Below are 144179 nucleotides of genomic sequence, written 5' to 3'. Positions count from 1 at the left end.
TCCCAAAGACGTGCTTCTGTAAATTGTCCCTAGAATGTAGGATCAAACTCGTGTAAGGGTGATCGCTGGTGGACACGGACTCAGTGGGTCGAGGGGCTCGTATCCACGTTTTATCTCCAAACTAAACTAAAGGGCATAATTAAATATAAGTATAATTAATTACTGGCAGGCTACCCTTACTTATATTTTTAAGTAAGAGCAGAGTTAACATTTTTCACGTTCTGATACCTATTATCAGAACTAAATTACTGAGAAAACAAGGTAACTTTAAGTTGCAGAGAGGGTGGGGATGGTTTGCAGTGGTCAAGGGTATTTAATTGCCATATGCACTGGACTGGAACAAATAAATTCTTATTTGCTGCAGCTTTGTAACAAAACAACAAATACATATTCAATAAACAATAAATTATTGGTTATGCTAGGTCACCAGACTATAATAGCACAAGTTGAAGTATGTAATACTTTGAGGGTATGAGACGTGAATTGGCCAAGATTGACTGGCAATTAATTCTAAGAGGGTTGACGGTGGATATGCAATGGAAGACATTTAAAGACTGCATGGATGAACTACAAAAATTGTTCATCCCAGTTTGGCAAAAGAATAAATCAGGGAAGCTAGTACATCCGTGGATAACAAGGGAAATCAGGGATAGTATCAAAGCGAAGGATGATGCGTACAAATTAGCCAGAAAAAGCAGCAGGCTGGGAGAAATTCAGAGACCAGCAGAGGAGGACAAAGGACTTAATTAGGAAAGGAAAAATAGATTATGAAAGAAAACTGGCAGGGAACATAAAAACTGACTGCAAAAGTTTTTATAGATATGTGAAAAGAAAGAGATTAGTTAAAACAAATGTAGGTCCCTTGCAGTCAGAAACAGGTGAGTTGATCATGGGGAACAAGGATATGGCGGACCAATTGAATAACTACTTTGGTTCCGTCTTCACTAAGGAAGACATAAATAATTTGCCGGAAATAGCAGGGGACTGCGGGTCAAAGGAGTTGGAGGAATTGAGTGAAATCCAGGTTAGCCGGGAAGTGGTGTTAGGTAAATTGAATGGATTAAAGGCCGATAAATCCCCAGGGCCAGATAGGCTGCATCCCAGAGTACTTAAAGAAGTAGCTCCAGAAATAGTGGATGCATTAGTAATAATCTTTCAAAACTCTTTAGATTCTGGAGTAGTTCCTGAGGATTGGCGGGTAGCAAACGTAACCCCACTTTTTAAGAAGGGAGGGAGAGAGAAAACAGGGAATTACAGACCAGTTAGTCTAACATCGGTAGTGGGGAAACTGCTAGAGTCAGTTATTAAAGATGGGATAGCAGTACATTTGGAAAGTGGTGAAATCATTGGACAAAGTCAGCATGGATTTACGAAAGGTAAATCATGTCTGACGAATCTTATAGAATTTTTCGAGGATGTAACTAGTAGCGTGGATAGGGGAGAACCAGTGGATGTGGTGTATCTGGACTTCCAGAAGGCTTTCGACAAGGTCCCACATAAGAGATTAGTATACAAACTTAAAGTACACGGCATTGGGGGTTCAGTATTGATGTGGATAGAGAACTGGCTGGCAAACACGAAGCAAAGAGTAGGAGTAAACGGGTCCTTTTCACAATGGCAGGCAGTGACTAGTGGGGTACCCCAAGGCTCAGTACTGGGACCCCAGCTATTTACAATATATATGATAATGATCTGGATGAGGGAATTGAAGGCAATATCTCCAAAGTTTGCGGATGACACTAAGCTGGGGGGCAGTGTTAGCTGTGAGGAGGATGCTAGGAGACTGCAAGGTGACTTGGATAGGCTGGGTGAGTGGGCAAATGTTTGGCAGATGCAGTATAATGTGGATAAATGTGAGGTTATCCATTTTGGTGGCAAAAACAGGAAAGCAGACTATTATCTAAATGGTGGCCGACTAGGAAAAGGGGAGATGCAGCGAGACCTGGGTGTCATGGTACACCAGTCATTGAAAGTAGGCATGCAGGTGCAGCAGGCAGTGAAGAAAGCGAATGGTATGTTAGCTTTCATAGCAAAAGGATTTGAGTATAGGAGCAGGGAGGTTCTACTGCAGTTGTACAGGGTCTTGGTGAGACCACACCTGGAGTATTGCGTACAGTTTTGGTCTCCAAATCTGAGGAAGGACATTATTGCCATAGAGGGAGTGCAGAGAAGGTTCACCAGACTGATTCCTGGGATGTCAGGACTGTCTTATGAAGAAAGACTGGATACACTTGGTTTATACTCTCTAGAATTTAGGAGATTGAGAGGGGATCTTATAGAAACTTACAAAATTCTTAAGGGGTTGGACAGACTAGACTAGATGCAGGAAGATTGCTCCCGATGTTGGGGAAGTCCAGGGCAAGGGGTCACAGCTTAAGGATAAGGGGGAAATCCTTTAAAACCGAGATGAGAAGAACCTTTTTCACACAGAGAGTGGTGAATCTCTGGAACTCTCTGCCGCAGAGGGTAGTCGAGGCCAGTTCATTGGCTATATTTAAGAGGGAGTTAGATGTGGTCCTTGTGGCTAAGGGGATCAGAGGGTATGGAGAGAAGGCAGGTACGGGATACTGAGTTGGATGATCAGCCATGATCATATTGAATGGCGGTGCAGGCTCGAAGGGCCGAATGGCCTACTCCTGCACCTAATTTCTATGTTTCTATTATTTTCCAACGATCAATAGATTTACGATCAGTTCCTGTGGATTGGAGGATAGCTAATGCTATCCCACTTTTCAAGAAAGGAGCGAGAGAGAAAACGGGGAATTACAGACCAGTTAGCCTGACTTTGGTGGTGTGAAAGATGCTGGAGTCAATTATTAAAGATGTAATAATGGGGCATTTGGATAGCAGTAAAAGGATTAGTCCAAGTCAACATGGATTTATGATTTTACAATGCATTTAAGCCTCTCCCATTTTAATGAGATGAATTCCTGGAATATGTAGGAAGTTTATTGTAACCTAGTGCTACTTGCCTGAACAATGGATGATATATCACTTAAATGCAATTGTTTTCAGTTGTGTGGAGAGACCTGTATATTGAAAATGCGTTTTGCCTCTAATATGTCAATTTACCTTAAATGTAGAAGAGCTTATTAAAATCTTCTTACAAAGACCATTAAGTATTTTCTATCTATCCTCTTTTGGACCCAAGGCATAGCAGAGCTGCCAACTCTCACGAAGAGGTAAGGGAGGGAGAGATGGAAGGGAGGGAGAGAGGGAAGGGAGGGAGATCGCGAAGAGAGGGGGAGAGAGAGAGAGATCGAGAGAAGAGAGGGGAGCGAGAGATCGAGAGGAGGGGAGAGAGAGATCGAGAGAAGAGAGGGAGAAGGGGGGAGAGGGAGAAGGGGGAGAGGGAGAAGGGGAGGGAGAAGGGGGAAGGGGGCGACCGGGAGCAGGAGGGCGGGAGAAGTGGGACAGGGAGAAGGGGGAGAGGGAGAGTGGAACGATAGCACATTATAACGCGCAGCCGTCCCATTCCGACCAAAGATTATAGAGCAGAGCTCCACTAGTATCTTTGATTGCGGCCGCCGCCACCGAACCCCCCAACCCACCATTGCACCCAAAGATAGAGCAGTTATATAATATTTGATTGCACCCTTCTTCACGGCGGGCTTGTGATCTTTGCTTGTGATGTCTTGTATGTGTGTGAGTGTTGTTTGCTATGTCCCTATGTTCGAGGAATATAATGGGTAACAGCCGCCCATTCTCGGACTTGAATCTGAGCTCGAAAAATCTCCTGGTCACTGGACTAATGTGTCCGCGGGCCATATTGTGGAGACTAATCCCTTAGAAAACCAAACCAAAAACGTACAGAAGTGTTAAAATTGTCTTTATTATTGTGGTGAGTAAAGAACTATTAAAAATAAGTCTAATAACTTTCTAATGTACCGACAAACCCAGTTTCCCAATGGCCGTTGATGGGAGAACAGAAAATAACATTTTCACGACAGAATATCGACTGAAAATAATAAAAATATTTTCTCACCTTTCTTTTTTATTGGGGAACCTAAAGAATGACAGGTCGGGTCGTTTAGATTTACGATTAGAATACTTGATAGCAGAGCAGTGAGATGAGATTTAGATAAGGGCGCCATGACAGTGTGGGGGAAGCCCAATAAATGCCTCGAAAAATGGCGTCGACGATCACACACGTGATACTACGCGTTTTTCGAGGAGTGGTCTATCTTGCTCCTCTAGGATCTTTGCTTCTGGGTTTTATAGTCCCTCCCCCCTCCCACCAGAAGGGGCATGGCCTTCATGGCATAATTGACAGGACTGAGAATCTCAACATTTAAAAAATACTGATAACTCTTTTATTTTTCAGAGATGGGAAAAATCCTTGGCACCTGTTGAGCGGAGGGGGGATGAGTAAGATGGCCAAAAATCAAAACCGTACATGGTAGCATTGTTTGTAAAATCAATATGAAGCGCAAACAGGAAGTGGTCAAGATTAGACTTTTAATTATATAGAAGGCAAGGCAACTTTAATTAGGAAAGGCAGCTTTAATTAGGCAAGGCAGCTTTAATTAGGCAAGGCAGCTTTAATTAGGCAAGGAAGCCTTAGCACTTTCAAACTAAAGGCAACACAGCTTTAGCACTTTCATACCAAAGGCAAGGCAGCTTTACACTTTTAAACCAAAGGCAACGCAGCTTGAACACAGTCAAACCAAATGCAACGCAGCTTCGCACTTTCAAACCAAAGGCAACGCAGCTTTAGCACTTTAAAACAAAAGTCAACACAGCTTTACCACCGTTTTATGGTCCCTCCCTCCCTCTCACCATAAGGAGCATGGCCTTCATGGCATAATTGACAGGACAGAGAATCTCAACATTTTTCAAACATTAATAACTCTTTTATTTTGGTTTGAAAGTGCTAAAGATGCTTTGCTTTTGGTTTGAAAGTGCTAAAGATGCTTTGCCTTTGGTTTGACAGCGTTATAGCTGCCCTGCCTTTGGTTTGAAAGCGCTACAGCTGCGTTGCCCTTCATCAGGTGCCGAGGATTTTTCCCATCTATGAAAAATAAAAGAGTTATTAGTGTTTTAAAAATGTTGAGATTCTCTGTCCTGTCAATTATGCCATGAAGGCCATGCCCTTTCTGGTGGGAGGGGGGGGGGGAGGGATGATAAAACTGTAGTAAAGCTGCACTGCCTTTGGTTTGAAAGTGCTAAAGCTGCCCTGACTTTGGTTTGAAAGTGCTATTTGGTTTGAAAGTGCTAAAGCATCGCCGCCTTTGGTTTGAAATTGCTAAGCTGCATTGCCTTTGGTTTGAAAGAGCTAAAGCTGCCTTGCCTTTGGTTTGAAAGTGCTAAAGCTGTATTGCCTTTGGTTAGAAAGTGCTAAAGCTGTTGCCTTCGGTTTGAAAGTGCTATTTGGTTTGAAAGTGCTACATTGTCTTTTGTTTGAAAATGCTAAAGCTGTGATGCCTTTGGTTTGAAAGTGCTAAAGCATCACTACCTTTGGTTTGAAATTGCTAAGCTGCATTGCTTTTGGTTTGAAAGTGCTAAAGTTGTGTTGCCTTTGGTTTGAAAATGCTAAAGCTGCCTTGCATTTGGTTTGAAAGCGTTAAAGCTGCCCACACCTTTGGTTTGAAAGTGCTAAAGCTGCGTTACATTTGGTTTGAAAGTGCTAAAGTTGCTTACTTTCAAACTAAAGGCAAGGCAGCTTTAGCACTTTCAAACCAAATGCAAAGTAGCTTTAGCACTATCAATCCAAAGGCGGATGACATCACATCAGGGAAAAGTTTTGTAATCAGAGCATTTACGACGGATGAAGGCTTTGTTTCTGCACTGAACAGCTCTACAATTTTACCTTTCTGAAAGAGGATGACAGGAGAATCAGAATTAGAATCACACTTTATTCGCCAAGTATGTTTTGCAACATATGAGGAATTTAATTGGCCAGATCAGTCATACAATTGAAAGTTACAGATTACTTCAAAAACACATTTTAACATGAACATCCGCCACAGTGGCTCCTACACATTCCTCACTGTGATGGAAGGTGAAATAAAGTTCAAGTCCTTCCCTCAGTTCTTCCTCGGTCGTGGACCTTGAGCCCCCGTCGATGGGACGATCTTGACTCCAGTAGCTGGTGGCATTTGGGCCCTCTGTATCGATGCGACCTACTCCCACATCGAGGGGATGGCAGCTCCGCCGGGCCGGGCGATTGAACCTCACGTCGGGGCTGGTAAACCTTCCGCGACGTTGGAGCTTCCCGACTAGCCTCTCCCGAGACTGCAAGCCCTTGATGTTAAAGTCAATGGTGGTTCCAGTGGGAGCGATCCCAGGCAAGGGATCAGCTCCAAGTCCACGCCCCGTGGTGGGGCTCATGACAGTCCGAGGTGGCTTCCAGCTCCATCGATGGAAGGCTGCAGAGCCCGGAGAATGTGATCCGAAAATTGATCACATTTCCGGGAAGGTAAGAGCTTGAAAATATGTTTCCCCCAATCCCCTCCCCCCTCCTCCCACATAAAACAAACTGAAGAACATTAAAAACAAAACTTTTAACAAACTAAAAAATTAACAAAAAGAATGAAAAAACGCACAGTCTGCCAGCAGGGCAGCCATCTCCCCGGCTGAGGGAGGGCATAGTTCCTTGAAAGTGGCAACACAGGTAGACAATGTGGTGAAGAAGGTGTTTGGCAAACTTGTCAGAGAATTGAGTACAAAAGTTGGGACGCCATGTTACAATTGTACAAGACGTTGGTGAGACCACACTTTGGTTATTGTTTGCTTTTTTGGTGGCCTGGCCAAAGGATAGATATTGTTTAGATGGTGCAGGATGCTGAAATGATTCACAAGCATAATATCAGGACTGGAGGGCTAAAGTTATAAGGAGAGGCTGGAGCGAAGGTTAAAGGGTGACCTTGTAGAAGTTTATAAAATTATGAGTGGCATAGTTAAGGTGAATGGTCCGTTTTCTTGGGATGGGGAATCCCAAACTGGAGGGCATTGATTTAAGGTGAGAGGGGAAATATTTAATGGGGATGTTGGTGGCAAGGTATTGATGTAGAGGATATATGGGATGAGTTACCAGAGGAGACAGTAGAGATGGCTACAGTTACAATTTGTAGCATTTTGACAGGTACATGGAAAATCAAGGTTTAGAGGGCCAAAGGCAGGCAGATTTAGACTTACTGTCGAGGTACAGCGTGGAAACAAGCCCTTCTGCCCACTGAATCTGTGCCAACCAGCGTTCATCCCGTACACATGCACTGTCCGACACACTAAGGACAATTTTACAATTTTACTGATACCAATTAACCTACAAACCTGCACGTCTTTGGAGTGTGGGAGGAAACATGAGCACCTGGAGAAAACCCACATGGTTACAGTGATAACGTACAAATTCCGCACTGCCAGCACCATTAGTCAGGATTGAACCCGGGTCTTTAGTGGTGGAAGGCAGCCATTCTACTGCTGTGCCACTGTGCCCTCCATAAATGATGGAGCAAGCTCAAATAGCAATCTTGGTTGGTATGGACAAGTTGGGTTGAATGGCCTGTTTCTGTAACGTATTGCTCTATTATTCTCCTGATGCAGAGCAGTTCAAGTGTGGTTGTGGAAAAATCTGCATTAGTCAAAGAGCCTTGTTTGCTCCCCGGTTCTGACATCAGTGTACTGTCTGTGTGCACTGAATCATTTCAAAGACACACAGCCTGAGCTGAGGAGATAGCTCCTGAACTCAGCTGCTGCCTTTTGCATGTCCTGCCACTGGTACAGCCCCGGGGGCCAGTCCACATTGCAAATTGAAGTGCTTCCTTTCACTCAGTTCAATCCTGTTTTGTTTTATTGCTGCTGGTTGAAGTTTGAGGGCAAAGGTTAATTGAGTGCACAAGTCAGCTGCCGTGCAGTGAATCGGGGGACCTCAGGCAAACTTCTAGACAGTTTCACCTGCACAAACCAGTGCGGTTCCCCTAGCGTAACACCATGACTGCTCAATCAAGTTTATGGCTTATGACCTGGAACATTGAGTCATGCATGCAGGACCAGGCCCTTCTGCCCAGCTTGTTCACGCTGACCCAATGTCCCATCTAAGCTAGTGCCACCTGCCTGCGTTTGGCCCATGTCCCTCCAAACCTTGCCTGTCCAAACATTGACCTTTTGAACGTTTCTCTTTCCAAAGATGCTGCCTGACCTGCTTCGTTTATCCAGCTCCCTCTGTTTATATTTCAGTTTTCCAGCATTGTAGGTTTGTTTCTATTTCCAGCTCGCCATCAGGGCAGCTCGACAGCGGGTTTGTTCTATTTTTAGCAGGGCGGCACAGAGTTGCTGCCTTACAGCACCAGAGACCCGGGTCTGATCCTGACTTCGGGTGCTGTCTGCATGGAGTTTGCACGTTCTCCCTGTGACCATGTGGGTTTTCTCTGGGTGCTCCGGTTTCCTCCCACATTCCAAAGGCGTGCAGGTTTGTAGGTTAATTTTCCCTAATGTCCCTAGTGTGTGTAGGATAGATCTAGAGTTTGGGTGATGGTTGGTCAGCGTGGACTCAGTGAGCAGAAACTAAAACTAAACTAAGCTAAACTAAACAAAACTAAACAAAACTAAACAGACAGAAATTTACTAAGATACTGCTTTCTTTCACCATACATTTCCCAGTCTTATACTCTTGATTCCAAATGCTTCGTGGTCACCATCCCCTAGCTAACAATGATCAACTCTACATTTTCCTTGAACATCATCCCCTTTGATGTCTCGTTTTCACACCTTACCCTGTCATATCTCTGTGTCTCCCTCTCCCTTGATTCTCAGTCTGAAGAAGGGTCTCATGCCGAAACATCACATATCCATTCCATCCAGAAATGCTGTCTGTCCTGCTGTGTTACTCCAGTATTCTGTGTCTATCTTCCAAATCTTTTTACCTATTAACCATGCTGGCTCGGGGTCCGCTGCGTGTGATGTGCCAGTCACAGGTGGATTCCACTGCCAATAACTCCATCTCTTGGAGGCTAGGGGGGCCGTTGACTGATTGAACCATGTGTTCTCCATTGCCTTGCCTGCTCCCACTCTCTTCCTCAATGGAGTCCATTATTACAGAAAGCAGCCCATTCAGCTCATTGTTGTAACAGCCAAGAAAGCACACCGACACCTCTACTTCCTGAGGGGTCTGAGGAAATGACTCCTGTGATGGTTACAAACTCTTACAATGGAAAACAAGCTCACCCTAGACAATCTTTCCCTACAATTAAAGTCAGGCAACATCCTGGTGAATCACCGTACCAACACTGGCTGCCTCGCCAACAGTCTGTCTGTCCTTTCTACTGTTTTTTATTTTTTAAGTATGTTTAAAATTATGTTTTAGTGTTTCTTGGTTTGTCTTATGTGGGGGATGGGGAAACTTTTTTCTATCCCTTATCTCGAAGGTGATGTGATTTTCCTCTGTATCATATCTCCGTCCCCACTGCGGCCTAACAACGTGGAGTGGTGCGGCCTTTCCTGAAGACCGGCCCGGTGCTTCAATCTGCGGGCGCGCGGACTTTAACATCGTGGAGCTTGCGATCCTTTGCCAAGGATCGACTGTAAAAAAGCTCCAACTGCGGGGCCTGTGGACTTTAACACCGTGAAGCCTGCAGTCTCCGGTAAGAAGAGGCCGACTTGGGAGCTCCATGCTGCGGAGTGCCCAAATCTGTCCCAATGCCGGAGTATCGATCATCCCGACGCGAGGGATTCGGACATTGGAATGTCAGCAGCAGCGACTGCGGATGGTTCAACAACCCCAGACCACGGGGGAACGAAGAGAAAGATGATTGAACTTTACTACCTTCCATCAAAGTGAAGAATGTGGATTGCACCGTGGTGGTTGTTTATGTTAAGTTTTATTTTATGTGGCTGTGTGTATTGTTGCTTTTTACTTAGTATGGCTGTATGGTAACTCAAATTTCACTGTAACTTCATTGGTACATGTGACAATTCAATTGAATCTTGATTCTTGATTCTTGATTCTTAAATCCTTCTCACAGTGTGAATAAATGAATGAATGAATACTTTATTGTTACATGTAACAAGTCACAGTGAAATTCTTTGCTTGCATACCCATTAATCGTCGCCACATCAGGGCACTGACAAAGTTACAAAGTATACACAATATCCACGCCCCTTTTGATCTCCCCCTCACCCCCTATCCCCCCCCCCACCTCCCCTCTCCCCCACCCCCCACCCACCTCACCAATACAATACAGTTTATTTGTCATTTGAGCCTCACATGAAGTTCAAACGAAATTTGGTTTCTGCAGTCATACAAGAAAAGAACCAAGACACACACCAACACAATTTACACAAACATTCATCACAGTGAATCTCCTCCTCACTGTGATGGAAGGCAAAGTCTTGTCTCTCCCCTGCTCTCCATTCCTCTCCCGAAGTCAAAGTCAAAGCCCCCAGTGGGCGCTAGCAAGTACCAGGGCGACTTAAAGCCGCGCCGGGCGATATAAGGCCCTGCCCTGGATCTTGATGTTGGAGCCCCCGGCAGGCGCTAGCAAAGTCCCGCGGCCATTTAAAGCCGCGCCGGGCGATGTAAGGCCCCGCCACAGGTCACTTTCAAACCCGCAATTCGAGCAGCAGAAGTCGCCGTTGCCGGTGTCCTGTAAAGTGGTCTCCAACCGGGGACCCGCGAGCTCCCGGTGTCACCATCCACCGGAGTCGGGCCACTGCGATGTCGGTCGCGCCACCAACCCTAACAGCCCCCCCAAGCTGGGACCCCATTGTCCAGAATCATCAACCTCTCATATGTCACATCATATGCTATATCTCTTAAAGGTACGATCACACCATAGGCTAAAATACACTTGGGGCTTTCAACTGACTTATTATTATAGGTTGTATATAGCTGAAGTCCAACATTGATCCATGAGGTGCACCACTAATTTTACTTCGGAGTCACGTGAGTGACTATGTGAAGAACCCGCTGAGTGCGCAGGCGCGGCATTTACGCCAGCAGTGCAACAGCGGCGGCAGCTGGAGTCAGGCTCTCCAGCTGCACTTTAAAAACAGACCGTCAGGTAAGTATACGGGGTGTGTGGAACTAACGTAGGAGAGTTGGAGTTGTGTTTGCCTTACAGAATGTCGACACAACATAGAAAACTCTCAAAGAGAACTGCCCCCACTTCAACTCCACCAGAGGAGCGTTCTATTCCAGCGGGGCAGCAACCGGCGGCAACGTCGCTCTCAGAGCATTTCGCTATCCCCGAGACCGAGCCAAGCCCAGTCTCGCCAAAGCCTGCACGGCGGACTGGGAAAGCGGCCAGGAAGTCCAACCGGCCGGTCATCTGCGATTCGTCGGAGGGGGACATGTCTCCACCAAAGCAGAGGAGAGACAGCCGCCTGAGCTGCATTTAGCAGCTCCTGGAGCAGGTGCTCCACCGGGACAGGCAGCAAGAGCGCTCCCGGGGAGGAAGGACAGGCACCTCCTCCACAGTGTCTTGTGCACTGCCCTCTGCTCCCTCATACCAGGAGGCTAGCATTGGTGACCAGGGCTGGGCTGGTCTGGAACAGGGGCAGGCGGACGAATTCGGGAGTATGCCAGGGGTGCAGGAACAGGAAGAGCCGTTGGGTGTGGTGGACCGCTTTGTAGCAACCCCAAGGGCTGGAGCACCACTGGAGCCAAGAATGGCAGCCAGCATCAACCACCTATCCAATAAACCATTACTGGAAAAGGTGCTCACCGAGGTGCTGGAACAACACACAGCACCAGAAAACTGTGAGGCCCTCAAAGTAAAAAGTGTCAACAGCCAAATCTGGGGGCATGTGGGGTCACACATCCAGACCCAAGAACTCAAGCTACAGCAGATCCTAAGGCTCCTGACGTCAGCCATCACAGCCTTTGCTTGTTCCGTGGAGACCACGGAGATGGATACCTGCCAGCAGGATGTGCTGGCATTAATGTGTACCACACAATTTGAGATCAACAATCTCCGGAGGGAAATCATAAGACCTGCCCTCAATCCCAAATTTGCTGGCTTGTGTAAAGCCCCAGCTGCGGAGCCGGACGTGCTGCTATTTGGGAAAGATCTCAATAAAAAACTGAAGGAGATGGAGGAAGCATCAAAAACCTTCGGCCTAATGAGGGCAGGCCCCGGGACGAGCAAACCAAGACCTCCGATACCCAAGCGGCAGCACCCCACGGCATCCACCAGTCGACATCCGGAATATGGGACTGGTGAACGCTTGGGGTCCGCACATTATCCCCAAAGATCTTTTTTAGATCAGGGCCCGCAGCGGATCCCCTGGAAAATGTGCCTCCCCCCAACACCGCCAGCACGTCAGAACAGAACCTTCAGGAAAATGAAGAAACAGAATCGCCAATAACCATGGAGGTAGGTGGGTCTGGTTCCTACCAGCATATAGAGAATAAGGGTGCTTTACTAACAGGGGGGAGATTACATTTGTTTAAAGAAGCATGGGGTATGGTCACGAGTGACAAGTATATACTCAACAGCATTAGTGGATATAAAATTCAGTTTATATCAGAAAAAACGCCGCCAGTTCAACATTGGCCCCAAAGGGTATTTTCTCCCTCCATCAAAGAGCAACGTGAGGGACAAGCTGAACTGGTGAGACTTATCACAAAGGGGGTCATAGAAAAGACCAAACATGAACCCTTGGAATTTGTATCCAATATATTCACCAAAACCAAAAAAGATGGTGGATGTCACATCATCATTGACTTAACATCACTAAACAAGTTTGTTAAGTATATACATTTCAAAATGGAAACATTTGTTACTGCTAGACAACTGATTTCCAAAGGATACTACATGGCAAGCATTGATCTCAAAGATGCTTACTATCTAATACCCATACACAAGGATCATAGCAGATACCTAAAATTTATCTGGATGGGGCAGCTGTGGCAGTACAAAGCATTGCCTAATGGGCTCACTTCAGCCCCAAGATTATTCACAAAAATATTGAAGCCAGCCATGGCAATACTAAGGAAACAAAAACATATTGTCATGGCATATTTGGATGATATCCTCATAGTGGGGAAAACAATGGAACTGGCTGTGGCAGCAGTCTCAGCTACAAAACAGCTCCTTGAAACTCTGGGGTTCGTCCTACATCCAGATAAATCTAAGTTAAATCCATCCACTATCATGGACTACCTGGGTTTCACAATTAACTCAGTCCATATGACTGTTACCCTGCCAAGGGAGAAAATGATTGGATTAGCACAATCATGCAATAATTTAATGGTCAACAAAAGACCAACTATTCGACAAGTAGCAACAGTGATTGGTAAAATGGTAGCAGCATTTCCGGCTACACAATTTGGACCTTTGCACTATCAAAATTTACAAAGAGCAAAGGTACAGGCACTAAAACGACATAGAGGTCACTATGATTGTGTCATGAAATTACCCACTGAAGCAATATCAGAGCTACAGTGGTGGACAAAAAATGTTTGGCATAGTTTCAGCCCTATTATCATCACTAACCCTACTTTAGTTCTTCAGACAGATGCCAGTGCTCAAGGCTGGGGAGCAACTAACTCCATATCCAGCACAGGTGGTAGATGGACTAACCCAGAGTCATTGAGGCTGGACAACATGGTGACAACCCCAGATCAGATCACATTCATTCTACAAGGTCTGGTGAAACAAAGCAGGCCAGGAACATCCAATCCACTAGTGGTATTCCGGGCCTACCCACCAGAGCCACGATTGTGTGTGGTGACCCATCTACTACAGTATATAGACACAACCCACAACATCAGAGGGAGTGAACAAGCCTTATGGGTCAGCCACAAAAAAACCTCATGGCCGGGTAACAAGCCAAACCATCTCAAGATGGATAAAACAGGTACTGAAAGCTGCCGGGATAGATATTAATACCTTTAAATCTCATTCCACTAGGGCAGCGTCCACATCAACGGCAGCAAGAATGGATGTACCTATTGACCTCATTCTGAATACAGCAGGATGGTGGAGGGAATCAACATTCAGAACATTTTACAATAAGCCGTTGATGAAACCTGATTTATTTGCAGCAAAGATATTAGAAGCTGCAAATATTTAATTTAAGCCCGGGGGAGCAATTTAATTTTTAGTATTGTTAATAAATACCTTTTTTGTTTCTTGAAAAACAGATTCATTGGTTAATTACGATAACACTTCCTCCCTCAAGAACTTCGGCAGTGAGTGAATAAAACTGTTACACGGTTTGAAATCACAGAGCTTTGAAATCTTCACGTAGTCACTCACGTGACTCTGAAGTAAAATAGTAAGATTAAACGAGAACTTACCAGTTTGAAGTTTGATCTGTATTTTATGAGGAGTTACGATGAGGGATTACGTGCCATCCGCTCCCACCCTCATTATGTGGATCAAACTGATAAATTGATGTCTCTTTTTCTTTACTATGTTTACTTCAAATACTTGTGTCTATCTGTGATTCCACACCGCTGCTTGGAAGTATGCTGCGCCTGCGCACTCAGCGGGTTCTTCACGTAATCCCTCATCGTAACTCCTCATAAAATACAGATCAAACTTCAAACTGGTAAGTTCTCGTTTAATCTTACTATTATAGTTCATCGTTGAACTGTATCTTCACTCTCGTTGTGTTCTGTGGGTCAGTAATGCTCTATCAATGCTAATGTATATAATTTTCCACTCCAGATGCAAGGACCCAAACCAAAATATCGTTTGTCCATTTCCTCCCACTAGAGGGCATCGTCAGCAATGGCTGCCTCGACAACAGTCTGTCTGTCTTTTCGTCTTTTTTGTTATTTTTTGTGTGTTTAAAAAATTTGTGGTAATGTTCTCGGGTTTGTTTTATGGAGGTAATCGGGGGAAACATTTTTCCAGTTTCTTACCTTACGCGGAGATGCGATTGTTTTCCGTATCCTATCTCCGGTCGCTCTGTGGCCTAACATCATGGAGCTGGAGGCCTAACTAGTGACTGACTTTGAGCCCCCTTGTCTGGGATCTTGTATGGGATCGACGCTCCAACTGTGGCCTGCGGATTTCACCATCGAGGAGCTCATAGTCTCAGGTAGAGACTGATGTCGTGATGCTCCAAAGTCGCAGAAGGTTCGACCAGCCCGACCCAGGGTCGATCGCCCGCCACTGGGAGCTGACACCCCCCCGATGCAGGGACTTGATCGCCCCGACACGGCGGGCCTGACCGCTGGATACGGGAACCAAGATTGTCCCCTCAATGGAAGGCTCAAGGCCCCCGACCACGGGAGAACAAAGAAGGGAAGAGAAGGTACACAAAAAAGCTGGAGAAACTCAGCGGGTGCAGCAGCATCTATGGAGCGAAGGAAATAGGCAACGTTTCGGGCCGAAAACCTTCTTCAGACGTCTGAAGAAGGGGTTTGGCCCGAAACATTGCCTATTTCCTTCGCTCCATAGATGTTGCTGCACCCGCTGAGTTTCTCCAGCTTTTTTGTGTACCAATTTTCCAGCATCTGCAGTTCCTTCTTAAACACAAAGAAGGGAAGAGATTTTTTTTCACCTTCCATCACAGTGAGGAATGTGGAGGAGTCACTGTGGTGGATGTTTATATTAAAATGTATTTTGTGTGTCTTGTTGCATTTTATTGGTATGACTGTATGGCAAATCAAATTCCTCATATGTTGCAAAACATACTTGGCTAATAAAGTATGATAATGATAATGATAATGATTAGATTATGAGATGCTGCCTGACCCCCTGAATTCTTCCAGCAGTTCTCTTGTTATTTTTGCTATTGATTTCCAAAGTTAACCATGATTTACAACTTCATTCCAAATTCTCTTGAAAGTAAGTATGTGTAGGAACTGCAGATGCTGGTTTAAACCGGAGATAGACACAAAAAGCTGGAGTAACTCAACGGGTCAGGCAGCATCTAATCCTTTTCTCCAGAGATGCTGCCTGACCCGCTGAGTTACTGGAGCTTCTTATGTCTCTCTTGAAAGTAATACCTCACCTTGCTTCTCAACGCCAGAGGACCGAGTTTGATCCTGACCTCAGGTGCTGTCTGTGTGGAGTTTGTATGTTCTCCCTGTGTCCGTGCAGATTTTCTTCGGATGCTCAGTTTCTTCCCAAATCCCAAGGATGTGTGTATTGGTAGGTTAATTATCTTAGATACAATTGTAAACTTATCCTTACTGTGTAGGATAGCGTTAGTGTACGGGGTGATCACAGGTTTGCGCAAACTCGGTGAGCCCAAGGGCCTGTTTCTACACTTTAAATTGCCCCTAGTGTGTAGGGAGTGGATGAGAAAGAGGGATAACATAGAATTTTACTTCGGAGTCACGTGAGTGACTACGTGAAGAACCCGCCTCAGGATGCATGTGCGGCATTACATTTCAGCTGGCAACAGCGGCAGGCAGGAGACAGGGCTCCCGCTACAATCTGAAAAACTAAGCTTTAGGTAAGTACTTACCTTTATTTTAACAGCCCCTCGCGTCTGCTTGTTCCCCGTAGGGCATGCAAGCGGCCCCCTTGGACTCCGGGGAAGGAGTGTTCCGTTCGCGGGAGGGGGGGAAAGACGCCACCAGGACCGCACACACGGCGGACCATGGACTGGGAGCAGTGCCGGTGCCGGTCCTCCACAGGGGCAACAACGGAGAAGACGGCGCTTGCACTCGTTGGAGGTTCCCCTCAGTCCTCGCTCGCCCCTCGAGTAGCTGGCCAGGTGAAGGCAGGCAGGCGGGCGGGCGGAGGCTTCCGACCATTCGGAGCCGATGAAGGGGACCCACTACGCAGTGTTGGCGTGGAGTGCGCTGCACTCTAACAGCAGCCCAGTGCAGGAGCCCAGCCCGCTAGCGAGAGAGAGAGAGCGCACCGCGGCAGGACCGCTAACCAGCGCCCCGCTCCCGACACGGCACCAAGCCCGTCAGCACTTCAACAGCGGGCTGGGGAAAACGCTGCACCTGCCCGCTCGACGGAGGACGTCTCATTGCGGGGACAGCAACAGGCGGTAGGACCGTTTAGCGGGCGGTCCGCTACCCCAACACCGCGACCGAGCCCAGCCCGCTAGCGCCTGAGCAGCGGGCTGGATGTATGTAAAACCGGCCGGTGGTTTCCAACATCGGACGGGGACATCTCTCCACCCAGGAGGGGGAGAGACAGCCGCCTGAGCTGCAGGAGCGGCTCTTGGGCATTGGAGAGGTGAGTTGCAGTTGTGTTTTTTTGCAGGTTTTTCAGGAACACAACGCAGAAAATTCTCAAAGAAAAACTGCCCCGCTCCAACTCTACCAGCGGGGCAGCAACCAGCGGCAGCGTCGCTCTCAGAGCGGTTTCGTTATCCCTGAGACCGAGCCAAGCCCAGTCTCACCAGAGCCTGCACGGCGGACTGGGAAAGCGGCCAGGAAGCCAAACGGCCGATCGTCTCCGATTCGTCGGAGGGGGATATGTCTCCACCAAAACAGAAGAGAGACAGCCGCCTGAGCTGCATTTAGCAGCTCCTGGAGGAGATGGTCCACCGGGAACAGCAGCGCTCCCGGCGAGACAGGACAGGTACCTCCTCCATAGTGTCGTGTCAGGCACTGCACTTTGCTACCTCATACCACGGGCTGGAGCAGGAGGCTAGCATTGGTGACCAGGGCAGGGCTGGTCTGGAAATGGGGCAGGCGGACAAAATCGGGAGTATGCATGGGGTGCAGGATCAGGAACAGCTGTTGGGTGTGGTGGACCGCTTCGTAGCAACCCCACGGGCTGGAGCACCGCTGGAGCCAAAAAATGGCAGCCAGTATTAATCACCTATCCAACAAACCTCTACTGAAGAAGGTGCTCGCCGAGGTGCTACAAGAATATACACCACCGGAGAACTGTGAGGCCCTTAAGGGAAAAAAGCCTCAACAGCAAAATCTGGAAAAATGTGGGGGCCCTTATGCGGGCATAAAAACTCAAGCTACAGCGGATCCGAAGGCTCCTGACGTCAGCTATCACAGCCTATGCTCGTTCTGTGGAGACAACGAAGATGAATACATACCAGCAGGATGTGCTGGTATTAAGGTGTACCACACAATTCGAACTAAATCTCCGGAGGGAAATATAAGACCTGCCCTCAATCTCAAAATTTGCAGGCTTGAGTAAAGCCCCAGCTGCGGAGGCAGACTCACTGCTATTTGGGAGAGATCTGAACAAAAAGCTGAAGGAGATGGAAGAGGCATCAAAAACCTTCGGCATCATGAGGGCAGGCCCCGGGATGAGCAAACCACGACCTCCGATACCCAAGCAGCAGCACCCCACGGCATCCACCAGTCGACGTCTAGAATATGGGACTGGTGAACGCTTGGGGCCGCATTATCCCCAAAGATCTTGTAGATCAGGGCCCGCTGCGGACCCCCTGGAAAATGCGCCTCCCTCCAACGTCGCCAGCACGTCGTCAGCACAAAGCACTCAGAAAACAGAAAAGACAAAACCGCCAATAACCATGGAGGTAGGTGGGTCTGGTTCCTATCAGCATATAGAGCTCTTTCCTGGACTATCTTGGGTTTCATATTAATTCAGTCCACGTGACTATAATGTTGCCAAGAGACAACATAGTTGAATTGGCACAAACAAGCAACAAATTAATGGTCAACAAACTACCAACTACTCGACAAGTAACAGATTAATTGGGAAAATGGTAGCATTTCTGTCCACATGATTCGGACCTTAGTATCAAAAACGACATATAGGTTAGAAACATAGAAACATAGAAATTAGGTGCAGGAGTAGGCCATTCGACCCTTTGAGCCTGCACCGCCATTCAATATGATCATGGCTGATCATCCAACTCAGGTTGTCATTGAGCGTCTCATGAAGTTACCCACTGAAGTAATATCAGAAAGACAGTGGTGGGGTTACCACTTATACTGGGCATTAATTATCTAAAAATGTTCGGGTGAATTTTATGGATTTAAAGCACTTGCATGTACGGTTATAAATAGATTACACTACGTGGTGGCCTACATTAACCATATGGGCGGCATAAAGTCGGTATCATGCAACAAGTTGGTCAAAACAATTTGGCAATGGTGTGTCCAAAGATGTATTTGACTATCAGCAACTTACCTGCCTGGTAAGCTAAACACAGTGACAGACACCAGGTCACATAAATTTAATGACAACATCGATTAGATGTTTTTTATTAAAAAGTTTTAATAAAACTATCAAGCTATATGACACGCCAGATATTAATGCATTTCGTTGTCTCTGTACTGTACACTGACAATGACAATTAAAATTGAATCTGAATCTGATATCGATTATCTGCATCAACGCTAAATCACCAGGTGTTTGGGGATGTCCTATGTATGTCGCGTGGGAACCAGACCCTAGGGCAGCAAATACATTCGCGCTGGATTGGTGAAATTATTTCTATGTATTTCTTCCCTTCTGCCTCATCAATCGAGGACTACGCACAGTACAAAAGGACTCTGCTTCAGGTATTTGATAGTACCTGACGGACTTACGCAGCCATGGTTCCCAATATGCCATGACATGGTTGTTGAAACTTCGATGGTATTTCCCAGTAACCCAGAATTATTAACACTCGGAGCCGGGCACAAGTCATCTGTGCCATGGGAAATTCAAGCTCCTGGGTTGCAGTCTGGTTCTGCACTCCCCACATCTGGGACTGGGATTGTTTACCAACCGAACCGTCGACACCATGTCAGCATCCTTCTGAACATCCACTGGACTACAGCACTTGTCCAGCATCAAGAGAAGTACTACAAGGATACAGGGATAACCTACTCAACCGATACAGTTACTACGAACTGGAATTCCTGGTGAACCTTCATCATGATGAAGGATTCGGCTACAGTACCATCAACACAGCTAGAATTGCCCTGCCTGTTTTTTCAAAACAGCTACAGGACAACAGGCCATGGGGTCACACTGGCTGGTGGTAAATCTTTGAAGGGTATTACAACTCTAAACCCCTACTCTAGGTACACCCATATATGGGATGTCACAGTGGTACAGGTGCACAACCTTTTATCCGAAAGCCTTGGGATCAGACACTTTTCGTAATTCAGAATTTGTCGGTCTTCGGAATGGAAATTTTTTTGCGTAGATTTTAATGGCTGGCTCAGTGGTAGAGTGTTCGGCTCATATCCGCAAGGTCGCGAGTTTGCGCCTCGATCCCGGCAGTTACTCGGTCGCGAGCTTGAGTCTTCAATGTGGTTTTTTTTTGCAGAATAAATGTTTGTATGAAATGCAGTGTAGGAGAGGTGTACTGACTGTGTGGGCAGAACTTTGGAAGTGATTGCCCACCAGTCTAAAAAGCCGCTGTGTCTCCCTGTCCCTGGGATAGCAGGGGGCGATCAAACAGCACAATCCCCCCCTCCCCCTCCAACTCCAGAGGAATTCGCTCCCCGATGGGCCGCTACGGCGACAAGTGGCAGTTTGCCCACAGCCCGAGCTGCGCCACCCCAAGAACACCTTGCACACCATCAGCTTCTGCCCCTACGTTTTCCTCTGGAGTTGGAGCGGGGCTGGGCTGGAGTTGCTGCTGGTTGTGGGTCTCTGAGATCTCCGTGCTTGCAGTGGGCCTGGGGGGTCGCTGTCCCGTTGGTCCTGACGTCTCCGGCCACCCCCCTGGACTGGAGCTGAGACTGGGAACTGTACCGCCCTTGCCCCCTCCCTCTGCAACTGCAAACAACCCCACTCTCCTGCAAGGGCGGTACAGTTCCCGGAGGATAGCAGGTGGCCGGAGACGTCAGGACCAACAGGAACCCGCTCCCCGATGGGCCCCTACGACGCCCCGAGCTGCGCCCCGTCATCCGCAACCCAGGTTCCTCTGTAGTTGGAGCGGGGCTGGGCTGGGCTGCTGTTGGCTGTGGGTCTCTGGGATCTCCGTGCTTGCGGTGGGCCGGGTGGTCGACGTCCAATTGATCCTGACGTCTCCGGTGACTGCACTGACCTGCAGCCATCGCCGACTTGAAGACAGTGCAAAGCCCCCGCGCCGGTGCAATGAGCGGGGAGCTGGAGAGGGGAGGGAAGGGGTCACACACATGGCCGGGAAGCAGAGGGGTGTAGGTGGGGTGAAACTGAAGGGAGCGACAATCTGCTGCTGCCTACACTGTGTATCGTGTCTACCGTGGGAACTTTTAACTCAGCGGGCAGACAGCAGCATATTGTCAATTATTAACCCTCCCGCGCAATATACCCTCACCTCTTTTATGGATGGGGATTTAGTTCCCCTTTCTTCGAGGACCGACCGGAGGTTCTGCTGTCACCTCTGCGGGCCGCCCTTGGTGAACGTCCTGTCTCCCTGTCCCTGGAATAGTAGGGGGCGATCAAACAGCACAATACCCCCCTCCAACTCCAGAGGAATCCGCTCCCCGATGGGCCGCTATGGCGACAAGTGGCAATTCGCCCACAGCCTGAGCTGCGCGACCCAAGAACAAGACGTTATTCTTGCACACCATCAGCTTCTGCCCATACGGGGAGCGTGTTCTTCTGGAGTTGGAACGGGGCTGGGCTGGAGTTGCTGATCTGGGATCTCCGTGCTTGCAGTGGACCTGGGGGTCGGTGTTCCGTTGGTCCTGACGTCTCCGGTGACTGGCACTGTGCTGCTAGCATCGCGACGTGAAGACAGTACAAAGCCCCCGCGCCGGTGCAATGAGCGGGGAGCTGGAGAGGGGAGGGAAGGGGTCACACACATGGCCGGGAAGCAGAGGGGTGTAGGTGGGGTGAAACTGAAGGGAGCGACAATCTACTGCTGCCTGCACGCTGAGTTAAGAAGTTACCACGCAAGACTCACGATACACTGTGTATCGTGAGTCTACCGTGGGAACTTTTTAACGCAGCTGGCAGGTAGCAGCATTTTGTCAATTATTAACCCTCCCGCGCAATATACCCTCCTCTTTTATGAATGGGGATTTAGTTCCCCTTTCTTCGAGGACCGACCGGAGGTTCCGCTGTCACCTCTGCGGGCCGCCCTCGGTGAACGTTTTCAAGAACCTTTCTTCAAAAAAATGTCGCTATTCGGAGGTTTTCGTTATTTGGATCGTCGGATAAAAGGTTGTGCACCTGTACTACCATACCTCAGGGGATACCCACCAGCCAGATCCCTCAACCTGAACCATCTATGCTCTAAACGCATATGTTGAGGGCACTCGGAGCAGCACAGAGGGTCCAGTCACTACTCCTATTGCAACTGGACACCATGCTCATAGCTTCAGACCAGATCTCTATCATTGTCCAGGGAATGGTCAAACCAGACCAGGAACACCTTATCCAGTCATAAAATCCGGGCTTATCCGCCAGAAAACACGGTAATGTGCCATGACCCTATTACCTTACATAGACACAACCTAAATATTCGAGGGAAATGAAAAGCCTTGTGAGTTGGTCACAAATAACCCTGTGGTCGGATAACGAGCCTTTTTTGGGATGGCTCAAGCAGGTACTAAAGCTCCTGGGATAAAACTAACATGTACAAAGTTTTCATTCCACAGGACAAGCTTCCACGTCAACGGCAAAAGAATGGACGTGCCTATAAACCACATCCTGGCTACAGCAGAATGGTGGGGGTAAAACGTTCAGAGAAAGAATTTATTATAAACTGTTGACAAAACCTGTTTTTATTTGCAGGAAAGATTCCAATCTGCAAATATTTAAATAAGCCCAGGGGAGCATTTAAATTTCTTCATTGCTATTGTAAAAATACCATTGTGTTTTCTATAAACAGATTCATTGGTTGATTACGATAACACACTTCCTCCCTCAAAGACTTCGGCAGTGGTGTAGTAATAGCTGTTACACGGTTTGAAATCACAGAAGCTTTGAAATCCTCACGTAGTCACTCACGTGACTCCGAAGTAAAATAGTAAGGTTAAATGAGAACTTACAGTTTGAAGTTTGATCTGTATTTTATGAGGAGTTACGATGAGGGATTACATGCCCTCCGCTCCCACCCTCTTTATATGGATCAAACTGATAAATTGATGTCTCTATTTTCTTTACTATGTTACTTCAAATACTTGTGTCTATCTGTGATTCCACACCGCTGCTTTGAAGTATGCCGCACATGCGTCCTGGGGCGGGCTTCTTCACGTAATCCCTCATCGTAACTCCTCATAAAATACAGATCAAACTTCAAACTGGTAAGTTCTCGTTTAATCTTACTATTAATGTGAATGGGTGATCGATGGTCAGCGTGGACTCGGTGGGCCAAAGGGCCCATCTCCATGCTTTATCTCTAAACTAGACTAATACATTTTCAAACTACACCACCATTGCACGCTTGTTATTTGTATCTAGTATAGACTGCAATGTCAGGGCTCCATAACTTCAATGAGCTTCAGTTCTACCAACTGCAGTACTGAAACTCGACTGTTGGTGGCGCTGCTGCGCAGTGGCAACATTCAACGTAGCTCAGAGGCACCGCCAACAGACCAGTAGTGGTACTGCAGGCCAACTTGATTCCATTGGATGTGAAACACAATACTGAAAATGATCAGCAGGTTCAGGCAGTGTTTGTGGATAAAGACAGTTGTCATGTGTAGGAAGGAACTGCAGATGTTGGTTTAAACCGAAGATAGACACAAAAAGCTTGAGTAACTCAGCGGGACAGGCAGTATCTCTGGAGAGAAGGAATTGATGACGCTTTGGGTCAACACCCTTCTTCAGACCAAGTCTGAAGCGTCACCTATTCCTTTCCTCCAGAGATGCTGTCTGACCTGCTGAGTTACTCCAGAGATTTGTGTCTAAGACAGTCAGATGTCATTATGTCTCAGAACATCCAGCCGGTGAGATCAGTTAAAGGCATTTCGATTTGTTCAGAAGCAGCAAGTGATGGGACGGGCTGGCGGTGGGAGCCAGAGGTCGGACAAGGAGAACAAAAATGGACCCGGCCTGGCTGGGCCACCAAGAACAATGAGGGGCCATTGGGGACTACATTGAACACTTTGCAACTTTGTTGGCACCCTGTACGTGGTGACTCTTTGCATACTTTGTATATGGTACGCAAAACAAAAAAAATCACCGTGACATGTCACATGTGACAATAAAGTATCACTCAATAAATCAATCAAGATTTGTGAATATGGTAAGAATTCTCTCCTGAGACCTGAGTTGTTTGTAGACCATTCCCCATCTTCTCCCAGCTCTGTGGGGAAATTCTGGCACTTAATCTATAATGCAGCCTCACCTGAGATAAGAATAAGGGGTAAGCCATTTAGAACGTAGACGAGGAAACACTTTTTCTCACAGAGAGTTGTCAGTCTGTGGAATTCTCTGCCTCAGAGGGCGGTGGAGGCTGGTTCTCTGGATACTTTCAAGAGAGAGCTAGATTGGGCTCTTAAAGATAGTGGAGTCAGGGGATATGGGGAGAAGGCAGGAATGGGGTACTGATTGGGGATGACCAGCCATGATCACATTGAATGGCGGTGCTGGCTCGAAGGGCCGAATGGCCTACTCCTGCACCTATTGTCTATTGAAAGTGTAGTTTAGTTTAGTCTAGTTTATTGCCACGTGCCAAGGTACAGTGAAAAGCTTTTTTGTTGCGTGCTATCCAATCAGCGGAAAGACTGTACATGATTACAATCAAGCCATCCACAGTGTACAAATACAGGATAAACTGAATAACGTTTCATGCATGATAAAGTCCAGGTAGATGGTAGGTCATGATTGCTCTCTAGTTGGTGAAAGGATCGTTCAGTTGCCCGATAACAGCTGGGAAGAAACTGTCCCTGAATCTGGAGATGTGCATTTTCACACCTCTGTACCTCTTGCATGAAGGGAGAGGCTGATCCTTTATTATGCCGGTGGCCTTGCCGAGGCAGCGTGTTGTGTGTGGTGTGGTTTGACAGTGATATGGGGAAGATAGGTGAATCCACATCAGTGACCTCTCCCTGACCACCATCCCCGGCACTGACCACTCACATCCGACAGGCAGGTCACTTCATTCACATTCCCTCCACATGAGAACTGAAAGGGAAAGAGAAAAACATTCCATGTCTCGGGGCTGCCTTAAGAGTTATACAGCATAGAAACAGACCCCTTAGCCCAATCCATCAATGCCAACCAAGATGCCCCATCTAAGCTTGTATCATTTGCCTGTATTTGACACATATCCCTCTCAGCTTTTCTTAATAATGTACCTCTTCAAATGTCTTAAGTATTGTTATTATCCCTATCTCAACCATCTCCCCTGGCACCTCGTTCCATATGCCCATCATCCTCTGTGAGGAAAAGGTTGCTGCCCCCCATGTTTAGTTTAGTTTAGAGATACAATGTGGAAACAGGCCCGTTGGCCCACTGAGTCTGCACTGACCAGCAATCACCCTTGCCCTAGTTCTACGCTACACACCAGGGACAATATACAGAAGCAAATTAACCGAGCAAACCTGCACGTCTTTGGAACATGGGAGGAAACCAGAGCACCAGGAGAAAACCCATGCGGTCCCAGGAAGAATGTACAAAGTCCGTACAGACAGCACCCGTAGTCAGGATCGGCCCTGGGTCTCCAGTGCTGTAGCTAGAGGCTGCAGCTTTACTAGCTGTGCCACTGGTTTGTCACAGGAAGCTTGTCATGCCATTGACCTCCACAGAACATTTCAGTGGAAGCCAACTGATAGTGGTGGCAGACACTTTGGGTGGAAAGAGGCGGGGGTGGTGAACACAGCCCTGAGGCCCACTCTTCTTCCACTGCCTCCTTCCCTATGTGGTCAACTCATTTAATTTTGGTTCCTCTAAAGTATCACCTCCCTCTCTGCAACTTCCTGATGTGCTTATTTCATCTGAGATAATAAACATCCGAAATAGATGTTGTTTATTTATTCATTTAAAAAATATATATATTTTTATTAGAAGCAAACACATATTATAAACATTTCATGTATATCAGTCGTACATTATTAATATTATCAATTGTGTATTGATTCTGCTTCTAGATTTTTTATAGATAGGTAAAAGATAACACCACAAATGTCAAGATAAAAAAAGAATGGAATGATTTACTAATAATACATCAATGGAGATAGGTTCGTAAATTATAACGTATAACTTTTCATCTAATCCTGAGTTCAAGCATCGGTTAGGTTCCCGTGCTGAACCGATCTACCCCTTCAAATAGTCAATGAATGGAGACCATATACTAACGAAAAGTTCTTGTTTGTCCATTAAGCCAAGTCTGATTCTTTCCAGGTGTAGGGTCTCCGACATTTCCATAATCCACATTTTAATTGTGGGTCTTTCCAAAATGTTAGTATTCATTTTTTTTCCAGTTATTATACCGTAGTCAAGAAGGTTTCTTTGGCTTGTTGTGAGTGTTTGACTTTGTTCTGATATTCCAAGTATTATTAGTTTTGAATCGGGATCCAATTTAGTATTGACAACTTCAGAAATTATTCTAAAAATATCAATCCAGATCTCTGGTTCCCTAGTACTATAATCTTGTGTATTATACATTTAACATAATCTCTAAGTTGTAGATATCTGAAAAAGTTATTTGAGTGTAGACCGCAGATCTGTTGTAACTCCTGAAATGAAAGGAAAGTGCCTTTCCTATAAAGATGTCCCATCTTTTTAATTCCGTAATTTTTCCATTGTGTAAAACCTTTATCCAATATGGAGGGTTTAAGTAAAGGATTGTTTACAATGGGGAAACAGAGTGAACAGAGAAAACCTTCCGGTAGGCGGTGCGGCTCTGGCCAGCAGCGGCCTCTGCAGCCTGTCCGCGTTTTTATTATTTTCTGTCTGTGTTTTTATGTAGTTTTTGTTATTTTATGTTGGGGTGTGTGTGTGGGGGGATGGGGGTGGGGTGGGGAGGGGGGGGGGGAAACTTTTGAATCTCTCTCTGCACTGGAGACCCGACCTTTTCTCGTCGGGTCTCAGGTGTCGTTGAGGCCGCAACGAGGAGCGGCCTCCAACGGGAAGAAGCCGGGGACTCTGGTGCTACTCACCGTCGCCGTCGCGGAGCTGGCCGAGACCGGAGCGGGTGGAGCGGTGGAGGAGCGCTGCTGCTGCTGCCGCTGCTGCTGCTGTTGCTGCCGACGCCGCTGCTGCTGCTGAGTCGGAGGCTGCTGCTGCGGGTCTGCGGACGGCGGGAACCGGGAGCCCGCGGCTCCCTGGAGAGAGACCGCTTTTCGGGGCTCCTGCAACGGCGACTTCTCCCGCCCGAGTTGCGGGGTCGAAGAGCTCCTGGAGCGGGGCCTAACACCATTGCCCTGCGCGGCTGGAACGGCCGCGGGACTTTGCGAGCGCACACCGGGGGTTCCAACATCAAGACCCGGTGTGCGACCTCGCACCACCCGGCGTGGCTTCAATGGCCGCGGGACAATCGCCATCGCCAGCCGGGGGCTTTGACTTTGACTCTGACATCGGGGGGGGGGAGAGTGCAGTGGAGAGATAAGTTTTTTTTGGCCTCCATCACAGTTATGTGATGGATGTTTATGTTAAATGTAATTATGTTGTGTCTGGGGTCTATTTGTGTGTATTGTATGGCTGCAGAAACGGCATTTCGTTTGGACCTCCAGGGGTCCAAATGACAATTAAATTGACTCTCTCTCTCTCTCTCTTGATATATTATCCAATTTTAAAGCCTTTTTTTATTGTTTCCAGATTAGCATACCACTATGTATTATAGGGTTTTCCCTATAGGTTTTTTTTGCAGTTTTGGGGAGCAAACAAAATCGAACAAATTTCTAAAGGCAAACAGTCTTCCTTTTCCATCCTTAACCAATCTGGTTGCTGATCCATTTCTTCCAGCCAGAAATTCATGTTTTTAATATGGACTGCCTAAAAATAAAACAAAAAACCTTGGTAAGGCTAAACCTCCATTTGTCTTTGATTTATATAGATGTTTTTTGCTTATTCTATGATTCTTATAATCCCAGATGAAGCTTGGAATCGACTTAAAAAAAATCGACTTTTGGGAGATGTATTGGAATTGATTGGAATAGGTACAGTAATTGCGGTAAAAATATCATTTTTATAGCATTAATTCTACCAAGCATTGAAATGGGAAGTTTTTTCCAATACTGAATATTCTTATGTGGTTTATTCAGTAAAGGTGGGAAGTAGATGTTGTTTATTTCAACCGAAGATAGACACAAAAAGCTGGAGTAACTCAGCTGGACAGGCAGCATCTCTGGAGAGAAGGAATGAGTGACGTTTCGGGTCGAGACCCTGCTTCAGACTAATCAGGGAAAATGGAACCGAGAGATATAGACGATGATGTGGAGAGATAAAGAACAATGAACGAAAGATATGCAAAAAAGTAACGATGATAAAGGAAACAGGCCATTGTTGGCTGTTTGTATGGTGAAAATGAGAAGCTGGTGTGACTTGGTTACGAGAGGGATAGAGAGAGAGGGAATGCCAGGGTTACTTGAAGTTAGAGAAATCAATATTCATACCACTGGGCTGTGAGCTGCCCAAACGAAATACGAGATGCTGTTCCTCCAATTTGTGTTTAGCCTCAATTTGACAATGGAAGAGACCTAGAACAGAAAGGTCAGTGTGGGAATGGGAAGGAGAATTAAACAACCGGGAGATCAGGCAGGTTCAGGGGGACTAAGCGAAGGTGTTCAGCGAAACGATCGCCCAGTCTACGTTTGGTCTCGCTGATGTATAAGAGTCCACATCTTGAACAATGGATACAGTAGATGAGGTTGGAGAAGGTGCAAGTGAACCTCTGCCTAACCTGAAAGGACTGTTGGGGTTCTTGACAGAGTCAGTCCCTGCAGAAAACGGAAAGGGGTGGAAATGGAAAAATGTAGTTAGTGGTGGGATCCCGTTGGAGGTGGCAAAAATGTTGGAGGGTTATTTGTTGTATGGAACTGCTGATGGGGTGGAAGGTAAGGACTAGGAGGACTCTGTCTCTGTTGCGACTAGGGGAAGGTGAAGCAAGTACGGAGCTGCAGGGTATTGAGGAAACACGAGTGAGGGCCTCATCTATGATGAGAGAGGGGAAACCCCATTCCCTAAAGAATGAGGACATCTCGGATATCCTGGTAAGGAACGCTTCATCTTGGGCGCAGATGCTGTGTAGATGAAGGTATTGGGAGTAGGGGATAGAGTCTTTCCAGGAAGCAGGGTAGGAAGAGGTGTAGTTGAGATAGTTGTGGAAGTCAGTGGGTTTGTAATAGAAATCAGTCGATAGTCTATCTCCTGTCCTGTGATGGAGATGGTGAGATCAAGAAATTGGAGGGAGGTGTCGGAGATGGTCCAAGTGAATTTGAGTGCAGGATGGAAATTGGTGGTGAAGTCCATGACTTCTGCATGGGTGCAGGAGGTAGCACCGATGCAGTCGTCAATGTAACGGAGATAATGTCTTGGGAAAGGGCCAGTGCAGGGGTGGGGAACCTTTTCATGTTGGAATGCCGCATTAAGTTAGCTGTAATCTAATAAGGCCGCATCCAAAAAAATTCAATTAGATATACTTCAAAATGTACATTATTTTGTAAAAATCGAACTACTATGTACTAACTTCAAGAAAATGAAAAAAAATTGTTAATTCTAAAGTTAACTAACCTTTTAATGACCGTTCCAGGTGCGACAAAGGTTCACCTGTATCTCCTCCAGCCTCATCTACTGCATCCGCTGCTCTACATGTCAGCTGATGCAGTAGATGAACTCCCGGTGGCTCAGCACTTCAACTCCCCCTCCCACTCCGTCTCCGACCTCTCTGTCCTGGGTCTCCTCCATTGCCAGAGTGAGCAGCACCGGAAATTGGAGGAACGGCACCTCATATTCCGCTTGGGTTGCTTGCGTCCGGATGAATTCTCCCAGTTTTGCTAGTCCTTGCTGTCTCCTCCCATCCCCCCGCCCTCGGGCTCCTCCTCCTCCCTTTTTCCTTCCTTCTCCCCCCCACCCCCCATCAGTCTGAAGAAGGGTTTCGGCCCGAAGCGTCGCCTATTTCCTTCGCTCCATAGATGCTGCTGCATCCGCTGAGTTTCTCCAGCATTTTTGTGTACCTTTTAATGACTTTGTTGTGACTGCTTTTTGTGGGAGAGCATTTGAATATTTGGTTGCAACATGGAGGTGCACAGTTTCAGCTGGTCTTCTAGATGGGTATTCGTCATTTGTGACCTTAAGGACGTCTTGATTTGGGTTAGGTGAGGCGCACGCTGCGGGCCATCAATCCAAGGAAGGCTACTGGTCCTGACGGCGTCTCTGGACGCATGTTGAAGGACTGTGCAGACCAGCTGGCTGGAGTCTGTACGAGGATTTTTAACCAGTCTCTGGCCCAGTCCACTGTTCCACCCTGTCTGAAGTCCCCCACCATAGTCCCCTTGCCCAAAAAAACCAACATCTCCAGCCTCAACGACTACCGGCCAGTCGCACTCACACCAGTGGTGATGAAGTGTTTTGAAAAACTGGTCCCGGGTCATATCACATCACTCCTGCCCCGTAGCTTTGACCCCCACCAGTTTGTGTACAGAGCAAATAGATCTACAGAGGACGCTGTAGCCACAGCTCTCCATGCTGCACTGTCTCACCTGGAGCAGCGGGGGAGCTACGTGCGGATGCTCTTTGTGGACTACAGCTCTGCTTTTAATACCATCCTTCCCCACAAACTGGTGGACAAACTGGGGGACTTGGGACTTCCACACTCCACCTGTACGTGGATAAATAGCTTCCTGTCGGGTCGCAGCCAGAGAGTCAGAGTGGGCCATCATACATCCACGGCCCTCAGCCTCAGTACCGGCTCTCCACAGGGCTGCGTACTGAGCCCCCTGCTCTACACCATCTACACACATGACTGCACCCCCGCCCACCACAGCAACACCATTGTCAAATTTGCGGATGACACTACGGTGGTGGGACTCATCTCCGGGGGGGACGAGTACGCCTACCGGGATGAGGCGGAGCAGCTGACAGTGTGGTGTGAAGAAAATAACCTGCTCCTCAACACCTTAAAGACAAAGGAATTAATAATAGACTTTAGGAAGAATAAAACGGACATGGTACCATTGATTATCAGAGGGGACTGTGCGGAGAGGGTGGCGGATTTCTGCTTCCTGGGAATCCATATTGAGGAGGACCTGACGTGGAGCGTGAACACCACTGCGCTGCTGAAAAAGGTCCAGCAGAGACTGCACTTCCTGAGGGTGCTCAGGAAGAATAACATCACTCAGAGACTGCTGCTGTCCTTTTATCGGTGCTCCATTGAGAGCATCCTAACATACTGTGTATGCGTGTGGTACACCAGCTGCACAGCGGCTCAGAGGAAAGCGCTCCAGAGGGCCATTGACAACGCCCAGAGGATTGTCGGCTGCCCTCTCCTTACCTTGGAGGACTTACACAGTTCCCGCTGCATCAAAAAATCCCAGAGTATCATAAAGGACATTTCCCACCCCGGACACTCCCTGTTTGAACTGTTGCCGTCAGGCAGACGGTACAGATCTACAAGGACAAGGACGAACAGACTAAAAAACAGTTTTTACCCCACTGCTATAAAAGCACTAAATGTAGCCGCCAAGGAACGCAGGGGCGAGACATACTAAGGGACTGCGATACACTGTGAAATCGACAGAAGGATGGAGGGTTGGGTGTTTATGCGTGCTATTTTCGTGATATTTATTTTAGTTGTTTATCTTTTAATATTTTATCTTGTATGTATCGTTAGATTTTAGAAATGTTTGAATGGTGCACTGACTGGCTGACATTTTTAAATTTTGTTGTACATGGTTCATGTTACAATGACAATAAAGAAACTATTCTATTCTAGGTAGGAGAACGTAGATTCGCAGCAATAAGCGGTTGAAAAGCAAGAAAGCATTTTTCGTGCATGTTGCCGAAAACGTGAGTATTCTACTGCATTTTTCCATATTTTAATCCGATCTTTCTAAGCGTCAAATAAGGACTTTAAAATGTCATCTTCTGAGAACTCAATCAATTCCATCTGTAGTTCTTTAGGAGCCTTGGAGACATCAACTAGGCGATGTTGAAATGCTAATTTGAATGCTAAAAAATGCTAATTTTGTTGAATCTTCATTTACTCTTTGGCATTTTAATTACTTTCATTTTAAGATTAAAATAAAAATAATAAGACGAACAAAAACATATTAATAAAAATAAAAGGATTTGTTCTACAAAATTTGTATTCATCCAAAAGGCCGCATTAATGGCCTAGAAGGCCACATGTGGCCTTAAGGCACAGGTTCCCCACCCCTGGGCCAGTGTATGCCTGGAACAGAGATTGTTCAATGTACCCTACCAAAAGCAGGCATAGCAGAATTTTGTATGTTTCAATGGGATCATCTCTCATTCTTCTAGAGTACAGGGCATATCTGCTTACTCTCTTCACACAATGAATCCATATCCCAGGAAGCAGTCTGGTAAGCTTGTGCTGCCCTCTCCCTGTCACCATTTGCATTCCACCTTAAGTATGAGATGAGACCTGTGCATTTCAAGTTGATTGTTGTATGCCCACTAACTATGATGAGGTAGAGGTACAGTAAAAGTCTTACTTACAACACTGTCATAGGCACGTATACACAGACAACACACACAAAGCATAAGAAAAAAACCAGGATGTTAGTGCAAAGCACAATTAGAAAACAAGCCCATAGAAATGCAACAATGGACAATGGACAATAGGTGCAAGAGTAGGCTATTTAGCCCTTCGAGCCAGCACCGCCATTCAATGTGATCGTGGCTGATCATCCCCAATTAGTACCCCGTTCCTGCCTTCTCCCCATATTCCCTGACTCCGCTATCTTTAAGAGCTCTATCTAACTCTCTCTTGAAAGAGAATTGGCCCCCACTGCCTTCTGAGGCAGAGTATTCCACAGATTCACAACTCTCTGGGTTAAAAAGATTTTCCTCATCTCCGTTGTAAATGGCCTACCCCTTATTCTTAAACTGTGGCCCCTGGTTCTGGACTCCCCCAACATCGAGAACATGTTTCCTGCCTCTAGCGTGTCCAATCCCTTAATAATCTTATAGGCTTCAATAAGATTCACACTCACACTCACCCCCTACGACGTGTACGTGGCACTGAGTAGGACTAATGCACGTAAGGCTGCTGGCCCTGACGGCATCCCCGGGCGTGTGCTCAGTGCCTGTGCTGCGCAGCTGACAGACGTCTGGACTGACATCTTCAACCTGTCACTTGCCCAAGCAGTTGTCCCCACTTGCCTTAAAGCCACCTCCATCGTGCCAGTGCCAAAACACTCCACTGCGGCAAGCCTCAATGACTTCCGCCCAGTTGCACTTACCCCCATCATCACCAAGTTCTTCGAGAGGCTGGTCCTGGCACACCTCAAAAGCTGCCTACCCCCCACACTGGATCCCTATCAGTTTGCCTACCGCAAGAACAGGAGTACGGAGGATGCCATCTCAACGGCACTTCACTCCGCCCTCTCCCACCTTGACAACAGAGACACTTATGTAAGAATGCTGTTCATCGATTACAGCTCAGCATTCAACACCATTATTCCATCAAAACTGATCACCAAACTCGGTAACCTGGGCATCGGCCCCTCCCTCTGCAACTGGATACTGGACTTTCTAACCAACAGACCCCAGTCTGTGAGGTTAGACAAGCACACCTCTTCAACCCTCACCCTGAACACCGGCGTTCCTCAGGGCTGTGTGCTGAGCCCCCTCCTCTACTCCCTCTTCACCTATGACTGCACACCTGTACATGGTACTAACACCATCATCAAGTATGCAGATGATACAACGGTGATTGGCCGCATCAGCAACAACGATGAGCTGGCCTACAGGGAGGAGGTCCAGCACTTAGCAGCATGGTGCGCTGACAACAACCTGGCCCTTAACTCCAAGAAGACCAAGGAGCTCATTGTAGACTTCAGGAAGTCCAGAGGCGGCACGCACACCCCCATCCACATTAACGGGACGGAGGTGGAACGTGTTTCTAGCTTCAGGTTCCTGGGAGTCAACATCTCCGATGACCTCTCTTGGACCCACAATACCTCTACTCTGATCAAGAAGGCTCATCAGCATCTCTTCTTCCTGAGGAGACTGAAGAAGGTCCATCTGTCTCCTCAGATCCTGGTGAACTTCTACCGCTGCACCATCGAGAGCATCCTTACCAACTGCATCACAGTATGGTATGGCAACTGCTCTGTCTCCGACCGGAAGGCACTGCAGAGGGTGGTGAAAATTTCCCAACACATCACCGGTTCCATGCTCCCCTCCATTGAGTCTGTCCAAAGCAAGCGCTGTCTGCGGAGGGCGCTCAGCATCGCCAAGGACTGCTCTCACCCCAACCATGGACTGTTTACCCTCCTACCATCCGGGAGGCGCTACAGGTCTCTCCGTTGCCGAACCAGCAGGTCGAGGAACAGCTTCTTTCCGGCGGCTGTCACTCTATTAAACAACGTACCTCGGTGACTGCCAATCACCCCCCCCCCCCGGACACTTATTATATATTTTTTATTCAAATCGTTTGCTATGTCGCTCTTCAAGGGAGATGCTAAATGCATTTCGTTGTCTCTGTACTGTACACTGACAATGACAATTAAAATTGAATCTGAATCTGAATCTGAAGATCCCCTCTCATCCTTCTAAATTCCAGAGTGTACAAGCCCAGCTGCTCCATTCTGTCAACATATGACAGTCCCGCCATCCCGGGAATTAACCTTGTAAACCTACGTTGCACTTTCTCAATAGCAAGAATGTCCTTCCTCAAATTAGGGGACCACAACTGCACACAATACTCCAGGTGTAGTCTCACTAGGGGCCTGTACAACTGCAAATGGACCTCTTTGTTCCTATACTCAGTTTCTCTTATTATGAAGCACAGCATGCCATTAGCTTTCTTCACTGCCTGCTGCACCTGCATGCTTATTTTCTGTGAGTGACGAACAAAGACCCCCAGATCTCTTTGTACTTCCCCTTTTCCCACTGAACACCATTCTGATAATAATCTGCCTTCCTGTTTTTGCCACTAAAGTGGATAACCTCACATTTATCCACATTAATGTGACGTTATCCACATAGTCTGCAGCTGTGGGGTTGGTTAATGAACCTGATGGCTGTAGAAAAGTAGTTGTTCCTGAACTAGTGGTGTGGGACTTCAGGCTTCTGCACCTCCTGCCTGACGGCAGCTACAATATGGCTGGTCCAGGGGTAACTTTTTCACACAATGGGTGGTGGGTGTTTGGAACAAGCTGCCAGAGGAGGGAATTGATGAAGAAACAGTCAGACAGGTACATGGATAGGACAAGTTTGGACCAAACGCAGGCAGGTGGGACTAGTGTAACTGGGACATGTTGGCTAGTGTGGGAAAGTTGGGGCGAAGGGCCTGTTTCCATGCTATATCACTCTATGTCTCTCCTGGAATGGGTCATGCAAATGCAGCTGAACAAAAGTTCTATAAAGTTGATGATTACAGAGAGACTGGAGCCTTGCAGTGTGTGTAGTCAGTACTCCAATGGGTTAATCTGAGCAGATATATGGTAAAAGAAAACCACTTCCCTTGCCTACTTATCTCTGGGTCACAGCTGTTGCCACAAGTTTCAAATTCCTTTCCTTGCAGAAGAAAGAACCCCTCGGCAAGGGGAAGATGTGTCTGAGTCATTGGGGTGGGGGGGAGGAGGGGGGCATTGATCAGCTAAGTATGGGCACTTGATTGAGTGGGTAAAGACAATAAATTCATGTCCCATTTCTGGGTGGCCCATTGCCCCCCAAACCCTTCCTATCCATATCTGTTCCAATTTATTTTATTAAATGTAATTTACCAAATATCTTAAATGTCATTGAGTCTGCTTCCATAGCTTCCTCTGGCAGCTCGTTCCAGATATAGACTACCATCTGAGTGAAAGAAGAGTTCCTCTTAATCTCTCCCCTCTCAACTTAAGCCTATGGTTTGAAGCCCTCTGGTTTTAAAATCTTCAACCCTGGGCTAAAAGACTGAGCATTCACTTTATCTATGCTTTGCATTATCTTGTATCTCCCAACATCCTTCTGCACTCCAAAGAAAAAAAAGTCCCAGCCTATCCAACCTCTCCACATAACTCAAGCCATAAGCCCAGGTAGCATCCTGGTGAATCTCGTCTGCACCCTTTCCAACTTAGTGCCATCCTCCTGGAGTTGGGCCACCAGCACTGCACAGAGTACACACCATTGAGGTGTATGGCTACATCATGATGTCCCAACTTCTGTGCTCAGTACCATGCCCAGTGCAAGTAAGCATGCAAATGGCTAGGGATCTGCATGTTGCAGCCATGAGCATTGCAGTCGAGTGCCAAACTATTGGCATTTGTCCAGACGAATTGAGGGGAAATATAGGTTTAAAAAGCAACTTGAGCGAAAGTCCTATTTTCTTTGTTGCAATAATGATTAAGCTTGGAAACCACTAGCCTGGGCTGTGTTTCATCGAGACTTGACTCGTCCATTCATACCAACATGATTTAATTGGACCTGACATCACGTTTCTGCACTGTAAGTTCTATGTTTGGTTCAGAGATACAGCATGGTTACAGGCAATTTGGCTCACCGAGTCCACGCCGATCATTGATCATCAGTTAACACTAGTTCTATGTCATCTCACTTCCTGCACATTGAGGGGAAATTTACAGAGGCCAAGTAGCCTAAAAACCTGCTCGTCTTTTGGATGTGGGAGGAAACTGGAGCATCCGGAAGAAACCCTAGTAGTTACAGGGAGCACATGCAAACTACACACAGACAGCACCAGAGGTCAGGATCGAACCAGCACCTCTGGTGCTGTGAGGCAGCATTGCCACTGTGCCACCTCTAGGTCTCGAAGAAGCCCACATTGTACTTCCCCAGTGGGCAACTGGGATGATCTGATAAAACCTGTGGCTGGATAGACAATGAAGCTGTTTTATTTTTGGACAGGAGTATGAGCAAGATGGGTTGACCAGGCAAATTTCAATTGTTGATTTTGCTGGTCAACAACCCACAGGTCAACATGTCCCAGCTACACTAGTCCCACCTGCCTGAGCTTGGTCCATATCCCTCCAAACTTGTCCTATTCATGTACCTGTCTAACTGTTTCTTCCTCAACTACCTCCTCTGGCAGCTTGTTCCAAACACCCACCAGCCTTTGTGTGAAAAAGTTACCCCTCAGATCCCTATTACATTTTTTCCCTTGCACCTTGAACCTATGTCCTCCGGTCCTCGATGTACCTCACCGGATGTGGGCATATAACAATAAACTCGACTTGACTGGAGTACAATTGCACAGACCTTTATCCAGAGTCACAAGATCAAAAGCTTAAAAAAAGCTGCTGGAATTTGTTAGGTTAATGAATCAGATAAATTTGAAATAAAATGCTCGCAACTGTAATTGTGATGATAAAACTACTTACTTGTGCATAGAGCAGAAGGGAATCAATAGCCTGGACTTTTTATGACTGTAAATCAAAGTCTTAGTCATAATCAGACCGCATAAAAACAGACCCTTGAGACAACTCATCCATATCGATCACCATGCCCATGCCATCTACATTAGTCCCATTTGCCAGCATTTGACCTACATCTCCCTACACCTTTCCTATCCATGTACCTGCCCATATGTCTTTCAGCTGTTGTTCTTGTACCTGCCTCAACTCCTTTCTCTGGAAGCTTGTTCCTGATACATAGCAACCTCTGTGTAAAAACATTGCTCCTCAGGTTCCTGTTAAATGTTTCCCCTCTCAGCTTGTGGTTAGTTCTTGAAACTGCACCATAAGCATTCCAGTCTGTGTAGGTAGGAATGGGAAATAAGGGCTGGCTGTGCCTGTGTAGGCCACAGAGCCAGACACAGGCACCTCTCTGGATGCAGGGAAAAGAATGGGTTGGGTGAGACTCTGAATAGGCAATCGTTTTGTTCACCCCCGACGGGTTGAAGGGGGAGAAAGGGAGAGCAAGGGGTGGTGTGAGAGGAGTGGAGTGGGAGGGCAATGGGGGAGAGAAGCCAGGGAGGGGATGGGAGAGAATTCAATAAGATGGGAGTGAAGAAAGAGAAACAGAGGCAGCACTGTGGCACAGCGGTAGAATTGTTGCCTGATGGCGCCAGAGATCTGGGTTCGATACTGACTATGGATGCTGTCCGTTCAAAGTTTGTCCATTCTCCCTGTGACCGCGTGGGTTTCCTCCCGTTGCTCCAGTTTCCTCCTACACTCCAAAGACACACAGGTTTGTAGGTTAATTGACTTTGTTAAAATTATTCCGAGTGTGTAGTGTGTCCCTAGTTTTCTCAAAAACTGCTAGTGTACGGGGTGATCGCTGGTAGGCACAGACTCAGTGGGCCAAAGGGCCTGTTTCCACTCTATATCTATCAAGTCCAAACTCAACACATTAACATTAATGTGCATACAGTGGTTGCCCTGTCACTGGTGTGATAACATTCTGCGAACTGGAGTATTTTTGGAAGGGCGTTGTGATTCAGATTAACTTCCCTCACAGTTCCGTACAGCAAAGCATGAAATGAGATGTGGTGCAATCATCGCTTCACTTGAACTGCTGTCGGGAGAAGGCGAAATGTTCTTACCCATTCTGATAGATATGTCATCTCACAGACACAAGGAATGGACAATAAATATTGGATCAACCAGCAACAACCTCATCTCCTGAACATGTCAGTCTGAAAAATTAATGCCAATGATCGCAATGATTTTACAGAAGTGCTGACAAATTTATGTGCCATTACCTGTGTTGCAACAATTAAACTATAAAACCATTCTACACGATGTGCTGAGGGAGAAAGGGATAGAGTCAGAGTTATATAGTATAGAAAAAGGCCCTTTGGCCCAACTCATCGCTGCTGACCAAGGTCACCCATCTAAGCCAGTCCCACTTGCCCACATTTGCTCCATATCCTCTCAACCTTTCCCCTTTCCCAGTTAAACCTTAACCTGGATTGCATTTCACTCTCCTTAACGTCAATGTGCCCAGAAGAGTATTCTGTACTCTTTGGCTTATTGCCCCTCTTCACAAGGTATCTTCTCAAAGAATTTTATTGTCATGCAGAAATGACTTGAACAAATACTTGCTCAGTGAAGGTTTGTACTGCGTCTGAGTGAATTCTTACAATATTTTATAATCATTCTATATCAAGCACTTGATGGGAACATACGGAGAGATTAGCAAGTTTGCAGATGATACAAAGTGGGTGGTATTGCAGATAGTGAAGATGGTTGTGAAAAATTGCAGCAAGATCTTGATTGATTGGCCAGATGGGCTGAGGAATGGTTGATACAGAGAAACATAGAAACATAGAAACATAGAAAATAGGTGCAGGAGTAGGCCATTCGGCCCTTCGAGCCTGCACCGCCATTCAATATGATCATGGCTGATCATCCAAATCAGTATCCTGTTCCTGCCATCTCTCCATACCCCCTGATCCCTTTAGCCACAAGGGCCACATCTAACTCCCTCTTAAATATAGCCAATGAACTGGCCTCAACTACCTTCTGCGGCAGAGAATTCCAGAGATTCACCACTCTCTGTGTGAAAAAAGTTTTCCTCATCTCGGTCCTAAAAGATTTCCCCCTTATCCTTAAACTGTGACCCCTTGTTCTGGACTTCCCTAACATCGGGAACAATCTTCCTGCATCTAGCCTGTCCAATCCCTTAAAAAATTTGTAAGTTTCTATAAGATCCCCCCTCAATCTTCTAAATTCTAGCGAGTACAAACCGAGTCTATCCAGTCTTTCTTCATATAAAAGTCCTGACATCCCTGGAATCAGTCTGGTGAACCTTCTCTGTACTCCCTCTATGGCAAGAATGGCTTTCCTCAGATTAGGAGACCAAAACCATGACCGAAATGTGAGGTGTTGCACTTTGGGAAGTCTAGCACGGTCAGAATATACACAGTCAATGGAAGGGCTCTGGGAAGTGTCGTAGAGCAGAGAGATCCAAGAGTGCAGGTGCATAGTTCCTTGAAGGTGGAGTCACAGGTAGTTCAGGTGGTCAAAAAGGCTTTTGGCACATTCGCCTTCATCAGTCAGAATATTGAGTAAGGAAGTTGGGAGGCAATGGTGCAGTTGTATAAGACTTTGGTTAGGCCACATTTAGAGTTTTGTGTTCAGTTCTGAGCACCATGTAATAGGAAAGACGTTGTCAAGCTGGAAAGGGTACAGAGAGGTTTTACAAGGATGTTGCCAGGATTAGATGGTCTGAGCTATAAGGGGAGGTTGAGGAGTCTGGGTATTACTTGGAGCACAGGAGGATGAGGGGTGATTTTATAAAGGTGTATAAAATCATGAGAGCAATAGATTGGGCAGATGCACAGAGTGTCTTGCCCGGAGTAAGTGAATCGAGGACCAGAGGACATCGCTTTAAGGTGAAATGGAAAATATTTAATAGGAATCTGAGGGGTAACATTTTCACACAAAGGGTGGTGGGTGTATGGAACAAGCTGCCAGAGGACGTAGTTGAGGCAGGGATTATCCCAACATTTAAGAAACAGTTAAGACATGTATATGGAGAGGACAGGTTTGGAGGGATATGGACCAAACACAGGTGAGACTTAAATAGCTGGAACATGTTGGCCAGTGTTGGCAAGTTGGCTGAAGGGCCTGTTTCCATGCTCGACCACTATGGCTCCAATTTCCCAACATAAACAGCTAGCCTGAAGTGACTAAGCAGATCTAGATTAGTTTATTGTCACGTGTACCAGAATAATATTAAATTCCTTGTGCACATGAAGCTCACAAAGTATTGAGTATACACATGAGCAGTTGAGGGGAGAACTGACAGAAGTGTATAAAATTGTGGGAGGCATAGATAGGGTCGACAGTCAGAATCTTTTTCCCAGAGTGGAAATGCCAAAGACTAGAGAGCATAGCTTTAAGGTGAGAATAGCGAAGTTTAAAGGAGGCAAGGTTTTTTTTACACAGAAAGGTGGAGCATGGAACAAGCTGCCAGGAATGATGGGGGATGTGGTTATGATAGTGACATTTAACAGGCTTTTAGATAGGCACATGGAGGGATATGGATAATGTCGAGGAAGACAAGATTATTAACCATGGCATCATGTCCAGCACAGACATTAAGGGCTGAAGGGCCTGATCCTCTGCTGTAGTGTTCTATGATAATGGTAGATACAACAACAACTATAATCTTATCCCCTCTGATAAACGTTGCTCCTCATCCATACCGATCACCATGCCCATGCCATCTACATTAGTCCCATTTGCCTGCATTTGACCTACATCTCCCTACACCTTTCCTATCCATGTACCTGCCCATATGTCTTTCAGCAGTTGTTCTTGTACCTGCCTCAACGCCTTTCGCTGGAAGCTTGTTCCAGATACATGTCAACCTCTGTGTAAAAACATTGCTCCTCAGGTTCCTGTTAAATGTTTCCCCTCTCAGCTTGTGGTAGTTCTTGAAACTGCACCATAAGCATTCCAGTCTGTGTGGGTAGGAATGTGAAATAAGGGCTGGCTGTGCCTGTGTAGGCCGCAGAGCCAGACACAGGCACCTCTCTGGATGCAGTGAAAAAAATGGGTTGGGTGAGACTCTGAATAGGCAATCGTTTTGTTCACCCCCGACGGGTTGAAGGGGGAGAAAGGGAGAGAAAGGGGTGGTGTGAGAGGAGTGGAGTGGGAGGGCAATGGGGGAGAGAAGCCAGTGAGGGGATGGGAGAGAACTCAATAAGATGGGAGTGACTAAAGAGAAACAGAGGCAGCACTGTGGCACAGCGGTAGAATTGTTGCCTGATGGCGCCAGAGATCTGGGTTCAATACTGACTATGGATGCTGTCCGTTCAAGTTTGTCCATTCTCCCTGTGACCGCGTGGGTTTCCTCCCGTTGCTCCAGTTTCCTTCTACACTCCAAAGACACACAGGTTTGTAGGTTAATTGACTTTGTTAAAATTATTCCGAGTGTGTAGTGTGTCCCTAGTTTGGGCTATAAGTGCTAGTGTACGGGGTGATCGCTGGTAGGCACAGACTCAGTGGGCCAAAAGGCCTGTTTCCACTCTATATCTATAAAGGCCAAACTCAACACATGAACATTAATGTGCATACAGTGGTTGCCCTGTCACTGGTGTGATAACATTCTGCGAACTGGAGTATTTTTGGAAGGGCGTTGTGATTCAGATTAACTTCCCTCACAGTTCCGTACAGAAAAGCATGAAACGAGATGTGGTGCAATCATCGCTTCGCTTGAACTGCTGTTGGGAGAAGGCGAAATGTTCTTACCCATTCTGATAGATATGTCATCTCACAGACACAAGGAATGGACAATAAATATTGGATCAACCAGCCTCAACCGCATCTCCTGAACATGTCAGTCTGAAAAATTAATGCCAATGATCGCAATGATTTTACAGAAGTGCTGACAAATTTACGTGTTATTACCTGTGTTGCAACAATTAAACTACAAAACCATTCTACACGATGTGTTGAGGGAGAAAGGGATAGAATCATATAGTATGGAAGAAGGCCCTTTGGCCCAACTCATCTCTGCTGACCAACGTCACCCATCTAAGGCAGTCCCACTTGCCCACATTTTCTCCATATCCTCTCAACCTTTCCCATTTCCCAGCTGAACCTTAACCTGGATTGCATTTCACTCTCCTTATAGTCAATGTGCCCAGACGTGAGTATTCTGTACTCTTTGGCTTATTGCACCTCCTCACAAGGTAACTTCTCAAATAATTTTATTGTCAAGCAGCAATGACTTGAACAAATTCTTGCTCAGTGAAGGTTTGTACTGCATCTGAGTGAATTCTTACAATATTTTATAATCATTCTATATCAATGACTGGATGGGAACATACACGGAAAGATTAGCAAGTTTACAGATGATACAAAGTGGGTGGTTTTGCAGATAGTGAAGATGGTTGTGAAAAATTGCAGCAAGATCTTGATCGATTGGCCAGATGGGCTGAGGAATGGTTGATGGAATTTAATACAGAGAAATGTGAGGTGTTGCATGTTGGGAAGTCTAGCATGGTCAGGCCATCCACAGTCAATGGAAGGGCTCTGGGAAGTTTCATAGAGCAGAGAGATCTAGGAGTGCAGGTGCTTAGTTCCTTGAAGGTGGAGTCACAGGTAGTTCGCGTGGTCAAAAATGCTTTTGGCACATTCACCTTCATCAGTCTGAATATTGAGTATGGAAGTTGGGAGTTGGTCATGCTGCAGTTGAATAAGACTTTGGTTAGGCTGCATTTAGAGTATTGTTTTCAGTTCTGGGCACCATGTAATAGGAAAGATGTTGTCAAGCTGGAAAGGGTACCGAGAGGATGTTACTAGGATGTTGCCAGGATTAGATGGTCTGAGCTGTAGGGGGAGGTTGAGTAGGCTGGGTATTACTTGGAGCGCTGGAGGATGAGGGTTGATTTTATAGAGGTGTATACAATCATGAGAGGAATAGATTGGGTAGAAGCACAGAGTGGCTTGCCCAGAGTAGGTGAATCGAGGACCAGAGGATCTTATCTATAATCTTATCCCCTCTGATAAAAGTGGATCTTTCCAGTATCCTTATAACCCTGATGGTTGGAGCCTCTCCACTTTCCTTACTTGTTTCTTTTTTTTTTCAAAATCTTTTTATTTGAATTTCACATCAATTTGCATACATACAATGATAACAGCCAGTGACACTCAAGGCATAATTGTACAACAGTATGTAAGCGGCCCTCAAAGCCCTTACCCTTACCCACCTTCAACCCGCCCGAATCAGGTCGGAACCAAACGGGGACAAACAACACTCACATACGTACACATCCACACAAATACATAGAGATAAACAAAACAAAATGTACTGGGAAAAAAAAGGGAGAAAAAAAAGAAAAAAAAAAGTCACTAATAACAGTAAATAAGTAGGTAATTAAATAAATAAGTGGGGGGGGGGGGCTAAGGGGAGAGCAGCTGCAGTAAAGCAGGACAGTGATGGCAAGCACTCAGTCCTCTTCCTCTTCCGGGGACAAGTTAAGAGAGTTAACAAGTTCCAGGAAAGGGTTCCATGTGTCTAGGAATGTCTTGGTAGAGCCTTTGAGAGAGAACCTAAGTTTTTCAACCTTTAAATTGTAGAGCACCTCCTTGATCCAGCGGGCGTGTGTCGGGGGACAGGTAAGCCTCCAGTTAAGCAAGATCAGTCTCCAGGCTAACAAGGTTGTAAAAGCCAGGACCCGCTTCAACGCAACAGAGAGGTTGGTGTTGGGAGGAATACCAAAAATAGATGACAGTGGGTTTGGAGGAATAGTCTGGCCATAGTCTCTGCTTATCACGTCGAAAGCACTCCTCCAAAAGGCTGCTAGCTTAGGGCAAGACCAGAACATATGGCTATGGTTGGCAGGGGATTGATTGCATCTGTTGCAGGTGTCCCTAACAGCGGGGTAAATTCTAGATAATCTTGCGTTTGTGTAGTGGACTTTGTGAAGGACTTTGCATTGGATTAGGCCATGACGGGCACATATGGAGGAAGAATGGATCAAATCCAAGGCAGAGTCCCATTGCTGGTCTGTTAGTTTCGTATTCAGCTCGCCCTCCCATGCAGCTTTTAATGAGTTATGAGGTTTCAATATAACCGACCCTAACAAGTTGTACAAAACAGAGATGCATTTCTTCCGGTTGGGGTCTAGCGCTAGGATGGTATCGGTCAGGGTTTCAGGGGGGCGATTTGGGAAATGGGGGAATGTCTTCTTCACAAAATCCCTAATCTGGAAAAAACAAAAAAGGTGGGAGTTTGGGAGGCTGTAGTTGGACGAGAGCTCCACAAAGGACGAGAAAATGCCATCCTTGTATAGGTTTTTGATACTACTGATACCGTTACCATGCCAAGTTTTGAATGCGGGGTCTGTACTTGAAGGTTTAAAGGTGTGATTTTTAAGCAGTGGGGTCAAGATGGAAGGGCCTTGTAAACCGAAGTTTTTCCTGAGTTGGCTCCATATCTTGAGCGAAAGGGACTCAATTGGGCCTGCACCCACAGATATTATAAGAAGGGGGAGTTGGGAGCATAGGACAGACCGCAACAGGAGAAGTGAACTCGCCTTTACCATGTGTACCCAGGCCGGTAGGTGGTCGCAATCGTCATTCATCCAATACAGGAGTTTTTGCAAGTTAGCTGCCCAATAGTATCACCTGAAGTCAGGAAGTGCCAGGAAATCAGAATGGGGTGGAGAAGGGTAGATGTGGCCAAATCTTCCCATCTCCACACTACTGGCCAAATCTTCTAGTCTCCACCCCTTTCTGCTTTCCGCAGAGACCGTTCCCTCTGTAACTCCCTGGTCACCTCGTCCCTTCCCTGTGGTTTATTCACCCCAAATTCCCATCAAATTCTCCCAGTTTCTATCACCCACCTAGAGTGGTTATCATTTGCATTAACCAATTAACACCACCGCTTTGGAATGTAGGGGGAAGCTATGGGGAAAGTTGTATGGTCACGGGGAGAATGTACAAACTCCATACTGACAGCACCCAAGATCAGGCAAGATCAGGATTCAACCCAGGTCTCGGTAGCTGTGAGGTAACAGCTCTACTCACTGTGCATTTGAGTTACCTGCTTGATAAACAAGAGGGTGAAAGGTTAGCAGGGTGGACAGAAATATTGGGTTGAGGTTACAATCAAATCAACAATGATCTTATTAAATGACAGAACAGGGTTTGAGAGGCCAAAAGGGCTTACTCCTACTAGTTCAATATTAACCAGGAGTATAGGAGGGTGGTCGTGTAATCTCTATTTTGGGAGGATGATGGGAAATTTAACCATGGCAAATAAAATAACGAGGGGACTGGACAAGAACCTGGATCTAATACACAGATCTACTGGAAGCAGGTTTCCATGGAAACATGATTGTCCCGGGGTGACCAATGATACTTGCTCCTGTGGCAACCTGGGCTGACTTACCCCCAAAACTAACTCCAGTACCAAATGACACACCAATGTTGAGAGTAGCAAGCCCAAATCTGACCTATGGATTGGCTGCCTGCAATGGTATAGGTTTTGGTTTAGTATTGTCACGTTTACCGAGGTACAGCAAAAAGTTTTGTTTTGCAGCCTTTCCAATTAGATCAGATATACTATACCTAAATACATTCAAGCCAAACTCAAATACAATAGGTACTTGAGAGAAGGAATATAGTTCTTAGCATTGTACGGCATCAACATGCACTTTAATGTTGCACCACAATTCAGGGTATCTGCTTTTGCAACTTCACGTGAAAACAATAAGTTGATTCTTCCTGTCATTTAAGTTGTTTTCATTCAATGTTGAAATCTTACTGCAGCTACTATTTCACATAGCGAGTGTCTTTGCTGAAGCGATAAAGGAACTAAAGCCATTTGACTTCCACCTTCTCTTACTTCTGCTTTATTGGGATGGACCCTGACCATTGTATGATGCAAGCCCATCAGGGCTTCCACACACACACACTGGCCAACTAACTTTGGGAAGCACTGGGTGAAGGAAGAGATGTGCTTGTCAGACATTGGTGGGACAATGGCTTTGATGCCTCCAGATCTGCCTATTTCGCTACACTTTAGGCTAGCCTCCCTCATTGAACTTGCAGTGCCCAGTTCCTTCTTACATCAATTCCTGTTCACACTTCACCCTTGGCTTTGCTAAACAGCGTCCGTTCTTTAAAATTCCCTACCTGTGCTTTGAAATATCCTCCTATAACAGTCAGATGACTGTGTTCTTCCAGAAATTGGCTTCCTCATAACCTTTATTCCAGCTGCGGTAGTCCTATCTTCAGTTGCTTGGGGTCCTAGTTCTTCAATTCCCTGCCTGGTTCACTCACTCTCTTCCATTGAGATAGAATATAGCAAAGAAACAAACACTTCATTTCAACTCATCCAAACTGTCCAAGATTCCCAAATACTCTCCTCCAATTTGCCTGCATTTGACTTACATCCCTTTAAACCTTTCCATGTACCCGTTCAAGTGTCTTTCAAATGTTGTTACTGCACTTGCCTCAACCACTTCCTCTGGCAGGTTGTTCTATATAATCATCACTCACTTTGTGAAAACGTTGTCGTTCAGGTTACTATTAAATCTTTCCCCTTTCATGTTAAACCCATGCCCACTAAGTTCTTGATTTTGTATACTTCTATAAGATCATCCCTCAGTCTCAACCTGCCCAACCTCTTCCGATAACTCAAGTCCCAAATTGCAAAACCTCACACTGATCTTAGTCAAACTCAATTTGCCATTTTTTGACCCACTTATCTACTGATCAAGATCCTGCTAGAATTCTTCATGAATTCTTCAATGTCTACGATACCAATTACCTAATTACCTTATGTATTCTCAGCCAACACCCATATCTAACCAAATGGTTCCTAAAGTGTGTCCTTCTGATGTCTGACGTGTAAACATTAGTAGAGCTTTATAAATCAGCCACATTAGTAGAGTCTTATAAATGCAAGCGATCTTTGTCATTTAGACAATAGACAACTTTGGCCAGCTCCTCACTCATGGCCCCATAGTCCCCTTTATTCAACTGCAACACTGACACCTCTGATCTACTCTTCTCCCTCTTCAATTGTACATTAAACCTAACCATGTTATGGTCACTACATCCTAATGGCTCATTCACCTCGAGGTCCTTTATCAAATCCAGTTCATTACATAACGGTAAATCCAGAATTGCCTTCTCCCTGGTAGGCTCCAATACAAGCTGTTCAAAGAATCCATCACAAAGGCACTCTACAAAGTCCCTTTCCTGGGGTCCAGTACCAACCTGATTTTCCCAGTCTACCTGCATGTTGAAATCTCCCATAACACCCACAGCATTACTTTTACTACATGCCAATTTTAACTCCTGATTCAACTTGCGCCCTATGTCCAGGCTACTGTTTGGGGGCCTGTAGATTAGTCCCATTAGGGTCTTTTAACCCTTACAATTTCTTAATTCTATCCATATTGACTCCACATCTCCTGTTTTAATGTCACCCTTTGCAAGGGACTGAATTTAATTCTTCACCAACAGGGCAACCCCACCCCCTCTGCCCACCTGTCTGTCTTTTTGATATGAGGTATACCCTTGACTATTCAGTTCCCAGCCCTGGGCCTCTTGCAGCCATGTCTCAGTAATTCCCACAACATCATACTTGCCAGTTTCTAACTGAGCCTCAATCTCGTCCACTTTATTGCTTATACTTCGTGCATACATATACAACACTTTGACCTCCATATTCACTTCATCCCTCGCACCGCTCGCAATTGGCCCTGACCTTACTCTGTTGTCCATTCTCAAGCTTTCCTTCCCATTAATTCGAGAATCTTTTGTAATTTTTCCTGTAGCCACTTCCCCTTCAACTCCATCTTTATACTCCCAATTTGTCAATCCCTACCCCCCACACTATTAAACCCACACGTAAAGCCCTAGCAAACTTGCCTGCAAGAATGTCGTTCCCTGTCCAGTTAAAGTGTAACCCGTTCAGTTCACCCCTACCCCAGAAGAGATCCCAGTGGTCTATAAATCTAAATCCTTGCTCCCTGCACCAGCCCCTCAGCCACACATTCAGATCCCCTATCTCCCTGTTCCTGTCCTCACTAGCACGTGGTACTGGAAGCAATCCAGAGATAACCACCCTAGAAGTCCAGCATTTCAGTCTTCTTCCCAACTCTCTGAACTCATGTTGGAGAACCTCTTTCCTCTTCTTCCCGATGTTGTTTGTGCCTCTGTGCACAACTACTGCCGGCTGTTCACCTTCTCTCTCTCGAGGATGTTCAGAATTCGGCTTGTGACATCATGAACCCTGACACCAGGGAGGCAACAGACCATCCTCACAACTCGTCTGCTGCCACAGAATCTCCTGTCCACTCTTCGGACAATGGAGTCACCCACCATTAGGGTTCTGCCTGATGTCGGTCTCGCCGGTCGAGTCCCATCTCCAGGATTGTAGCCACCGACGTGAGATGCAAAAGGTTAGTTTTTAAATTAAACACCTTATATGTGTGACGGAGAAGAAGGAAATGCAAACAAGATGAACAATTCAATTGGTAGAATAGTAGATATTGAAAAAATGGAGAATCCCACAAGCATTCACTGGAGCTAGTAAAGAGGGGTTATCACCAAGATAGTTTTAATTATAAGAACTTTATTCAATGATGGGTCTATAAAAACAGAATTAAATGATAAGTCAACAGAATTGGAATGTGGTTAATATCAGAGAGCAGAATAAGGATTGAAGGGGAATCATACTCAGAAGGTAGACACAAGGAATTGCAGATGCTGAAATCTTGTGTACAACACAAAGTGGTGGAGTAACTTAGCATATCAGGCAGTATCTCAGGAGAACATGGATTGGTGACATTTCAGGCCAGGACCCTTCTTCAGACTGATTGTGGTAGTGGAGAGAAAACTGCAAAACTTGCGGGGAGGTTAAAGCTTTGCAAGTGACGGTGGATAAGAGCAAGGGAGCAGCTGGAATCACAGAGGGGGAGCAGTAAGAGGGTGTCACAGAACTTGATACAGAGAGAGGAGGAGATCTTCTTCAAAGTAGACATACCTTGTGGAGATATCGCAGTGGAACATGAAATGTAAATACATGGAAATGCAAATGTTGAAATCTTGCATAGACATTGTGTAGAATCATGTCCTCCTCCAACAAAAATCTGCGAAAGACCAGATAGGCTGATACAAGTGACACCATAACTCGAAGTATGCGTAATTTATTCAAAGCCTCTTTACATCATTTAATTATGTTTTATCTCTGGATTTTTCAATAAAAGATGGCTACAATCCAGAGATATCCAGAAAGGGTGACAGCTTTAATGTAAAATTATTATGCAAAATCAATATTATATACATTTAATACAATTCCGGCAACAACTTCCAATCAATAGGTTGGCTTTCAGGTAGCAGAAAGAATTGCAGCTGATTAGATGGCACCAGATACATGTTGGCAGTCTGTTAATCTTCCGTCTGGAATAGGAGCGAACAGAGTATTGTGAACAAAGAATGACGTCTATGATTTAATAATTTCGATATCATTCTTTAAGTTGACTGTGTGCAAAACAACAGGGTAACTCACTGATCTAATCTTTGCAAACTTGTACTGAGGTAGCACTACACCATCACAAGTTGCACGCATTGAGAATAAGTCAATTCGTTACGATGCTACTTTATAGGACTTTGGTTAGGCTCCATTTGGAGTATGGGTGCAGTTCCGGTGGCCCCAATATAGGGAGCATGTGGATGCTTAGGAATAGATGCAAAGGAGGTTTACCAGAATGATGCTTGGATTACAGGGTATTGGCTATAAGGAGAGGTTGTATAGACTTCTCTCTGGAATGTGGGTAGCTGAAGGGAGGCCTGTTATTACTATATATAGCAATGTTACAACATTTTGAGATTTAAAAAAGCAAGTCTGCAATTTATCCCATCAGATAAAGCATAACAATAAGTTTAATTTGACACCTAATTCACTTTCATATCTCAAGTAATAAAAAAAGTTATGGCCATTTTCATACTCGGAAATTAGCATCTTGTTCCCTATTGATTTTCTATGGACATAACAAAAAAGCTGTGATCGTGGACAGTCAAAAGCACATAACCTTCTTAAAAATTAAGAGAACTGAATGAAATTTTCAGTTATCATAGATTGAACCATTCTGAAACAAATATAAAATAATCTAACTTGGATGACCAGAAATTAAAGCATATAATTAGTTAGTTACCCAAATAGCTAATTTCAAACTTCAATTTACTAGATCTAAACATCTATCCATTTCTTAATAAATGATTAACATTTTTAAATAGCCCAAGTGTCCAAATAATATTCACAAATAATTCACAATAAAACATGATTTTTAAATCTCATTTACATCAATTTATAGGCCAAATGGAAGGAATTTAGTGTTCAATTGCTGTAAATTAAAGTCAATTTAAATCGGCTTTCTAGTGGGTTCCTGTGAACGCGCTGGTTTAGAACGTTCACATTGCGCTGGATTTGTGCCCTCAAATGCCCAGAAAAATACTGCGGGATATAAAGAGCCCAAATGAGCTACTCGCTATAGAAAACTTTAATTACAGGGTTATAGACATGCCCCATTTAATGTAAAAATAAGGTACATACCTTTACTTTATTGTTTGCTTTATAAAACCCTGGGGCTGCGAGAGGTTGCGAGTTTAGAGAGTGATTTTTAAACTACTCTAACTATTCTACAAGGCCATAAAAACTAATAATACCTTTTGCGACGGGGTCTTTCAGCGATTTTCCGTTAATGATTTACTAGGCTGAACATTTTAGATTGCAACAGCCTAGAAAAAATCGCGTTTTAAACCCGCCCCCTCTAAACAGCGCCAAAATCACACACAAGGGGTGGGGCAGATGCTCAGCCACGATTCAGGTAGGTTTTGTAACATACCTACTATATACATTTATGAGAGGCGCAGATAGGGTAGACATTCAGAACCTTTTCCCATGGTGGAAAAATCAAAGACTACAGGGCATAGGTTTAAGGTGAAAGGAACAATGTTTAGAGGAGATGTGCGGAGGATGGTATTGGTTGGAATGTACTGCCAGGGGTGGTGGTAAATAAGGCATAACAGTGGCATTTAAGAGGCTTTTAGTTAGGCACATCAATAGGAACATTGATATGCAGGGAATAGACAGATATGGACCATGTACAGAGAGATGAGATTAGTCTGAAGTAGGGTCTCGACCCGAAAAGTCACCCATTCCTTCACTCCAGAGATGCATCTATGTCTATCTTCGATTTGAACCTTTCCACACGAGAGGAGATTAGTTTAGCTTGACATCATGTTTAGCACAGCCTTTTCCTGTGCTGCACTGCTGTATGTACCATATGTGATCACTGGGAAATCTGTAATCAAACAGCACAGAAACAGGCCCAATGAGCTGTGCTAATTGTCAAATATGAATTTAGACCAATCCTATGTGATTCTTCCCATTGACCTCTATCACCCTGCCCCATAATTCTATCCTTGACCTACACACCAAGAACAATTTACAGCAGCCAATATACACCCACCAACCCACACACCAGTGGGACGTGGGAAGAAATTGGAGCACCAAGAGGAAACCAACATGGTCACAGGGAAAACGTGCAAACTTCACATTGCACTGGAGGTTAGAACCGAACCCTGGCAGCAGCTCTATTCCATCATTGTGCCGCCATCAATCAAAGAGGGAAATCAGGAGAAAATGTTTTCCCCAGAGAGCGGCCAGGATGTGAAACTGGTTCCTAAAGGGAAAACTGAGGGGAACAGCAGAGATGTATTCAAGGTAAAATGCTGGTTCAACACACGATGGAGAGGATAAAAATAGTGATCAGTCGTGATCTATAGGGGGAGTGAGGCTGGGCAAAGCGTGGACCCCAGGACAGACAATCTGGGCCGAATGGCCCATTCTGTGCTGTGCATTCTCAATTTCAAAGCTGGCATATATTTGGTGATGTGGAAAAATTGGAAAATGATAGGTGATTAACAGACAATAGACAATAGGTGCAGGAGTAAGCCATTTGGCCCTTCGAGCCAGCACTGCCATTCAATGTGATCATGGCTGATCATCCCCAATCTGTACCCCATTCCTGCCTTCTCCCAATATCCCCTGACTCTGCTATTTTTAACAGCCCTATCTAGCTCTCTCTTGGAAGCATCCAGAGAACCTGCCTCCACCGCCCTCCGAGGCAGAGAATTCCATAGACACACCACTATCTGTGAGAAAAAGCGTTTCCTCGTCTCTGTTCTAAATGACTTACCCCTTATTCTTAAACTGTGGCCCTGGTTCTGGACTCCCCCAACATCGGGAACATGTTTCCTGCCTCTAGCTTGTCCAAACCCTTAACAATCTTATATGTTTCAATGAGATACCCTCTCATCCTTCTAAACTCCAGAGTGTACAAACCCAGCTGCACCATTCTCTCAGCATATGACAGTCCCGCCATCCCGGGAATTAACCTTGTAAACCTACGCTGCACTCCCTCTATAGCAAGAATGTCCTTCCTCAAATTATGCGACCAAAACTGCAAACAATACTCCAGGTGTGGTCTCACTAGGGCTCTGTCCAACTACAGAAGGACCTCTTTGCTCTTATATTCGATTCCTCTTGATATAAAGGCCAACATGCCATTCGCTTGGGGAACTATTAACGTTACCCAAGGATATTAATAAAAGGTTTGCCCAATTTTATCAAAACTTATATACATCTAAAACTAAAATAGAAGAAAATAAAATTATAGATTTTTTAGATAATTGTAATCTGCCAAAATTGGATATCTTAGAACAAGAGGAATTAGGAGCTCAGATCACAAGTGAAGAAATAAATGAAACAATAAAATAACTGACAAATAGGAAAATGCCAGGACCAGATGGTTTTAATAATGAATTTTATAAAGGTTTTCAGGAGTTAATGGTCCCACGGTTACTTAAATTATATACGTATGTTTTTACCGAAAATAAATTACCAGAAACACTAGCAGAATCTACAATTACGCTAATACCTAAAAAAGATAAAGATTTAGAAGTGCCGGGCTCATATAGAGCCATATCACTCCTAAATACAGATCAGAAAATTTTAGCAAAGACTTTAGCAAGAAGATTGAGTAAATATATTAATACATTGATAAATCCAGACCAAACGGGGTTTATACCTAAAAGACAATCATCTAACAATCTGAGATGCCTTTTTAATATAATGTATTCATACAAAACAGAAAAGGAAGATTTATCAGTTATATCTTTGGATGCAGAGAAAGCATTTGATCAGGTAGAATGGCAGTATTTATACAAAGTACTCCAAAAATTTAATATGGGAGACAATTTTATTAGATGGGTAAAATTACTATATTTGATTTGATTTGATTTGATTCAACTTTATTGTCATTGCACAAATACGAGTACAGGTACGACGAAATGCAGTTTAGCATCTGGTCAGAGTGCAAGATAGTAGAAATAAAAATACTGGTTAAACAATATGTGCAATGTGGATGAATTAAACTGGTACATAGGCAAATAAATGTATACAGATGGGAGAGTATAAATGATAGTTAGCGTCGGGACTGTGAGTTCAGCAGTGTAATGGTGTTATTGAAAAAGCTGTTCCTCAGCCTGCTTGTGCAAGACCTGAGGCTCCTGTACTGCCTCCCTGATGGGAGGAGGGCAAATAGTCCATGGTTAGGGTGAGAGGGGTCCTTGATGATTTTCCCGGCCCGTCTCAGACACCGTTTGCGGTGGAGGGCATCCATGACAGGGAGCGGGGCACTGATGATTTGCTGAGCGGTTTTCCCCACCCGTTGCAGTGCCTTCCTGTCAGCTGTTTAGCAGCTGCTGTACCATACCGTGAAGCAGGTGGTCAGGATGCTTTCGATGGTACAGCGGTAGAGGTTGGACAGGATCTGTGGGGACAGGTGAACTTTCTTAAGCCTCCTCAGAAACTAGAGGCGCTGCTGTGCCTATTTGATCAGTTTGGTGGTATTGAGGGACCAGGACAGGTCCTCTGAGATATGTACCCCGTGGAATTTGTAGTAGGAGACGCGCTCCACCTCCGTCCCGTTTATGTGGATGGGAGTATGTCTGCCACCTCTGGTCTTCCTGAAGTCAACAATGATTTCCTTTGTCTTCTTTGAGTTGAGGACGAGGTTATTATTGGTACACCAGGCTGCCAGGTTCTGGACCTCCTCCCTATAGGCTGATTCGTTATTGTCCCTGATCAGACCTACCACCCTGGTATCATCGGCAAATTTTATGATGGCGTTGGAGCCATACATAGGGACGCAGTCATGGGTGAAGAGGGAGTAGAGGAGGGGGCTGAGCACACAGCCCTGTGGCACGCCGGTGTTCAGTGTCAGAGTGGAGGAGGTGAGGTTGTTGATCCTAACAGACTGTGGTCTGTTGGTGAGGAAATCCAGTGTCCAATTGCAGAGGGAGGTGGTGAGTTTGGTGATCAAGCTGGCGGGGATGACAGTATTAAATACGGAGCTGAAGTCGATGAACAACAACCTGATGTAGGAGTTGTTATTGCCCAGGTGGGTCAGGGCAGAGTGTAGGGCCGCAGATATGGCGTCCTCTGTAGACCTGTTGGGCCGGTAGGCAAACTGATGGGGGTCCAGTGTGGGAGGGAGGCTGGCTTTGAGGTGAGCCAAGATCAGTCGCTCAAAGCACTTCGCGATGAGGGGGGTGAGTGCCACTGGGCGGAAGCCATTGAGACTCCCTGAAGCTGACTGTTTGGGATATGATAAACCAATGGCAAGAATATTAACTAATAATATGTTATCTCCAAAATTTCAATTATCGAGGGGCAATAGGCTGTGTTTTATCACCCCTGCTATTTGCCCTTATGATAGAGCCGCTTGCTGAAAGGATACGAAGGCATCCAAATAATCAAGGATATAATACTAAGGACTCTAGTAATAAAATGTCACTATATGCAGATGATATACTTTTATATATTACAAATTCACAAACGAGCATCTCAAATTTATTAAATTTAATAGAGGAATTTGGCTCTTTTTCTGGTTATAGAATAAACTGGAATAAAAGTGAAATTATGACACTAAAACCCCAGAAAGCGAATAACCTATTAAAATTTCCATTTAAAATTGCAACGGAAAAATTTAAGTATTTGGGTATTCAAGTTACTAGAAGATATAAATCTTTATTTAATGCTAATTTTATACCATTATTAAATAAATTGAATGCTCTGATTAAATTTTGGAGAACGCTCCCACTATCATTAATTGGCAGAATAAATGTTATAAAAATGATAATTTTACCAAAAATAATATATTTATTCCAATCTATACCAATATATATACCAAAACATAAAAAAAAAAAAAATTAGACTCAAATATTACCAACTTTATTTGGGATTATAAAGCACACAGAATTAAAAGAAACCACTTGTGCAAACCCAAAGAGCTAGGGGGACTTACACTGCCTTATTTTTTATATTATTATTGGGCAGTGCATATTAAGAATATAATTTACTGGTTGGATAGTTCTGCTCAACAGTTGGAATGGAGGAGAATGGAGAAAGAGGATTGCTCTCCTTACGATTTAGGAGCGATCCTCTTCTCCCCAATAAAACTGAACAATATATTATATAAGAAGAATCCAATTATACATAATATAATACGAATCTGGAAACAAATAAAATTAACTTTAAAATTAAGAAACTTATCAGTGCTAACACCAATAGTGAATAACCCAGTATTTAAACCATCTGGTATGGATAAAACATATAGACAATGGGAAAGAGTGGGAATTAAAAAGGTAGGTGACTTGTATGAAATGGAAAATTTATTATCATTTCAACATCTAAAATCAAAATTTAAATTGAATAACAGCCAATATTTTAAATATTTACAGGTATGTGATTTTATGAAGAAATATATACCAAGATTTCAAAGTATAATTTTAGATCCACTGGAAGAAGCAATGAATATCAAGGCGGTCACAAAAATTAATATCATATCTATATAACAGTATTTTAAACAGAGAATGACCATCAACAGAGGCAATTAGAGAAGACTGGGAAAAATAATTAATTACAAAAATCTCAAAAGAAACATGGGAAAAGTATTTGATATATATACATAAATGTTTGATTAACGCTAGACAAAGTTTAATTCTATTTATAATATTACATAGATTATATTATTCAAAAACTAGGTTGAATAAATTATATCCAAATATCTCTCCCATCTGTGATAAATGTCTTTCTCAAAATGCCAATATCACACACTCATTTGTTTCTTGTACAAAACTTCATAAATTTTGGTGTGATATATTTGATATATTCACAAAGTTATTTAAGATAAAAATGGAACCTAATACTGAAATGATTATATTTGGAGTAAGGGGAGACGGGAATAAATTAAATAAACCCCAAAACTCATTCTTTAATTATGGGTTAATAATAGCAAAAAAACATACTTAAATTTTGGAAAAATGCTAATACACCAACAGTTAAAATGTGGATCAGTAATATGTTGGACACAGCATATTTGGAAGAAATGAGACTCCTCCTAATAGACAAACAAGACCAATTCTTAATGAGTTGGTCTCCATTTATTGATTTCTTGGAGTCATGTGGTGCAACAGTATCGTAAAAAATAAAAGTTTCAGGTATGGGTGAAAGACGACCTAGAATATAAGAAATCATCTCCTTGTGGCGATTGGATAAACTCCCTCCTGCTTTCCTCCCTCACCTATTTCTTTTCTTCACTATTTCCTTTTTCTGCTTCTTACTCACGCACACCAGCCTATCCTTCACTCTTTACTACCTCTTTTTCTTTTTCTCTTCTTACTTTTCTCTTTAAAGAAAAAAAAAGGAAGTTGTACAGAGAATGTAATATGTTAACATAATTTAGGGAACCTGTAAAAAGGCACCACTGTATTGTACTTACTACTAATAAATTAATTAAAAAAAAAAAAAAAAAGTGGATAACCTCACATTTATCCACATTAAACTTGATCTGCCATGCATCTGCCCACTCCCACAACCTGTCCAAGTCACCCTGCATTCTCATGGCATCCTCCTCACAGTTCACACTGCCACCCAGCTTTGTGCCATCTGCAAATTTGCTAATGTTACTTTGAATCCCTTCATCCAAATCATTGATGTATATTGTAAATAGATGCAGTCCCAGTACCGAGCCTTGCGGTACCCCACTAGCCACTGCCTGCCATTCTGAAAGGGACCCGTTAATCCCTACTCTTTGTTTCCTGTCTGCCAACTACTTCTCTACCCCCTATACCATGTGCCCTAATTTTGCCCACTAATCTCCTATGTGTGACCTGATCAAATGCTTTCTGAAAGTCCAGGCAATTAAGGAAATCAATAGATATTGAATTAGTGCAGGAACATGATGCCGGGAAGGAATCATTATTACATTGAGTAGTTCAGCAGCCACAAGAGGCTGAATGGCCTACTCATCCTAATTAAGACCTATCTTTCTTTTATCATCCCAGACATCCATGACAAGCTGGAATGACTGATGAGAAAATTTACAAGACTATTGCCAGGACTCGAGGGCCTGAGCTATTGGGAGAAGTTGGGCTGCATAGGACTTTATTCCTTGGAGTACAGGAGGATGAGGGGGGATCCTTTGGAGGTGTATAAGATCGCGATGGAATAAACAGGTAAATGCACAGAGTCTTTTATCCTATAGGAGTATAGGAGAATCATGAACCAGGATAAATTTGACTTTTACTTTTGACTTTGGCTTTGGGAATATTTTTAGGGTGAGAGGAGAAAGATTTAATGGGAATCTGAGGGACAACATTTCACACAGAGGGTGGTAGGTATATGGACCAAGCTGCCTGGGGTAGTGATTGATACAGGAACGATCACAACCTTTAAAGGGCATTTGACAGGTACATGGATGGGGAAAGTTGAGAGTGACATGGGCTAAATGCAGGCAGATGGGACTAGCATCAATGGGGCATGTAGTTGGACTCAAGAGCCTGTTTCCGTGCTGTATGAACCAATGTTGTTGCCAGGATCAGTAGAAAGACTGAATAGAGGTAAAAAGCCTGTAAAAAGAACGACTAATTGAAGTACTGTCACTCTGTGAGCCAGCAGTTATTTCACATCCCTATTTTCCCTTGAATTGAGTGGCTTGCTGAAGTATTTTCCCAAGTACAGATAGGAGTCACACTTCCTTTCACAATTCCTCCAAACTACACCCCACCCAGACCTGCTGAGTTCCTGCAACAGATTGTTTGGTGTTCTGCGATCCACCCTTGCAGTGGGCCTCAACAGACGGAAGAACAGCTGATTTCCTTCCCCAAAACGCAAACATGTGTAATCTCACGACAATATGATAGTTTCATGTTCTGAAGATGAGCAGGGGAAAGGTTTCCCCAAATACCCGCGCTCCAACATTCACTTTTCAATTATCCATTCATTACTATGTTTCAGAAGACTTTTGCTGAGCTTTGACTCCCTGTCTTATGATAGTGACTGCACTTCAGAAGCAGTTCGCTGGCAATTAATTGATCTGGTTCGTCCTGGCACTGTAACAGATGATTTTTTGCCGATGAACTCAAATGCACAGAAGCCTCCGAAGTGTCACAGACGTCCTACAGTGGGGCACCCCCAGTCCCGGGTCTCAAGCGTTCCAATTTAACTCATGATCTGTACTTCAACGTTATCCGAAAATATCAGGGAGGTTTGTCATGAGCAGGAGGTTTTATTCTCCACTTGCATCCTTGGCCTGTTCTTTTGTATATACAACCGTTGCATAAATGCAGCCTGGAAGATAAACAATTCAATTTTTATGATTTTATGTTGTCATTGTAAGATTCTTCTATCTTGATTCAAACCATTGAGAACCATAGTTATACAACACGAAAACAGGCCCTTCGGCCCAACTTTCCAATGCCGACCAAGATGCCCCATATACTCTAATCCCACATGCTTGTGTTTGGCCTATATCCCTCTTAACCTTTCCAAACCATGCACCTATCTTTTAAATGTTGTCAGAGTATTTGCCTCAACTACCTCCTCTGGCAGCTCGTTCCATATACCATCACCCTCTGTGTGAAAAATTTGCCTCTCAGGTTCCTATTATATCTTTCCCGTCGCATCTTAAACTCATCCTCTCGCATTTGATTGCCCTACTCTTGGAATAGATAGGTATGCAAACAACCAATCCATTCCCCTCGTGAGAGGAAAACTTCTAATCTCTCAAACTCAGAGCCTATCCAGAACTGGAACCCTCTCTGCAAATTCAGTCAGCCGTCCACCCCAGATCCAACATTCCCTCTCCATTATCGTCTGATGGCCACTCTCCCCAGTCTTTCACTCAACTGCTGGTTAGACAGGTTAGATAAACTGATGATATGGTCATCCTGGTTGATTTGGGCTCCTTGTATTCTGGTCCTTCTTCAATTGTGCCTGGGTTTCCCTGGACCTGCCCTCTCAATATTAGAAAATTGCTTGAATTCAACCCAGTTTGAGCAAGGCCAGGCCCTCTCACCCATCAGAGAACCGGCTTGTCAGAGACTTTCTCCTCTATATTGCGGGTACTCTTAGTCTTCTCATTGCCAGAGGGAATTTGCCCCATTTCGAAGCTCTTTGCTCCCACACTGACCCCTTCCCCCCATCATCCATCCAACCCCCTGAGACCAGGATCATCAGCTGTTTATAGAGTCAGAGTCATACAGTATGGAAACAGGCCCTTCGGCCCAACTTGCCCATGCCTTCCAAGATGCCCATCTACACTAAGCCCACTTGCCCACATTTGGCCCATATGTCTCTAAACCTTTCCTTTCCATGTACCTGACCAAATGTCTTTGAAATGTTGTCATAGTACCTTCCTCAACTACCCTCCTCTGGTAGCTCTGACCACCACCCTCAGTGTGAAAATGTTGCCCTTCTTTTTCCTATTATATCTTTTAGCTCGCACGTTAAACCCAAGTCACCTGGTTCTTGAGTTAAACCCATGTCCTCTGGTTGACAGCCAACTACACAGAGCCAAGCTACTGTCTGAGGAATCTTGTCCACAGAATGTAAGGAATAGGGAGGGAAGTTGGCCATTCAGCCATTCAACATGATTTATGATGGACATTGAAGCATTAGTCAAGCAAAAGGGGCATATGTCAGATATAGGTAGCTGGGAATCAAGCAAACCTCTCAAGTATAAAGGGTACACAAAAAAGCTGGAGAAACTCAGCGGGTGCAGCAGCATCTATGGAGCGAAGGAAATAGGCAACGTTTCGGGCCGAAACCCTTCTTCAGACTGATCGGGGGCGGGGGTGGGCGGGGACAAGAAAGAAAAAAGGTGGAGGAGCCCGAAGGCTGGGGGATGGGAGGAGACAGCAGGGGGACTGAGGAAGGCGAGGATCCTGTAAGGAGTAACAAAATTGGGAGAATTCGATGTTCATGCCCCCAGGATGCAGACTCCCCAAACGGAATATGAGGTGCTGTTCCTCCAATTTCCGGACTGGACTACACTTCTTCCCACCCTACATCCCCTACTCCCAATTCGTCCGTCTACGCCGCATCTGCTCCACGGATGAGGCATTCCACACCAGGACATCTGAAATATCCTCATTATTTAGGGAACGGGGGTTCCCCTCCTCCACCATAAATGAGGCTCGCACCAGGGTCTCTTCCATACCCCGCAACACTGCTCTCTCTCCCCATCCCCCCACTCGCAACAAGGGCCGAGTCCCCCTAGTCCTCACCTTTCACCCCACCAGCCGTCACATACAAAAAGTAATCCTCCGTCAGTTTCGCCACCTCCAACGTGACCCCACCACTCGCCACATCTTCCCATCTCCCCCCATATCTGCCTTCCGCAAAGACCGCTCCCTCCATAACTCCCTTGTCAATTCTTCCCTTCCCTCTCATACCACCCCCTCCCCGGGCACTTTCCCTTGCAAACGCAAGAGATGCAACACTTGTCCCTTTACCTCCCTCCTCGACTCCGTTCAAGGACCCAAGCAATCGTTCCAGGTGCGACAGAGGTTTACCTGCATCTCTTCCAACCTCATCTATTGCGTCCGCTGCTCTAGATGTCAGCAGATCTTTATCGGTGAGACCAAGCGGAGGTTGGGCGATCATTTCGCCGAACACCTCCGCTCGGTCCGCAATAACCAAGCTGACCTCCCGGTGGCTCAGCACTTCAACTCCCCCTCCAACTCCGTCTCCGACCTCTCTGTCCTGGGTCTCCTCCATGGCCACAGCGAGCAGCACCGGAAATTGGAGGAACAGCACCTCATATTCCGTTTGGGGAGTCTGCATCCTGGGGGCATGAACATCGAATTCTCCCAATTTTGTTAGTCCTTACTGTTTCCTCCCCTTCCTCAGTCCCCCTGCTGTCTCCTCCCATCCCCCAGCCTTCAGGCTCCTCCTCCTTTTTCCTTTCTTGTCCCCGCCCACCCCCCGCCCCCGATCAGTCTGAAGAAGGGTTTCGGCCCGAAACGTTGCCTATTTCCTTCGCTCCAAAGATGCTGCTGCACCCGCTGAGTTTCTCCAGCTTTTTTTGTGTACCTTCGATTCTCCAGCATCTGCAGTTCCTTCTTAAACACAAGTATAAAGGGTGTAGGCTTACAATTTAGAGCGAAATAAAGAGGACAAAAAGAGGACATGAGATAGCTATGGCAGATAAGATAACGGAGAACTCAGAGAAATTCTCGAAGTATATTAAGAGCAAAAGGCTAAATAAAGAGAATAGGATCAACATGGTCATCCATGGGAGATGGGCGAGGTTTTAAATTAACATTTCTCATCTGTATTTATCGTGGAGAAGGTCATGGAAGTTAAGGAATTAAGAGTATTGAATTGCAGTACATTGGAACATATCTACATTACAAAAGAGGTGCTGACAGTCATAAGACATATTTGGGTAAATAAATGTCCGAGGCCTGATGAGATGTATCCTAGGATATTGCGGGAAGCTAGGGAAGAAATTTCAAGTGCTCTGGCAGAGGCATTTGCATCATCTTTAACATAAGTGTGGTACTGGAAGATTGGAGGGTGGTAAATGTTGTGCCCCTATTTAAGAAGGGCTGCAAGTACAAGACAGGGAACTACAGACCAGTGAGCCTGTAGTGGTGAGGGAATTACTGGAGGGGATTTTGATGTTAATTCTGGCCAAATTGGAGATGCCAGGACACTAAAATTGTGTAAAGGCTTCTGGTCTGCTAGGCCATTTGGTCAATTTAAATGTGCCTTCTGCAGAAATGGGACAAGCTGCAGAATGATGTCAGCTTGTCTGGAGCCTAGATAAGAGTTGTAGGAAAAGAATGGGACTTCTGCGGATTCCTACAATTAGGTGTAAATTGCATGAAACGGATTGGGTGAATGCAAACCAGACATATACATTGTTAATATTGTTCCAAAGCTTTACTTTGCTAGATGTTGATTGGATTAAGTGTTGAGCCTTGTCTAGGTTTCTTGAATAACAAGGCACATGTTGCTATGTTTGCTTCCTTCCAGAAGCTCTGTTTGAATACAATGTATTAGTTACTGTATTATTGGGTTAGGGAAATGTCTATCATGTACTGTGTTAATCGATATCTGTTATTGGACTGTAAAGAGACCACCCCCATATGATTCGGCCCCTCAAGGTTCGGGCACCTATAAAAGGCCACTCCCACGAGGTCCTGAGTCGATCTTCTGGGAGAACGTTTGGGACTGTGCGACTGTTTGGAGCGTCTCTGCTTGCACAAGGCTAGGAGAGCTTGGCCAAGCAGATACAAGGATCGAACCCACAGTGGTTAGGTATAGTAGTGAGGAACCGTTATTGTGTATTTCCAAAATAAAATTTAGATGCACAAGGGCTTGACTCGGTATCTTATTGACTGAAACTAGACTGGGGGGAAGCGTAGAATGAGCTTTACAAGGATGTACAAGGATGTACCCGGATTTGGAACGGTAACGACTGATGAGGGATAGTTAGCATGGCTTTGTGTGTGGAATTTGTGTGTGACTCATGAATTTGACTGAGCTTTTGATGAGGCGATGAGTCTATTGACGAGGGCAGAGCTGGTACACATTGCCTGCATGGACGTTAACATGGCCTTTGCCAAGTTCTCACATGGCTTACTAGTCTGGAAGATTAAATCACCTGAGGTCTAGGGTGAAAGAGCCAATTGGATATGAATTTGGCTTGGTGGAAGGTGGTGGTGATGGGTTGCTTTTCAGACTGGAGGCCTGTGACTAGTGGTGTATCACAGGGATCGGTGCTGGGCTCACTCAGTATGAAATGGGTTTGATGTGTTCCCAAGGGGTGTCCTCGCAGATGTGTGTATTTTGCCGCTCACGGTGTGTTCGGTGGTCCTTACCAGTCTCCTCCTCTTTGCAGGGAGGTCTTTGAATGTGCACAGTACTGTACAGAGTGTTATTCTGATACTCCTGGGGATCTGAAAAGAACACAGATTGTTATTGCATTCCAGCATCGCTCCCCCACTGTATTCTACCACTCAAACCACCCACTCCCATTTAAACGACATTGGGACAGGTACTTGGTTTGGAAAGGTGTATAGGGATATGGGCCAAATGCAGGCAATTGGGACTAGTGTGGATGGGCATTTTGGTTGGCTTGAGCAAGTTGGACCAAAGAGCCTGTCTCTGTGCTCTATGACTCTATGAGTCCCCACCTTTGATAATCACTGTCTCTTGCCTGTTCCGATTGCCCCTCCTATAGTGGTCCATCTTTTGCCAAGACTGTTCTTCACCCCTCATTATGATAAGTGGCATGCCCCAAGAGAACCCTCGCTGCTTCTGTACAGAACCGTACTGCAGAATAGACAGCATTGTACTTCCAGGTCTAACGCTTGGCTGCCCGTTGGTGGGAAACGGAAAATAAACAACACCAGGATCTCTAGTAACTCTATGTCCTGGGTCTTTGTTACTACTTCCACCATGTCTGGCCTTTGCTGCACCTGCCCTGAATGTTGGATATGGAGAGCTCTGGATCACAGGCTCGCTGGGAAGCCCAGTGTATATTGTCAGTGCCAGTGGATGGTTCTAGTCAGTACATCAAGGGTTTGCCTCCCAGCCCGTTGGGGACACTATTTTACATGGGGCGTCCACACCACCACGTTGTTTCACAGCTCACCGTGTGCTTACTGTTCCTTACCTATCTCCACTCCTACTCGAGAACGGCTTTGAACGTGAACAATGCTGTAAATGAGGGCATGGCTTTGTGTGTGGAATTTGTGTGTGAATTTGACTGAGCTTTTGATGAGGCGATGAGTCTATTGATGAGGGCAGAGCTGGTACACATTGCCTGCATGGACGTTAACATGGCCTTTGCCAAGTTCTCACATGTCTTACCATTCTGGAAGATTAAATCACATGAGGTCTAGGGTGAATGAGCCAATTGGATATGAATTTGGCTTGGTGGAAGGTGGTGGTGATGGGTTGCTTTTCAGACTGGAGGCCTGTGACTAGTGGTGTATCACAGGGATCGGTGCTGGGCTCACTCAGTATGAAATGGGTTTGATGTGTTCCCAAGGGGTGTCCTCACAGATGTGTGTATTTTGCCGCTCACGGTGTGTTTGGTGGTCCTTACCAGTCTCCTCCTCTTTGCAGGGAGGTCTTTGAATGTGCAAATTGCTGTACAGAGTGTTATTCTGATACTCCTGGGGATCTGAAAAGAACACAGATTGTTATTGCATTCCAGCATCGCTCCCCCACTGTATTCTATCACTCAAACCACCCACTCCCATTTAAACGACATTGGGACAGGTACTTGGTTTGGAAAGGTGTATAGGAATATGGGCCAAATGCAGGAGATTGGGACTAGTGTGGATGGGCATTTTGGTTGGCTTGAGCAAGTTGGACCAAATAGCCTGTCTCTGTGCTCTATGACTCTATGTAGGTATGTTGCAAAACCTACCTGAATCGTCGTTGAGAATCTGCCCCAGGCTGTGTGCGCGATTTTGGCGCTGTTTAGAGGGGGCGTGTTTAAAACGCGATTTTTACTAGGCTGTTGCAATCGAAAATGTTCAGCCTAGTAAATCATTAATGGAAAATCGCTGAAAGAACCCGTCGCAAAAGGTATCATTAGTTTTTATGGCCTTGTATAATAGTTATAGTAGTTTAAAAATCACTCTCTAAACCCGCGACCTCTCGCAGCCCCAGGGTTTTATAAAGCAAACAATTAAAGGTATGTACCTTATTTTTACATTAAAAGGGGCTTCTTACGAACCCTGTATATAAAATTTTCTATAGCGAGTAGCTCATTTTGGGCTCTTTATATCCCACAGTATTTTTCTGGGCATTTGAGGCACAAATACACTGCAATGTGAACGTTTTAAACCAGCGCGTTCACAGGAACCCACTAGAAAGCCGATTTAAAATGGACTTTAATTTACAGCAATTGAACACTAAATTCCTTTCATTTGGCCTATAAATTGATGTAAATGAGATTTAAAAATCATGTTTTATTGTGAATTATTTGTGAATATTATTGGGACACTTAGTCTATTTAAAAATGTTAGTCATTTATTAAGAAATGGATAGATGTTTAGATCTAGTAATTGAAGTTTGAAATTAGCTACAATTGGGTAACTAACTAATTATATGCTTTAATTTCAGGTCATCCAAGTAAGATTATTTTATATTTGTTTCGGAATGGTTCAATCTATGATAACTGAAAATTTCATTCAGTTCTCTTAATTTTTAAGAAGGTTATGGGCTTTTGACTGTCCATGATCACAGCTTTTTTGTTATGTCCATAGAAAATCTATAGGGAACAAGATGCTAATTTCCGAGTATGAAAATGGCCATAACTTTTTTATTACTTGAGATATGAAAGTGAATTAGGTGTCAAATTAAACTTATTTTTATGCTTTATCTGCTGGGATAAATTGCAGACTTGATTTTTTAAATCTCAAACTTTTGTAACATTGCTACTCTATGAGTCCCCACCTTTGATAATCACAGTCTCTTGCCTGTTCCGATTGCCCCTCCTATAGTGGTCCATCTTTTGCCAAGCTGTTCTTCATCCCTCATTATGATACGTGGCATGCCCCAAGAGAACCCTCGCTGCTTCTGTACAGAACCGTACTGCAGAATAGACAGCATTGTACTTCCAGGTCTAACGCTTGGCTGCCCGTTGGTGGGAAACGGAAAATAAACAGCACCAGGATCTCTAGTAACACTATGTCCTGGGTCTTTGTTACTACTTCCACCATGTCTGGCCTTTGCTGCACCTGCCCTGAATGTTGGATATGGAGAGCTCTGGATCACAGGCTCGCTGGGAAGCCCAGTATATATTGTCAGTGCCAGTGGATGGTTCTAGTCAGTACATCAAGGGTTTGCCTCCCAGCCCGTTGGGGACACTATTTTACATGGCCCGTCCACACCACCACGGTTGTTTCACAGCTCACCGTGTGCTTACTGTTCCTTACCTATCTCCACTCCTACTCGAGAACGGCTTTGAACGTGAACAATGCTGTAAATGAGGGCATGGCTTTGTGTGTGGAATTTGTGTGTGAATTTGACTGAGCTTTTGATGAGGCGATGAGTCTATTGACGAGGGCAGAGCTGGTACACATTGCCTGCATGGACGTTAACGTGGCCTTTGCCAAGTTCTCACATTGCTTACCATTCTGGAAGATTAAATCACATGAGGTCTAGGGTGAATGAGCCAATTGGATATGAATTTGGCTTGGTGGAAGGTGGTGGTGATGGGTTGCTTTTCAGACTGGAGGCCTGTGACTAGTGGTGTGTCACAGGGATCGGTGCTGGGCTCACTCAGTATGAAATGGGTTTGATGTGTTCCCCAAGGGGTGTCCTCGCAGATGTGTGTATTTTGCTGCTCACGGTGTGTTCGGTGGTCCTTACCAGTCTCCTGTTTGCAGGGAGGTCTTTGAATGTGCAAATTGCTGTACAGAGTGTTATTCTGAGACTCCTGGGGATCTGAAAAGAACACAGATTGTTATTGCATTCCAGCATCGCTCCCCCACTGTATTCTACCACTCAAACCACCCACTCCCATTTAAACAACAATGGGACAGGTACTTGGTTTGGAAAGGTGTATAGGGATATGGGCCAAATGCAGGCAATTGGGACAAGTGTGGATAGGCATTTTGGTTGGCTTGAGCAAGTTGGACCAAATAGCCTGTCTCTGTGCTCTATGAGTCTATGAGTCCCCACCTTTTATAATCACTGTCTCTTGCCTGTTCCGATTGCCCCTTCTATAGTGGTCCATCTTTTGCCAAGACTGTTCTTCACCACTCATTATGATACGTGGCATGCCCCAAGAGAACCCTCGCTGCTTCTGTACAGAACCGTACTGCAGAATAGACAGCATTGTACTTCCAGGTCTAACGCTTGGCTGCCCGTTGGTGGGAAGCGGAAAATAAACAACACCAGGATCTCTAGTAACTCTATGTCCTGGGTCTTTTTTACTACTTCCACCATGTCTGGCCTTTGCTGCACCTGCCCTGAATGTTGGATATGGAGAGCTCTGGATCACAGGCTCGCTGGGAAGCCCAGTGTATATTGTCAGTGCCAGTGGATGGTTCTAGTCAGTACATCAAGGGTTTGCCTCCCAGCCCGTTGGGGACACTATTTTACATGGGGCGTCCACACCACCACGTTGTTTCACAGCTCACCGTGTGCTTACTGTTCCTTACCTATCTCCACTCCTACTCGAGAACGGCTTTGAATGTGAACAATGCTGTAAATGAGGGCATCTGGAGAGTAATAATAATAATAATAACTTTATTTATAAAGCACTTTAAACAACTGCAGTTGCCACAAAATGCTGTACATGAGAACTCATGGACAAGAAGTTATTACTAACCATTAAAAACCGTAAAACAAAGGATTATAAAACAGTAAAAATCAAAAGACAATAAAAGCAGTAAAAACAGGAACAATGTCTCAGCCAGTGTCGAAAGCCAGTGAATAAAAATGAGTTTTTAGGGTGGATTTGAAGATGGACAGTGAGGGGGCCTGTCTTATGTGCAACGGCAAGGTGTTCCAGAGTGCCGGAGCAGCAACAGAAAAGGCTCTATCCCCTCTGAGCTTCTGCTTAGACCTTGGTACCTCAAGGAGCAGCTGATCAGCTGACCTGAGGCACCGGGCAGGAGTGTATGGGTGGAGCAGCTAAGGGAGGTAAGGCGGGGCGAGCCCATTCAACGATTTAAAAACAAATAAAATAATTTTTAAATGAACTCGAAAGTACACCGGGAGCCAGTGAAGGGAGGCCAAAATTGGCGTAATGTGCTCCCTCTTTCGAGTTCCGGTTAAGAGGCGATCTGGAAAGGACACAAATTTACTGCACAACTTCATCGCCTTGCTATCTTAACCTCACAATCCCAGCCCCTGAACTACTATCTCCCTTTTTGATGACCCTCGGCTGTCCTTGATCGGACTTTGTTGGCTTTACTTTCACTAAATGTTATTCCCTTATCATGTATCGATACACTGTAAATGGCTCGATTGTAATCATGTATTGTCTATCTGCTGACTGGATGGCACACAACAAAAAGCTTTTCACTGTACCTCGGTACACGTGACACAAACTAAACTGTAACTGTCCAACAGTCTTTCTCCCCCCCATCCCTAGCCCTGACAGCCCAATCTCTCCCCTTTCCTATCACCCTACTCCCTTTTCTGCAGTTTTACTTCCCTGCAGGTGGAAAATAGAATATTGACAAGGCCCTGGAGGCAGGAATCTTGGGACTGGCATTGTTTTGCTGCTCACCATGTGTTCACTGTTCCCTACACATGAGGGGGTTATTTGATTGGCAGGTGGGTTGAACAGTGGCCAGAGGTGAAAGACTGAAGGTGTGAGATAAGGATACATGTGAATTGTGAAGCCAGAGGAATGAATGTGGGTGGAGGGGGGGAGGGGAGCATTAATATGGGTGCTCGTCCTGTTGGGGCACAGAGAAGAGAGAGGTGGGGTGGGAAGGGGGTGGGGAGAAGTGTAGATGGGTTTTGCTGGTTAGTTACCTAACATTGGAAAATTCAATGTTCACACCGTTAGGTTGTAAACAAACCAAGCGGAATATAACCTGGAGTATTGCGTACAGTTTTGGTCTCCTAATCTGAGGAAAGACATTCTTGCCATAGAGGGAGTACAGAGAAGGTTCACCAGACTGATTCCTGGGATGTCAGGACTTTCATATGAAGAAAGACTGGATAGACTTGGTTTATACTCTCTAGAATTTAGGAGATTGAGAGGGGATCTTATAGAAACTTACAAAATTCTTAAGGGGTTGGACAGGCTAGATGCAGGAAGATTGTTCCCGATGTTGGGGAAGTCCAGAACAAGGGGTCATAGTTTAAGGATAAGGGGGAAATCTTTTAGGACCGAGATGAGGAAAACTTTTTTCACACAGAGTGGTGAATCTCTGGAACTCTCTGCCGCAGAAGGTAGTTGAGGCCAGTTCATTGGCTATATTTAAGAGGGAGTTAGATGTGGCCCTTGTGGCTAAAGGGATCAGGGGGTATGGAGAGAAGGCAGGAACAGGATACTGAGTTGGATGATCAGCCATGATCATATTGAATGGCAGTGCAGGCTCGAAGGGCCGAATGGCCTACTCCTGCACCTATTTTCTATGTTTCTATAAGGTGCTGTATGGTATTACTTTAACAATGGGGGAGGCCCAGGACAGTGAGGTTAGGATGGGAATGGGAAGGGGAGTTAAAATGTATAGCAACAGAGAGATCCATCAGGTCTTGTTACACAGAGTTTGTGTTCAGTGGAACGGTCGCCGAAGCTATATTTGGTCTCGCCAATGGAAAGGAGGCCACATCAGATGCAGTAGATGAAGTTGGAGGAGGTGCAGGTTAACCTCTGTCTCACCTGGAAGGACTGCTGGGGGTTCCTGGATGGATGTAAGGGAGGAGATGTAGGGACAAGTTTGCATCTCCTGCAGTTGCAAGGGAAAGTTTCACATATATTTCTTAAAGAGAATGATGATTGGATTTTTGGCCTTCCATCACAGTGAGGAATGTAGGGAACCTGCTGATGTGGATGCTTATGTTAGCTTTTATATAATTGTGTGTCTTGTATGGCTGTATGGTAATTCACAAAGCACTGTATCTTAATTGGTACATGTGACAATAAAAGACCTTTGTAACCTTTGAATAAAGTTGGGAGCAAGAATCAACCACTCAGCTCTGCTTGTCAATGATATCATGACTGATATCCCACCTGCTAAACGCTCACCCCTGTGCTCTTCAAGAGCATGAAACGTCTGACGAAGGTGTGTCCAGCACGAATGTTAGTGCTTTCTCTTTTCACAGAGGTTGCCTGACCTGCTGTGGGTTTCCAGATATTTCTGTTTCCAGATATTCTCCATCTATCTCTGGCCCAAAATATTAAAAACTCAATCTTTTGAGGAAGAGAGTTCCAAAGACTGTTGATCTAAGAAAAGAAAATCAAGTCATCCTAAAATGGGTGACCCCTACTTGTGAACAGTAACTCTTCAATCCAGGTTTGCTCACAAGAGCAAACATCTTCTCAAATCCATTCTGCAAAGATGCTTTGGGAGCTTAGTCAAGTTTTTTTTTCTCACTTTAATGCCTCTAATTTTTACATCCATGATACTGCATGTTCCCCCCAGTCCCACTCCAAACACGTCTGCTGCTGAAACCCATGTCCCTATCTTCAATCATTCCAGCCTTGTCACCTCTTACGTGTTTTAATCTGTACAAAACGCTCCATTGGCCTCCACTGGCTCCAGCTCGGGGGCATCTCAGTGAGAAGGTTCTCTTTTCCCATTTTCTGTAAGCTGGTCCACTTTGCTAATCTTGGGATCTCTACCTTCTCCAGCTTGCCTCAGAAACATCCCCTCTTTGTTTCTCAGATCAATAGGAGCTCCCTTCCTCAATGACAGTGGCAGCACAGTGGCGCAGCAGGTAAAATGTGCAAACTCCACACTGATATCACCCAAGTTTGGGATCGAACACGGGTCTCAAGCGCTGTGAGGCAGCAGCTCTGCCAGCAGCGCCACAGCACAGCACCAGAGATCTGGGTTCAATACAGACTGTATAGAGTCTGTGCTCGTCCCCATGAATGCTTGGCTTACCTCCGGATGTTCCAGTTTCCTCCACCACCTCATAGATATGCGGGTTAAATCGCCCCTAAGATCCATGGAGATGATGAGAAAGTGGGTTGATATAGAATTAGTGTGAAATTATGATCAATGGTTGGCATGAACTCAGTGGGCAGAACAGCCTATTTCCATGCTGTATCCATAAAATTACAACTTTTAACCACTCTGCCGCAGGAGCTGGATCGTTAAAGCTGGCCTTTACTTTCTGCATCTCTTCCTCCTGGTTACCTCTGTGCAAATTTCAAATGATAACCATCACTGCACTCACCAACATTCCTGTCCAATTCTCTCGGAGTTGGGACTGCCTGGGTGGCTGCCCTGTTTCTTGTCTCTGTGTTTAAATTAACAACACTGTAAATAGGATCCCCTTCAGGCTCCTGTGAACCTGTCAAAGACACAAAAAAGCAATGCGTATTTCAATGGAGAAATTAGAGCTCCCAAACTGTCCACCCCATCCCCTCCCACAGGGTCAAAACTGAAGGGAATCCTGGAGTAATCGCAAAATGCAGAACTTTCCAACCCTATCCTCAGGCGTGGTGGAGGGTTACATAGATGAGGTTATTTGTGCAAATCTATGAGATACATTGATCAGGTATTGTTACTTTGGGAATAATAGGATCAATTCCAAATTACAATGACCTTTCAAAACCAAAGCTGGTGTATTAGATATAATATTGTTCTCCTTACCCTAAAAAGCAATGTACAGGCAATTCTGCTATACCACGAATGCTGCATTCTTAAGGAACATCTTATTGTAAAAAATTACATTCTGAAAATAATTGTGCCAATGAGAAACAGGAGGTAAGGGGCTAGTGATTATGAGGCTTGCAATAACAATGTTATTTCTCCCACTGGTTTTTTAAAAACAAAGATCTATTTTATAGCTCCAAGTTTAGTTTTGTAGCTGCAATCTACAAATACTGATGGCTCAATGTTACATTGTTTAATAGAGTATCACTGCACACATGTCAATTTAAATGATTGTTTGACCACCCATGATGATCTGTATTCATAAGAGACAGTGGTGACTGCTTACTGCAGGGAGGTTACATGAACATGTTTTTTTATCCCCAGGTTGTTTTTTCCAAGATAGCTTTTTTTCTGCTTTCCAAAGTAACTTTTTACTGGATCTCTACTTCCTGATAGAGATTATTTTATAACCAATTCAAGCTGCATAATAGCATTACCTAATTTAGCAATCGTGTTGTAGCCAATTTGCGATTTCAAAACCTATGTTGAGCAATACTACCTGTACTTACTTTGCAGGTTGAGCAGCAAAGGTTCATGAGGCTGGTTTTTGGGATGACAAAGAGATTAAATAGGTTGGACCTTCAATCTTTAGAGTTAAGGACAGGTGTCCAATACAAAATACTTCCAGTAGGTTCGACAGAGTAGATTAATTCCCATGACTGAGGAATCTGGAATCTTAGTGCAAGCCCTGGTCCTTAAGGTGAGTCTTTTAAGTATTAATATTCCACTTGAACACACAACCTGATCTGCTCTGTCTTTGCTGATCTAATTAGAAGGCTGTGGGAGGTAGGGAAGGAGGGTAGGTGGTAGCGACAATTGAAAGGCCAGTTATTAAATGCGGGTTTGAGCTCTGCTTTTCCAAAGAATGTCCTCAATATGAAAGGAAGTTTTGGCAGATTCTCCTATTACCTGGCTCTGGTCCTTGTGGTTTCCGACCATTGGCCGTGCTGGCATCAACACAACACACACGCTGCTGCGAACCTGTCAAAGACAAAGGAAAGTATTCTGTGAGAATTCTCTCTAGATACCTCTCCCACTCTCCTCCTTTAACACACTTCTCTACTCTCAGCTCATGGTCCTCTGAGCCCATCATGCTCCCATCTGGGCCTACTAATTCCCTGCTCAAGTTCTTTTCTTTCATAATCTTCCTTAAAGGCCCTGTCCGATTTCTGTTCCTTAAACTTTGCATATGCATCCTTTTCCTTTGAGACTAAATTTACAACCTCTCATCATTAAATCACTCTCACTTCCTGATGCAAACTTTCCCAAGAGCAGCTGGTCCATAACTACTTTACCCAGTAAAAAACAAAGTGCTGGAGAAATTCATAGGGCCACGCAGGCTCTGTGGTGGAGAGAAATGGATAGATAATGTTTTGGGTCGCGATCCTTCATCAGATTGATGCAGTAGAGGGGAGAAAGCTGGCAAGGAGAGTTGAAGGGGAACGGGTGCGGCAAAAACTGACAAATGTTGGTAGATTCAGAAAAGGGTTGAGTGGCAGATGGATGGAGCTGTGGCGGCGTTCCGGCGGTGACCCGACTTCGGAGGCTCAGCCGCAGGCCCAGGGGACAACATCGTCGGGAGCTCACAGGTCACAGGTTGGTGATCTGTTTTTCCGGAGCTCCCACTACAACAGCTTTGTCTGCTGGACTGGAGGGCGGCAGTTTCAACCACCCCGGGCCGCGGAGTTTGAGCTGGCCCGTTCGCGGAGCTTGGATTCAGCCGTGGAACTGACTTACCATCACCCCGCGGGGTCACAACATCGGAAGCCTGGATCGCCTCAGCGCAGAGGGAGAACAAGGAAGGAAGAGACAAAGACTTTAAGACTTTTGCCTTCCATCACAGTGAGGAGGTGCCGGGTGAACTCACTGTGCTGGATGTTAAATTTGTGTTTATTGTGTGTTTTTGTTAATTTATTATATGTATGACTGCAAGGCACGAAATTTCGTTCAGGCCGGAAGGTCTGAATGACAATAAAGGATACTTTACTTTACAAAGGATTGAGATAAAATGAAGACAATGAAGACAGATGTAGAATCAAATAAGGAAGGAAGAAAACTGTGTAATATAAAACCAACGGGCAGAATGTGTGTCTCAGTGGGCCTCCTTGTGTCCCCTTGTGTCCCAGTGGGCCTCCTTGTGTCCCAGTGGGCCTCCCTGTGTCCCAGTGGGCCTCCCTGTGTCCCAGTGGGCCTCCCTGTGTCCCAGTGGGCCTCCCTGTGTCCCAGTGGGCCTCCCTGTGTCCCAGTGGGCCTCCCTGTGTCCCAGTGGGCCTCCCCTGTGTCTCAGTGGGCCTCCCTGTGTCCCAGTGGGCCTCCCTGTGTCCCAGTGGGCCTCCCTGTGTCCCAGTGGGCCTCCCTGTGTCCCAGTGGGCCTCCCTGTGTCCCAGTGGGCCTCCCTGTGTCCCAGTGGGCCTCCCTGTGTCCCAGTGGGCCTCCCTGTGTGTCCCAGTGGGCCTCCCTGTGTCCCAGTGGGCCTCCCTGTGTCCCAGTGGGCCTCCCTGGCCTCCCTGTGTCCCAGTGGGCCTCCCTGTGTCCCAGTGGGCCTCCCTGTGTCCCAGTGGGCCTCCCTGTGTCCCTGTGTCCCAGTGGGCCTCCCTGTGTCCCAGTGGGCCTCCCTGTGTCCCAGTGGGCCTCCCTGTGTCCCAGTGGGCCTCCCTGTGTCCCAGTGGGCCTCCCTGTGTCCCAGTGGGCCTCCCTGTGTCCCAGTGGGCCTCCCTGTGTCCCAGTGGGCCTCCCTGTGTCCCAGTGGGCCTCCCTGTGTCCCAGTGGGCCTCCCTGTGTCCCAGTGGGCCTCCCTGTGTCCCAGTGGGTCTCCCTGTGTCCCAGTGGGCCTCCCAGTGGGCCTCCCTGTGTCCCAGTGGGCCTCCCTGTGTCCCAGTGGGCCTCCCTGTGTCCCAGTGGGCCTCCCTGTGTCTCAGTGGGCCTCCCTGTGTCCCAGTGGGCCTCCCTGTGTCCCAGTGGGCCTCCCTGTGTCCCAGTGGGGTGCCTCCCTGTGTCCCAGTGGGCCTCCCTGTGTCCCAGTGGGCCTCCTTGTGTCCCAGTGGGCCTCCCTGTGTCCCAGTGGGCCTCCCTGTGTACCAGTGGGCCTCCTGTGTGTCCCAGTGGGTCTCCCTGTGTCCCAGTGGGCCTCCCTGTGTCCCAGTGGGCCTCCCTGTGTCCCAGTGGGCCTCCCTGTGGGCCTCCTTGTTCCCTGGTCCTCCCTGTGTCCCAGTGGGCCTCCTTGTGTCCCAGTGGGCCTCCCTGTGTCCCAGTGGGCCTCCTTGTGTCCCAGTGGGCCTCCCTGTGTCCCAGTGGGTCTCCTTGTGTCCCAGTGGGTCTCCTTATGGCCCAGTGTTGAACACTATTCAGTACCAATCCTACCTTACCCCGGGATGTTCTGTTGTATTAATCATGCCACATGCTTGCTCAGTAGACTAACAAAAAGTTTGGCATTTCTCCAACACACTAGCCAATTTCTACAAATGCACCATTGAAAGCAAGACAAAGTGCTGGAGTAATTTAGCAAGTCAGGCAGCATCCCTGGAGAACGTGGATAGGTGACGTATAGGGTCGGGACCCTTCTTCAGACTGATCGGGATACTGTCAGGATGCTTCACAGTTTGGAAACAGCTCCCCAAGACTAAGACATTTCAGAGAGTTGTGAATGTAGTCGAGTATATCACACAGCCCACACTTCCCACTATTGACTTCATCTGCACTTCACGCTGCCTTAGGAAAGCAGTGAACATAATCAAGGATATTTTTCACCTCGGTCATCCCCTCTTCTCCCCTCTCCCATTGGGCAGAAGATACATTAGCTTAAAGACGCAATCCACCAGATTCAGGAACAGCTTCTTCCCCCACTTTTGCCAGACTACTGAACGGCCCTCCCACAAACTAAGGTGTAGTCCCGATCTTCCAACTTACTTCAGTGCGACCCATGCATTTTTTCTCTTTTTATCTGAACTTTTTCTGGAGCTGTAACACTGCAATGAAGGAACTACGGATGGCTCAGTGGCACAGCGGTAGAGTTGCTGCCTTACTGCGCCAAAGACCCGGGTTTGATCCTAACTATGGGAGCCGTCTGTATGGAGTTTGTAAGTTCTCCCTGTAACCACTTAGGTTTTCTCCGAGTGCTCTGGTTTCCTCCCACACACGATAGACATAAGAATTAATGATACAGGGTGCTCGCTGGTCGGCACAGACATGGTGGGCCAAAGGACCTGTTTCCACGCTGTATCTCTACTAAAGTCTAAAACACAATATTATGTACTCTGGTATTTTTCTCTTTACACTGCCTGTTGTACTTGTATATGGATTGATTGTACTCATGTATGATATGATTAGATTTGGCGAAATAACATACAAACAAAGATTTTCACTGTATCACAGTAGAAGTGACTATAATAATAAATTAATACATGAATGCAAGCATTTGTTGCTGTTGCTAAGGACCTAATCAAGAACCTATCAATCTACGCTTTAAATTTTCCACTGACTAGACCTCCACTTTTGCCTGTGGCATTGAATTCCACTGATTCATCATTCACTGGCTAAAAAAAAAACAATCTTCCTCATCTCGATTCTAAAGGTTCATCCTTTTATTCTGAGGCTGTGCCCTCTGGTTCTGGACTCTCTCACTGCTGGTAACATTCTCTCCATGCCCACATGTCCTTTTGATAGCATAGTGACCAAGGACATTTATACCCGAGTTCATATCTTCTTGCATTAAAGGCCAACATTACATTTGTTTTCTGAAATCCACACGTTTGATACATAAAGTGAGTTATCTGTGAACATTGGTATTCCCCAATCCGTAACCGCTGGAAGAGCATTGAAGTTTGACAGCTTTTTTTCCTGAAGTGTATTATCTCACATTTTCTCACATTCCCATGTTGTTTCCCAACGCACTTGGCTGGTCGATATATTCTCTTCAAACCTTGAGCCATCACATTCCCACTCAGTTTCACATCATCTGCAAACTGGTCCATGATTGAATTGGAAAGCTCAGAACCTTTTTCAAATGATACCCAAGCATTTGAAGAACAGCGAGGATCTAAGGACAGAATCACAGCCGGACCTTCCCACAAATTCATCGGAGGGCAAGGGCAATGAATACCTTATCTCAGGACTGTATTATTATGAACAGGAAATTCTGACCCTGTTATACCCATTTATGGACAAGGTCTGTCAGGGTAGCAATGGTGAGGGCAGACTTGACCCTTCAAGGGGTACAGCCCCAGTCCACTAGAACTTGGCACACGATGTCTGTGCCGACCATAATGCCAAATTAAACTAATCGTATCTCTCTGCACATGGTTGATCTCTTTCCATTCCATGTATATTTACATGTATAAATGCTCTTTAAACATTGCTAGCGTGTCAGCTTCCACACCTCCCCTGGTTGCATGTTCCAGGCACCAACCATTCTGAACAATTGGCACTTCTTAAATCTCCGTTAAAACATTCCTACTCTCACCTTAACCCATGCTCTCTAGTTTTTGACATCTCAACCCTGGGGAAAAAAGACTAACTACTCTTTCTATATGTCTCAGAATTTGACATTCTGTTCGCCCCTCAGCATCAGGTGTTCCAGAGAAAAACAATCCAACCTCTCCTTATTGCTAAAATCTTCTAATCCAGGCATTATTCTGTAACCCTCTGCACCCTCTCCAAAGTGTCCAAATCCTTCCTGAAATGTGGTGACCAGAACTGGACAAAATACTCCAAATGTGGCCTAACCAGGGATGACTGGCCTCCTGTTCACATTTCCGGCCTATAATATTTGAAAAAGCCACCAGTCCCAAGAACACCCACAACAGACCACAATGTAGTTGTTATTGGCAAACTCACATTTTTTCAAAGAGATGAGAGCAAATACCATCAGGCCAATAGCCAATATGGGTAATCCAATGTAGACGCCTGGGTGCAACACTCCCCCAACCTCGAATAGGCGGATCTCACGCGTGTCCATCTGGTGTTCATTCTCAGCCACACACGTGTATTTCCCTGGCAGCGTGAGGTGAAGCAGCTCTCCCACAGTCAGTAGTTTCTCTGGATCATGTGTGACTGTCATCTCACTAATGTTCACGGGCAGTGAGCTGTTCCCTGGGCCGATCCATGTGATGTTTGCAGGGGGCTTCCCTTCAGCCCTGCACACAAGGGTGCGTTCTCCAGTTACATTGTCACTCACAACGGACAGCTCCAGGATGGTGGCTGGGACTTGGAGAAGGAAGAAATGTATTAAATTAATTGAATTAATCACTGTTGGTGTGTGCGGATAAACTCCATCTGAATGGGGATTGGAAGGACACATCTAGGAGACTGCAGTGAAATATTTGCAGATATGACGGTGTCTTTGAGAAGCACATGGATCTACAGGGAATGGAGGGATATGGATCATGTGTCAGCAGATGATATTAGTTTAACTTACAGAACCATTATATTCTGCACAGATATTGCGGGCCAAAGGGCCTGGTCCTGTGCTGTGCTGTTCTATGTAATATTCAGTGAGAGAACATACAGGTTACCGGAGTCGATGTGAATGAAAGAGACGGATGATACCCCCAGGGCCGTCTGTGGATCTTTGTAACACAGACCATGTCACAGACACAGGGACTGGAGGTTCAGCTGGTGAATGTGGTTCTGAATCTCTGATCCTGCTGCAGGGAGCTCCGTGCAACCTGGCTGGAATCAGCACTGTTTTCCAACCACTAGGGGCAGTGCTGAGCAAGGGAAGCCCAGTGCAAGGAATGGAACCTACAATGGATTGGGCCGATCTCGGCTCCAGCTGTCAGTGGATCTCATGTCCTCTTACAGTTGTTAATGTGATTTTATCGTTCACAGCACAACACAGACAGATATTTCCTTACCCACAACCTCCAGTTTAGTCTCATCCTGAGTCACCGTCTCCTGTGTGGAATTCCTGACCCAAACGTAACAGAAATAGTCACTGCTGTCGTCCAGTCTGAGTTCCTTCACTCTGATAGAGGCGTCTCCCTGGTCTAGTTTTCCCACCAGCTCATATCGACCTCCTCCCTTTACAGTGACAGTGGAGGGAGGGTTCACAGAGTGGGGGTGGGTGTGATTAAAGACTGTGGACTCTTCCCGTGGATTCCCCTTCATCCAGCGGACAGTGATGGGGCTGGGATTCTTGTTCAAGGGGCTGAAGGAGCAGGGCAGTGTGGCTGAATCTCTTCTCTTCCCAATCACCATGGATGTGTTCTTCTTTCCATCTTGTATAGAGAAAAGTTGTATTTAACAATCTATTCCACATGGTTTATAAAAATACATCATCCATGCCTGTGACATTGATTCCCCATCCCACTCCCGCTCTGATCTGTCTGTCTCAGACCTCCTGCATTGTTCTAACGAGGCCCAATCTCAAGCAACCTCATCTTCTGTCTGGGCAGCATGAAGCTTTTGTGTTAACATTTAATACAACAATTTCAATAACTTGCTTAAGGGCCTGTCCAACTTACGCGATTATTAGGGGACAACGGGCGACTAGGCGGTCACCACACGGTTGCCGGGTGTCACATGTAGGGTCGTGAGTCGTCTCCTTAAGTCGCCCAAAGATCCGTAGTGTTTTTCTGGTCGCCGCAGGATTTTGAAATGTTCAAATCTTTTTGACGACACTCAGCGATCTTGGGCTTGTCGTAGCTTGTCTTCTCCTGACGTAGGTGCTGTCGTAAGTTGTCGCCAGGATAACATAGGTTGTTGCCAGGATGATGTATGTTGTCGCTGGTGCTGACTTCGATGAATTCATTTGGGGACTACCTACGTCAACCTGCGTCAACCGGCGACAGCTACCGTGTCAAGAGAAGTCTTCAATTGTCACCGACAGGGTGGTAGCTTGTCGTAGCTTGTCGCGGGTGGAGGTCGGTTGACTGGTTATCGTAGGTTGTCACCTGTGTGGTCGTAGGGTTGTCTAGGTGTGGTCGTAGGTGGACGTCCTAAGTCGTGACGATTGAGTCGCCGGTTGTCATGGCTTAACGTCGACTAGGTGGTAGGTTGTTGTAGACATTGTCGTGGGGGGGGTCCAGTCACCGGTTTTTCGGCAACCTGCTACGACCATGACAGTCACCGGCAGTCGCCTAAAAAATCACCTAAGTGGGACAAGCCCTTTACTGTTAAGTATAAGAACTGGCCAGAACTGCCTCAAAAGTCAATATTACCTGACACAAACCACCATAGCTAGAGGCTGATGACAATATCACTGGAGATGCCACAAGTCTCCCGTCAACACTAACATTGGAGATGAGACAGTGGCGTTCACCTCTGTTCAAACATGAGAAAGTGAAGCCAATCGTAAGAGTGCAGTCCACATAAGTGGCAGCTCAAATATCAAACCCACACATGGGCTGTAGTGTTGCTTATTGACAATGCAAGAGTATCATGAGGAAGGCAGATGAACGTAGAACTGTCGAAAGATACTACAAATGTTGATCTAATACAGATATAGGCAGAGAAATGGCAGATGGAGTTTGATCCAAACATATGTGAAGTGTTGTCTTTGGGAGGTTGAATGCAAGTGGAAAATATACAAGGGCAAGTCCCTTAATACCACTGATGTACAGAAAAATATTGGGATCCAATTCCATAACTCCTTGAAAATGGCAACACGTTAAAAACGTGTACAGTATTCTTGCTTTCATTGGTCAAGGTACTGAATACAAGATGTGTAGGAAGGAACTGCAGATGCTGGTTAAAACCGAAGATGGACACAAAAAGCTGGAGTAACTCAGCGGGACAGGCAGCATCTCTGGAGAGAAAGGATGTGTCACGTTTCAGGTCAAGAAGAAGATACTTGACCCGAAACATCATCCATTCCTTCTCTCCAGAGATGCTACCTGTCCCGGTGAGTTACTCCAGCTTTTAGTGTCTATCTACTGAATACAAGAGTCAGGAAGTCATGTTGTAGCTCTATACAACTTTAGTTACGACACTGGGATTATTGCATTCAGTTTTATGTGCAGTTTTCACCCATTACAGGAAGGATGAGGAGACTTTGGAAAGGGTTCAGAAGAGGTTTAGCAGAATGCTGCCTGGATTAGAGGGTAATAGTTATAAGAAAAGGTCGGACATACTTGAACTGTTTCTCTGGACTGTTGAAAGTTTATAAAAATATGAAAGACATGGATAGGAGAGAGAGTCAGAACCTTTTGCCTACGGCGGAAATGTCAACGAATAGACGGTATTGTGACAAGGACAGATGGGAAAAGATGAAAGGAGATATGTGGGGAAAGTTATTGTTTACACAGAGGGTGGTGGGTGCCAGGAAAATACTGTTAGGGGTGGTGGAGGCAGCTACGATAGTGGAGTTTTAGAGACTTTTTGAAATGCAGGTAATGGAAGAAATGTATCACCTGCAGGTAGACGAGATTAACGTAGCATCATGTTCGGTACAGACATTGCGGGCCAAAGGGCCTGTTCCTGTGCTGGTCTACACTGTCACTGGGAGCTCATTCCTCTTAAGGTTGTGCAATATGATATTATCGTTTACAGCATAACATACGTTTCCTTACCCACAACCTGCAGTTTCATCTCATCTTGAGTCACAGTCGTCAACGCTGAATACCTGACATAAACGTGACAGGTGTAATCACTGGCGTCGTCCAGTTTGAGTCCCTTCACTCTGATGGAGGCGTCTCCCTGCTCCACATTTCCCACCAGATCATATCGATCTCCTTTATTTACATTTTTCGGAATGTTATTTGCTGCTGGGGGGGGAGAAGTGTCACGAAAGACAACAGACCATTTTGGTGGATTCCCCTTCATCCAGCTGATGGTGATGGAGCTGGGATTCCTGTTCGAGGGACTGAAGGAGCAGGGCAGTGTGGCAGTCGCACCCTTCCTCCCAATCACCATGGATGCTCTGTCATTATCAACTTGCAGAGAGAAGAGTTTTAAAGTGTGAATATGATTTAGTAATTGAATACAATAACCACACAGTCTTTATCAATAGTTCATCCATACTTGTGACTTGGATTCTCCATCCCATTCCACTCTGATCCACCTGTTCCTGACCTGCACTATTCTAATAAGGGCCAATCTCAAGTAATGACATCTCAGCTTCAGTCTGGCCAGGATGGAGCCTTGACCTTGAAGACCAGGAACCGGAGAGGAGGATGGAGGGTGACTAAAGGCGCGGTTAACTGATTAGGTGGGGTTGGGGGGGGGGGGGGGGGGGGGGGGGGGGGGGGGGGGGGGGGGGGGGGGGGCGGTCTTAGGTTCTGCACCCGAAGCACTTCTCATTACCTCTGACATCTGCACTAATCAGGAATCAACTTACCTCTGCCTTAAATATATCCACTGACTTTGCCTCCACAGCCATCTGTGGCAATGAATTCCATAGATTCATCACCCTCCTGCCAAAGAAATTCATCCTCATCTCCTTCCTAAAAGAACGTCCCTTTAATTCTGAGGCTAAAACCTCTCGTCTTCAACTCTCCCACTAGTGGAAGCATCCTCTCCACATCCAAGCCTTTCACTATTCTGTCTGTTTCAATGTCGTCCTCCCTCATTCTTCTAAACTGCAGCAAACATAGGCCCAGTGCCGTCAAATATTCATCTGATGTTATCCTACTCATTCCTGGGATCATTCTTGTGAACCTCCTTTGGACCCTCTCCAGAGCCAGCACATCCTTCCTCAGATATGGTGCCTAAAATTGCTCACAATATTCCAAATGTGGCCTGACCAGCGCCTGAAAGATTCTCAGCTTTACATCCCTACTTTTGCATATAAACCCTCTCAAAATAAATGCTAGCATTGCGTTTGCTTTCTTTATAACTGATTTGACTTGCAGATTAACTTTTTGTGAATCCTGCACCAGCATTCTCAAGTCACCTTGCACCTCCGATTTCTGGATTCTCTCGACATTTAAAAAGTAACCAACGCCTTTAATCCTATTACCAAAATACATGACTCCACACTTTTCCACACCTTTCCATCTGCCACTTCTCTGCCCACTCTCCCAACCTATCCAAGTTCTTCTGCAGAGACCCTGCTTTCTCTGCACTACCTGCCCATCCACCTATTTTCGTATAATTCGCAAACTTGGCCACAAAGTCTTCGATCCCCTCATCCAAATCATTAATATACAACGTGAAGAGCAGCGGCCCCAGCACCGAGCCCTGCGGAACTCTGCTAGTAACTGGCAGCCATCCTGAAAATGCCTGGTTAACGGAATCAGGCGGGGTGGAGGAGTTTTTAACTTCCGCTCCCTAATCTCATCTGCGGGAGGAGCCCCCCCCACCCACCGCACACCACCCCTGGGGAAGAAGGGCTGAATAGGGCTGTGCAGGGTGAGGGTCAACATTCCAGGACAACTGGAATGGAGGCGGCGGCTGCAATGGGGCCTCTGTGGCCACTGCATCGAGGTCTGTAAAATGGTGCAAAATGGCAACTGTTGCCCAGACTCGGTGGGTTCTTCTGTACATGATGTACTAACCGGGGGGATTGTGCTTATTTATGTACGGTGATATTCTTACTGATCTGTATGCAAAAAAGTATTTCACTGTACTTGCTACAGGTGATAATAAAGAAACCATTGAACCGAAAATAGACACAAAATGCTGGAGTAATTCAGCGGGCTGGCAGCATCTCTGGATAGAATGAATCGGTGACGTTTCGGGTCGTGATTCTTCTTCAGGAGAACTGAGTCAGTATCGCAGATGCTGTAGAACTCGCCAGTTCTGATACAAACAGCGAGCAAGTCACCAGAAATTGTTCTATTCACGGTTGACCCATTGAACCATTGAGTCAACATTGAATACAATAATTTCTGGTAACTTTCTCACTGTTTGTATCAGAAGTTTTGCAGTAGGTTATCCATCTGCAATACTGACTCAGTTCTCCTCTGTCCACTGACACTGCCTGATCTGCAGCGTGTTTCTTGCAGCTGACGTACGTTTTGCAGCTCTGTTTCTATCTTTGTTTGTGTTCTCTGTCTCCAGTTTCCTTCCTTAATTTATCAACCAGATAATTTCATCAACAGCAAACCTAGACTCACCCTTTCAGAAATATTTCCTATTTCCAATCCACCCCTCTATACAACCTCTGCAACTTCAGCTAACTTATTTTAAGTTACAATAATTGTTCAGAGAATAACTGATTAATATTCCATTTTGCTTATCTTCAGTAGAACTGGTTAGTTCTGATAAAAGAGAGAAAAAGTATCATCCAAAATTCTTGAATTCAATGGAGTCTGCAATGATGCAGAGAGCCCTGTTCTTCAAATTGCATTAGACGGGTTATAAGGAAGTCACAAAAAATAGTCAGAGGGGGAATTGCATGGATGATTAAGATTACAAGCACCAGAAAGCTCAGGATTAACCATGTAGAATGAATAAAAGGTTTTCCCTCGTTCCCCCGCCCATCAACTGCATTTATTCCTTGGGAAAGCAGCCAACATAATGAAGGATCACTCACACCCGAGTTACTCTCTCTTCTCCCCTCCCCCATTACCGGAACCAGAGGCTGACAACAATGTCACTGGAGGTCCCATGATTATCCCATCAACACCAGCAATGGAGATTAGACATGATGTTTATCTATGTTTAATCACTAGAAAGTGAAGCCAATCACAAGAAAGTAGACTCAACAAATGGCAGCTGAAATGATCAACCTGTCCATTCTCTCCCGCACACACACGTATCTCCAGATACATTATCACCATCGCTCCAAGATGGTGGCTGAAGCCTAGAGAGGGATAAAAGTCACTGTTATTCATTGGTGCAGGGGAGAACCAGGAAGGGTGAAGATTTGAAAGAGACCCAGCGGGAGAATGGAGTGAAATATTCAGAGAGGAAACAGAACAAAGCTCATTCTTCTCACAGTTGTTCAATGTGATTTTATCATTTACTTCTCAACACTGACTGTTTCCTTACCCAAAACCTGTAGTCCCGTTTCATCCTGAGTCACCTGAATATTTTCCTTCTTAGAGGATTTAAAGATCCAAACATGACAGAAATAGTTGTTGGTGTCATTCAACATGAGTCCCCTCACTCTGATGGAGGCGTCTCCCTTGTCTACGTTTCCCACCAGCTCATATCGACCTCCTCTATTTACATTGTCAGTGCCGGGACCGCTTGTGCCGTAGGAGCGGGTATGATTAAAGACAACGGACTCTTCCCATGGAGTCCCCTTCATCCAGAGGATAGTGATCACCCTGCTATTTGCTCTCGAGTGTTTGAAGTTGCAGTTCAGTGTGGCACCACGTCCTCTCTTCCCGATCACCATAGATGCGTTGACATCACCTCGGATAGAGAAAGATTTAAAATATGGACATTATTCATTGGTCGGATGCATTAACCACATTTATTTTTATCAATACTTTACCTGTGTCTGTGACCATGTTGATAGACACAAAATGCTGGAGTAACTCAGCAGATCATGCGGCATCTCTGGAGAAAAGTAGTAGGTAATGTTTGTGAATGGAAGCCTTCTTCAGACCTGAAGTAGAATCTATTCCATTTCTCCATAGATGCTGCCTGGCACGTTGTGTTACTCCAGCATTTTGTGTCTATCTTCGGTATAAATCAGCATCTGCAGTTCCTTCCTACACATCTGTGACCATGTTTCTCCATCCCACTCCCACTCTGACCCATCTGTCCCTGACCTTCCTGCGCTGCTCTAGAGCGGTGAAATGTAACTGTAATTGTAATTCATCTACTTTATAAATAATATGCAGAATTCTCAAATCAAATTGAATAGAGTAATTGCAGGTGGCCTGGTTGTTTTTTTACATAACCTACAATGCTACTAAATCATGTCTAAAACCCTGGAACATTATGGTGTCAGTCTCGCCCCTCGCTCAACCAAAACTCTAATGGCCACAACATCATAGTTCCATGCATTAATCCAAACTCTATATTCATCTGCCTTACACATAATAAACATAGAATTGAAATAAACACACTTCAGCCCATCAGTTCCACTGCGTTCATTAACCTGGCCCCGCCAGCCCTTCTGATCAGCCTTAAACTGATGTCTACATCCCATTCAATTCCTCCACCTGCTCCAGTTCCCAACCTTCTGACAAACTAGATTAAACCCTCCTGAGTAGCAGCAACACAACGTCCTACATGGATATTGTCGCCCCTCCAGTTGACTTGCATTCAGACCTGATTAATTTTACAGCAATTTATGTTTTAATTCTTGATGAAGGGGAAGTTCTGTTGACAATTTAAGTGGAGTTTAGGGTTAGGGTGGACAATATATCTAACAGAATTGATAAGGAAGGATCCAGTCGATGTAGTATACCTCTACTACATTTTCTACTGCATGTTCTACTACATGGCCATTTTCCATCGAATTATAAGAAGATTGCAGATGGAATATGAAGAGGTGGAGAAGGTGTGTGAGATAAAAATTAACAGAGACACGCACCGAGTGATAATACCTACACAGAAATGAGAGATAAGATAGTTAAACAGAACAATGCTCAAGGATGCCAAGGAACATGTGGAAACTCCTTCTGAGACACAGTTAACTAAAACAAATGTGACACATTGAGGCAATGGTTAGTGAAGTGCGAGACGCTGGGCTCAATGATGAAAGTATGAAGTACAAGATTACGATAGCTACATTGACATAGAAAAAATCAGGAGAGAAACAAATGATTGTCAGGTTGATGATCAGAACTGGGAAAAGTTACAATAAAACAAATGTCTTTTATGTTGCAGAGAAGTGGGAATGTGGAGGAATCTATGATCGGTTGGGGACAGGATTGCCCTGGTGATTGGCTGTTGTGGTCACTTGATTGGTAAGTGAATGAGAGTAAATATAGAGGGCAGCCAATATAACAGTATCACACGGCTTGATCTCCTCTTGTTGCTACTGCCAGGTAGAAGGTTCAGGAAATGTGAACCTTTACCTCCAGGTTCAAGAAGACAATCTTGCCATTTAACAGGTTGTTTTGATTTCACTAAAGATCTCCCTCCCGAACTGTGATACAGCAATCCCGTTATTTGTCCATAACAGATCAGTGCTGAAGTTTGGTTGTGTTTAGGTTCATTGTGGCATCATCAGGCTCTTGCACCAAACTATTATGCCCTTTGTATAAGGTTGCTTTAAATACTTCAAATGTTAATCAAATGCTATTACCATGTATAACTGATATTGTATTACTGTTTGTTGTAAATGTATTATTATGTTGCATCAATGTGCCTGCAAAGTTGCAGCAATGAAAAATTGTGTTGTTCTAATCCCAGTGCATATGACTATTAAACACACCTGATTGGAATAATTTGGGGGATTGTGTGGAAAGAATAGGGGGACTGGGACTGATGGATGTCAATGGACAGAGGGCTCTGGGAAATAGATGGATTTCACAAATACTTGTGGAAAGTTTATTTCTTCCTGCTTATGATTCAAAAACCACATGTCAAGGAAAAAGAAGTCAGACATTCAGGACTGAGGTCAAGAAATTCCCTGCAATAATGTTTGTGAACCTACTGAATTTTCCATCCCAGAGTTTAGTTTATTGTCACCTGCACCAAGGTACAGTGAAAAGCTTTTATTGCATGCTAACCAGTCAACGAAAAGACTATACATGATTACAATCAACAATCCACATTATGCAGAAGCTGTGGGTAAAACGTAGCTGAGTAAGTTCAAACCAAAGGTCCACAGTTTATCTGGGTCTCATGGAGATCACTCTGGGGGATCTCTCAGCGAATGAACAAGGTCCAGAATTAGCCATGATTTTATGGATGAGAATGGGTTCGAGCATCTGTGTTCTGACCCCTTCTCCCATTTCACGTAATAGTCTAAGCATTGTTTTAAAAACCAGGGACTACCCCTTCCTGTTCACTAACACTGCCTGAACAAATGCTGTCTCTTCAATCTGCCAGGGTCAATTTTGATTCTCTGTTTCACCATTCTACACTTAATGCTGCCTCGAAAAAGCAACCACATTATCAAGGACAACTAATACCCTGACATTCTCACACCCAGAAGATACAAAAACTTGAAAGTAGGTACCACCAGATGGAAGAACAACTTCTTACCTATTGTTAGAGTCTTGAATGGACCTCACAAATGCTAGGGTTGAATTACGCGATCTTCCAATCTACCACGTTAAACGATTGCACTACTCTTTAGTAGCACTTTCACTGTAGCTGTCATACTACATTCTTCACTTTGCTTATTTTCTCTTTTACAGTGCCTGATGCACACATCTAAGGTATGATTCTTCCAACCTCATCTATTGCATTCTGTGTCCCCAATATGATGAATACTTGTGTTCAGTCTGCCAAGGCCTGCTGGAGCTCCTGGTTCCGACGCATTTTAACTCCTCTTTCTGTTCCCACACTGACCTGACTGTCACTGGCCTTGTGTATTATCAGTGTGAGAACACACTCAAACAGGAAGAACAGCACCTCATGGTCAGCTTGTGTAACTTATAACCCAACCGTATGAACACTGAACTCTCAAAGTTCAAGTAATACCTCCCCTCCCCCCCCCTCCACCAGCCCACTGTGCACACATTGCTCCCATTATCCCTTTCACACTGCTCCTTTCATCTCCCGTATTCATCTCCCATCCTCGAATCCCATAGTTCCTTCTATCACGTCTTTCACCTGCCCATCTCCCCTGGCCCATTCCATCCATTTGCCTCCGCCTTTACATTTTGTTTCCTTGTCTGACACCTTTTACCACTTTTCACCACTCGCCATTATCACTGTCTCCACCCATCTGATAAGCATCTCCCCCGTGCCCCCCCCCCCCTCTCCCACCTCCATCCACCTCTCATTGGGCAAGCTTTGCCCCGTTCCCATCTTTCTCCCTACTACTCCATCAGTTTGAAGGGAACCGACCCGGATAATTGCCTGTCCATTTCCTCCACCAATGCTGCTTGACCCACTGTGTCTTCAGCACTTTGTGTATTGCTCATGGTTCCAGCATCTCCAGTTTCTAGTGCCTCAATGGGATGATTTGTCTGGATGGCACTCGGAAAAATATCACTATATCTCAGTGCAATAGACAATAATAAACCAATACCAATATCTGAAACTTAACTGGAGGAGATATAATATGTGACTATAACAGCAGGCCAGATGTGGCAATGACATCACCCCATTCCACAGTGACGGGACATCATGGTCAAGGCAGAAATGAGGATTATGAGTGAAGATGGTTATCAAAACCACAGCAGGATCGTGATCAGCGGGGCAAGTGGGTTGAGGGTTGGTTAATAGATTTAAATTCAGTTTAGTGCAACGTGATGTATTTTAGACAGTCAAACCAGGGCATGATCTCCCAGTGATGTAGCCAACAAGTCAGCAGCTTGAACAATTGCCAGCCATGCCAGTAACATTGGAATCACAGGAAGCAGGAAGGAAGACAAATTGTTTGTTTGCAGCACAATCATTCCTCACCTGATATTGTGATTCGCCCATGTGACCTTCCAAACTTTCCTGCTTCTCCCGTGAGCTCAACACGACAGTTGAGGATCTTGTTTGTATCCGTCGTTCCCAGCTGATTAATGATTATGGAAGCATCGTTCTTCCGAGGGTCCCCCATTGGTCTGTAGCGAGCTCCTACATTATCCACAATCTCATTTTTATAATTGTTGCTTGATGGATAATTTGTGTATTTGAAAAAGATATTCTGGGTCTTCTCCTCTCTCCAGATGATGGTGATGTTGTCTTTGTATTGATGGTTAGGGTGAGCAAACTTGCAGTACAGAACCACGAGCTTCCCCTCCCTCCCCATCACCTTGTCCGGTATCTCCATGGTCCAACCATTGATACTGAAGCCTGTGAAGACACAGAGATGTAACGTTAAGACTGAGCTGAGGGCCACAGTCACTGTAGGAGGCTGCGCCCACCCTGGGTCCCTGCCCTTGTGGAAGACAGTTGAACTGTGATGCTGCTGTGCTGTTTGTCACCGTCACCATGTGGTGAGCTGTGAGAAATGGGGAGGTGGGACTGTGACACTAACAGTGGTTCCCCTCCTCCGGGCTGTGCTGGCTCTTCACAGGAGCCACATCTCTCACAGTTATAAGCTGCTGTCCGGGAGAGACCTTGCATTTACATCACTTCCCTCACAGACAGGGGGTGGTCCACAGAGCTTCACAGGTTTGAAGTGTTGGCACAGCAAGAACCCACTAAGGCAGTACCTGACCACTAATCGAGGATATACACAGCTGGCACAGTGGAGCAGCTAGTGGAGCTGCTAACTCACAACTCTAGGGACTCAGAGTTTAATCCTGACCTCAGATGCTGTGTACAGTTTGCACTTTCCATCTATTACTGCATGGGTTTCTCTTTCTTAGTTTGTTTCCCACATCTCAAATATAGAAACATAGAGACATAGAAAATTGGTGCAGGAGGAGGCCATTTGGCCCTTCAAGCCAGCACCGCCATTCATTGTGATCGTGGCTGATCGTCCCCAATCAATAACCCGTGCCAGCCTTCTCCCCATATCCCTTCACTCCACTAGCCCCTGGAGACCTCTAGGGGTCCAAATGACAATTAAATTGACTCTTGACTCTCTTGAGCTCTATCTAATTCTCTCTTAAATCCATCCAGTAATTTGGCCTCCACTGCCCTCTGTGGCAGGGAATTCCACAAATTCACAACTCTTTGGGTGAAAAGATTTTTTCTCACCTCAGACCTTAAATGGCCTCCCCTTTATTCTAAGACTGTGGCCCCTGGTTCTGGACTCGCCCAACATTGGGAACAATTTTCCTGCATCTAGCTTGTTCAGTCCTTTTATAATTTTATATGTTTCTATAAGATCCCCCTCATCCTTCTAAACTCCAGCCTAGTCTTTTCAATCTATCCTCATATGACAGTCCCACCATCCCAGGGATCAATCTCGTGAACCTACGCTGCACTGCCTCAATCACAAGAACGTCCTTCCTCAAATTAGGAGACCAAAACTGTACACAATACTGCAGATGTGGTCTTACCAGGGCCCTATACAACTGCAGAAGAACCTCTTTACTCCGATACTGAAATCCTCTTGTTATGAAGCCTAACATTCCATTAGCTTTCTTCACTGCCTGCTGTACCTGTAAGCCAACTTTCAGTGACTGGTGTACAAGGCCGTCCAGGTCTTGCTGCACCTCCCCCTTACATAACCTAACCCCATTGAGATAATAATCTGCCCCCTTGTTTTTGCCGCCAAAGTGGATAACCTCACATTTATCTATATTACGCTGCATCTGCCACTCATCTGCCCAATCACTCAACCTGTCCAGGTCACCCTGCAACCTCCTAACATCCTCTTCACAGTTCACACTGCCCCCCAGCTTTGTGTCATCCGCAAACCTGCTAGTGTAGCTCCTAATTCCCTCTTCCCAATCATTAATATATGTGGTAAATAGTTGCGGCCCCAACACCAAGCCTTGCGGCACTCCACTCACCATTGCCTGCCATTCTGAAAAGGTCCCGTTCACTCATACTCTTTGCTTCCTGTTTGCCAACCAATTTTCTATTCATATCAACACCCTACCCCCAATACCATGTGCTCTAATTTTAGTCACCAGTCTCCCATGCGGGACCTTATCTAAGGCTATCTAAAAGTCTAGATACACTGCATCTACTGGCTCCCCTTTATCCATTTTACTTGTCACATCCTCAAAAAATTCCAGAAGATTAGTCAAGCAATATTTCCCTTTCATAAATCCATGTTGACTTGGATTAATCCTTTTACTGCCATCCAAATGCCCTATTATTACCTCTTTAACAATTGACTCCAGCATCTTTCCCACCACCGAAGTCAGGCTAACTGGTCTGCAATCCCCGTTTTCTCTCTCGCTCATTTCTTGAAAAACGGGATAACATTAGCAATCCTCCAATCCACAGGAACTGATCCTGAATCTATTGAACATTGGAAAATGATCACCAATGCGTCCACTATTTTTAGAGCCACCTCCCTGAGGACCCTGGGATGCAGACCATCAGGCCCAGGGGATTTATCATCCTTCAGTCCCATTAGCCTACCCAATACTATTTCTAACCTAATAAAATGTTCTTTCAGTTCCTTTACCCCCTTAGATCCTCTGTCCTCCAGTACATCTGGGAGATTGTTTGTGTCTTCCTTAGTGAAGACAGATCCGAAGTACCAACCTTTCTGCCATTTCCTTGTCCCCATTATAATTTTACCCATGTCTGCATTCAAGGGACCCACATTTGACTTTGCTACTCTTTTTCCCATAACATATCTAAAGAAGCTTTTACTGTCCTTCCTTATATTCCTGGCCAGCTGCCCCTTGTACTTCATCTTTTCAGCCCGTATTGCCCATTTTGTTTCCTTCTGTTGTCCTATGAAGGTTTCCCAATCCTCTGGCTTCCGACTACGCTTTGCTGTGTTATACATCTTTTTGTTTAGTTTTATTCTATCCCTAACTTCTCTTGTCACCCACGGTTGCCTCCTACTCCCCTTAGAATCTTTCTTCCTTTTTGGAATGAAATGATCCTGCATCTTCCGGATTATGCCCAGAAATTCCTGCCATTCCTGTTCCATCGTCATTTCTGCTAGGATCCCTTTACAGTCTACCTTGGCCTGCTCCTCTCCCATGCCTTCATAGTCCCCTTTGTTCAACTGCATCACTGACACTTTAACCTTCTCCTTCTCAAATTGATGCGCATCGTTAATTAACAGACTACTCTAAGTTGCCCTCAGTGTTTTTCGGTCAGTGGTAGAAACTGGGGCTGGGGAGCCATGGATTAATTTTTGAGCTGAATTACTGCTCAATTCTTGTGATATTCTAGTTGCTGTGCTAATCCACGAGAATTCTGGTTACTGCTCCAATGCTCAGGACATTTTAATTACTGCACTAATTTTCGTGACTTTCTCGTTTCTGCTCTAAATTCTAGGGGCATTGGACCAGTTCTGCAGCAGGAAAGACCTCTCCAAGATCAATGGGTTGCACCTCAGCCACACTGGGACAGTGTCGTAGTAGGGAGATTTATTGGTGCACGAAGAAGAGTTTGAGCCGAACAGACAAAGTAATGGATCAGTATCTATTACTAGTGTGTGGCAAGAGAAAAGAGAAAAAAGGTGCACCAAGATTGGGAGTGGCAGATAGTACGAAAATAGTAAATATGTGAGTGAGCCTGGTTATTGATAGGTAGAAATATCTATATGGAAAAATGATGCAGAGTTGGGGCAGAACCAGACATTTAATGGTTCTGGCTACAAGGTGTTGATAATGGAGAGGGAAGGGACATTTTAGATGGGCCGGTAATACTGATTGAGGAAAATTAGTATTGGTTTATTATTTTCATGTATACTGAGATAGGCGAAAAATTATTTTGTGTGTTATCCGGCTAAATCGTACCATTCATGATTACATCACTTAGTGCATTAGAGAAAACAAATAGAGTAAAGAATATAGCATTGCACCTACAGAGGAAGTGTCGTTTATTAAAAATGTTTGTGGCCACAACAAGGTATATTGGAAGATTGGGGATTCATTCTTCGCATATGAGATGTTATTTTGAGAAAGGTATTATCCCAGGTGCAGGTGTTCACTGTACCTCAGTACATGTGACAATAATAAACCAAAACCAATTTGATTAGGATCAGAATCAACAATGAGCGCAAAGACATTCAGAGCAACACAGGAAGCCATTCGGCTGTTCAAGCCTGGTCAACAGTCAATATGATTATGGCTCTTAATTGCTAATCAATACAGAATTGAACTTTGTCCCCATTCCCCTTGATTTCTTTAGCCTGGGAATATATTCAGCTCCTTGCTGAAGACAAGAGGTGGCTTGGCTTGAACTACTTTCAATTCGATAATTCTATAGGTGCATTACTCTCAGTGAAGATATTTCTCATCATCTTCACTTTTAAACTATGCCAAGGACACAACGCCCTTCACCCCCTCTCAAGGGCTAATATCTTCATCCAGAAGTGTGGGGTCGACAACTAAACACAATCTCCCCAGCTGCTCTGACTCCAGCCTTATAATCTCAAACTGATCATTTACTGTATTGTAAAATGTTTGTATTAAAGGTCTTCACACACATACATATTCCCTTTCTGGAAGACTGCCTGTCACCTTAAGTACAGCATCAAAAGACTGATCCTGCTCTGTTTCCACGGACACACGTCTATCTCATACAGTTAATCATTTCACTCACAGTGAAACAGCCAGAAAAGCATCTTCTGCTCCTTATTAAAGGATACTTACGATTAGCGGTGACAGGCAGTGCAAAGGCACAAATCAAAATGAACAGCATTTTCTTCTCTCGTTGAGCTTTCAAATGCCGTAAGTCTATCCACTGGACGAGTAGAACCGAGACTCCTGCAGTTTTCTGTAGTTTTCTGAATTTTACATTTAACATAGAGTGTAAAAGGGCGCAAGAGACTTTGCAAGAATTGTCATACAGCTTCAAATGGAGCAGTCAATTTTGACACTTTGCATTTCAATCAAACAGTCCTTGTCCAGCAGAATCTGAGTGGAACTGACAGCAGCAACAAGGGCTTCACCCTCTGGCTGCTGTCGGTGGTACGCCAGCAATATTTCAAGTCCACACCGCACTTTTATCTTGATTAGAAAGAGCTTGCAGAATTCTCAGAAAGTTGACCAGGAAGTAAGAAGCAAGATTGTTCCTTGTTTATAACCTGAAGCAAAATATGAAAAGGATTGCAAAATGTATTTGTGCTGGGTGATGATGAAATTATATGTTATCAAGTTTTTAATAATTTTATAGCTTTGATTATGCCATGGATAAATTTGTCACAAATGTAAGAAACCATACCTGATAGTAATCAAGTTCTTGTTAATTACAGTTGTACCTCATTTAACCATATATTTGACATGCAGAAAAACAAATTGCAGGAGGTCCTCAATGCATTAGGTTGCATCTGTGGAGGCAGAGTAATGGTTGACGTTTCAGGTCAAGACCCTGCATCATCCCTCAATGCATCACCAAATATTTGATATGTGATACCGTGCATAATTCTTAACGAATGAATGATTGAATAATGAATGAATGAATGAATGCATGCCTGAATAAGTTTATTGGACAAGTATTCACAAACAAGGAATTTGTGCTCCGCCCACATGTGACAACATGACATACAGTGACAGTTATGAATGATACATAAAATACTAAACATTAATAATAAAACTCATTGATCAAACATGTGAATTAAATAAAATACCAGAGCAGAAGGAGGCTACCGATTGTTGGCTGTTGAGTAGAGCTAATAGTCATGGAAAAAAGCTGTTTTTATGTTTGGCTGTGGCAGCTTTGTCAGTCTGGAGTCACCTTGCAGAGGGACATGATTCAAAGAGTTTGTGGCCAGGGTGAGAGGGGTCAGAGATGATCTTATCCGCTCGCTTCTTAGCCTCTGCAGTGTACAGTTTGTCAATGGAGGGAAGGTTGCAGCCAATAACCTTCTTAACTGATCGGATGATTCTCTGCAACCTCTGGATTTTTTTCAACTTTTTATGTTTTTTTAGTATCTTTTAATGTATGTTTTTAATGTTCCTGGGGTGCGTGGGGGTGTGGGGCGGAGGGGTAAGGGGGAAACCGCTTCGGTCACCTCCTCCACAGAGAGGCGACTTTTTCCAGGTCACCTCCCCCGTGGTCAAACAGCGCAGGTCGGGCGGCTTTTCCCAGAGACGCGCCCGGGGCTCAGCGGTGGGCGCTGCGTGGGCGCTCGGAGTGGAGCAGGGGCTCGCCTGAGGGGGAGCGCTCCGTTTCACTGGTCCGTGGCAGCCAGCAGCCTGAAGCCCCGGTCTGCAGAGTTCCAGCTGGCGCGGCGTCTGCAGCCCGGGATCCCTCGTGGGGGACCCGGGGGTAGAAGAGCTCCAACTATGGGCCCGCGGCCAACTACTACCGCGGGCGCAGCGTGGACTTACTTACCATCAGGAGCGGGGTCCCAAGCCGGGGAACCCTGTAGGGGAACTCCAGACCGCCGGCCCTGCGGTCTGTGGTGCTTCTGGCTGCGGCGTGGTGGGAACTTTAAATCTTCGACCGCCGGCCTGCGGTCTACACCATCTTGAAGCCGCGGTCTCCGGTAGGGTTGCACCGATTCACGACTTACCTGGACTTTTTATCTTGTCTGTACATCTGGACGCCCACAGCGACGGCTGCGGAGGGTTGAGGACCCGACCACATGGGAAAATGGAGGAGGACTGGACAATCTTTGTGCCTTCCACCACAGTGATGAATGCTGTGGTAGATGTCTCTGTTACATTTTTATTGTGTATTTGTGTGTTCTTTATCATTGTACCGCTGCTGGCAAATTCATTTCACTTGCACTTTATGAGCAATGTGACGTATAAAACCGTATTGTATTGTATTGTATTGTATTGTATTGTCGTGCTTGGTAGCTGAGCCAAACCAGACAATGATGGAGAAGGTGAGGACAGACTCTACGATCACCGTATAGAATTGGACCATCATTGCCTGTGGCACATTGTGTTTCCTCAGCTGCCGTTGGAAATACATCCTCTGTTGTGCTTTTTTGACTGTGGAGTCGATGGTAGCCCCCCACTTAAGGTCGTTGGAGATGATGGTTCCCAGGAACTTAAAAGACTCTACAGATGTGACTGTGGTATTGTTGATGGTGAGTGGGGTGAGGGGAGGGGGAACTCTCCTAAAGACTACAATCAATTCCACTGCCTTAAGAGCATTGAGCTCCACGTTGTTGCGTTGGCACCAGCACGCCAGCTGTGACACTTCCTGTCTGTAGGCAGATTCCTCCCCATCCTGGATCAGTCCAATCAGGGTTACATTGTCCGCAAACTTGAGAAGCTTGACAGAGGTGTCTGTGGAGGTGCAGTTATTGGTGTAGAGAGAGTAGAGGAGAGGGGAGAATGTGCAGCCTTGCCGTGCTCCTCTGCTGAGGGTCCGAGATGTGCTTTCCCAGACTCACATGCTGCTTCCTGTCTGTTAGAAAGCTGGTGATCCACCGACAGAGGGGTTCAGGTCACAGACAACTCGGAAAGTTTGGAGTGTAGTAGCTCTGGCACAATTAATCTAGGCTGTCTAGGTGCTGGAGGATGAAGTGCAGGCCTAGGCTGACTGTGTTACCCACTGTTCTATTGGCCCGATATGCAAACTGCAGAGGGTCCAGCAGGGGGTTTGTGATATTTTTCAGCTTGGCCAGCACAACCCTTTCAAGGGTCTTCATGACTACAGAGGTCACTGCGACAAGCCTGTAGTCATTAAGACCAGTAATCCTTGCCTTTTTGGGTACAGGGCCAATAGCGGAGACTTTGAAACAGGCAGGGTCAATACAGGTTTGCAGGGACTGGTTAAAAATGTCTGTGCCAGTTGTTCGGCACAGAGCTTGAGAGTAGAGGGGGAAACATTGTCCGGTCCTAAAGGACACATTCACATCAGATCAATATTCCCTTTGCAGGGATTTTCACAGTCACCCCACCACTAGAAATGTCTGAATTTCACATTTTATTCTCGCGGTTTATTGTCACATATGCGTCGGTATAGTGAGGTACGGGTACAATGAAAATCTTGCTTGCAGCAGCATGAGAGGTACATAGACTCAGACACATAAACAAATGATACATAAATCACATAAATTCTGCAAGACAATCAAAATATTGTAAAGCAAAATCGATACATTAGAGCAAAACACAACTAGAAACAAAAACAAATCCATGATTTCTGGTGTCTAGGTGGGATTAGTTTGTCCAGTGAATTTTACTGAGGTATGGGATAAATCCTCTGGTGACATGTGCCAGGTTGCTGCTTACCAAGAACACTGATTGGATGGTACGGTTCTTCCTAGCCTGGTCATTGCTGTTTGTGGAAAGTTATTTGTGCACCAGTTTCTGCTTTCCCCAACATCACAATCACAGTGCTTCACCGAGCTTCATTGTTTGCAAAGCGCTTTGGAATACACCGCCGGTGGGACAGGATTCTGCACATTCTTTTGAGTCTTGAAAAAGACCTCTCTCCCGAGCAGTTGGTGACTATTGAGCTAAGAAACAGCCGCAAGATTGCTTCCACATTAGGGAAGACCATCTGAATTGTTTCCTTGTATATTATTTGATAAAGGTCTGCATGAGAGAGAGTGCTCTTCTGTATGCCTATGGCTTTGTCTCACGTATGAGTGAAAGTGCAAAAGTTCATCAGTAAGTTTCAGGTCAACATCTTCTGGGTATGCTTCCACCAAATGTTCAACACCTTGCTGAATTTCTTGCTTAAATGTGGTCAGATTAGCAAGAAAGCAAACTGTTGTGCAACTTCACTGTACACAATATCTCTTCTTTTTAAATTGGTTTCAAGTGCATCTCGCATAGGGATAAAGGATTTTTTCCTAAACTTATCTCTTGAAGAGAGTTATCTAAAGCATCAGAACCAGGTGCACTTCCATCATTTCCTTGCCACTTCCTTACTCTTTGTCTCCCTGTGACAGTTGTGGAATTAACATCTTGCAAGGTGGCCTTTGCTTGTTGCTCAAGCTCATCAAAATCTTCTCTAATTTTGCGTACAAAATCCTGAACTGTACAAACTTGCACAAGTACTCAATAACTTTTTGGATTTCTGAATGGCTTTGTTGACCTTGTGGAAATGACTTAGCAGACTTGTCCAAAAATGCAGCATAAACACAAATTCCAGTTCTTCCATTTTCTGCAAAAGATTGTTAGCTTGAAGCCTGGTATCACCCTTCACATTAACATCGGAGTACAAATGATTGAGGGCATCAGTGATAGCGCTGTAACTTTCCAAAATAGCTTCTGCGGCTTTCGCATGTGCCTCCCGTTGGGAACTATTTCTTAAAGAATTGTTCCTTATTGACAATTATATTGCAAAACCTGATTCAAATCTGAATCAAATCTGCTTGAAAAAGGCTAACTTATAACTAAACAAACAGGTTCACGTCTTAATAAACAGACAAATCACAAAGCAGTTTGGTAGACCAATTCAAAACTTTACCAATTATCGTCCGACGGAGATGGCAAGGAAAACAAGCCCCAGCCAAGTCAGCAACACGGACACTTGGCTGTCCTCTCTCCACTTCCCTGAACACAGGATTACATGGTATTATATACTGTTGAGGCGGTTGATGTCCCGTCGGCAGTTTATAATAAAATGGTCTAAAGCCGGAAGATGGCCATGAGGAGGGGTTCCAAGAGGAGGGGGTCCGTTGGTGATGGGAAAAGGGATCATCAATGGGGGCGAGGACTCATTCCCATGGAAGAAGGGTGTGAGGCGGAGGCGACGGAAGAAGCGCTCCAAATCACGGCGGGCGCGGAACTCATTGAGGTGGGGATGGAAGGGGACAAAGGTGAGGCCTCTGCTGAGGACAGACCGTTCAGTATCTGAGAGGGGGAGGTCAGGGGGGATGGTGAACACACGGCAGGAATGGGGGTTGGGGCCGGAGGAAGGCAGGTGAGTGGACTGAGGCCGAGGCGGTGTCTGGTGGGGGGGGTGGTGGGTGGTCGATGGTCAGGGGGTAGACAATAGACAATAGACAATAGGTGCAGGAGTAGGCCATTCGGCCCTTCGAGCCATCACCGCCATTCAATGTGATCATGGCTGATCAACCCCAATCAGTACCCCGTTCCTGCCTTCTCCCCATATCCCCTGACTCCACTATTTTTAAACCCTATCTAGCTCTCTCTTGAAAGCATCCAGAGAACCTACCTCCACCGCCCCCTGAGGCAGAGAATTCCACAGAGTCACCACTCCCTGTGAGAAAAAGTGTTTCCTCGTCTCCGTTCTAAATGGCTTACTCCTTAATCTTAAACTGTGGCCACTGGTTCTGGACTCCCCCAACATCGGGACCATGTTTCCTGCCTCTAGCGTGTCCAAACCCTTAACAATCTTATATGTTTCAATGAGATCCACTCTCATCCTTCTAAACTCCAGAGTGTACAAGCCCAGCCGCTCCATTCTCTCAGCATATGACAGTCCCGCCAGACCGGGAATTAACCTTGTCAACCTACGTTGCACTCCCTCAATAGCAAGAATGTAATTCCTCAGATTAGGGGACCAAAACTGCACATAATACTCCAGGTATGGTCTCACTAGGGCTCTGTACAACTGCAGAAGGACCTCTTTGCTCCTATATTCGATTCCTCTTGTTATAAAGGCCAACATGCCATTCGCTTTCTTCACTGCCTGCTGTACCTGCATTCTTACTTTCATAGACTGATGTTCATGGACCCCCAGATCCCGTTGTACTGCCCCTTTTCCCAACTTGATGCCATTTAGATAGTAATCTGCCTTCCTGTTTTTGCTACCAAAGTGGATAACCTCACATGCATCCGCATTAAACTTCTTCTGCCATGCATCTCCCCACTCCCCCAACCTGTCCAAGTCACCCTGCATTCTCATAGCATCCTCCTCACAGTTCATACAGCCACCCAGCTTTGTGTCACCTGCAAATTTGCTAATGTTACTTTGATTCCCTTCATCCAAATCATTGCTGTATATTGTAAATAGCTGCGGTCCCAGCAACGAGCCTTGCGGTACCCCATTAGTCACTGCCTTGCATTCTGAAAGGGACCCGTTAATCCCTACTCTTTGTTTCCTGTCTGCCAACCACTTCTCTATCCATGTCAGCACTCTATCCCCAATACCATGTGCCCTAATTTTGCCCAATAATCTCCTATGTGGGACCTTATCAAATGCTTTCTGAAAGTCCAAACCAAACCAAACCAAAAACCCTGGGTAGATAGGTCCGTTCGTGTGGCCTTGAATGCTCGCACCGCTGCCTACAAATCGGGCCTGGCATCAGGAAACATGGACGTCTACAAGGCAGAGTCCTACCGACTGCGAAGGGCGGTGAAGGACGCTAAAAGGAGGTACAGGGACAAGATGGAGTCACAGATGGAGCAGCAGGCCACCAGACGCCTGTGGCAGGGGCTACGGACTGTAACCAACTACCGGAGCAACCCACCCTCATCCGTAAGTGCCGGCACCTCCCTAGCTGATGACCTGAACTCCTTTTACGCTCGTTTCGAGAGGGGCAACACCACTCCAGGTCTGCCGACTATCGACAATACCACCAGCGGGCTGGCTACCGAAGCTGAAGGGAGGAATGTGCACACATTCTCGCTGTCCGAGCACGACGTGAGGAGGGCTCTGACACGGGTGAACACGAGGAAAGCTGCAGGCCCCGATGGCATCTCGGGGCGAGTACTCAAGTCCTGTGCGATGCAGCTAGCTCCAGTGCTCACTACAATATTCAACCTCTCCCTGGCCAAGTCCGTGGTCCCTGCCTGCTTCAAAAAAACCATCATTGTACCGCTACCAAAAAATGCCTCCCCAGCCTGTCTGAATGACTACCGTCCGGTGGCCCTTACCTCGGTAGTCATGAAATGCTTTGAGCGGCTGGTGAAGAATCACATCTGCGCCTTCCTCCCTCGCAACATGGACCCGTTGCAGTTCGCATACCGTCCGAACAGATCCACGGGCGATGCGGTCTCCCAGGTTTTACACACCGCTCTCTCTCATCTTGACAGCCAGAAGGGGGGCTACGTGAGGATGCTGTTCATAGACTTCAGTTCAGCCTTCAACACGATAGTCCCCACCAGACTGGCCGGGAAGCTAATGGAATTGGGGCTCAACACCTCCCTGTGTGCCTGGGTCCTGGACTTTCTCACCGCCAGTCCCCAGGTAGTCAAGATGGGAGGGAATACATCGAAGTCCCTCACCCTGAGCACAGGATCGCCCCAGGGTTGCGTCCTCAGCCCCCTATTGTACTACCTGTACACACATGACTGTGTGGCTAGGTTCAGCTCCAATTCAATAATTAAGTTTGCTGATGACACTGTGGTGGTGGGCCTGATCTCAGACAATGATGAGAAGGCCTACCGGGAGGAGGTGGCTGGTCTAGTACTCTGGTGCCAGGATAACAGCCTCCTCTTGAACATCAAAAAAATGAAGGAGCTGATCGTGGACTTTAGGAGGGCACATCATCCGAGGACGTACACTCCATTGAGGATAAATGGGGATCCTGTGGATAGGGTGAGTTGTTTTAAATATCTGGGAGTCCACATCTCCGAGGATATGACATGGACATCACACGCCTCAGCACTCGTGAGTAAGGCAAGGCAGCACCTTTACCACCTCAGGCAATTGAGGAAATTCAGAGTGTCTCCGAGGATCCTCCAGTGCTTCTACGCAGCGACTGTGGAAAGCATCTTGTCGAGGAACATTACCATCTGGTTTGGGAATTGCTCTGCCCAGGACAAGAAGGCTCTGCAGAGAGTAGTGCGTTCGGCCGAACTTCACTCGCCTCCCTGCATGAACTATACATCAGGAGGTGCAACTCCAGAGCCAATAAAATCATGGGAGACCCCTTCCACCCATGCAACGGACTGTTTCAGCTGATACGGTCAGGCAAATGCATCCGCTACCATGCTGTGAGAATGGAGAGGTTGAGAAGGAGTTTCTTCCCAGAGGCCATTCGGACTGTAAACTCCTATCTCACCAGGGACTAACTTTACTGAACGTTTTTCCTTCCAATATTTAATATGTAAATGAATATGTGTGTTATGATTGTGTTTATAGTTTGTTTGGTTGTTTGTTTGTTTGTCTTTTTGCACAAAGTCCGTGGGCATTGCCACTTTCATTTCATTGCACATCTCGTATGTGTATGTGACGAATAGACTTGACTTGACTTGACTTGACGACATACACTAACCCATCATTAATTTTAGTTTCAAACAAAATCCAAGTGCTGGCGAACTCAGCAGGTCAGGCATCAACTGTGGAGGGAATAAACATACAACGTTTCAGGTTGGGATTCACATATTCACACACATATTCCCTTTTCGAACTTCTGCCTCTCATTCTAATAGGCCTTTTTCATGGGGCGACTTGATGCAAGATGTAGCCAGAGTGAAGTGGTCGTGGTCTAGCACGATATCACACGATATAACGGGGGGGTAGACAAAGAGTTCCCACGGTACTCGGCATTTCTGTTATTTGTGCGAGTGACTTGTCCGTCTCCCGAGCTTTCCCGTTAAATCTTGAATGACATTGTAACTGTCAAGTGTAATTAAATCATCACGTGGCACAAATGATGTCACGTTTTTTTTCACACACTATAAATATCCTCCCTTGGTTGAATTGGTATATACACACACAAAGCAGAGTTTTACTGTGTATGTGGGAGACACAGATGGAGTGAGCACAGTACCTCGGTCTTTACTGTGTGTGGGAGAGGGGGAGAAATAGACGTACACTCACAGAGGCAGAGTCTCTCAGCCTGTGTGAGAGGGAGGGAGGGAGAGAGAGAGAGGCACTGACCACCAGGCTGGTTGTCGGGGCTGGCGTGTTGCGTTTCACAGACCGAACTTGGGACGGGACTGGAGTTGGGAGGGAAAAGTGGGGGAGTCGAGGGAGAGGAGGGGGAGAGGAGGAGACTCCAGCATTCGCGTGTGTGGGTGGGAGTTGGGGGGGGAGAGAGACATAAGGCAGCCTGAAGAATGGGTCGCCTGTCCATTTCCTTCCGTAAATGCTGCCTGGCCCGCGGAGTTCCTCCAGTCATACCTGTGTGAGAGGGAGGGAGGGAGGAGAGAGTCCAGAGAGAGAGAGAGAGAGAGAGAGAGAGAGAGAGAGAGAGAGAGAGAGGCACACGCAAGGTGGAAGTGAAATCTCACCTGCCTGTTTCAGTGACAGACACCCGCCGCCAGTAAATGAAGACACCCCATCTGTCTCCCCCTCCTCTCCCTCGACTCCCCCACCTTTCCCTCCCAACTCCAGTCCCGTCCCGACCCCCTGGGAAACTGAAGGGAGCAACAATTAACTGCTGCCTTCCCGCTGAGTTAAAGAGTTCCCACGGTAGTAAGACGATGTTAGTTGCGCCCAAGTTTAAATTTCCAACGTGTGTTTCAGAGTAAATCAAAAACTGTCTGAATCAGCAAGTTAGACACAAAATGCTGGAGTAACTCAGCGGGCCAAGCAGCATCTCTGGAGAAAAGGAATAGATTCCATTTTTGGTCGGACCCTTCTTCGGGATGATTGTAGGGGGGAACTGGAAGCAAGAAAAGACCGGGTCAAATCAGGGCCAACAACAGATGACCTCAGCAGGGTATTTTGAAGAGGGGTCCCGACCCGAAATGTCGCCTAACCCTTTCCTCCAGAGATGCTGCCTGACCCACTGAGTCACTCCAGCACTTTATGTCTATATTTGGTTCCCTGATAGGCCAATTGTTGGCTAGGGATAGTGTGATCCCAAGAGGGAACCAGCGTTGCAAACCTTGGACTGGTTAACCGACAATTACTGCATGGGGGAGGGGGGGGGGGGGGGGGGGGGGGGGGGGGGGGGGGGGGGGGGGGGGGGGGGGGGGGGGGGGGTGGGGGGGGGAGAGAGAGAGAGTGTAAGTTACCTAAAATTAAATAATTCAATGTTCATAGTGAACACGGACACAAAATGTTGGTGTAACTCAGCAGGTAAGTCAGATCTGGGAAGAAAAACATAAAAAGCTGGAGTAAGTTAGCGGGTCAGGCAGCATCTCTGGAGAAAAAGAATAGGTGGCGATTCGAATCGGAACCCTTCTTCAGACATCCTAATCGGAATTGAGTCTGAAGATGTGTCTCGTCCCGAAACATCACCTATTTTTCTCCAGAGATGCTGCTTGACTCGCTGAGTTACTCCAGCTTTTTGTGTCTGTCTTCGTTTTAAACCAGCATGTGCAGTTCACTCCTTTACACGGGTATCTGGAGAACATTGATTGGTAGCGTTCCGGACCCTGCTTCGGAAAGGCATCGATCGCTGGTCGGCGAGGACTCCGAGCTGTATCTCTCAAAGAAGTACATGTGGAAAATTTCTCACGGACCATAAAAATGCGGGACCTTTCAGTAAAGTCCCTTTTAAAGATTATAGTTATTTTCTTGAATCACATTAACATAACTCATGACTAAGTTGATGGCCATATGCGGATTCAAATCTTTATTTTTTTAATTCAATCCCACAGAAGACAATTTTTACTCACCTTCTGTCCCCTCTGTCCAGCTTCCGGGTTCACCGTTCGCAGCAGTTCCCACGGTACATGTAAGAGTCAGTACGGATAATGCACATAATGTTGCAATATAAACTACGTCCGCATAATGTTGCAATGTTCAACCACAAGTGTACAAGTCACTCTTGGAGAAATTCAAGCTTGTTTGAATTTTCTCCCGAGTCACTAAGTTACACGAATACCTGCCGTTAGCGCCACGGTGGTCCACGAATGCCATACGGTTATCGCAAGAGGTTCCCACGATGTTCAACTTTGGTTAACTCTTGCGTCAAGTCGCCCCATGAAAAAGCGGTTTAAGTATAGCATCAAAAGACTGATTTTGCTCCATTGCCGTGGACAGCCCAGTCTATCTCATAGATATATGTTTCACTCACAGTGAAGCAGCCAGAAAACCAACTGCTGCTCTGTATTAAAATATTTGTACGATCAGTGGAGACAGGCAGTGCAAAGGCAAATCAAAAACTTTCACTTCTCTTATTGAGCCTTCAAATCCTTTAGGTTCGGTGGGACCAAGACTCCTTGCTGCTTCCTGCCGTTTTCTGAGTTGTGCAGTTAACACAGAGTGTAAAAGGGCTCCAGAGACTTTGCAAGAATTGTCAGCCAGCATCAAACGGCAAAGTCCATTTTGACACACTGCAGTTCAGTCATCCAGTCTCCATCCTTGTTGAATCTGAGTGGAACTGGCTGATGCAATGAGGGTGTCACCCTCTGGTTCAGATCTCCAACCTATGCTGCAAAATTTACACCCAACAAACAAACTGTAGATTGGAACCAGGTCCCAGAAGTCCCACAGAAGGTGTAGCTGCTCACATAACAGCATCAAGGTCCAGTCAACTGTCTTCCAGTTGTCTCCTGTCTGTGGGTGACTGGAGTCCCTGAGCTAAAAGGTGCAAGAATTCACAGAACTCCCAGAGGGATATTTTGAATAGATTTCACAGTGGATCAGTAAAATGGAGACAAAAAACTGTGGGACTCATTTTAATCTGCCCACATCTGCATCAACTCCAACACCTCACCTCCACATCTACATTTTTACCACTCACCTATTAGAGGGACAAATTAATGTTGCATGAGTAGAACAAACTTTGAACAGCTCCAGAGACCAGAGTCCAATCCTAACCTGTGATACCCTGGGATATGGGAAGAAACCAGGTCAAACTGCACCCAAAGATACACAGGTTGTTGGGTGAGTTTGTGTGTGGACCCTGGGAAATCCGTGGATCCATAAACCCATCTTCTTCAAAAAAATCCAACAAATTTCCTGGGTTGCTGGGTGTGCAGATCTCTGTCCTTGACCCAGCAAATTAATGCAATCATAAAGAATGCCCATAAACATCTCTACTTCCTTAGAAGATTGGGGAGATTTGGTATGTCGACGAATGCAGGTGTATGGTAGAGAGCACATTGATTGGTTGCATCACGACCTGGTTCAGCAACTCGCACACCCGGAAACAAAGGACATTACATCAAGTGGTGAACGCTGCCCGGTCCATCAAAGGTACTGACCTCCCCACCTTCGAAGGGATCTATAAGAAGCGCTGCTTCAAAAAGGCAACGAGCAAAGTCAAGGGCCCACACCAGACTGGCCATGCTCTCCTTTCACTCCTGCCATCAGGACCAAGGTACAGGAACTTGAAAACTAATGTCAAGGTTCAGGAACAGCTTCTTCCCAACAACCATTAGGCTATTATATAACCATATAACCATATAACAATTACAGTACGGAAACAGGCCATCTCGGCCCTTCTAGACCGTGCCGAACACTAGGAATGCCGACTAAACTCCAAACTCAGCAGAGTTCCAGGGTCTTTGAGCTTTGTTTAGTTTTTGCTATTCTACTTCGTCTATTTTATTAATTGAATGTTTTTTGTTTGTTATATTTTCTGTTGGGTGCAATGTTTACAAACCTGCTATGCTCCAAGTAAGAATTTAATTGTTCCTTTTCAGTACATGTGACAATAAAACATTCTTAATTCTCTTGAATTGTCCGTGAGGCGATGAATCTGGGGAAGAGTTGAGGGGAATGCGCAGGGAACAGGATCAGTCAACATGGGTCACAAAATGCTGGAATAACTCAACGGGTCAGGCAGCATCTCTGAAGAACATGGATAGCTGTTGTTTCAGGTCAAAACCCTTCTTCTGAAGACTGCACTTTCTTCTTCTGAGTTAAGGTCCTAACCCAAAATTAGTCATACTAATAAAAAGCAACAGAACACACAAAATATATTTTATTACATTGTCTATTGTCTATAGTCTAACATGAACATCCACCACAAGTTCCTCACTGTGATGGAAGGCGAAGAAAAATTTCAATCTCTTCCCTTCATTGTTCTCCCACAGTAGGGGGCCTCGAAACTTCCGTTGACGGGACGATCTTGACTCGATTAGCCGGTGGCGAGCCTCCTCGTTGGGGCGATCAAGCTCCTGCATCGGGGGGGATGTCAGCTCCCCATGCCAGGTGATCTGGCCCCGGGTCGGGGCTGGTCAAACCTTCTTGCTTCATTAGAGCTTCCCGACTCGGTCTCTCCCGAGACTGTGATATCTTTGATGTTAAAGTCTGCAGACTGCAGTTGGATCATTGATCCCAGGCAAGGAATTGACTCTGTTGGTAAGTCCACGGCCCCACGGTGGGGCTCATTAGTCCTGAGCGAGGCCTCCAGCTCCACAATGTTAGGCCGTAGAGTGACCGGAGATACAATCTCCTGCAAGGTAAGAGATTGAAAGAAAGTTTCCCCCAACCCCCTCCCCCACCCCCACATAAAACACACCAGAGAGCATTCACACAAGCCTTTAAAACACACTAAAAATATCACAAACAAAGACAAAAGGACAGACAGACTGTTGGCGAGACTGTGTCCTTTGTGTCTTAATTAATCAGCATTAATTGTATTAATCAGCATCTGCAATGTCTTTCTCTAGCTCAGCTATTGCCACGTGAACCAATATAAAGTTATTTTTTGGTGTTGTATGTTATCCAGTCATAAGGTCATAAGGTCCTTAGGAATAGGAGCTGAATTAGGCCATTCAGCCCATCAAGTCTACTCCACCATTCAATCATGGCTGTGGAGAGGAGGATGGGGGTTTAAGAGTTAATGTGCACATACAGATTACATGTTTCACATGGTGAGCCTGTTTTATTTACTTAGAATTGCTAGCTAATGAATTAGTGGTTTTGCAGAATTGCAAAATGTCTTGAGAAACACAAGTCTGTTCTATACAATAAGGAATGTGCTAACTGTGTGGTTAGCTGTGAGATTAGCTGGACCGGGGAATATTCATCTATACATATACTGCCTGTGAACAGAACAATTGAGTGGGACTGCAAGAGGCAACGAGTATTTAACCGTACTCATAGTTGCTCTCCCACTCCCGCATGCATTATAAAGAGGAATTGTTACATTCTGAAAGTTACTCATGTGGTTTGTTGTCTGATAGCGCGGAGAGAACTAACAGCTGTTCTATCTCTCCCTGCTAACCCCATTCTCCTGCCTTCTCCTAACCTCTGAGACCTGTATTAATCAAGAATCTATCTATCTCAGCCTTAAAAATATCCATTGACTTGACCTCCACAGCCTCATGTGGTAAAGAATTCAATAGATTCACCACCCTCTGTCTAAATAAATTCCTCCTCATCTCTTTCCTAAAGGAATGGCCTTTAATTCTGAGGCTATGATATCTAGTCCTGGAGTCTCTCACTATTGGAAACATCTACTCCAAATCCACTCTATCCAAGCCTTTCATTATTCTTTTTGTTTCAATGATGGTCCCCTCCTCATTATTCTAAACTCCAGCGAGTACAGGCCCAGTGCATCAAATGCTCATCATGTGTTAACCTACTCATTACTGGGATCATTCTTGTAAACCTATCATATGTTAAGCAAAAAAGCAGTCAGCAAAATAGACTATACATGATCATGATCCCACTCAAGCTGTCCACAGTGTACACATGCAGGATAAAGGGAATAACCTTTAGTGCAAGGTAAATTCCAGTAAAGTCCAATTAAAGATAGTTCGAGAGTCTCTAATGAGGTTTATGGTAGGTCAAGACCGCTCCTTTGTTTGTGAAATTTCTACACACAATGTACATGGTTTCCTGATGGCCAGTATGGACACGGTGGGCCGAAGGTCCTGTTTCTGCCAGGCATTATCACGGAGATCATTAATAACAGTGAGCCATCGACTCGTGTGTGTAGGAAGGAAGGAAGGAAGCGCAGATCGCTGGCGGGGAGAAGGTTGCGAGCTCCACACCGACAGCGCAGGAGGCCGAGGCCCGACCCCGTGTCACCGGGCCAGAGAGGCGGCTACACTCGCGGTGCTTCAGGCCATCGCTGATCGCCTCACCGGCCGTCTCCCGTGCCCCTTGGAAACCCACTGGCTCTCTCCCGTCCTCCCTCCTTCCCGCCCAAAGATCATAGAGCGGAGCAAGATACGCCACTCATCGAAAAATGCGTGGTACATCATGGGTGATTGTTCATGCCATTTTAATGGGCTGACTCGATATTGTCATGGCGTCCACATCTACAACCAGAGCTCACTGTTCTGCTATAAATTGCTCTAATCGTTAATGTAGACGACCCTACCTGTCTTTCTACAGGTTCCCCAATAACAAAGAAAGGTGAGGATATATTATTATTTTCTGTCTAGGTTTGTCGGTATATTAGAAAGTTATTAGATTTTTAAAAAATAGATCTATATTTACCATAATGATAAAGTCATCAATATTTGTACTTCTGTACATTTTTGTTTTTGTTCTTGTAAGGCAGGAGTCTCCAAAATATGACCCGCGGGACATCTGACCCATCACCAGATTTTTCAAGCTCAGATTTGAGTCGGGAGTGCAGCTGCCTGGGGCTGCTCTTAGTGTTGTTACTGGTTAGGTCCCTTGAATTGTCAGAGCTGAGACATCACAGGGCCACAGTGAAGAAGGTTGCAATGGTGGGGTGGAGATAGATCTATTCCATTCATCCTTGGGGTGTCCACAGGACAGCTCTTTGAACACCTCCTTGTATGGTGACCTACGAACAGCCAGCAGACCTCTGTCTCTCATCCCATAACACATCACATCACTTTCCACGAAAACCACCAACCTGACAATTCCCCAAACCCATATTGCCTGTTCCACCAGGGGCGGTGCACGATTGGCAGCCTCGACAACAGTCTTGTCTGCTTTTCGATCCGTTTTTAAAATTTTGAGTGTGTTTTAAAAGTTTGTATAAATGTTCTCCGGTTTGTTTTATGTGGGGGGAGGGGGAGGGGGTCGGGGGAAACTTTTTTTTTCAGTCTCTTACCTTGCCGGAGATGCGATGTTTTCCGGGTCGTATCTCCGGTCGCTCTGCGGCCTAACATCAGTGGAGCTGGAGGCCTCCTCGAACTCACTTCAAAGCAGATCGCTTGCCTGGGATCATTCCAATCGTGGCCTGCGGACTTTACCATCGAGCTCGCAGTCTCGAGAGAGGCCGGGTTGGGAGCTCCAAAGACGTAGAGGTTCGACCAGCCCCAACTCGGGGGTCCGATCTGACATCCCCCACCGACACAGGAGCTGATGATGCGGAGGCCCAAATGCCGCCGGCTACGGGTGTCAAGATCATCCCGTCCGCGGAGGGGTCGAGACCCCCGACCGCGGGAAAACAAAGGGCAGAGATGGAATTTTTTTCGCTTTCCATCACAGTGACTGGTTCCACGCTTGCGGACCGCCGGGGAGGAGGTCGGTGATGGGGGGGGGGGGGTTTGACGGGTGATCCAGGGGGGGCGTAGTTGGGGGTTGGTCAGGGAGGGGGGTGATCGTGATGTGTGGGGTGGGGGTGGGGTATTGTCTGGGGGGGGGGGGCGGGGAGTGGGCGGGATGCCGCAGCGCCAGGACATTGCCGGGTTTGCGTCCTCATGTGTCCGCTGCCGGGATCCGCGGCCCCGCCCCACCTGGCACCCTGCGTGGGCGCTGCCGACCCACAGCACGTGACAGCGCGGCCGCACAGGTGGAGCGTGGGTGGAGGGTGGCTGTGGCCGGACAACGTTGACCCCGGGGGGAGAGTGGGGGCTGTCCCGAGGGATGCGCTCCTTCAGCCGCTTACACCTTGGTGCTCGGGTTTAGAGCAAAGATACTGGAGCATTTGGTTCAGAGCGCTCAGTCACCCTCCACAATTATTTGCAGCACAAAAATTGACCATTTCGGCAGTTTTTAACAGGTAAGAAAGTACGTGTTTCATGTGTTAGCAGTGTATACCGGAAGCTGCCATGTCCTCCAGACAGATTGAGCTGTTCCGTGCGTCACGCCCTTTGACCCAATGACCTTACGTGCAACCCCCTATAACCTTTAGTGCAAGGTAAATTCCAGTAATGTCCAATTAAATATAGTTCGAGAGTCTCTACGGAGGTTGATGGTAGGTCAAGACAGCTCCCTTGTTTGTGAAATTTCTACACACAATGTACATGGTTTCCTGATGGTCAGTACAGACTCGGTGGGCCGAAGGGCCTGTTTCTGCCAGGCATTATCAAGGAGATCATTGATAACCATGAGTCATCGACTTGCGTGTGTCGGAGGGAAGCGGAGATCGTTGGCGAGGAGAAGATTGCGAGCTCCACACCGACAGCGCAGGAGGCTGGCACCCGACCACGAGGTCCCCTGGCCTGAGAGGCGGCCGTCTCCCAACCTCCCTCCTTCCCGCCGAGGCCAATTGTCTCCATCACCTGCTCCGATGCTTCCCCGTGGTCCGGCGTGGCCGCTCCCTGCCGCCACTCGGCCCGTCGCTCCCCGCTGCGCCCTCGCATCGCAAATGGTCACGGGTACAAAATGGCACCGGCGTCTTCGCGCCCAGAACCTTCCCCGCGCCAGAGAGGGTGAGGATTATGGAGAGGAGATGAGTGGTATTATAATGGGAGGAGATGGGTGGTATTATGATGACACTATGGTATTGGTGGCATGATGGGAGGGTATGGGTTTGGTTTGTGAGGGGAGGGGACATGAGGGTTTGTGAGGGAAGAGAGCTCCTGTGAGCTATAGGGAGAGGTTAATGATATTCCTTGGAGCACAGGAGGATGAGGGATGATCTTATAGAGGTGTACAAAATCATGAGAGGTATAGATCAGGTAGACACACAGAATCTCTTGCCCAGAGTAGGGGAATCGAGGACCAGAGGACGTGGGTTTAAGGTAAAGGGGAAAAGATTTAATAGGAATCTGAGGGGTAACTTTTTCACACAAAGTTTGGCACGAGCTGCCAGAGGAGGTAGTTGAGGCAGGGACTGTCCTAACATTTAAGAAACAGTTAGACAGGCAGATGGATAGGATAGGTTTGGGGGCATATGGTCCAAACGCAGGTAGGTGAAACTAGTGTAGCTGGGACATGTTGGCTGGTGTGTAGGCAAGTTGGGCCGAAGGGCCTGTTTCCACGCTCTCAGAGTGGATTTGTGAGGAGTTAGGAGGGTTTGTGGGGGGAGGCGATGGGGGGAAGGATTTGGGAAGGGATGTGTGAGTTTGTGATGGGACAGCGTGGGTGTCTTAGTAAGGGAACGGGACGAGATGGGAGGGTTTGTGAGGAGAGTGGCAGGGATGGGATGTGTCTGTGAGGGGAGGGGACGGTATATGTTTGTGAGGGGAGGGGACGGGAGGGTTTGTGAATAGAGAAGACTGGATGGGTAAGTTTGTGAGAGGGGGGGAGGGTTTGTGAAGGGAGTGCGGGTGGTTGCTGGGGATGGAGAGAAAGCGCACCATGGTTGCTGCTGCAGCTGTGGGTGGTTGGTGGAGACCTAGAGGGAGAGGAGAGATCCTGAGGGAGAATGAGTGCTCCTGATGGAGGAAACGGAACCTGAGGAAGATGGAGAGGTCTTGAGTCAGAGATCCTGAGGGAGAGGGAGAGATGCAGAGAGATAAGGAGAGATCCAGAGGGATAGGGAGAAATCTGGAGGAAACATAGCCTGCTAGCCTGACCATGTGGTGTGATCCATGGAAGTTTTGTGAATCCACCCACCGCCTCCCCTTCATCTTCGTGGACTAAGTGCAGGTAAGTAGGGTCAGTACTGGAGGGCATTGGATGGTCAGAATGGACGTAATGGGCCGAGTGCCTGTTCATGTGCTCTGTGTGATCCATGTCTATGAATTATTCAACAATTTCTATTGGCAGCTTGATATTTGTACAATCTTCTCCACTCCAGTCTAAGCCCTTTCCTGAATTTCTAGAGAGAAACATCAATCAGTGGCTGAACCTTGCACCTCTGCTCACAGTGCTCCCTTTTTTAATGTCCCCACCCTGGTCTTCTCCCCTTCCTCAACTTTACTGCCATTTGATTTACAGTCTACTGTGTTGCTCTTGTTATTTGTCATGGAGTCATTTTGTTTTTCTGTCCTGGTACAAAAGGGCTGCCTTTTCATCTGATTCTCTTGGTAAATCGTATTCTATAAAATCATCCTGTAAAAGTCTGCAAAAGCTGGGGTTGGAATGGGAAAAGGTGAAGGTACAAAGTTTTATTGAGCAGCGTGGGGGTAATTGTTCACAGTTCCATCAGTACTTGTTCACACATTACTACCGTGGATCAGATCCACCCTCGTTCTGATAGATCTTTTCCTTACACCCTTAGTGTGTCCACAGGACAGCTCTTTAAACACCTCCTCGTATAGTGACCTACGAACAGCCAGCAGACCTCTGTCTCCCATCCCATAACACATCCCATCACTTTCCATGAAAACCACCAACCTGACAACTCCCCAAACCCATATTGCCTGTTCCACCAGGGGCGGTGCACGATTGGCAGCCTCGCCAACAGTCTTGTCTGCTTTTCCGGCCTTTTTCAAATATTTGTGTGTTTTAAAAGATTGTATAAATGTTCTCCGGTTTGTTTTATGTGGGGGGAGGGGGAGGGGGTCGGGAGAAACTTTTTTGTTTCAGTTTCTTACCTTGCCGGAGATGCGATGTTTTCCGGGTCGTATCTCCGGTCGCTCTGCGGCCTAACATCAGTGGAGCTGGAGGCCTCCTCGGACTCACTTTGGAGCCCCTCTGTGGGGCGTGGACTTAAGATCAAAGCAGATCCCTTGCCTGGGATCATTCCAATCGTGGCCTGCGGACTTTACCATCGAGCTCGCAGTCTCGAGAGAGGCCGGGTTGGGAGCTCCAAAGACGCAGAGGTTCGACCAGCCCCAACTCGGGGGTCCGATCTGACACCCCCCACCGACACAGGAGCTGATGATGCGGTGGCCCAAATGCCGCCGGCTACGGGAGTCAAGATCGTCCCGTCAGCGGAGGGCTCGAGGCCCCCGACCGCGGGAAAACAAAGGGAAGAGATGGAATTTTTTTCGCTTTCCATCACAGTGAGGAATGTGGAGGAGTCACTGTGGTGGATGTTTATGTTAAAATGTATTTTGTGTGTTCCGTTGCTTTTTATTTATATGACTGACTTGGCAAATTAAAAATCCTCGTATGTTGCAAAACATACTTGGCTAATAAAGTATCATTGTGATTGTGATCTCCTCTTCTTGAGATGATTTCAAGATGGGTGATTTCCACTCTAGGAGATCTGGGATGTCCTCCTTTTAGAGGAAACGTGGTTGCCTCACACACTCCACACACCCTACAGTTGTGGATGATGCCCTCACCTGTGTCTCCTCCATTCGTACAGCCCCCCCCACCACCACCCCACCCTTCCCCCAGGCAGAACAGGTTTAGGGTTCCCCTGGACCTTATCTTTTACCCCACCAGCCTCCACATCCACGAGAACATTCTATGATATTTCCACCAATTTCAACACGATGCCCACCCCAGGTCTTATCTTTATGTCGCCTCCCATTTCTGCCTTGACAAGAGACCACTTTGCCCCTGCACCCAGGTGCACTCATCCCCTTCACACTCACGTCTCCCTTTCCACTGCCACTTTCCCGTCACCGCAAAATGCACTGGACGTAATGGCCCCAAATTCACATCTTCTGCAATGTTTTCTGAAGGTTGGCAAGTGTCAAATGCAACAAATGATGTTTGAGAGAAATAAACAAACTACACACCAGTTAGCCTCACACAATTAGCATTTATTTTGCTGGAATCTATACATGTGATAACAGCACATTTTGAAAGTTTCAAAGGATTAGATAAAATCAATTTGTATTTTTCTGAACATAGAACAGTACAGCACAGGAACAGGCCCTTCAGCCCATCATGTCCCTACCAAATTTGATGGCTGGTAAACTAACCTCTTCTGCCTACATGTGATCCACATCCCTCCTTCCCTGCATATCCATGTGTCTATCTAATTGCCTCTTAGATGCCCTATTGTATCTGATTCCACTAAACCTGTCAGGGCATTCCAGGCCCCATCACCCCATGTCAAAAAAAACCTGCCCCTCGTATCAAAACTATACCCTCTAGCCTTAGTAATTTCTACCTGGGGAAAAGGTTTTGACTGTCTACCTAATCTCTGCCTCATAGTTTTTTTATACTTCTATCAGATTTTCCCTCAATCTCCGACTCTCCAGAGAAAACAATCCAAGTATGTCCAGCCTCTCCTCATAGCTCATACTTTCTAATCATGGTAAACCTTTTCTGCACCCTCTCCAAAGAGCTTTCCCACACTTCCTGTACTGGGGAAATCAGAACTGCAAGCATTTTTATTTATTCAATGGTTGACAGCTGTGCTGGGAGTTTTTTTCCAAGAATGTAATTGGTAGGAAAATGTGAGTGGGTGCAGTGTATCTGCATGTTCAGAAGATCTTTAATCAAATACCACAGGTAGGTTTGCAAAAATTAGGTAGGTATGCAAAATAGCACTGATATTGGGGGAATGAAATCTAATAGGAACCAGTGGGCCGTAGAATGAGGGTGATGGTGTTAAGATACGTGGAAGACAGTTAAGAAAAGGATTGCAGTCACATACCAATCAAATAATAACTTGCCGTTTCATTTTCCCCTAACATTGGGTACGTACACGTGAAACACGAGACTTGCGTGCAGGTATTGTAAGCAGTTGTAAAGACAAATGGAATGCTGGTTTTTATTGCACAAGAAACATTACGGGGTACATTCCCCCCCATCATACTAATTCAGCTGATTTTTTCCCCACTCCCTTAACCATCTATATGTCTGTGCCGGCCCATCGTGTCCTCATCACTTGCTAACCCACCTATCTTTGCATCGTCAGACAGCGTCTCTGCAGTACTTTTGGTGCTTTCATCCATTGTTTGCTTTGGAGACTGTTCCTTTTATCTACTTGCAGAAGCTCCTTTCATCTGTTTTATATTTACCAATTTTCTCCATCAACCCTGTCCTCATAATTTTTTAAGATGTTTACTTCAGTCTTACAATCTCCCAATCCTCTTTTAAATAAACTTCACAACATTACTGTAGGCATTTTTTCTATCATTTTGAAACTACTTTAACCAACTGCATCACACCATTGTAAATGCCTTAATTAAAGTTTAGCACACGGGCTTCAGACACAAGTGAACTGGGTTCCAGATTCTTCAATGTAGTCATTACTCTTTACCAGGAGATCTCATCTCATGTTACAAGACGTGCCCAATCCTTCAACCCAACCACCAGTCCAATTTGGGTAAAGCCCATATTCCGGCTGTTCCAGTAATGGAAATTCTCCCTTGCAGAATTCACAAATCACCAGTGAAAAATATGAGATGAAGAATAAAATGTTCACTCTTGGAATTAGTGCCAAAAAAATATGATGTTGTTTCAGCTTACACGTAACACTCCATAATGCAGGGGACACCTGTGATCCGCAAGGAAAAGGGAATGTTTCTCCAGAGTGCAGAGGATACTCAACAGGTCAGGCGGCATCTGTGCAGAAAGAAAGAGTTCATGCTTCTGATTGAATAGCTGAGAAAATAAAAAAGATTGTTGGCGCAGAAAGAGTGAGATAATGAGAGAGGGACAGTGAAAAAGGAATGACATAGGGTAAGGCCTGGTTTCCATAGTAATAAATGATTGACAAAGCTATCTGGGCATTTAGAAAGAGAGCATGTAGAAACTGCAAAAGCAAGCCAGAGCTACAGGAGATGGCCACAGATCAGGCCGTGCCCGTAGAGAGAGGAAAACAAGTTCATAATGCAGATGGATTATCTACAACACAGCTGACCAGCTTTGACACAGACAGAGAAAGTGAGCTCACCGATATTGTTGATTGCACAGTCTAGCCTGGAAAGCTACACCATGCACTGTTCCGAGTAAATGGTTGAATGGAATGGAAGAGCAGATGATGGAGTCGCAAAGGGAATGGTCCCCTCAGGATGCTGAAAGTGTAGGCAGGTGGAAGATGTGTCTGTTGGTGTACCAGCACTGATGATAACAGAAGCTATAAAGGTTGATCCACTGAATGCAGAGACTAGTGGGTGGGAAATGAGGATCAGGGAAAAGCTATTCTTGCTCTGCCTTGGGGAAAGAATTAGCAAAGAAGTTGATGAAACGATTCAAAGCTGCTAAGGCCACTGTCAGATAATGTAGAGATTAAGCCATGGATTAGGATGCAGGAAGACAGCTAAGAGCCATGTGAAATTTGAGTTCTATGTGGATGCAGGAATCAGCAGCAATGCAGTAGCAAAAGTATCGGATACACGACTGAGGGAGGGGCCACTGAGTCAGACTGATGTGAGGACGGCTGCATGTACCCCACAGACACACGGTCATAGCTGCGGGAATGTAGCATTGTTTATCTCTGAAGTTACACTGCCTGATTCACAACAAAAGAACCTGACACTGTCACTGGAGGTGCAGCATCCCTCCTGTTGACACTGGCAATGGAACTGAGATGGAGACGTTCACCTCTCTTCAACCAGCAGAATGTGAGGCCAATTATAAGAAAATAGACGGCATAAATGGCAGCCCGAATGGCGAACGCTTCATCACTTCGTCCATCCTCGAAAAGGCGAATCTCACGTGTGTCCATCTGGTGTTCATTCACAGCCACACACGTGTATTTCCCTGGCAGCCTGGGGTGAAGCAGCTCTCCTACAGTCAGTAGTTTCTCTGGATCATGTGTGACTATCATCTCACTAATGTTCACGGGCAGTGCACTGTTCCCTGGGCCGATCCATGTGATGTTTGCAGGGGGCTTCCCTTCAGCCCTGCACACGAGGGTGCGTTCTCCAGCTCCATTGTCGCTCACAACGAACAGCTCCAGGATGGTGGCTGGGACTAGGAGAATGAAGAAATGTATTAAATTCATTGAATTAATCACTGTTGGTGTGTGCAGATAGAGTCCATCTGAATGGGGATTGGAAGGACACATCTAGGAGACTGCAGTGAAATATTTGCAGATATGACGGTGCCTTTGAGAAGCACATGGATCTACAGGGATATGGAGGGATATGGATCATGTGTCGGCAGATGATATTAGTTTAACTTACAGAACCATTATATTCTGCACAGATATTGCGGGCCAAACGGACTGGTCCTGTGCTGTACATTTCTATGTAATATTCAATGAGAGAACATACAGGATCCCGGAGTCGATGTGAATGAAAGAGACGGATGATACCCCCAGGGCCGACTGTGGATCTTTGTAACACGGACCATGTCACAGACACAGTGACTGTAGGTTCCGCTGGTGAATGTGGTTCTGAATCTCTGATCCTGCCACAGGGAGCTCCATGTATCTTGGCTGGAATCAGCACTGTTTTCAAACCACTAGGGGCAGTGCTGAGCAAGGGAAGCCCAGGGCAAGGAATGGAACCTACAATGCATTGGGCCGATCTCCAGTCCCTGTGTCTGTGACATGGTCTGTGTTACAAAGATCCACAATATCTGTGCAGAACATAATGGTTCTAATAATAATAATACATTTTATTTTTGGGCGCCTTTGAAAATGCAAGAGTATCATGAGGAAGGCAGATGAACGTAGAACTGTCGAAAGATACTACAAATATTAATCTAATACAGATATAGGCAGAGAAATGGCAGATGGAGTTTGATCCAAACATACGTGAAGTGTTGTCTTTGGGAGGTTGAATGCAAGTGGAAAATATACAAGGGCAAGACCCTTAATACCACTGATGTACAGAAAAATATTGGGATCCAATTCCATAACTCCCTGAAAATGGCAACACATTAAAAACGTCTACAGTTTTCTTGCTTTCATTGGTCAAGGTACTGAATACAAGATGTGTAGGAAGGAACTGCAGATGCTGGTTAAAACCGAAGATGGACACAAAAAGCTGGAGTAACTCAGCGGGACAGGCAGCATCTCTGGAGAGAAAGGATGTGTCATGTTTCAGGTCAAGAAGAAGATACTTGACCCGAAACATCATCCATTCCTTCTCTCCAGAGATGCTACCTGTCCCGGTGAGTTACTCCAGCTTTTAGTGTCTATTTACTGAATACAAGAGTCAGGAAGTCATGTTGTAGCTCTATACAACTTTAGTTAAGACACTGGGATTATTGCATTCAGTTTTATGTGCAGTTTTCACCCATTACAGGAAGGATGAGGAGACTTTGGAAAGGGTTCAGAAGAGGTTTAGCAGAATGCTGCCTGGATTAGAGGGTAATAGTTATAAGAAAAGGTCGGACATACTTGAACTGTTTCTCTGGACTGTTGAAAGTTTATAAAAATATGAAAGACATGGATAGGAGAGAGAGTCAGAACCTTTTGCCTACGGCGGAAATGTCTACGAATAGACGTCATTGTGACAAGGGCACATGGGAAAAGATGAAAGGAGATATGTGGGGAAAGTTATTGTTTACACAGAGGGTGGTGGGTGCCAGGAAAATACTGTTAGGGGAGGTGGAGGCAGCTACGATAGTGGAGTTTTAGAGACTTTTTGAAATGCAGGTAATGGAAGAAATGTATCACCTGCAGGTAGACGAGATTAACGTAGCATCATGTTCGGTACAGACATTGCGGGCCAAAGGGCCTGTTCCTGTGCTGGTCTACACTGTCAGTGGGAGCTCATTCCTCCTAAGGTTGTTCAATATGATATTATCGTTTACAGCATAACATACGTTTCCTTACCCACAACCTGCAGTTTCATCTCATCTTGAGTCACAGTCGTCAATGTTGAATTCCTGACATAAACGTGACAGGAGTAATCACTGGTGTCATTCAGTTTGAGTCCCTTCACTCTGATGGAGGCGTCTCCCTGCTCCAGATTTCCCACCAGCTCATATCGATTTTCTATATTGACATTTTCAGGAATGTGATTTGCTGCTGGGCGGGGAGAAGTGTCACGAAAGACAACAGACCATTTTGGTGGATTCCCCTTCATCCAGCTGATGGTGATGGAGCTGGGATTCCTGTTCGAGGGACTGAAGGAGCAGGGCAGTGTGGCAGTCGCACCCTTCCTCCCAATCACCATGGATGCTCTGTCATTATCACCTTGCAGAGAGAAGAGTTTTAAAGTGAATATGATTTAGTAATTGAATACAATAACCACACAGTCTTTATCAATAGTTCATCCATACATGTGACTTGGATTCTCCATCCCATTCCACTCTGATCCACCTGTTCCTGACCTGCACTATTCTAATAAGGGCCAATCTCAAGTAAAGACATCTCAGCTTCAGTCTGGACAAGATGGAACCTTGACCTTGAAGACCAGGAACCGGAGAGGAGGATGGAGCGTGACTAAAGGCGCGGTTAACTGAATTAGGTGGGAAGGGGGGGGGGGGTCTTAGGGCAATAACTTGACATAGCTTGCCACAAGACTCCCGTCAACACCAACATTGGAGATGAGACAGTGGCGTTCACCTCTGATCAAACATGAGAAAGTGAAGCCAATCGTAAGAGTGCAGTCCACATAAGTGGCAGCTCAAATATCAAACCCACACATGGGCTGTAGTGTTGCTTATTGAAAATGCAAGAGTATCATGAGGAAGACAGATGAACATAGAACTGTCGAAAGATACTACAAATTTTAATCTAATACAGATATAGGCAGAGAAATGGCAGATGGAATTTGATCCGAACATGTGTGAAGTGTTGACTTTGGGATATTGAATGCAAGTGGAAAATATACAAGGGCAAGACCCTTAATACCACTGATGTACAGAAAAATATTGGGATCCAATTCCATAACTCCCTGAAAATGGCAACACGTTAAAAACGTGTACAGTATTCTTGCTTTCATTGGTCAAGGTACTGAATACAAGATGTGTAGGAAGGAACTGCAGATGCTGGTTAAAACCGAAGATGGACACAAAAAGCTGGAGTAACTCGGCGGGACAGGCAGCATCTCTGGAGAGAAAGGATGGGTCACGTTTCAGGTCGAGAAGATGATACTCGACCCAAAACATCATCCATTCCTTCTCTCCAGAGATGCTACATGTCCCGGTGAGTTACTCCAGCTTTTAGTGTCTATCTACTGAATACAAGAGTCAGGAAGTCATGTTGTAGCTCTATACAACTTTAGTTAAGACACTGGGATTATTGCATTCAGTTTTATGTGCAGTTTTCACCCATTACAGGAAGGATGAGGAGACTTTGGAAAGGGTTCAGAAGAGGTTTAGCAGATTGCTGCCTGGATTAGCGGGCATTAGTTATAAGAAAAGGTCGGACATACTTGAACTGTTTCTCTGGACTGTTGAAAGTTTATAAAAATATGAAAGACATGGATAGGAGAGAGAGTCAGAACCTTTTGCCTCTGGCGGAAATGTCAACGAATAGACAGCATTGTGACAAGGACAGATGGGAAAAGATGAAAGGAGATATGTGGGGGAAGTTATTGTTTACACAGAGGGTGGTGGGTGCCAGGAAAATACTGTTAGGGGTGGTGGAGGCAGCTACGATAGTGGAGTTTTAGAGACTTTTTGAAATGCAGGTAATGGAAGAAATGTATCACCTGCAGGTAGACGAGATTAACGTAGCATCATGTCCGGTACAGACATTGCGGGCCAAAGGGCCTGTTCCTGTGCTGGTCTACACTGTCAGTGGGAGCTCATTCCTCCTAAGGTTGTTCAATATGATATTATCGTTTACAGCATAACATACGTTTCCTTACCCACAACCTGCAGTTTCATCTCATCCTGAGTCACAGTCGTCAACGTTGAATTCCTGACATAAACGTGACAGGAGTAATCACTGGCGTCATTCAGTTTGAGTCCCTTCACTCTGATGGAGGCGTCTCCCTGCTCCAGATTTCCCACCAGCTCAAATCGATTTCCTTTATTTACATTTTCAGGAATGTGATTTGCTGCTGGGCGGGGAGAAGTGTCACGAAAGACAACAGACCATTTTGGTGGATTCCTCTTCATCCAGCTGATGGTGATGGAGCTGGGATTCCTGTTCGAGGGACTGAAGGAGCAGGGCAGTGTGGCAGTCGCACCCTTCCTCCCAATCACCATGGATGCTCTGTCATTATCAACTTGCAGAGAGAAGAGTTTTAAAGTGTGAATATGATTTAGTAATTGAATACAATAACCACACAGTCTTTATCAATAGTTCATCCATACTTGTGACTTGGATTCTCCATCCCATTCCACTCTGATCCACCTGTTCCTGACCTGCACTATTCTAATAAGGGCCAATCTCAAGTAAAGACATCTCAGCTTCAGTCTGGACAAGATGGAACCTTGACCTTGAAGACCAGGATCCGGAGAGGAGGATGGAGGGTGACTAAAGGCGCGGTTAACTGAATTAGGTGGGTGGGGGGGGCGGGTCTTAGGTTCTGCACCCTAAGCACTTCTCATTACCTCTGACATCTGCACTAATCAGGAATCTACTTATCTCTGCCTTAAATATATCCACTGACTTTGCCTCCACAGCCATCTGTGGCAATGAATTCCATAGATTCACCACCCTCCTACCAAAAAAAATCATCCTCATCTCCTTCCTAAAAGAACGTCCTTTAATTCTGAGGCTAAAACCTCTCGTCTTCGACTCTCCCACTAGTGGAAGCATCCTCTCCACATCCAAACCTTTCACTATTCTGTCTGTTTCAATGAGGTCCTCCCTCATTCTTCTAAACTGCAGCAAACATAGGCCCAGTGCCGTCAAATATTCATCTGATGTTATCCTACTCATTCCTGGGATCATTCTTGTGAACCTCCTCTGGACCCTCTCCAGAGCCAGCACATCCTTCCTCAGATATGGTGCCTAAAATTGCTCACAATATTCCAAATGTGGCCTGACCAGCGCCTGAAAGATTCTCAGCATTACATCCCTACTTTTGCATATAAACCCTCTCGAAATAAATGCTAGCATTGCGTTTGCTTTCTTTACAACTGATTCAACTTGCAGATTAACTTTTTGTGAATCCTGCACCAGCATTCTCAAGTCACCTTGCACCTCCGATTTCTGGATTCTCTCCCCATGTAGAAAGTAACCAACGCCTTTAATCCTATTACCAAAATACATGACTCCACACTTTTCCACACCTTTCCATCTGCCACTTCTCTGCCCACTCTCCCAACCTATCCAAGTTCTTCTGCAGAGACCCTGCTTTCTCTGCACTACCTGCTCATCCACCTATTTTTGTATAATCCGCAAACTTGGCCACAAAGCCTTCAATCCCCTCATCCAAATCATTAATATACAATGTGAAGAGCAGCGGCCCCAGCACCGAGCCCTGCGGAACTCTGCTAGTAACTGGCAGCCAACCAGAAAATGCCTGGTTAACCGAATCAGGCGGGGTGGAGGACAACTGGAATAGTGACCAATCTTTGACGTCCTTACGAATCAAGCATCTCAATCACCGCTTTAAAAATACCCAATGACTTGGCCTCCACCACCATCTGTGTCAATGAATTCCACAGATTCACCGCCCTCTGGCTAAAGAAATTCTTCCCCATCTCCATTCTCCAATTCCATAGTATCCTGGTGTATATAAATAATCTGAATCTACTTTATTCCCTTTAAATCCTGCCTCAGTGGTCAGCCTCTCATGCACTGACAACCCTGTAAATAGTTTGTTGGTCTCATTACATGCTGTGAAGGAAGCAGCTCAGGTTGTTTTGCTGGTTATAGGAGCAACTTAGTTTAAAAGGATGGGGGGGAATCTCGTTGAAACTTACCGGATAGTGAAAGGCGTGGAGAGAGTGTATGTGGAGAGGATGTTTCTACTAGTGAGAGAGTCTAGGAAAACAAGGTGCAGCCTCAGAGATAAAGGACGTACCTTTAGAATGGAGATGAGAAGAAATGTATTTTTAACTTCCGCTCCCTAATCTCATCTGCGGGAGGAGTCCCCCCCCCCACCGCACACCACCCCTGGGGCAGAAGGGCTGAATAGGGCTGTGCAGGGTGAGGGTCAACATTCCAGGACAACTGGAATGGAGGCGGCGGCTGCAATGGGGCCTCTGTGGCCACTGCATCGAGGACTGTAAAATGGTGCAAAATGGCAACTGTTGCCCAGACTCAGTGGGTTCTTCTGTACATGATGTACTAACCGGGGGGATTGTGCCTATTTATGTACGGTGATATTCTTACTGATCTGTATGCAAAAAAATATTTCACTGTACTTGCTACATGTGATAATAAAGAAACCATTGAACCGAAAATAGACACAAAATGCTGGAGTAATTCAGCGGGCTGGCAGCATCTCTGGATAGAATGAATCGGTGACTTTTCGGGTCGTGATTCTTCTTCAGGAGAACTGAGTCAGTATCGCAGATGCTGTAGAACTCGCCAGTTCTGATACAAACAGCAAGCAAGTCACCAGAAATTGTTCTATTCACGGTTGACCCATTGAACCATTGAGTCAACATTGAATGCAACAATTTCTGGTAACTTTCTCGCTGTTTGTATCAGAAGTTCTGCAGCAGGTTATCCATCTGCAATACTGACTCAGTTCTCCTCTCTCCACTGACACTGCCTGATCTGCAGCGTGTTTCTTGCAGCTGACGTGCATTTTGCAGCTCTGTTTCTATCTTTGTTTGTGTTCTCTGTCTCCAGTTTCCTTCCTTAATTTATCAACCAGATAATTTCATCAACAGCAAACCTAGACTCACCCTTTCAGAAATATTTCCTATTTCCAATCCACCCCTCTATACAACCTCTGCAACTTCAGCTAACTTATTTTAAGTTGCAATAATTGTTCAGAGAATAACTGATTAATATTCCATTTTGCTTATCTTCAGTAGAACTGGTTAGTTCTGATAAAAGAGAGAAAAAGTATCATCCAAAATTCTTGAATTCAATGGAGTCTGCAATGATGCAGAGAGCCCTGTTCTTCAAATTGCATTAGACGGGTTATAAGGAAGTCACAAAAAATAGTCAGAGGGGGAATTGCATGGATGATTAAGATTACAAGCACCAGAAAGCTCAGGATTAACCATGTAGAATGAATAAAAGGTTTTCCCTCGTTCCCCCGCCCATCAACTGCATTTATTCCTTGGGAAAGCAGCCAACATAATGAAGGATCACTCACACCCGAGTTACTCTCTCTTCTCCCCTCCCCCATTACCGGAACCAGAGGCTGACAACAATGTCACTGGAGGTCCCATGATTCTCCCATCAACACCAGCAATGGAGATTAGACATGATGTTTATCTATGTTTAACCACTAGAAAGTGAAGCCAATCACAAGAAAGTAGACTCAACAAATGGCAGCTGAAATGATCAACCTGTCTATTCACTCCCGCACACACACGTATCTCCAGATACATTATCACCATCGCTCCAAGATGGTGGCTGAAGCCTAGAGATGGATAAAAGTCACTGTTATTCATTGGTGCAGGGGGAGAACCAGGAAAGGGTGAAGATTTGAAAGAGACCCAGCGGGAGAATGGAGTGAAATGCTCAAAGAGGAAACAGATCAAAGCTCATTCTTCTCACAGTTGTTCAATGTGATTTTATCATTTACTCCTCAACACTGACTGTTTCCTTACCCAAAACCTGTAGTCTCGTCTCATCCTGAGTCACCTGATAATTTTTCTTCTTAGAGGATTCAAAGATCCAAACATGACAGAAATAGTTGTTGGTGTCATTCAACATGAGTCCCCTCACTCTAATGGAGGCGTCTCCCTTGTCTAGGTTTCCCACCAGCTCATATCGACCTCCTCTATTTACATTGTCAGTGCCGGGACCACTTGTGGCGTAGGAGCGGGTATGATTAGAGACAATGGACTCTTCCCATGGAGTCCCCATCATCCAGAGGATAGTGATCACCCTGCTATTTGCACTCGAGTGTTTGAAGTTGCAGTTCAGTGTGGCACCACCTCCTCTCTTCCCGATCACCATAGATGTACCTCTACTACATTTTCTACTGCATGTTCTACTGCATGGTCATTTTCCATCGAATTATAAGAAGATTGCAGATGGAATATGAAGAGGTGGAGAAGGTGTGTGAGATTAACAGAGACAAGCACCGAGTGATAATACCTACACAGAAATGAGAGATAAGATAGTTAAACAGAACAATGCTCAAGGATGCCAAGGAACATGTGGAAAACTCCTTCTGAGACACAGTTAACTAAAACAAATGTGACACATTGAGGCAATGGTTAGTGAAGTGCGAGACGCTGGGCTCAATGATGAAAGTATGAAGTACAAGATTACGATAGCTACATTGCCATTGAAAAAATCAGGAGAGAAACAAATGTTTGTCAGGTTGATGATCAGAACTGGGAAAAGTTACAATAAAACAAATGTCTTTTATGTTGCAGAGAAGTGGGAATGTGGAGGAATCTATGATCGGTTGGGGACAGGATTGCCCTGGTGATCGGCTGTTGTGGTCACTTGATTGGTAAGTGAATGAGAGTAAATATTGAGGGCAGCCAATATAACAGTATCACACGGCTTGATCTCCTCTTGTTGCTACTGCCAGGTAGAAGGTTCAGGAAATGTGAACCTTTACCTCCAGGTTCAAGAAGACAATCTTGCCATTTAACAGGTTGTTTTGATTTCACTGAAGATCTCCCTCCCGAACTGTGATTCAGCAATCCCGTTATTTGTCCATAACAGATCAGTGCTGAAGTTTGGTTGTGTTTAGGTTCATTGTGGCATCATCAGGCTCTTGCACCAAACTATTATGGACTTTGTATAAGGTTGCTTTAAATACTTCAAATGTTAATCAAATGCTATTACCATGTATAACTGATATTGTATTATTGTTTGTTGTAAATGTATTATTATGTTGCATCAATGTGCCTACAAAGTTGCAGCAATGAAAAATTGTGTTGTTCTAATCCCAGTGCATATGACTATTAAACACACCTGACTGGAATAATTTGGGGGATTGTGTGGAAAGAATAGGGGGACTGGGACTGATGTCAATGGACAGAGGGCTCTGGGGAATAGATGGATTTCACAAATACTTGTGGAAAGTTTATTTCCTCCTGCTTATGATTCAAAAACCACATGTCAGGGAAAAAGAAGTCAGACATTCAGGACTGAGGTCAAGAAATTCCCTACAATAATGTTTGTGAACCTACTGAATTTTCCATCCCAGATTTTACTTCGGAGTCACGTGAGTGACTTCGTGAAGAAGCCCGCTCAGGGCGCAGGCGCGGCATTACGCCCAGCAGTGCAACAGCGGCGGCAGCTGGAGTCAGGCACTCCAGCTGCACTTTAAAACGGACCGTCAGGTAAGTGGACGGTGCGTTGGGAAACCGGAGAGAGTTGGCGTTAGAATTTTTTTGCAGAGCAAAATGTCCCAACGCAGAAAACTTTCTCAGAAAACTGCCCGGGCTCTAACTCCACCGGAGGAGCCTATTCCAGTGGGACAGCAACCGGCGGTAGTACCGCTCGAGGAGCGGTTTACAATTCCCGAGACCGAGCCGGTCCCAGTCACGCCAGAGCCTACACGGCGGGCTGGGAAAGCAACCCGGAAAACCAATCGGCCGGTCGACTCCAACTCGTCGGAGGGGGAAATGTCCTCCCCAAAACGGAGGAGAGACAACCGCCTGAGTTGCATACAGCAGCTCTTGGAGGGGATGGTCTACCGAGAACAGCAGCGCTCTCGGGCAGACAGGACAGGTGCCTCCTCCATAGTGTCGAGTCCGGCACTTCCCTTTGCAACCTCAGACCTAGAACTGGAGGCTAGCATTGGTGACCAGGGCAGGGCTGGTCTGGAAAAGGGGCAGGTGGAAGGAATCGGGAGTGTGCAGGGTGTGCAGGAAGAACAGCTGCTGGGTGTTGTGGATCGTTTTGTCGCTACCCCACGGGTTGGAGCACCTTTGGAGCCGAGGATGGCGGCTAGTATAAATCACCTGTCGAACAAACCTCTTCAGGAGAAGGTGCTCGCCCAAGTGCTGGAGGAGCACACAGCACCAGACAACTGCGAGGCTCTTAAGGTTAAGAGTCTCAACAGTCAAATCTGGTTCCTACCAGCATACAGAGAATAAGGGTGCCTTACTAACAGGGGGAAGGTTACACTTGTTTAAAGAAGCATGGGCATTGATCACTAATGATAAATATATACTCAATAGCATTGGAGGGTATAAAATTGAATTTATTTCAAAAATACCGCCAGTTCAACACCGGCCCGAAAGGGTATTTTTTCTCTTCAAAAAAGAACAACAGGAGGGACAAGCTGAACTGGTGAGACTCATAAACAAAGGGGTCATAGAAAAAACTAAACATGAGCCCTTGGAATTTGTTTCCAACATATTTACAAAAACTAAAAAAGATGGTGGATGTCGCATCATCATTGACTTAACATCCTTGAATGATTTTGTTAAGTATATACATTTCAAAATGGAAACATTTGTGACTGCTAGACAACTGATTTCCGAAGGATACTATATGGCAAGCATTGATCTCAAAGATGCTTACTCTCTGGTACCTATACATAAGGATTATAGCAGGTACCTTAAATTTATCTGGATGGGGGAGCTGTGGCAGTATAAAGCACTGCCTAATGGGCTTACTTCAGCCCCAAGACTATTCACTAAAATATTAAAACCAGCCATGGCAACGTTAAGGAAACTTAATCATATAGTCATGGCATATTTGGACGACATCCTCATAGTTGTGAAAACTATGGAATTGGCTGTAGCAGCAGTATCAGCTACTAAACAGCTCCTAGAAGCTCTAGGGTTCGTTTTACATCCAGATAAATCCAAGTTAAATCCATCCACGATAATGGACTACCTGGGTTTCACAATTAACTCAGTCCAAATGACTATTACCCTGCCAAGGGAAAAGATGATTGCATTAGTACAATCATGCAATAACTTAAAGATTAACAAAACACCAGCTATTCGACAAGTGGCAGCAGTAATTGGCAAAATGGTAGCAGCATTTCCAGCTATCCAATTTGGACCTTTGCACTATCAAAATTTGCAAAGAGCAAAGGTAAAGGCACTAAAACAACATAAAGGTCATTATGACCGAGTCATGCGTTTACCCCCTGAAGCAATATCAGAGCTACAGTGGTGGATACAAAACATTTGGCATCATTGTAGTCCTATTGTTATTACTAATGCTACTTTAGTACTCCAAACAGATGCCAGTGCTAAAGGCTGGGGAGCAACTAACTCCATATCCAGCACAGGTGGTAGATGGACTAACTTAGAATCATCATTACTATCTACACTGGGCATTAATTATTTGGAAATGTTGGGCGCCTTTTATGGTTTGAAAGCATATGTATCCAATATGCATCACTTGCATGTTAGATTACAAATAGACAATACTACGGTGGTGGCTTACATTAACCATATGGGCGGCATAAAATCTTTATCATGCGACAAATTGGTCAATACGATTTGGCAATGGTGTGTCGAAAGACATATTTGGCTTTCAGCTACCTATCTACCAGGTAAGCTAAATACAGTGGCGGACACCAGGTCACGCAAATTCAATGACAACATCGAATGGATGTTAAATCCTAAAGCATTTGCTAAAATTGTAAAGCAATATGGGAAGCCAGATATCGATTTATTTGCATCAAGACTGAATCACCAATTAACTACGTATGTCGCGTGGGAACCAGATCCAGAGGCAGCAGCGGTAGATGCATTCACGCTGGATTGGGGAAAGTTCTTTTTCTATGCCTTTCCTCCCTTCTGCCTCATCAGTCGGGTACTTCGCAAAATCCAGATGGATTCAGCATCTGGAATTTTGGTGGTGCCCGACTGGTCTACACAGCCATGGTTCCCAGTACTCCATGACATGGTGGTGGAATCACCAACATCAAGAAATGGGAGAGGTACTGCCAAGAAACGGGGACTGCTTACGAAACAGCCACATTAGCCAATGTTCTCGAGTTCCTGGCCTACTTACATCATCATGAGGATATGAGCTACAGTGCCATCAACATGGCACGTAGTGCCCTCTCCAACTACCTCAAACCTGCAGGACATCAGCCCATGGGGTCCCATCCGCTGGTGGTCAAACTGATGAGGGGCATATATAACATTAAGCCCCCCAAGCCTAGATATACTCAAATTTGGGACATCAGTATTGTGCTCACATACCTTCGGGACAGACCACCAGCAAGATCCCTCAGCCTTGAGCAATTGACATTAAAAACGCTCATGCTTATGGCTCTAGTATCTGCACAGAGGGTCCAGTCATTGCATAAACTTCGACTGGACAGCATGGAAACAACGTCAGACCAGGTAACCTTCACTATACAAGGTCTGATAAAACAAAGCAGGCCAGGAACATCCAACACGCTAGTGGTATTCCGGGCCTACCCACCAGAGCCACGATTGTGTGTGGTGACCCACATAAAAATTTATATTGACACAACCCATAATATCCGAGGAAGTGAAAGAGTCTTATGGGTCAGCCACAAAAAACCACATGGCAGGGTAACGAGCCAGACCATTTCAAGATGGTTAAAACAGGTATTGGAAGCTGCTGGGATAGACATTAATGTATATAAATCTCATTCCACCAGGGCAGCATCCACATCATCGGCAGCAAGAATGAATGTGCCTATTGACCTTATCCTAAACAAAGCAGGATGGTCGAGGAAATCCACATTCCGGACGTTCTATGACAAGCCGTTGGTGAAGCCTGATTTATTTGCAGCAAGAATATTAGAAACTGCAAATATTTAATTTAAAGCCCGGGGGAGCTATTTGTTTTTTTGTTATTGTTAATAAATACCGTTTTGTTTTGAAAACAGATTCATTGGTTGATTACAATAACACTTCCTTCCTCAAGAGCTTTCGGCAGTGAGTGAGTAAAACTGTTACACGGTTTGAAATCACAGAGCTTTGAAATCTTCACGAAGTCACTCACGTGACTCCGAAGTAAAATAGTAAGATTAAACGAGAACTTACCAGTTTGAAGTTTGATCTGTATTTTATGAGGAGTTACAATGAGGGATTACGTGCCCTCCGCTCCCACCCTCATTACATGGATCAAACTGATAATTGATGTCTCTTTATTCTTCACTATGTTACTTCAAATACGTGTGTCTGTCTGTGATTCCACACCGCTGCTTGGAAGCATGCCACGCCTGCGCCCTGAGCGGGCTTCTTCACGTAATCCCTCATCGTAACTCCTCATAAAATACAGATCAAACTTCAAACTGGTAAGTTCTAGTTTAATCTTACTAGTTTAGTTTATTGTCACCTGTACCAAGGTACAGTGAAAAGCTTTTATTGCATGCTAACCAGTCAACGAAAAGACTATACATGATTACAATCAACAATCCACATTATGCAGAAGCTGTGGGTAAAACGTAGTTGAGTAAGTTCAAACCAAAGGTCCACAGTTTGTCTGGGTCTCATGGAGATCACTGTCTGGGGGATCTCTCAGTCAATGAACAAGGTCCAGAATTAGCCATGATTTTATGGATGAGAGTTGGTTCGAGCATCTGTGTTCTGACTCCTTCTCCCATTTCACGTAATAGTCTAAGCATTGTTTTAAAAACCAGGGACTACCCCTTCCTGTTCACTAACACTGCCTGAACAAATGCTGTCTCTCCAATCTGCCAGGGTCAATTTTGATTCTCTGTTACACCATTCTACACTTAATGCTGCCTCGAAAAAGCAACCACATTATCAAGGACAACTAATACCCTGACATTCTCACACCCAGAAGATACAAAAGCTTGAAAGTAGGTACCACCAGATGGAAGAACAACTTCTTACCTTTTGTTAGATTCTTGAATGGACCTCACAAATGCTAGGGTTGAATTACGCGATCTTCCAATCTACCACGTTAAACGCTTGCACTACTCTTTAGTAGCACTTTCACTGTAGCTGTCATACTACATTCTTCACTTTGCTTATTTTCTCTTTTACAGTGCCTGATGCACACATCTAAGGTATGATTCTTCCAACCTCATCTATTGCATTCTGTGTCCCCAATATCATGAATACTTGTGTTCAGTCTGCCAATGCCTGCTGGAGCTCCTGGTTCCGACGCTTTTTAACTCCTCTTTCTGTTCCCACACTGACCTGACTGTCGCTGGCCTTGTGTATTATCAGTGTGAGAACACACGCAAACAGGAAGAACAGCACCTCATGGTCAGCTTGTGTAACTTATAACCCAACCGTATGAACACTGAACTCTCAAAGTTCAAGTAATACCTCCCTTCCCGCCCCCCACCAGCCCACTGTGCACACATTGCTCCCATTATCCCTTTCACACTGCTGCTTTCATCTCCCGTATTCATCTCCCATCCTCGAATCCCATAGTTCCTTCTATCACGTCTTTCACCTGCCCATCTCCCCTGGCCCATTCCATCCATTTGCCTCCACCTTTACATTTTGTTTCCTTGTCTGACACCTTTTACCACTTTTCACCACTCGCCATTATCACTGTCTCCACCCATCTGATAAGCACCTCCCCCGTGCCCCCCCCCCCCTCCCCCACCTCCATCCACCTTTCATTGGGCAAGCTTTGCCCCGTTCCCATCTTTCTCCCTACTACTACATCAGTTTGAAGGGAACCGACCCGGATAATTGCCTGTCCATTTCCTCCACCAATGCTGCTTGACCCACTGTGTCTTCAGCACTTTGTGTTTTGCTCATGGTTCCAGCATCTGCAGTTTCTAGTGCCTCAATGGGATGATTTGTCTGGCTGGCACTCAGAAAAATATCACTGTATCTCAGTGCAACAGACAATAATAAACTAATACCAATATCTGAAACTTAACTGGAGGAGATATAATATTTGACTATAACAGCAGGCCAGATGTGGCAATGACATCACCCCCATTCCACAGTGACTGGACATCATGGTCAAGGCAGAAATGAAGAGTTTGAGTGAAGATGGTTATCAAAACTACAGCAGGATCGTGATCAGCGGGGCAAGTGGGTTGAGGGTTGGTTAATAGAGTTAAATTCAGTTTAGTGCAACGTGATGAATTTTAGGCAGTCAAACCAGGGCATGATCTCCCAGTGATGTAGCCAACAAGTCAGCAGCTTGAACAATTGCCAGCCATGCCAGTAACATCAGAATCACAGGAAGCAGGAAGGAAGACAAATTGTTTGTTTGCAGCACAATCATTCCTCACCTGATGCTGTGATTCGCCCATGTGGGCAGTCAAACTTTGCCCCTGCTTGCCCCGTGAGCTCAACACGACAGTAGAGGGTCTTGTTTGTATCCGTCGTTCCCAGCTGATTAATGATTATGGAAGCATCGTTCTTCCGAGGGTCCCCCATTGGTCTGTAGCGAGCTCCTACATTAGCCACGATCTCATTTTTATACTTGCCGCTCGATAGATAATTTTTGTATTTGAAAAGGGTCTTCTTGGGCTCCTTCTCGTTCCAGATGATGTTGATGTTGCCTTTGTATTCACGGTGAGGGTGAGCGAACTTGCAGTACAGAACCACGAGCTTCCCCTTCCTTCCCATCACCTCGTCCGATGTCTCTATGGACCAACCATTGATACTGCAGCCTGTGAAGACACAGAGATGTAACGTTAAGACTGAACTGAGGGCCACAGTCACTGTCGGAGGCTGCGCCTACCCTGGGTCCCTGCCCTTGTGGAAGACAGTTGAACTGTGATGCTGCTGTGCTGTTTGTCACCGTCACTATGTGGTGAGCTGTGAGAAATGGGGAGGTGGGACTGTGACACTAACAGTGGTTCCCTTCCTCCGGGCTGTGTCGGCTCTTCACTGGAGCCACATCTCTCACAGCTCTAAGCTGCTATCCGGGAGAAACCTTGCATTTACATCACTTCCCTCACAGACAGGGGGTGGTCCACAGAGCTTCACAGGTTTGAAGTGTTGGCGGTGAAATAGCGTTGGGAATGCCACAGGCAAGCAGTGCACAGAAAGATCCCACCAAGGAAGTACCTGATCGCAAGTGACTGGTTTCCACAGCTGGCACAGTGGAGCAGCTAGTCAATCTGCTGAATCACAACTCTATGAACCAGAGTTTACTCCTGACCTTCGGTACTGTGTGTGGTTTGCATATTTTATGTATGATTGCATGGGCTTTCTCCTTCGTATGCCGTTTCCAACATCCCAAAGACATGCATTTTTATTTAATTGACCATTGTATGTTGCCGCTCGTGTATATGTGGGTCGTTTGAACTGGGAATCGAGGGAAATATGTGGAGAATAATATTGGGTTAGGGTAGGAAGACTAGAGGTTGCTTAATTTTGTGCCTCTACTTAAGAAGGGCTGCAAAGAAACACCTTGGAAATGTGCCTAACATCGTCACTGGTGTAGATTCTGAGGAATTAGACAAACACCCACTTGGAAAGATAAGGGTTGATTAGGGACAGTCACATCGTTTTGTGCATGGGAGATCATGTCTCATGAATGTGATTGAGTTTTTTGAAGCGGTAATCAAGGTTGATGAGGGCTGGGTCGTAGATATAATCTATTTGGTCTTCAGAAACGCCTTTGACAAGGTTCCGCATAGTAGGTTAGATTGCACGAGATCTAAACAGATCAGGTTAACATGATCCACCAGTAGCCAGTTAGACCTGTAGCTAGTGGTGTGTCTCAGGGATTGTTGATAGGCCATTTGTTATGTGTCATCTATATCAATTTGAATGATTAATAAGTTTGCTAATGACTTAAAAATTGGTCATAACATAGACAGTCAAAATGGTTATCAAGAATTCCTTTGGGATCTGCCTTACAATGCCAGAGACCTTGGTTCGATCCTCCCCACGGCTGCTGTCTGTACGGAGTTTGTACATCCTCCCTGTGACCACGTGTGTGCCCAAACATTCACATTATATATTCCCCATGATTTTATACACCTCTATAAGATCACTCTTATACACCTCTATAAGATCACTTTATTCTGCACTCCAAGGAATAAAGTTGTAGCTTGCCAAACCTTTCCCTCTAGCTCAGGCACTCAGGTTCTAGCAACATCCTCATAAATCTTCTCTTCACCTTCTCTCGGTTATGTGAAGTTAATGTAGAAACTGTTATTACCGGTGCCAGCAAAAGGGGACTTGTAGACCTTGGGGAAAGAGTTAATGCATTAATCTGGTCAATTTCCATGTAGAGCACTGGCATATTTGATTGACCAAATAGCTTCCTGCTGTGGCATCATTGCTCTGATTCAAATGTGGAAAATGAAGAAGACAAAGTTTGAACAGTAAGATTCAATAAACACTGAACTAAATAACCGATTGATCTGGGACACTGATGTTGAGCTAACGTGGGGTTAATGTGCTCCATGGTTAGTATGAACTCTTCGGTAGTCAATCTAAATGGAAACTGTCCATAATTCGAAACTAGATTGTTTCATGGAAAAAGCTCACTCTTACTAAGATTTAGTTTATAACCAGAAAAACTACTAAATTGATTAAGTAGTGCTACTATTGCCAGAATAGATTTCTCAGGTCATATAACAGATCATCTGCATAAAGAGATAGCTTATGTGTCTCATTCCCATGGACAATACCAAAAATATTAGGGGAATCCCTAATAGCGGTGGCCAAAGGTTCCAAAGCGATATCAAACAATAAAGGACTTAAAGGACAGCCCTGTCTCGTACCTCGAAAGAGCCTGCAAAAAAAAGGGATCTCTGATTACTGGTAAGTGATTAGTCATTAAGATTACAAGGATTTATTTCAAGCAAATTTTACACCTCTAATTGACCATATCAAACAACAGTTCAATAAATGGTCACCTTATCTTTAATAGGCCAAATCAATGTTATTAAAAATGTTTATCTTACCTACATTTTTGTATTTATTTCAGATTACACCAATTTTTATTGCTAAATCTTTTTTTGATATTATTGTCTCCAAAATTTCTTCATATATATAGCAGAATAAAAATTCCAGACTAAGTAAAAAATACTTACATAAATCAAACCTTAGATTCTACTGTTGGGCAGTTAATGCTCGCTATCTAACGTTGTGGACAAAAGATTTAGAAGATATCCAATGCCCAGGATGGATAAATCTGGGACTTATGCAAGGGCTATCATTGGCTTCTATTCTAGGGGCCTCGTTACCTTTTACAATTACGAGATTGAATAAATATACGACTAACCCAATAATAAGACATACACCCCGAATATGGTTTCAATTTCGTAAGTTTTTTGGATTAAATGATTTTATCTTATCGAGTCCTATCATATCTAATTTTTACTTCTAACCTTCTAGTACTGATCAAGCGTTTCTGTTAGGGAAGAGGAAGGGATTAGTAGCTTTTCATGATTTGTTTTTGGATGGTTGTTTTATGTCTTTTGAACAACTCTCCAATAAATATAATCTACCAAATTCACATTTCTTTAGATATTTACAAATTAGCCATTTTTTGAGGGCTAATCTACCCTTTTTTCCGTTACCACATCAAACCAAAATCTTGGGGAAAAAATTTACATTTGAACCCTTATCAGAAGGGCTTAATAATGACTATTTATGAGTTGATTTTGAAATCTAAAAAAGATACATTTAATAAAATTAAGAATGACTGGGAAAGAGAACTACACATTTCTCTATCTGACCCGCTAAGTTACACGTTTCTCTATCTATAGAGAAATGGGAGAGGATTCTTCAATTAGTTAATATTTCGTCAATGTCTGCAAAACACGCTTTGATACAATTCAAGGTGGTTCACAGAGCTCATATGTCAAAAGATAAGTTAGCTCGTTTTTATGGTCATATAAATCCTACCTGTGACAGATGTAATTCTGACGTGGTCTCATTGACTCATATGTTTTGGTCCTGCCCACTTTTGGAAAAATAGTGGAAATACATTTTTGATACTATTTCTGTAGTTTTAGGTATTGATTTACAACCTCATCATATTACTGTAATGTTTGGGCTACCAAATTTGGGCTAACATTGGGCTACCAATGTTAGATTTTATTCATCTGTCCCGATCCGCCCATCGGCTGATTGCGTTTACAACATTAATTGCCAGAAGATCTATTTTATTTAAATGGAAAGACTCTAATCCTCCGATCACACGCCATTGGTATTCTGAAACGATATCATGTTTAAATTTAGAAAAAATGATGAGTGATATTGTTGAACTCTTAGTTAAATTTGATAGGACCTAGGGAAGATTTATTCAACATTTTATACAACATAAATTGTCCCCTCTCCAACTGTTATAATAATTATTTTGCAATTGCACCTGCAATTTCTTGTGTCTTTGTTTATTCTCGGTTGTCGTGTTCTTCCATACATGACCTAATTTTCCCTCGTTCTACCCCATCTGTACTTTCTTTCCCTCATATCTAACCCGTCTCTCTTTGTTGACCCACTACGCCCTGCCCCCAGCTGACATTCCCACTCAGTTTTAGGTCACCAGCAAACTCTTTTTTTTTTTGTTTTTTAATTTCAAAATAGACTTTATTCAATTGATAAATATATACAATTCCTGAACCATTCAAGCAAACAAAATTCATCCGACATTTTCGGAGACTATACAAGTTTTTTCAGTACAATTTTTTACATTTTTCAAATTTCACCAAACAGTCCCCCACCCGTGCCACTCTGTGGCCCCTGTCCAAGTAATAAATATATAGTGTTTACAGTGCGAAAATTCCATCTGACATGGTCACCAGCAAACTCGATAGGTTACACTCCGTCTCTTCCCCTGTGTTAGTAATATAAAACTATTTTTCCCAGAGTAGGGGAATCAAGAACCACTGGACATAGCTTTAAGGTGAGGGGGAGAGATTTCATAGAACCCAATGGGCAACTTTTTCACACAGAGGGCAGAAGGTATATGGAATAGCTGCCAGATGAGGGAGTTGAGATAGGTACTATATCAGCATTTAAAAGACATTTGGACAGATGGATGTGTTGGAAAGGTTCAGAGGGATATTGGACACGCGCGGGCAGGTGGAACTAGCACAGATGGAGCATCTTGGTTGGCATGGACAAGTGGGGCCCGTTTCTATGTTCCACGACACTATGAATCAGAGGACCCAGCTATGAATCCTGTAGAGTTAATGCCAGTACCAGCTATTACTCATAACATGGTCTCTCCGGCTCATAACATAGATCTATGATGTCCCACATTCGCATCTGCTTCCTACATACTAGCGCCAATTTTACAGAGGCCAATTAACAGGCAAACCTACACACCTGTGGCATGTCAGATGAAACTCACTCGGTTACAGGTAGATTGTGCAGATTCCACGCAAACTTCCCCATAAGATCAGATTTGAACCTAGGTCTGGGGCAGGGAGGCAGCAACTCCACCAGCTGCATCACTGTGCCGCCCTTTTTCTTCTATTCTGTGCCCCAGCTAACCATATTATCTACCTGTGCCGTAACCTTCAGAATAGCTCAGACTTGCACACCAAGTCTCGCTTTTCCTTGGTACTCCCAGCTCCCTCGGTTCAACTCTCGTCTAGAGGAAATCTTTCACTCATTTGACCCTTTCAAGTAAAAATCAATTTAAACTGCTTGATGAAGTACCCCCTTCTCTCCTGAAGAATACACAAGCCCAGTCTATTCAACCATCCCACAGAACTTTCAGCCCGAGGATTAACCTGCTCTCAGCCCCTCGAGGACCATTTGCTCAGTGTTGCATTGTAGAGTCCACAATTGCACGTTGCTTCCCAGCCTCCAATTTGCCTCTGGCCCATTTTATTTGCTCTTTCCCAAACGTTCTGAACTCTAACAATAAAATGTTCTTATTAACAACAATTAAACCATATCCATACCCAAGCAAACTTACGATCAGCGGAGATAGGCAGGGCAATGGTGCAAAGCAGAATGAACAGCATTCTCCTCTCTCATAGAGCTCTCAGATGCCACTGGCGTTCTCTTTGGCTCGGTGGAACCAAGACTCCTTGCTGCTTCCTGCACTTCTCTGAATGTTGTGGTTTCCTCTGGGTGCTGAGCTGTTTCTGGTGCATTGCAAAATACACCAGCAACATTTCAAATCAACACCGTACTTCACTGATATCTTCATTTTTTAATTTTGCAAAATTCTCAGAAAGTAGACCAGGAAGGAACAAGCAAGATGGTTCCCTGTTTATAACAAAAGCAGTATATAACAAAGGATTAAACATATAAAAACAGTTCTGAGAGCTTCTCAGACAATAAATTGCAGATGCTGGGATCTTGTGCAGCACACAAAGTGCTGGAGTAATTCAGCGGCTCTGACAGAACCCTGACATCCCCTATGACACTCAAAATTGAGTTTAGGTTCATCCTGTTTCCAATGATTATCCATGAGATGATTCTACAACTTGATTGGAGTCCCCTAGTGGTAAATTAAATTGGACATGATATAGAAAGGTACACACACTTGTCTATATAAGGTCCCACAGTTGCCAGTGCATGTCAGAGCAAAAACCAAGCCCTGAAGACGAAGGAATTGTCCGTAGACCTCCGAGACTGGATTGTGTTGAGACACAGATCTGGGGAAGGGTATAAAACAATTTCTGCAGCATTGCAGGTACCGAAGAGCACAGTGGCCTCTGTCATTCTTCAATTGAAGAATTTTGGAACCACCAGGACTCTTCGTAGAACTGGCCGCTCGGCCAAACTGAGCAATCGGGGGAGAAGGGCCTTGGTCAGGGAGGTGACTGAGAACCCGATGGTCACCCTGACAGAGCTCCAGAGTTCCTCTGCGGAGATGGGAGAACCTTCCAGAAGGACAACTATATCTGCAGCACTGTACCAATCTGGCCTTTATCGTAGAGTGGCCAGATGGAAGCCACTCCTCAGTAAAGGGCACATGACAGCCCACTTGGAGTTTGTCAAAAGGCACCTAAGGGACTCTCAGACCATGAGAAACAAGATTCTCTGGTCTGATGAAACCAAGATTGAACTCTTTGGCCTGAATGCCAGGTGCCACGTCTGGAGGAAACCAGGCACCGCTCATCACCTGGCCAATACCATACCTGCGGTGAAACGTGGTGGCAGCATCATGCTGTGGGGATGTTTTTCAGTGGCAGGAACTGGCAGACTAGTCAGGATCGAGAGAAATATGAACGGAGCAAAGTACAGAGTGATCCTTGATGAAAACCTGCTCCAGAGCGTTCTGGACCTCAGACTGGGGCGGAGGTTCACCTTCCAACAGGACAATGACCCTAAGCACACAGACAAGACAATGCAGGAGTGGCTTTGTGACAAGTCTGTGAATATCCTTGAGTGGCCCTACCAGAGCCCGGACTTGAACCCGATCGAACATCTCTGGAGGGTCCTGAAAATAGCTGTGAATCGACGCTACCCATCCAACCTGACAGCTTGAGAGGATCTGCAGAGAAGAATGGGAGAAATTATCCAAACACAGGTGTGCCAAGCTTGTAGCATCATACCCAAGAAGACTTGAGGCTGTAATCTCTGCCAAAGGTGCCTCAACAAAATACTGAGTAAAGGGTCTGAATACTTATGTTTATGTGATATTTCAGTTATTTATTTTTAATTACTTTGCAAAAATTTCTAAACACCTGTTTTCGCTTTTTAATTATGGGGTATTTTATGTAGATTGATGATAAAAAAATGAATTTAATCAATTTTAGAATAAGGCTGTAACGTAACAAAATGTGGAAAAAGTGAAGGGGTCTGAATACTTTCTGAATGCATTGTAGATGATATTTAGGGCCAAGTTCCTTCTTCAGGGAGGAACTAGCAAGATCTTAATCAATGCAGAGGTTGCAACACACATTTGTTGTGGGTGATGAGGAAATGTCATCAACTTCTTTAAGATGCAGTTAAGATAAAGGATAATTGTTGTAAACAACTAAGATGGTGTTACCATTTGGTTACCATCAGTTAGCATTTTTAGAAGAACTTTTATAATATGATTAGCCCTTGAAGGATAAATTCACATCACAACTAATTCCACCTGTGGGGATTTCAACACCAAACTCCATCCCTTTCTGGCTTCAAGTTCAAGTTCAAGTGAGTTTATTGTCATGTGTCCCTGTATAGGACAATGAAATTCTTGCTTTGCTTAAGCACACAGAAAATAGTAGGCATTTACTACAAAACAGATAAGTGTGTCCATATACCATGATATAAATATATACACACATGAATAAATAAACTGGTAAAGTGCAAATAACAGAAAGTGGTTATTAATAATCAGAGTTTTGTCCGAGCCAGGTTTAATAGCCTGATGGCTGTGGGGAAGTAGCTATTCCTGAACTTGGTTGTTGCAGTCTTCAGGCTCCTGTACCTTCTACCTGAAGGTAGCAGGGAGATGAATGTGTGGTCAGGATGGTGTGGGTCTTTGATGATACTGCCAGCCTTTTTGAGGCAGCGACTGTGATCACATTGCACTTCTCTTCTCTCCTCATCTCCTGACACCCTTTTGTCTCCTTTTTTCATCTTTAGCCTTTGTCACTTAAACCCTCCTGCCAATTAACCCAACCTCTGAAGAACATAAAGTAGCACAGCACAGGAATGGACCCTTCAGCCCACAATGTTTGTGTCAAACATGCCAAACAGCTGAACTGATCTCATCTGCCTGCAACTGATCCATATCTGTTCATTCTTTGCCTATCCATGTGCCTGCCTGAAAGCTTCTTAAACACCACTGCTTCCACCATCGTATCTGCTTCCACCACCACCCTGGGGAATGTGCCCCAGGCCCCCTCGCCCTCTGTGTAAAACAACTTGCCCCACATCTCCATTAAACTTGGACATTTCCATCCTGGGTAAAAGCTTCTGACTATCTACCCTATCTATGCCTCTCATGTCTGCAGTTAAATGTGCTTGCGCAGGTCATAAGTGATAGGAGTAGAATTAGGCCAATCGGTCAATCAAGTCTACTCCACCATTCAATTATGGCTGATCTACAGTATCTCTCCCTCCTAACCACATTCTTCTGCATTCTCCCCATAACCTCTGACACCTGTACTAATCAAGAATCTATCTATTTCTGCCTTAAATATATCCACTGACTTGGCTTGGGTTTGAGCAGTCAGTGGTCATGCTTTAATAGCCTTGCTTATGCTTGTGATGTACAAGAAAGACCACACGAGAAGAATGTTGTCTCAACACTATCAACCTTCCTTTTATGTGATACTGTGTATTGGGTGTAAGTTTGAATCTCTGACATATTTACAGTATGGGAGTTGAGTTACCCAGGCAAATCTTCTGTCATCTTCTGCTGCTCCTTTCAATTTGTCACTGAAAAAATTGACAGCTTGACTTGATTGCATTTTTGTATAACATATATTCTGTATGGGTAGCATGCAAAACAAAGCCATCACTGTCTATTTCTCTGTCTAGGTTTCCACTGTCCCTGGGTTACTTGACAATAGTAAATGTAAACTAGTGGGATGTTGCACGAAAAAGGAGCTCCTATATCCTGCAACATCACAATAATTTAGGTTTATCATTGCCCCGTGTACCGAGTTAAATGAAACTCACGTAACTGGGAAGACAGGCTCTATGCAAACTGGGAGCCGTCTTAAGGCCATGTCCCACTTGCATGTCTTTGGCACGCTAATTACGTGACCGCGTCGTCACGTTAAGGCGCACGAGCATCATGTGGCCTCGCGGGGCCGGTCCCATGGAGAAGCGCGGAGCGGTATGGGGTTGTGCGCGGTATTGCTGGGCGCTCCGGGATTTTGAAGCGAATTAAATCTTCGCTCGCCTCCGCCCTGACGTAGCGCATACGCAGGCGTATTGCGGTCGCACGCAAGCGTCTTGATGTCGTACACGTAGCGCGTGGCGTTGCGTGATGATGTCACCGCGAGACACCGTGTGACGCCCAAAATCAGTCGGCCCGCCTTTTTCGCGTTAGCATTAAAAGCGCGCGCGATTTGAAAATCCTGACCACACTCACCGCGTTTCTTGCCACGGAATCGATTTTCTTCCCAGAATGATGCTCTCTAACCAACATTTATTATTCTGTTCACTTGTGTTGCACATTAAAAATTTGTTTCTTGTTTTTCAATACATTATTTGATTGTTTGCACTAAATAATTTAATTCTTATAAAGTCAAATAAGTTCACCTACAACTTGACTATTTAACTTCAGTGTAACCTTTTCGTGTAGTGGAAAAAGCAGTTTGTTAATCATGGCATTGATCTCACATATGGAAACCACGTCTAATCATGGAATGCATCTCACATATAGAAACCTCGATTTACTAGATAAATAAAACACACACAGACATTGAACTGCATTGAAATGCAAAATGTGTCATGAAACACCATATAAAGCAGACAAAGGCATTTAACCGTTTTTAAAAGTATGGCATTTCAAAGAAAGTCCGATGCGTGAGGTATTATTATTATCACAGTATTACTAGTTTCACATACAAAAATCCTCCATTAACATACATAGATCCTCCTTTTATTAGATCAGTTCCTGTAGTGGTGGTCCTCCGTTTGTGGTGTGGGATGTCAGCTGCTGATCTTCAGCACATGTCGTTCTGCCAGAGTACACTGTCTAGTTGTAGTAAGCGCAGAGATGGTCTCTCTGCTCCTTGGCTCTTTTGTTGCAGGTGTTTCCTTGCAATGTGCCCAGTGCCACCATTGGTGCAGCCTGTCCTCCAGCTCGCCATGAACCCGGTGTGACATTTCCTGTCTGTTTGTCCACTGTGCCACCCTCCACCATGGCTGCTGCTGCACCTCTGCTGCAGATCAGGTTGTGGAGGACACATGGCCATGTAGACAATGGTCTGCACATTCTCGAGGCTCATGCTCCATTGTGGTCAGCAGAAATCTGAATCTGCTAGCAAAGATACCAAAGGCATTTTCCACGACCCTCTGAGCCCTGGACAGCCTGTAATTAAAGATCCTTTGCTCCCATGACATCTGCCTCTGAGGGGATGGCTTCATCGTCCATGGCCTGAGTTCGAAGGCATCATCACCAACCAGTGCGTGGGGGATGTCAGGGTTGTCTTCTCCCGGCAGAGGTACTGCTTTTTCCACTACACGAAAAGGTTGCACTGAAGGATCAGGAAGGCCTGCTCTCCCTTCTTCCAGTGCTTGCCCAAGGGAGGTCTCTCTCCAGATCCCTCCATCTGCGGCACTGCGGCAACTCTCTAGAATTTAGGAGATTGAGAGGGGATCTTATAGAAACTTACAAAATTCTTAAGGGGTTGGACAGGCTAGATGCAGGAAGATTGTTCCCGATGTTGGGGAAGTCCAGAACAAGGGGTCA

At 45.4% G+C, this 144179-nt stretch overlaps 1 protein-coding gene and 1 long non-coding RNA gene across 5 annotated transcripts; both read right to left on the bottom strand.

The window, feature by feature from the left end:
• Positions 1-57962: 57962 nt before the first annotated feature.
• LOC129695367 (uncharacterized) lies at positions 57963-65091 on the bottom strand. 2 transcript variants are annotated; one of them, XR_008723149.1, is made up of 3 exons: positions 64741-65091; positions 63509-63586; positions 57963-58967 (listed from the first exon to the last, which is right to left on the bottom strand). It is a non-coding gene; the product is annotated as an uncharacterized LOC129695367 (long non-coding RNA). The 2 variants fall into 2 exon arrangements; XR_008723148.1 differs by having other exon boundaries at positions 63509-65091.
• Positions 65092-66593: 1502 nt separating this feature from the next.
• On the bottom strand, positions 66594-133740 carry LOC129695366 (uncharacterized). Of its 3 annotated transcripts, none has more exons than XM_055632253.1 (9): positions 133177-133740; positions 121819-122181; positions 119835-120197; positions 78853-79215; positions 77834-78202; positions 72911-72982; positions 71520-71636; positions 67814-67873; positions 66594-67094 (listed from the first exon to the last, which is right to left on the bottom strand). In XM_055632253.1, exons 1-9 carry the CDS (start codon positions 133514-133516, stop codon positions 66793-66795), a joined length of 2349 nt encoding a protein of 782 aa, XP_055488228.1. In that variant the 5' UTR covers positions 133517-133740; the 3' UTR covers positions 66594-66792. The 3 variants fall into 3 exon arrangements, with proteins under 3 accessions (XP_055488228.1, XP_055488227.1, XP_055488229.1); XM_055632252.1 differs by lacking the exons at positions 119835-120197; positions 121819-122181; positions 133177-133740 and adding exons at positions 81508-81870; positions 84872-85240; positions 89366-90069; XM_055632254.1 differs by lacking the exons at positions 66594-67094; positions 119835-120197; positions 121819-122181; positions 133177-133740 and adding exons at positions 81508-81870; positions 84872-85240; positions 89366-90069 and having other exon boundaries at positions 67149-67873.
• Between the last annotated feature and the right edge of the window lie 10439 nt (positions 133741-144179).

This window comes from Leucoraja erinacea, chromosome 3, assembly GCF_028641065.1.
Source record: "Leucoraja erinacea ecotype New England chromosome 3, Leri_hhj_1, whole genome shotgun sequence".
NCBI lineage: Eukaryota > Metazoa > Chordata > Chondrichthyes > Rajiformes > Rajidae > Leucoraja > Leucoraja erinaceus.
Note: the sequence above shows the minus strand (reverse complement) of the source record. Positions and strands in the feature narration are given on the sequence as shown.

Coding starts and splice junctions, on each gene's coding strand:
- LOC129695366 (XM_055632252.1), bottom strand. CDS start 89,723: ATGGAGATACCGGACAAGGTGATGGGGAGGGAGGGGAAGCTCGTGGTT. Junction 85,241..89,365: donor TGGGCGAATCACAATATCAG/GTGAGGAATGAT, acceptor TCTCTATCCGAG/GTGATGTCAACGCATCTATG. Junction 72,983..77,833: donor TCTCATCTCTTTGAAAAAAT/GTGAGTTTGCCA, acceptor TGTCTTTGACAG/GTTCGCAGCAGCGTGTGTGT.